The sequence below is a fragment of the Haliotis rubra genome, unplaced genomic scaffold (genome assembly GCF_003918875.1).
Source record: "Haliotis rubra isolate DU_JTF1 unplaced genomic scaffold, ASM391887v1 Scf233, whole genome shotgun sequence".
Lineage (NCBI taxonomy): Eukaryota > Metazoa > Mollusca > Gastropoda > Lepetellida > Haliotidae > Haliotis > Haliotis rubra.
The window spans coordinates 1282918-1403299 of record NW_025766370.1 but is presented as its reverse complement, the minus strand read 5'-3'; the positions used below and the strand labels follow the sequence as shown (position 1 = coordinate 1403299).

Here is a 120382-nt window from a genome sequence, read left to right as displayed (position 1 = left end):
ATACGGTATAAGAGTGTCCAGTTGGTCTTACGGTACCACAGAGTCCAGTTGGTCTTACAACAATACGGTACCAGGGTGTCCAGTGGGTCTTACAACAATACGGTACCAGAGAGTCCAGTTGGTCTTACAAAAATACGGTACCAGAGTTGGTCTTACAACAATACGGTCCAGTTGGTCTTACAAAAATACGGTACCAGGGTGTCCAGTTGGTCTTACAAAAATACGGTACCAGTGTCCAGTTGGTCTTTCAACAATACGGTACCAGAGAGTCCAGTTGGTCTTACAAAAATACGGTACCAGGGTGTCCAGTTGGTCTTACAAAAATACGGGTACCAGAGAGTGTCCAGTTGGTCTTACAAAAATACGGTACCAGAGGTGTCCAGGTTGGTTGGTCTTACAAAATACGGTACCAGAGTGTCCAGTTGGTCTTACAACAATACGGTACCAGAGAGTCCAGTTGGTCTTACAACAATACGGTACCAGAGTGTCCAGTTGGTCTTACAAAAATACGGTACCAGAGAGTCCAGCTGGTCTTACAAAAATAGGGTACCAGGGTGTCCAGTTGGTCTTACGGTACCAGAGAGTCCAGTTGGTCTTACAAACATACTGTACCAGAGAGTCCAGTTGGTCTTACAAAAATACAGTACCAGGGTGTCCAGTTGGTCTTACAACAATACGGTACCAGGGTGTCTGGTTGTCCAGTTGTTGTCTTACAAACAATACGGTACCAGAGTGTCCAGTTGGTCTTACAAAATACGGTACCAGGGTGTCCAGTTGGTCTTACAACAATACGGTACCAGAGAGTCCAGTTGGTCTTACAACAATACGGTACCAGAGTGTCCAGTTGGTCTTACAAAAATACGGTACCAGAGAGTCCAGTTGGTCTTACAACAATACGGTACCAGGGTGTCCAGTTGGTCTTACAACAATACGGTACCAGAGTTGGTCTTACAACAATACGAGTCCAGTTGGTCTTACAACAATACGGTACCCAGCTGGTCTTACAACAATACGGTACCAGAGTGTCCAGTTGGTCTTACAAAAATACGGTACCAGAGAGTCCAGCTGGTCTTACAAAAATACGGTACCAGGGTGTCCAGTTGGTCTTACAAAAATACGGTACCAGAGAGTCTAGTTGGTCTTACAACAATACAGTACCAGAGAGTCCAGTTGGTCTTACAACAATACGGTACCAGAAGGTCCAGTTGGTTTTACAAAAATACGGTACCAGGGTGTCTGGTTGGTCTTACAAAAGTAGGGTACCAGGGTGTCCAGTTGGTCTTACGGTACCAGAGAGTCCAGTTGGTCTTACAAACATACTGTACTAGAGAGTCCAGTTGGTCTTACAAAAATACGGTACCAGGGTGTCCAGTTGGTCTTACAACAATACGGTACCAGGGTGTCCAGTTGCCCTTACAACAATACGGTACCAGGGTGTCCAGTTGGTCTTACAACAATACGGTACCAGGGTGTCCAGTTGGTCTTACAATAATACGGTACCAGAGAGTCCAGTTGGTCTTACGGTACCACAGAGTCCAGTTGGTCTTACAAAAATACAGTACCAGGGTGTCCAGTTGGTCTTACAACAATACGGTACCAGGGTGTCGAGTTGGTCTTAAAACAATACGGTACCAGGGTGTCCAGTTGGTCTTACAACAATACGGTACCAGGGTGTCCAGTTGGTCTTACAAAAACACGGTACAAGGGAGTCCATACGGTTTTACAACAATACTGCACCAGAGAGTCCATACGGTTTTACAACAATACGGTACCAGAGGGTCCATACGGTTTTACAACAATACTGTACCAGAGAGTCCATATCGTTTTACAACAATACAGTACCAGAGAGTCCAGTTGGTCTTACAAAAGTAGGGTACCAGGGTGTCCAGTTGGTCTTACGGTACCAGAGAGCCCAGTTGGTCTTACAAAAATACGGTACCAGAGAGTCCAGTTGGTCTTACAAAAATACGGTACCAGGGTGTCCAGTTGGTCTTACAACAATACGGTACCAGGGTGTCCAGTTGGTCTTACAACAATACGGTACCAGGGTGTCCAGTTGGTCTTACAACAATACGGTACCAGGGTGTCCAGTTGGTCTTACAACAATACAGTACCAGAGAGTCCAGTTGGTCTTACAACAATACGGTACCAGGGTGTCCAGTTGGTCTTACAACAATACGGTACCAGAGAGTCCAGTTGGTCTTACGGTACCAGAGAGTCCAGTTGGTCTTACAACAATACGGTACCAGAGAGTCCAGTTGGTCTTACAACAATACGGTTCCAGGGTGTCCAGTTGGCTTTACAAAAATACGGTACAAGTAAGTCCAGTTGGTCTTACAAAAACACGGTACAAGAGAGTCCATACGGTTTTACAACAATATGGTACCAGGGTGTCCAGTTGGTCTTACAGCAATACGGTACCAGGGTGTCCAGTTGGTCTTACAACAATACGGTACCAGGGTGTCCAGTTGGTCTTACAACAATACGGTACCAGAGAGTCCAGTTGGTCTTACAACAATACGGTACCAGGGTGTCCAGTTGGCTTTACAAAAATACGGTACAAGAAAGTCCAGTTGGTCTTACAAAAACACGGTACAAGAGAGTCCATACGGTTTTACAACAATATGGTACCAGGGTGTCCAGTTGGTCTTACAACAATACGGTACCAGGGTGTCCAGTTGGTCTTACAAAAACACGGTACAAGAGAGTCCATACGGTTTTACAACAATACGGCACCAGAGAGTCCATAGGGTTTTACAACAATACGGTACCAGAGGGTCCATACGGTTTTACAACAATACTGTACCAGAGAGTCCATATCGTTTTACAACAGTACAGTACCAGAGTATCCATATGATTTTGCAAAAATATTCTACCTGGGTATCCATATGTTTTTACAAGAGTACAAAACAAGAGAGTCCATACGTTTTACAACAATACAGTACCAGAATGTCCATACGGTTTTACAACAATACAGTAACAGAGAGTCCATACGGTTTTACAACAATACAGTACCAGAGTATCCATATGATTTTGCAAAAATATTCTACCTGAGCATCCATATGTTTTTACAAGAGTACAAAACAAGAGAGTCCATACGTTTTACAACAATACAGTACCAGAATGTCCATACGGTTTTATAACAATACAGTACCAGAGAGTCCATACGGTTTTACAACAATACAGTACCAGAGTATCCATATGATTTTGCAAAAATATTCTACCTGGGTATCCATATGTTTTTACAAGAGTACAAAACAAGAGAGTCCATACGTTTTACAACAATACAGTACCAGAATGTCCATACGGTTTTATAACAATACAGTACCAGAGAGTCCATACGTTTTACAACAATACAGTACCAGAGAATCCATACGGTTTTATAACAATACGGCACCAGAGAGTCCATACGGTTTTACAACAATACAGTACCAGAATGTCCATACGGTTTTACAACAATACGGCACCTGAGAGTCCATACGGTTTTACAACAATACGGTACCAGAGAGTCCATATCGTTTTACAACAGTACAGTACCAGAGTATCCATATGATTTTGCAAAAATATTCTACCTGGGTATCCATGTGTTTTTACAAGAGTACAAAACAAGAGAGTCCATACGGTTTGCAACAATACAGTACCAGCAGAGAGTTCATAAGCTTTCACAACAATACGGTACCTGGTTGTCCATACGGTTTTACAACAATACGGCACCAGACAGTCCATACGGTTTTACAACAATACTGTACCAGAGAGTCCATACCGTTTTACAACAATACAGTCCCAGAGAGTCCATATGCTTTTTCAAAAGTACAACCAAAGAGAGTCCATACGGTTTGCAACAATACAGTACCAGCAGAGAGTTCATAAGCTTTTACAACAATACGGTACCTGGGTGTCCATATGGTTTTACAGGAGTACAGTACCAGGGTGTCCATATCGTCTTACAGGAACACAGTATACTGTTTTGCACAAGTACAGTATTCTGATGCCTTTACAGCAGTACAGTGCCAGATTGATGGTTGGCTGGGTTGATGGATGGATGGGTGGGTGGGTTGATGGATGGATGGTAGGCTGGGTTGATGGATGGATGGGTGGGTTGATGGATGGATGGGTGGGCTGATGGATGGATGGGTGGGTGAATTGATGGATGGGTGGGTGGGTGGGTTGATGGATGGATGGGTGGGTGGGTTGATGGATGGTAGGCTGGGTTTTATGGATGGATGGGTGGGTGGGTTGGTTGATGGATTGATGGATGGATGGGCGGGTGGGTGGGTGGGTGTATGGATGGATGGATGGGCGGGTGGGTGGGTGGTTGTATGGATGGATGGATAGGTGGGTGGGTTGATGGATGGATGGATGGGTGGGTTGATGGATGGATAGTAGGCTGGGTTGATGGATGGATGGGTGGGTTGGTGTATGGATATGTGGGTGGGTGGGTGTATGGATGGGTGAGTTGATTGCACACATTCCACTCATTCTACCCAAATGTGTCCAAGCTGTGTCTTTGGTTGCAAAAGGAAACGCTTCAACACCGAGTTTACCTCCTTGCCCCGAATTGATTTGAAATTTATAATACTTGTGATACGTATGAGAAGAAATTATATACATGCCCAAAAGACAGCAGACGAAAATTACATGCACAAGTACAAACATGTAAATCATCATACTAAATAATCAGAATATACACCTGTGCCCTATTTGGTTGGGAGCTTACAGAAATCAAGGCTTTTCAAATATGGCCCATATGTTTTAAAAAGTAGGCGGCACTCAACCACCACGATCTCACGATGTATTTGATAGCCTAATAACAAAAGTAAAACCAAGGGTGGCTGGCTGGCTGTCAAGGTATCAGAAAACATTTGCACAAGACTTGCTCTGTTTCTTGAAAACACGCTATTAAGGAGGTGGTCAAATCTGACATACATGTATGATATATTTGGGATAACACTTTCTCAGATTCTGGAGCATTTAGGGTTGAGTCCCATCCGGGATTCGAACCAACACTCTCAGAGTTAGGCACCTTATCGCCAGCAAAATAAAGTCAGCAATGCAACCCAAACCACCGCGGCGTCACAAACATGGAAGTTTAGATCACGAGCTTTCTGAACCCCACTGACATGGCTCCCACGGCCGAGAGTGTGGGTTCGGATTCAGGACGGGACCCAAGAAGTACTAAAATCTGTGTTTTACTGAGAAAATGCGATCCCAAACATGACATATTATCCTGTTTCCTGAAGGCTGGTAGTATCTTCACGCTCTTCTGAATTCGCAACTTGAGACGTTTCACAGGTATTCCACACTGTCACTATTCTAACCATTCTTGAGTGCACCTATGTCAATTTTTGGGCCCGATATTGCAGCTGTCACAATTTTGACCATTGCTTTGCCATTAGTGTTATATACTACCCATCAAAAGTTTAGACTCACTAGTAGTAAATGTAGCCACTTACTGCAGTCAACTGTTCAAAATAGATTTTGCGAAATATTTCATACTGTTTAAAGGTACTGTTTACACATGACCTGATGTATTGTAAAACAAATTCGTAACGTTGAAAATATTATTATCATGAGTTCAATAAATGATGAAACTCAGTAAAAATTGGCGAATTCTTAACAAATCATTACAGCAAAACACAGCTGTTCACATGCACGATATTTGCACATACATTTCAGCAATTTGATGCACGCTCCTCGTGTTGTTCAGTTGGATAAGGTTTGCAGATGGTTCCTCCAAGTTAGTGGAGAAATTCATCTGCGATGTAACCATATGCATATATGAGTCTAAAATTTTAATGGGTAGTATAGATCTGCAGACCCTATTTTGAATTCATCGTTGGTGTCCTTCCTTTTCCATGCACTCTTCAATACCCCAGCAATAGGATCACCCGATCCCTTTTGTCGCCTCTGACGATACATGTGGGTTCCGAAGATCAGTTCTCACACGGATCATTACGGGATGTTTTTAATGTAGCGATTGGTGATTTATCCTAATGCTCGAGTCAGTGATAAGCGATAGCTACATATAAGCTCATCCTTTGAACATCCGGGAGACCATAAATAGGCTCAAGCACCTTGTGTTCTGGAAGGACAAAGCATTAAACAGTCATGGCCCATCACGACGAAATGCTTTTGTGTTTATGTGCTGGGGTCGAAGAGTTATAGCTCCCTAATTTGGAACTACAAAGTCATGCATTTCTCACTAGTTCTGCTCTTATGGATAACCCAATCTCCCAATGCTATTAGCTAAGTGAAATAAGTCTTTCACAATAAATAATAGGAGGATGAATTGATTCTTGCACGTTTCAGCTTCGAAGGATAGCTGACATTGTTCAAAGCTTTTCGTGTCGTAAATGTATTGAAGAGAGCTTGGTTTAACGCTCCTTGAACCGAATTCCAGATACACCACCGTCTGTCAGCTGAATGTTAGAGAAAAAGGTGAAATGATGCCGGTCTGAGATGTTTAACTGTGTAATGAAAGCAAATAAATCTTCAAACTGTGTAGCATATGGAGAATGTGTGAGAAACCCTCTATCGACTGTATATATGTAAAGTATTGGCTCCGTTTGATAACACTGCCCCCGAACAGATACCCATACCACTGTTACAATATGCTTTTATCGATATAGGCTCAGAGACGTAACAACTGGACAAACAAACATACGGAATCTTCTATTTAGATACGGATTCGGGCATGTATGGCTTTGTCAAGACGTTGGTAATGAGGAACTATAATCAGTACAACCAGACATTATTGAGAATTAAGGATTGTAAATTATATCGAACCACCTCTTCTTTCATTTCAGCAATATTTGTCAGATTTTTCTTATTGACACTTTCCTTCATAATCCCCAATGAAAGAAAATGAAAGAAGAGGTGGTCCGATATTGGGACAGCATGGACAACGACTTTCTTTGATCAGTAGTATGCCCCGCCGCATTGAAGCCTGCATTGCTGCCCATGGTGACTTGACAAAATACTATCTGTTCACCTGTCTTTGAATTTGGAGTTATGTTCTGCTAATATTCACATTTAATACGTGAATAATGAGTGAAAAACATAAAATAAATTACAATCTTTAAATTCTCAATAATTTCTGGTCGTACTGCACAAGGACGAGCATGGTGCTTACACTTCTGGAAAGACACTCAGGGCAAACCTGGATTCGAACCATAGGTTCGATTGTTTTAACCTCACTATGCCCCCTAGCTAAATGTTATGACAAGCGATTTAGTGGGGGCGTGTTACGACAAGGTATTAACTGGCTCTGAGCCCCAGCAGCTAATTAGTGTTTGCAGTTGACAGTGAACTGTGTTTAATCAACAAATCAAACTATTTTGTAGAATATATAAGTCTGTTAATATCATGTAAGTAAATTAAATGATTGAAACTCGTAGTAAGAGTGGGTTCTCCGTTAGAGTGACATGTGTCAACTGAATTCCTTTATAAACCAACTCCCTGTCATTCTCTGGCATACATGCATTGTTCAATTTGTTGGTGTATAAGTGAAATGGTGATGTAAATGCGAAGATCATGTTTCATCTATCATGTGTGAATGTTATATGCTGTGGTACAATAAATTTCAGAACAGGCTGTACTTAATCCCTTGTTAATGCCCCCATTGTCAGTTAGTTAACCACGGGTGACTGCTTCACACCATGAAACATAGGCAGGGGGCACAGTGAGGTACCCCGTTCAATCAGTATTTCCTCTGGCGTTCCCAAAGCATGCCTATCTGTTGTTTTTACATAGAAATATAATCTGCAGTTAGGTGAAGTTCATGTATGATTCATCCCCGTGCCCGGAGAGCGGACGGTTCTATTAGCAGGAGTCTTATATTAAACAATCACTGTTATGTCACATGCTATTAGTATTTAACTACGTGCCAGATCGGATGTATACGATAATCAAGCAGGATGTATATATGGATATTTACATTTCTGGCATAGTGTCCACATATAATCAATGGGATGTCCATATCGGATTTATAAGATGTCCATATCGTATGTATAGGATGTTCAAACTGGAGGGGGGCGTAGGGGTAGCCTAGTGGTTAAAGCGTTGGCTCGTCACGCCGAAAACCCGGGTTCTAATCCCCACATGGGTACAATGTGTGAAGCCCATTTCTGGTGTCCCCCGCCGTGATGTTGCTGGAATATTGCTAAAAGCGGTGTAAAACCAAACTCAGTCAGTCAGTCAAACTGGAGGTTTAATGTGTCCATACATAATAAATAGGATGCCCGTATTGATAATGAAAACAACACTTTAACGTACCTCCTTCAACGTCAGTTTTCAACCGATAAGAAGAAATCCATCAAGTACATACACAATTTATTAACAACATTCAGTTTTACAAGTTAATATCAGTATAAAGAGAACAACATGATACATCTGGTGATTGTGACATTCAGTACACTGTATGCAGTTATAATAACACAAAATGAAACAAACATAAAAATATCTGTTAGATAAAGAACAAGAGGGTGAGGGATGATTGTGTGATTTAAAACAGAACCAACCATGCTTATGATACAGTGCAATGATACAGTAGCATCTGCTTTCAGAAGATAGTAATTTATTATTCCCGGGTTTTTTTTTAACTGGAACCATTTGTGTACACCTTTCTCAGAAACTGAGAAACAAATTTATTTTCATAAACGAAAATACTTCGCCGATTATTTACGTCATTGTTAATTTATTTAGAGAAAGGTAAATAAAAGGGGCCTCTCAGAAACCATCCATTGTTTCAGTTCAGTTAAACTTTTATGGCCATGACGTGTTCACAGCATCGATGGCATCAATAGCACAATCCGGATATCAATGTAATTAACCAACTACACATGGGATCTGTAGTTACAACAGTTTCTGTCACCTTTTGATAATTGTTTAAGCGAAATGGCGTTATAGTTTTTAGATTACTCAGGACATCCAACATGCCAAGCAAATAAAAGCAGATTATGTTGGTAAATAAATAAAGTTTGGAATTCAATAAATCTACTGAGTCAAAATGTATCCTGAACACACTCTGTTAATTCACGCACTGCACACGTTATCTTAAAGACGATCATGTGATACGGTGCATAACCCATTTGCTTATTAATATTTCAGATGATTTCAGGTAATTTACGAGTTTTTCGTGTTGATGAAATAAGTTTTCGAAGCCAAGGCAGACAGCGAGCAGTAAATATGTCCCACGAGGCTATAAAAATCTTTATTTCTTACATTCAATATAGAATTATATTGCAGGGACTGTCATTCCGTGGCAAACAGACACGTTATGGCGACATAAGGAGAAACATACTACAGTGTTCTGTCTCTGACATGTACATTGATGCATTTGCGGCAGTCATGAATAATGCAACAATATTACAAAAACCTTTAAGAAATATATGTCTGCATGATAAAATAGGTAGCTGACAGAACCAGGATGCTGCAAAATCAAGGAAGTGGTCGGGTCTGACCACGATCAAATTTAGTCCATTCTTACTGTAGCAGAGTATCAGGAACCTGAAACTCATCGGTACTGTCATGGACTTTATCTTTTATGCATTAGAATCAGGTAGATATTGGTTGGATCCAGGAGAAATACCAGTAACAGTGGGTTCAAGAAAAAGAACAACTCCCTTCCCCTCAGTTGTGAAGAGGAAAGATAGGTTTATTATAGAAAAAAATTGCCAGATTATCAGGAAATGTGATAATTAAAGAAGTAAAGTGTCGCTTTATGGCCGGAATATTATCAATGTGGCGTGAAATTTAGCTCGCTAATTAAAAGATTATATGGAGACGAAAAGTATGTAAATAGTTCAAGGCGTGGAAATGAATACTTTTACTCAATAATAAACATAAGACAAAGTTAAATATGTCAAAATATATTTTTGAAGTCGTGGGAATCATCGATTATTGTCTATTATAGCTTTAAGGCATGTAGAAGCTATTACGATTTATGCTGATGAGTTATTACTACAAAGATGATATAAGTAAACATTGACATTTCCTACTGGAACTATAATACACACATATACAAGCAGAATGCAAACAGAAAACATAAAATAAAATGATAAGAAACAAATAAATATATAAAATAATAAGGTATGGAATATGAAATACGAATATCAAGGGTTAAAAGTAATTCGAATGCTTACCATATTAAACGGTTCAAGGCCATAAAGTTTTAGTCTATTTTAACAATATTACTACTGAGCAATATCTGCGATATTCTTGAAGCAGTTGAACATTCTTCGAAAATATATCTGTTATATATGTTTAAAGTAAAATATGCACAATACGCCATGGTTTCTTCAACAGACATCCTTGGGCTACTTTCACGTATAGACGCCCCGGGTTTAAATAAAGGAAGTTAGGTCATGGCATTTCTGGCATTACGAAGTCGTTCTCTTATTTATAAGTACATTTATATGCATATCATTGAAAGATAGCTTAGTAAGCACAAGCTCTTATCATGTTCTCCTAACATTTCTGTTTATAAACATATTTTGCTGTAGTATGAATAATTAAATTACAGATCTAATTTTCTATAAGTACTCTTACAAACGACGAAGATGAATGTGAAGATCTCAAACATCGTTCTCGATGCTTTGACTACATTGAGCAACGTCAGTTATTCGTCTGTTTTATTGTGCTAAAAGAGTAGAAAGTAAAACAAAATAAACCAAACGGGCGGTGTGTGTGTGTGTGTGTGTGTGTGTGTGTTTGGATTTCACTTTGCTTATATCTGAGATATACCACTTCGTGCTGTGATCTATTCATATAATGTTCACAGCCTTTCAGCGTTTTTAAACCTATAAGCTTGTAACCTATTCCATGAATTGTTACTTGTTTGCATTGGTCTTTTATACTTCCAGGTTAAGGTTCTTGTCAAAGTAACGTAAATATAAACATTGTTGCCATGATGATTATCCCTTGGTCTAATTTAGACATTGAATTTGGAGTATGATGAGGATTTTGCTGAACATGTTGGTCTCGTGGTCTTACGAATAACGTTGACAGACTGTAGAATCACACAAGAGCAAGAAACATCACAAGTCATACATAAAGGACAATGAGGAGGATATCAATAAACATATACTGATTGAGTCAAGACACGTCAGCTGGTGACATGTCAAATACCGTAGAAACTCTTGTACAGGAACTGCAGAAATCACATGCGGTATGTAAATATTGCACCGGCAATATAACAGTATTGTAGAAATGTCAGAAGTGCAAAGAAATTTAGTTAAAAACATTCTTGTTAGAGTACTATTTGTTTTAGTAGGGCCTTCAGTGGTTATTGGATGTAACCCAGAGACAAATTTATATGTTAAAAGCATGAGAATCATATAGTAGATGACGGTCGTTTTTAGAAACAGCTACTGTTTTAATCTTGTGGTAATAGTAGGAGACCATTCAACGATTATGTCACCAGCTGATTCAAGAATATTCACATACACGTAGAACACTATGGTACAAACATCATCACTGTCAAATATTACAGTAAGTATATCACAGTTTTGCTCGAATATAAGAAGGCAATTAGACTCTCTGTCAATCAGTCCTGGAAACAGCTCAGATTATACAACAAATGAATGCGTCAAATAACAGTTACTTCTTGTAACCAGATCTTGCACCCGACGTTATCCGTTGATTTACATGGATATTTCATTAAAACACCTGGGCATTTCCTCAAAAACACCTGGATATTTCAGCATGAGGCCGGGTATGTCTTCAGAGGCCTCGACGTGTAATCACTATGTCCCTTCAGTTGGGTGTTTCATAGCAGCGCCTGGGTCCATGACTGCTTCAGTTCGATGATTCCGTGATCTATGGTCTCTTGTGCGGCGTTCTTTAGAACACCACCTGGATATATAGTCAGTTAAGTTGAATATTTCATAGCTACACCTAGGTAAATCACCACTTTAGCCTGATGTTTCATAGCAACACCTAGGTAAATAACCACTTTAGCCTGATGTTTCATAGCAGCACCTAGGTAAATCACCACGTTAGCCTGATGTTTCATAGCAACACCTAGGTAAATCACCACTTTAGCCTGATGTTTCATAGCAACACCTAGGTAAATAACCACTTTAGCCTGATGTTTCATAGCAACACCTAGGTAAATCACCACTTTAGCCTGATGTTTCATAGCAACACCTAGGTAAATCACCACTTTAGCCTGATGTTTCATAGCAACACCTAGGTAAATAACCACTTTAGCCTGATGTTTCATAGCAACACCTAGGTAAATCACCACTCCAGCTTCATGTTTCATAGCAACACCACTTCAGCCTGATGTTTCATAACAAACAACTTGGTAAATCACCGCTTCAACTTGATGCTTCATGACAGCACCTATGTACATCGTTACTTGAGCTTGCTGTTTTCCAACTCCGAGCATCGTCATCTGCGCTTAGTGTGTCATAGAAACATATGGGTAAATCGTCACTTCAGCTTGACTTTCATCGGAACATCTGGCCACATCGTCACTTCAGTTGGATGTTATATAATAACACTCAGGTACATCATGGCGTAAGCTTGAAGTTTCCCAACAACACCTTGATATATCGCCACTTCAGTTGAATTTTTCATAGGAACGCCCAGATCCTTGGTCACTTCAGTTGGATGTTTCATAGGAACGCCCAGATCCTTGGTCACTTCAGTTGGATGTTTCATAGGAACGCCCAGATCCTTGGACATTTCAGTTGGATGTTTCATAGGAACGCCCAGATCCTTGGACACTTCAGTTGGATGTTTCATAGGAACGCCCAGATCCTTGGACACTTCAGTTGGATGTTCCTAGGAACGCCCAGATCCTTGGACACTTCAGTTGGATGTTTCATAGGAACGCCCAGATCCTTGGTCCCTTCAGTTGGATGTTTCATAGGAACGCCCAGATCCTTGGACACTTCAGTTGGATGTTTCATAGGAACGCCCAGATCCTTTGGGCACTTCAGTTGGATTCGTAATAACTGTTGATTATATCGTCACTTCACCTCGATGTTTTCTAACAACTTCAGGGAACACATCAAAACATAAGCTGGTAATTTTATAAGTACAACTGGCTGCATTTTCACTTGAGGTGGAAGTCATAACAACAGCTTGACGTTTCACATCAACATCTGCGTACATCGTCACTTCAGGTTGAAGATTCATAACAGCACTTGGATATATCGTCACTTCAGTTGGATGTTCAAGAGATAACATCCCAGTACATGGTCACATCTGACAGCCATCATATTACCTCGATGCTTCAATAAATGGATATTTCGTCCGTTAGCAGTTACAAGCCGACCAACCCTGTCACCACGAATTTATTCTAAGACTTTGTTCTAAACATGCCTCTGTTCATCCAGCAGCGAATACTAACGTAACGTGGCTGTCAGAGTTCTATTTTGGTTTAGATACACCCCGGGTAGCTGAGAATAAAACTCGAGTTCACACTGATCCAGTGAGCCAGGTAATAAGACTGAGCATGTATCAGAGTGTTGCTTGAGCATAATAAATCTACACCTTATCTGTTCATCTTAAGATGTTGCTGCACAATTCCTTGCAGTGCTCGCCAGAGTAAATATTGTTTGTGTCCACAACTATATGTTGTTTCATTCAATGTATATATGCTATGGTGTTTAAATTTTCATACCATGACGTTCTCCTTAACATAGCTGTATGATGTCCTTGAACTGTTCTTCTGCGTAACATTTTGATGTCCCAACCTGACAATTGTAAATATGGTTTAATGTCCTCCGTTTTTATGTATATATATAATAGTCCAGTGTAATCCATTACTTCTGAAGTTAGTCTCTAAAACTGCGTTGTGCACGAACAAAAAACACTGGGTTTTACAGCAGCCCAGTCATAGCTATCACACAATGCTCTCTCACTTTTCTCTGTAATCCCTGATATGAATTATACACTGCACATTTAACAGTGAGTGTTTATACATCATAACAAATAAATACGTTAATAATAGTAAATGTGAAACAATTTCCACAGCATTTCTGTGATAGTGTACAATCAGTATTGCTTGTTTGACGTAAACCTTCAACTCCGGTGTCTTTTCAAGAATCCGACAAAACGTAGTGTTATTGTCGCTAGTTGTCATTGCCTGAATCTACGGATTCGGATATCCAGTGGTGGTTGTAGCGCCTATTTACACACAGTGTTAATGTTAATAGGTGCCTGTACCAGCTATCTTCGCATTATGATTGCCAGTTGACCCCGGGTCACTTTCTGTTGGAATATAATTCTATTGTTAGTATATTTATGTGCCAGTTGTCTACAGATAACACTTTCCCAGGGTGGTTCTGTCACCTTTGGAAGGACCTGAAGTGTTATTGGTAGCGATGTGTAAGCTTCATTATTGTATGCTATTGGTCAATGTATTACGATTTACAAGGGTGATTGCGTCACTTTTGGACGGACCTGAAGTGTTACTGTTAGTGGCAGAGAAAGCTTGTTTTCTGCGGATTATGATTTCCAAATTTATGGTCGTAGTGTCAACTTCTGTTGGATGTAGTTTTATTATTAGCAGCTTAATGTACTGGTTTCTCCAGATCACGACTTACCGGGATTGTTTCTTCACTTTGGAACCACCTTGGAAGTTTTTGGGTAGTAGTTGTTAATCTAGTTGTCCACGGGTTATAATTACCATGGCGGTTGTGTCACTCTCTGTTGAACTTGAAGTGTTATTATTAGTTGTATGTCCGCTGGTTGTCTACGGGAAATGATTATGTGGTGGTTATGTCACTTTCTGAAGAACTTGAAGTGTTGTTGGTAGTTGTGTGCGTGCATGCTAGTCGTCTACGTATTATGATTTACAGTGGTGGGTGAGTCACCTTTGAAGGACCTGATGTGTTGTTGGTTGTGTATGATAGTTGTCTACAAAACCAGAATTTAATTGTACTCTACGAAATAGAATTGCAAATATATGTTATGTCGTTCTCGTCATCTACATCTAGGGTTTACTGAGTTTGCGATAAGTTAGCTTCATCCTCTTTCCGTTTCTATTCTTAGGAGCTTTACGGTATCAGGGCATTCGGGTATAACCTTGTCTGGCAGTCTATGACTTCAATTGTACCGGTTCAACAACCCAAACTGTCCATTCCATAAGTAGACGGTAGACTCTGGGTGTTCGTTAGATAGTTTATCCTCCCTCCTCAAAATGGGTAATGTTTCAATGGCAAAGAAAACATTTTATTCTGAAAGGTCAATGTTGACACACACCAGCACATTCCCATCTAGCCTTCAGAGTGAAATGCTCAATGAATGTCCATCACATTCACCAATTCTTGAAAATAGTTTTTCTTTCAACTGCCCTGGAACACACACCCTTTGTGTTACTATCACAGTCACCTTTCCATACGTCTGTCTTCGTTATTACAAACAAGTTCATTTATTATCAAGCCTGTTTTCTTTCAGTCTGTATGTACAGAATGAGTAATGGCAATGCCATACGTCTTCAAATCAAGGTAAACCAATATTGCAGTATCGCTTATCGATTTTGCTATATCCGCTGCTCGTTGATCTCTGCACCGTTAAATCCACCAAGATTACTTATTTTTCGGATACTTTGTTTGCTGTCAGTGTTGTCTTTAAATATAGCTCTCCTTACTCCCAGGGCACCAGCCCCTACTCTTTTAGTGAAGGGTTCCCGGAGTAAAGGTTGAACGTGTCCATTTACTGTCATGGAGGCTGCGGTTTGGTTCTGTTTCTGAAATCAACAAGAATTACACAGGTGAATAGTTGCAATGTGATGCCTTAACAACATCAGACATATTATAAAAAAGTAATTATGTATTCCCCCTATCGACAAATTATAGACAATACAATACAATACCACACAGGTCATGTTTACGTTACTTATACCATACTGAAATCGATGCCCATATTAATCAGTGATAGCTGTAATTGTCCGTGATGAACACGGTCGATTGGGTGCAGCCTGTGTACTTCTGTAATACTTGTTTTATCACGTTTTTCTTAGAATGAGGCATAAAATGAAATACTACTTAAACGTGGACATACGGGCAAAGGGATATGCTAATAAATCATTCACAAATAAACCTATTTGTAAGAAATAGGGGTAAATGTTTTAGATATTAGTAAAATGAATTTCAAATCATGTTTTAAGAAACTTAATAAACAAATTTGTTCAAAGTAATGTATCAAGCAAGCATGCAGTCTTGGTCCAGACTTTCTGGTCAAATGCATGATTGTAAACTGGTACAAACATGTGCAATGCATGCATAATGTCATGCACGAAAACTGACATTCGGCAAATTATATAATTATAAACTCATTGACAAAACAACTAGCATTATCACATACCATAAATTTCACATGCAAATATACTATACGAGTAAATATATTGGTAGCATAGCATTCAAAATGTGCTAATAATTCTGCGGCAGTCAAACTTTATTTAAAACAAAACGTGTGATTCTATCCAAAAGACTATTGCTAAGAATTATAATGTGTTCTAAATGAAAACAAAATGTGAATGAAATACATTTGTTCATCATAGCTTAAACCTGAAGAAAGCGCTGCTGACGATGCTACAAACTAGTTATAAGTGTGATACTCTTCATCCTCGGTTTTGGTTGCTCTTTTATCAAGACATTGTTCCGTGCCGCTTTCATAACATAATGATAACATAATGTCTAAAAATTCCTGTAACAGCAGTATATATTTTTAGGCAAGCACGTTTATAGGCAATGACATGTTATGACGCATCGAAATCTGGCTGTGGCCCAAATTAGACGTTTACTAATGTCATTTGCTTGTCTCTACTAATTAATTGTTTAGTTATATTAGATCTGATCGGCCATAGCCTGTAAACAGCGAATCATTGAGATCGGGCAATTACAGATAATCTCGATTACTGACTGACTGAGTTTGGTTTTACGCCGCTTTTAGCAATATTCCAGCAATATCACGGCGGGGGACACCAGAAATGGGCTTAACACATTGTGCCCATGTGGGGAATCGAACCCGGGTCTTCGGCGTGACGAGCCAACGCTTTAACCACGAGGCTACCCCACCGCCCCTCTCGATTACTGACATTTACAAACTGATATGTTTCTTTACAAAAAATGGAAATCGTTTTCATGATAGTTTTTACTAGTTTTCTTGCTGTTTTTCAGAATTGAAAATTGAATCTTTAGACACTTTGGCAATGACAGTCTGTTTCTGTTGTACCCACTTTGGAAACTTTGGCAATGCTATTATGCTTCTGTCGTAGTCTGTTCAGAGACTTTGGCAAAGGTATTATGTTTCTGAAGTCCCCTGTTTAGAGACTTTGGCAATGATATTATGTTTTCCTCAACCTACGTAACTAAGTGCGAATTGAGTTAAACGTCGGTTAGCAATATTTCAGTCATGTCACGGCATGTCAGCTTACCAGCGTGGAAGGACCACTGCCATGGAGGTCTTAAACACGACTTTGAGAAAAAAACACCACAAATATAGTCGCGATGCTGATAACCAAGAAACAGGAACAGGGCCAATCATGACTTCGAGATCTGGTACGACAAGGTGACCCAAATTGCAGCTTAGGAGAGAGAGACCCCGTGCTCATAATGCCTAGATATAAACATCACTAAGTAGATAATGAACCAACGACCGGACTAAGAGCCTATTAAAAGATTTTTTCTGCTCGGGCAAAGAATACCATTGTCAAAAAATAGTCATGCAACTGGAATATCTGGAGTGCGGTGTTATACAACAAAAAGAAAACATCTTCTGAAATGTTGGAAACAATTCTACAAGGGCGGCAATTAATCTGCCAAGAACTCAGCGTTCTCATTCAGAATAAACATTGAGAAATATTCTTTAAATTTAAATGAAACTGGATTTTATATGACTTTATGAGAATGGTTTATATATGTTGGCATAAACGTTCGATCGACAATGAAACATTTTGAACCGAACATTTGGGTCATGTTCCTCAAAGGGTGGGAACGGGGAGACTAGTTTTCCCGTGGTACTGAATTACTAATTGTGTTTGCTTACCATGTTACTGCTTAAGTTTCCGTGCGAAAACGGCGGGAACAGCATCGACATAAGAGCTGCTTAATCGAAAACCGAGGACGACTCTAAACTATTATGCCACATTTTCTACGAACCAATTAAGATGGAGCTGGACCTCGTCCTTCCGTACGTAAATTGACCACTACAATTTGAAATATATCTCATATTCCGTATTAGCCGTGTTCGTTAACCCAAAATCCGTATACTGCGAGATACCTGCATGGTTGTAGTACGTCCGGATAAACGAGTTTCAACTGTAGCCAAATGTTTTAGGTGGCTAAGGAGCTGCATATCAATAATTGGTTCTATTGTATTGACTTTTCTCGTCAACTGGTTTTCTTTTCGCACGTGCAGATAATTACGTGCTTTACACATTTTACCACACGGCAATGGGGAGTCGAACCCGTGTCTTGGTCGTAACGAACAAACCCTTACTGGGCCACACGTTCTTTTTCAACTTTAACTGGGGCCTTTTGTTGTAGTGCTGAAAACATATCAACTCCAAACCAAAATGGCCAAAGTGTGTGTAATCATGTGCTCATGTATCGGTGACGTAATGACTTTACGTACACATGTACCTGTGACGCGGAGGTATGAGACACCTCGCTGAAGGATGTAAAGATGCTAAGTGATCTGCTCATGCGCCTTAAGCTTGATGTATGTATGAGCCTACGTTGTCGATATCTCTCCCAGTGCCTCCGAATTGTCACTCGTACCTGTTGCCATAGAAACACTTGTCAATATCCATTAGTCTACATTCCTATCCCGTGTACATCTCAGCGGCAATTTCATTCACAGTCTGAAAAGATTTCATCTTCATGTAATTAAAATCAATAACAGGAAGACTCTCCCAAGTTATTGAGTACATTGCCTGTCTAAATGAGTTTGCAACCTTGGTTGTTCTAGAAAAAACTTTCTTCATCATTACATTTCTGATCAAACAAACAATGCTGATCAAACTGTAATGAAATTGCCTCCTGATCAATGTTTCGATTTGGAACCTCTCGTAGAACTGATAACCACAGGTTAATTGGGTCTTGAATTAACCATGAAATCGTTTGACTGTGGTTCCAAATCAATACATGTTAGGTAAGTCATGCTGTGCAATGGTGCTCATATAACACAAGAATACAAAGTTTGAAAGTTAGACTGCGCATGTCCTAATCTGTGCTGCATGCTGTTAGCCAGACAACGTCATGTATATTTGGGTGGGACGCCATCACTTCTTGTGTACCTTGTTACTTCCGTTTCGCCATGTTACCGTGGAATAGTCGAGTGATGCAGAAGTTGGGTATCTTCGACATAACTGCCTCTGTAGCGTTATTTGCACCTAGGTTCATTAATATTGGAATGATAAATGTTGTTTCTTTTCAAATCAGACAACATATTGATCAGAAATCATCAATTCTCAACCGTTTGAAAATGCATCAATCTGAAGATGAAGCAACACATACATGGCACTGTAAAGTGAAACACATTTTAATGTGGAGAAGTTTCCGAAACAAGATGTTACAGATTAACGGGGTTGAACTATACTGAATTTGTTGCATTACAGAATATGTACTGAATGAAGACACATTCATAATTTTAAAATAATAATTATAATAATAAATAATTATAATATTTTTTTCAATATTCCATTGCGAAATGATCGTGGCATAGAATTGAAGATTCGAAATGTTTGTTATTCTTTTCTTATTTTTGGTGCTATATATTGTACATATATAACCTAAAGCATACGTATGGCATTGAAATAGATGTAGACAATATGATGCCAAATGAAATAGATGTGTGGTTGATAAGATGGTGTGCTAAATTTTAAAGTTGATAAACCACTTGTGCAAGTGTGATATTGTGCAATGACAATATAAAACCAAAGGTCGACAGAGCTGACAGATAAATAAAAAAAGATAGTTATAAACTTCGCCATGAGTAATTAATAGAGCACTCATTCAACCGATCCAATAGTTCTCTTACTAACATCCTACAATTATATGCAACAGCTATTTACCACAATTCAGCAGTTGTCATGAACATGATGAATTCCAAATGGTATTGTGTTCAATTGTATTTGATTGTTTACTTCCATAAAAGGTCATTTTCTGTCATTGTATACACTAGTGTCATTGAGCACTTGCGCATGTATTTCAAACAAGATGTTTTGCAATCAGGGTGAACGATGATATATAAAAACGGTCAAGATAGAGCAATCTTCATGGACATATAGTTACAGCGTATAAGTAGTTGTAAACTTACCTCTCCGTTAAGGAAGCAGTAAAGCAGTGAGATAAAGAAACCTTCAAATGAGATGAGAAAATGGGCGCTGAATGCCCACACGCCGAACTTGATTATGTTATCATGACTTGGCTCTATCATCACCACAAAGTTCGTTATACCAAGCAATGGTAGCAGTACTATTGCCGCCTTTACTGCTTTTCTGAAAATTAAAAAAACAAAACAAAGCGGTCATTGACATTGATAAAGAAAAATAATTAACATTTCTTTCCGGTCGGTTAACACTGGGACAGTGTGGAGGACATCAGGCATAATGGTTGTGTTCCCACAAACCGGAATAAATAACGAGGAAATTAAAATATATTATCATTGGTATTTCTCTTTCCCAGTTTCATTACGTCCAAGGACAGCCGCAGTCTATTTCATTTTGCAAACTAATCTTCGATGAGAACACCTCACCGGTATGTGATATATAAGACCACTGACATGAAACATTTGCGACACGACGTTGATATTTAAAGAACTGTATCACTGATTACTTCTGTTATTTCGTAAATGCCATATGTTTGAAGAGAGCGTCTGTATTTTAAATGGCTCAAGACGAGTGGGAGTTCGCATTGTTCTTGAAACGCCATTTTAAATGTAGGCATACTCCTTGGATACATGTTAAAGATGACGATGGCATACAATCAGATATTAATTTCTTCAGACATAAATTACAATAACGTTTTTTGAAAGATATTATTAATTATCACACCTGTGAATAGTTGCGTATGCGCATTGTTAACGTTCTTTATCATCACTGTAGCTTTTTGTCTGACATATGTAAGACAATATGCATATGTCCGAATACGAATACCAATTCATTGTACTTTCAAATAAAGGTTAAAACATTTGATTTGACAAATATATGTTACTGACATCATGTTATTTAAGAAAGTTAAAACAGATCCAGTTGATGGGATGTCTGTGACATAAAAACCTGAACATCGCATATCCATGTAAAAGCCGAAGGTTTTAGGTGCTCAAGAGTCATCTGCTGTTGATCAGAGGCTACCGCATATACATCTAATGGAGGAAGATGGTCCACCCACGTGGATGCAAAACACGGCAGGTGTCATACAAACCCACAGCTCTAAGGCAGGCTCGTGCACTTCAGCATTAATGGGTAATGCACTGTACTTTGCAAAACATCTATGACTAATAGCATATGTTGCAACAGAACTTACATTTCTATACACAATGTGCCTCCCACGTATCCATAACTCAATATGGTAAGAACTTCATCAATCTCAATACCATTATCAGATCACTGGTTGGAAACAGACACTACTCAAAATATCCTCGACAAAGGTTAACTGAATCAACACAGGTATCCAATATACCAATGTTCACCATAAATTGTACGGTGTTTTTATCTTGTACGGCAGTCCAACACGTGTCTCACACACACATTGTTATAACTTAGCAATTGGAGTTACATTATTTTCATTGAAGATGTTGATCGGGTATTCTGACATCTGAGGGTAATGCAAGTTGGTATTAGGATTAGAGCAGAACGTTTGTTGATAGAATTTGTTTTTGTTAAGATTCAAACAAGATCAGACATTGCTGTTCAGTTCTAAGTAGAAATATCAATAGTATGATAAATATACATAAAGTCTCTTCCAGATGAATTGATGTTTAAATGCATTAAAGTTTCAGTTAAACACGATCTATAATCAGCATGAGAGCAGCTGTTCAGATTATCCTTTCAAGAATTGACAGAATTGACGACGAAGTGAACCTGTCACCACTTTTTCTCAAGTTATAATACCCAGAAATAAGTTAAAGACCACCTATATTAAATTTTCAAATGGTTCAAAGTCTCATGTACCGCTTGGACATATACTGATGGTAACAAATAAGGGAACACATGCATGTACAAGTGTTTCTGTGTTCCTTTCCAGGTTACTCCCCGTGATTTGTATTCGTCTATTGGTGAAAATCGGGAAATAAATGTAGGAACAATTGTACTTTCATCTGTTCCCTTATGTTTCCATCAGGGAAATACACTTACTAGGGCCGGGGCAAGTAATTTAGGGACTGGGGCATTCTAAGTAGGACCGAGGTACCCCCAGGAATGGACGGGCGCGTGATCAGTCACAGCATATATTACCAATGTCACAAACAATATAACTCCATGGTGACATGACAATTCACCTATTGTTACATTTCTTTCAGACAATACATGCATTCCTTCTGATACATGTTTTGGTTAAAATGTCGTGTCTGCATGATCCGATTAATTCCATGTGCACCTTAATTGTTGTCACTGAGGGTTTACTAAAACAATGCAAATATTTTGTACACGATGCTTGATATCTTCAGATGCCCAGGTCGGTTCGGGTTCGTTATCTGAGCATCCTACAAGGTGTGACACTGGAGTCATTACTGACATCGGACACCATTGATACCAATTACATTTTGTACAAGAACACCCGACCTTCCTTCAGATGGTCTCTGTCATATCATGTAATACAAATATTGTATTTAAGAAGTTTGTTCTTCTTTGCAAACAAACGTAAATGACAAAGCTGCTTCAGCACTAATGGGAAAAAAAGTATTGAAGCTGGATGTAAAATTTGCTACCTCTTCGGGTGTGATCGGCATAAACATATCGGAAACACACATTACATGTAAGCAACTAACGCAATAATCATAGCTGATAAAGTACGAAGATATAAAAGAACTTTCTTTTTGTGTGCAGCAGGATAATACCGTTAGGGCATTGGAACAAATATGGTATTAACAGCATTCAAAGGAATGTGTATGTGTGTCTGTGTGTGTGTGTGTGTTTGGTTTTGTGTTAGTGCATGTACTATTTTGAGTGTGTGATCAACCCAGAACTTCAACGATAGAGTAATATGAAATTCTGTCACAACATTGATATACCAACCGAACTTTGTTTGCTTCATTCGTGTGGCTTTGTCTCAGTTTCATCACCAACACCCTGATGATGTTTAAAAGGAATAATAAATTGACCTGGAAATAAAAGAAAATGAGATAATTTGATTAAGAAGCAAGAGAAGAAGATGAGAAGAAGAAGAAAAAGAGGACTGGGAGAAGAAGAAAAAGAAAGAAGGGGAGGAGAGGAAGAACGAGAAGAAGAGAGAAGAAGAAGAAAAGAACTGAGAAAAAGTGCATTTGTACAGCGTCAAATTTCCATGTTATTGTGTAGCATAACACATGCTTAATATTTAGCTGGAATGGTGCACAGGACTTTTGAAATTATTATGGAAAAGTGTTTTTAGCTCGTATATAAAAGTAGGTTGAGTATGCGGGATTATATATCTCAAAATAATGCTGCATCAAAGTCTGAGGGATTAACTGATGTACAGCTGGGATGTATTTAGAAGAGAAACATATCGGTGACATTTCCATAGACAGCTTAAGGTCAGACATGTCCTTCCAGTTGAAATGTCAACACAGATATCAAATAATCATGTCTGTCTGATACTTAGAGGATAAAATCCTTAAGTTTGTTCCCCACAACATGATCAGAAAAAAACATTACTCTATAAACGCTTATAGGTATGTTCTCATTGCCATTGCGATATCCTCACACCACCTTGAAGATTCGGTAAGAATTGGTCTTCAACAACCCATCCTTGTAAGATGCAGCGACGAGAGCGGGAGGTCAGACTCGCTGATTTCTCTGATGCATGTCAACGTATCCTAATTATATTGATCGATGATCATGATGTCAATTACAGAACTGTCTGGTCCAGACTAGATTATTTACAGACCGCCGTTAAATAGCTGGAATATTGCTGAGTGGGGCGTTAAACAACAAAGGGTGGCTCAATCCCCAAGCTACATACTAAAAGATCTTATGGGGATCAGTATTTTATGCCGGATATGAGTGGGTTTTGAAGTACTGGTGTCTCAGTAGGTCGGGAACAAAAACATGCATAAATCTGGACGCGTGGTTGCACGTCGATTAAAGTGCACCAGTCGTTGAATTAAAATTGTGATCCTATGTGATCTAATACTTCGTACAACCATTATGTTCTGTGTACTTACAGCTATTACTGCTACTCTAGGCGCTTCAATGATCCATATTATTTTTAGATAGTAATATGCATACCAGCATCTGAAAAATGCAAGAAAATATTAGTAATTAATGGGAATATATAAAAAAGTAATGTTCTACTAACACTTTTTTACCAGACCTTCCTCAGTATATTATTTCCAATGGGTACCCCATTGGACAAAATATACATGCGTACTTATACATCAGGCGATATAAAGATATATGGTAAGATGAGACACTGTAAGACACACTGCCGTGGTCTTTAGTTAAACGGTGCATCGTTCTGACAAAAGGGATAATACAACAATTTTCAATACGTTTTCTACAGGCAAAGGGTAATTATTTCCCCTGTAAGAATTACAGTATACCAGTATGAAAATATCAACTGATAAACATATGTTTAACTGTTAACATATGAGACCATATTAACTGTTAACAGTATTATATGAACCGTTAATCGGCATCATAATATTAATGTTACATTGTATTAAAAAGCTATTTGAATACTTACTTTGCAACATACATCTGCGTCATTGCGATTACCCACGCCACTATCAACAACACCGGAAAACCTGAAATCAAAACAGTTAATTGTATATATATTGTAATACTGTGATGTAAACGAGCATGTATATTGATATTATCGTTCACCTGGAATATAAACAAGCATGAAGTGATACATTGCCCATCAGGAAAGTAAACAAGCATGCACTGAAATTTATTACCCATATGGTGAACCATAACCAGTGTCATATATATTATATGTGCACATTTGAACATATCACTTTTGCCTAGCAACCATTGTTTCTGTATTTGTTCGTCTGTGACGTCATTAAACAATTGAACATGACGTCAATGAAGTGGGCCGTCACACTTGCTTACCGTGTTTTACTGCACAAATGTAGATGAATGAAATGGATAATAAAGAAATTATCACACTCGAGCAAGTGTGTCATATGACTTATATGAAACTCGCTTTTGCTCGGGCAATACAAAATTTCACACTCGTTTCTTAAAAGTCGTATGACACACTTGCTCGTGTAATAATCTCCATATATTTCACCTGGCATGTAAATAAGCATATATGAATATTATATACCAGGACTATAAACAAGCACAGATGATATATTTTACACCTGGAGCGTATGCATGCAGGTTTTGATATATTCAGCAACTGGAATGTAAATATACATATATTGATATATTTTACACCTGGAATGTAAATAAGCACACATTGATAGCGCATACAGGATTGAGCACATATTCAATAAGCATATGCGGATATGTGCCCCTCCATAGTGGGTAAACAAGCATCTGTTGATATGTGCCTCTCCACAAAGGGTAAACAAGAATGTGTTGCCAAGTGCCTCTCCGTAGTGGGTAAACAGGCATATGCTGACATGTGCCTCTCCATAGTGGGTTAACAGGCATGTGTTGATATGTGCCTCTCCATAGTGGGTAAACATGATATGTTGATATGTGCCTCTCCATAGTGGGTAAACATGATATGTTGATATGTGCCTCTCCATAGTGGGTAAACAGCCATGCGTTGATATGTGCCTCTCCAAAGTTGGTAAACAAGCATATCTTGATATGTCCCTCTCCGTAGAGGATATACAAGCATATGTTGATATGTGTCTCTTCGTAGAGGATATACAAGCACATGTTGATATGTGCCTCTGCGTAGAGGATATACAAGCACATGTTGATATGTGCCTCTCCATAGTGACTATACAGACATGTTGATATGTGCCTCTCCATAGTGACTAAACAGACATGTTGATATGTGCCTCTCCATAGAGGGCAAACAGGCATGTGTTGATATGCGCCTCTCCAAAGTGGGTAAACAAGCACATGTTGATATGTGCCTATCCGTGGAGGATAAACAAGCATGTATTAATCGGTTGACATGTACAGCCAATTATGTAAACACGCATTTCTTGACATATTCTAGACCATTTAGTTTATTCAGGCATTAGTGAAAGATTAGTGATATGATTGACAATATTTCCTGTCTCACTTTGTTACATGTGCAAGGGTGACACGTACCCCTACTCAGTCAAAATTAATACATGTTGGCCTCTAACTATAATGTTATACAATGGTAATAACATATTCAGACCAGTGTTACAATCCTGCAGGAATTTAAATAGTACCTATAGTTCACAATAATTATATCCACGGATTGTTAGTAATTCTAGCAATACCACAGGCGTAAATATATGGTTTCTGATTAAAACAACACGATCTCTTATAACATATTTTTCAGTAACATGCAAGTCTGAATCAGATAAGAGTTTAGATTCTCGAAAAAGAAACAGGTGCGAGCTTGGATTGTTTCTAGTCATGCAAATGTGTAAATAATTGATTACGGTTGCTATTTCAGAATTGAAAACTACTTCTCATTGCAGTGGAATCAATGACACGTCAAATATATCGTTGCCAATCCAGACCAAGACATGGTCGGCAAACCAAAATTGGAACCGAACCTTTTGTCATCAAAATAATCAACAATTAATTTGTGGGTAATGGTCTGTGTTATCTGGGGTCCCAGTAAAACCCATAGCGTCAAGGGTAATTTGAGTATCAGCTGTCAATAGACCTTTGAAGGCACTCGAAATCATTGCAAGCCGGGACAACATTTGACGTATGGATATCAATAGCTCAAGAGTGCTACGTGATGTAAAGATCCTAGGATAAAGGATAAAGGATAAAGTGCCAGAAAACTGGTAATATGGAAGTATGTGTTCATTATTTCTCTGCGTATTATGACCAGAGCAGCCGGTGGAAATGATCACTCTTATCTTTACCCTTACCGTTTCAGAACTATATGTTTCAAAAGGCTGCTGTTCACAAGCATTAGTTGTATATGCAAAAGTGCAAAACCCATCACGAAAAAACCTTCGATCATATAGGACTCACAAAAAATAAACACAGATGAACAGTAAACGCGCAAAAAATGTGCATCGTCGAAGGTGTTTTGGCGGAAACAGACTTTTTGCGGTTACGGAAATTAGCGAGTCTGGCCGACTGAACAGTGACATGTCGTATCAGGGTTTTAGATCTGATTTTAATGATATGGGGGCATGAAACTGACAAACCTTGAGGCGTTACAAGGTCATGTCGGTCAGGGCTTAACTTGAACGGTTATATCATACCATCTTCTACTTCACTAGCTCCTTCTTTGCAAACTGAAGCAAACTGATTAAACGTGCTGAAGGCAAGCCGGAGACCCCGATGTACTTTCTTTGGTGAGATCTATTTCCACCAGGTCTACAGACAGATAACCAGTAACATTAAATTAGATGAGACAAATGTGTATCGATGTGTAATGGATAGCACTTTCAGCACAACCTTCAAAGATTTGCTATTTTCTGATTAATTTCCTTTTTCAATTGATGACCTATCTTTAACCTGATGGTGTTTCACTTATTTAAGAAAACACAGTTTCGACATTCCTATGCCCTGACAAAGAAGCATTTCCCCAATCATCAGTGATATGTTGAACAAGCGATTACTGATCAAGAACGAGATATGTTCGTGTTTATACTTATTGATTTTATTTGTTTCATGTGAGATGAGTCATGTTATGGCTGGCCTTGCTCAGGTCAAATCCAAGGGGCGACCCGATGGCACAGTGGTTAAAGCGTTCCCCCCTTACGTCGAAGGCCTGGGTTCGTTTCCACATGGGTACAATTTATTTTTCAAAAAAGCTACTCGAATATTGCCAAAGGCGGAGTGGAACCTTACTCCCCCACTCACTTAAAACAAACGACTAGAGAGAATGTGTTTAGGTGAAATCTATTTGTTCAGAGTTGTATACATTTGCAGATATCAAAGGCTTGACCTTCATATGTGTTAGTTGTGTATTACTTCTTTGCACTTATAGGTATTTCAGCTACACGATGACGTGTCTGTAAAGTGTCGAGTGGGGAACAGGTAGCCCAGTGAAGTGCATCATGAGCAACGATCCCAGTAATTGGGATACGATGACGTGTTTTCAATCAAGTTACGGCGTCGAACCAACAAATCCACGAGTGGTCACTGTGGTCATATATACTCATGGAAACGAATGTGTTCCTTTGTTCTTTTTTCATGTTTCTCCACAATGTATGTATAGCACTGTGGGTGAAATTCTGGAAATAAATAAAGGAACACTTGTACTTTCATATGTTCCTTTATTCGTTTCCATGAGTATATGATACCCCGGACTGTCCTCTGGTTCAAAACAAGAGTCTTCCAGTTGGCGACCTTGGTGCGAAAGGTTGACGATAGTAGGGTTTGGGTTTCGTCTCCGTACGAAACTAACAAAAGGACATCCGCATGATTTAATATTTGACAAGTGACTGAGTTGTATTTTAAGCCATTTCACCAATATTTCAGCAATATTTCAGCAATGTCACCGATGTGGGAATGGACTTCACGCATTTTACCATGTAGGGAATCAAACCCGGGGGTCGGGATGACGAGCGAAATGTTTGTCAATTTATTACCTGTTATGAAAAAAGAACAACATCTATATTTGTGACCTTTTCATTACCATATTTAATGGAACCGTATGAGAAGTAATCAGATGTGTCATGTTAGTTCAGCTGAAGTCAACTGACATGGGTGGGCACCTTTGAAATGTACACATTTCAACCACGTCAATGAATATAGATTTGGTTTTGTAGTACACTCTCCCAATTTGACGTGGCTATAAACATTACCTCAGGTAACAAATAGGGATCAGGACGTTCGCGAAAAGATGGCCACGACAACTGATCCAGATTCGGACACTTTCGCAATTTTCTCTACACCATTACCTGAGATAATAAATGTCCCGAACGTAAATAATATTGATTCTTCTTGCGTTCAGCAGCGTTACTTAATAAGATCATTTTCACCCACGTTGCAATACAAATATGCTCACAAGTAATATATACAGTATATTTGTACAAAGTGACAAAAATCATTTCCATAAGGAATCTGTACTACAAATGTACTCTCATCCCATACACACATACGTGTTTTCTTCAATATTTTTTTATACTGGTAGAATTACTAATATATGTGCAGGGGAGGGGCATTTGAATATTCAGACTGCATGTACAATCCTTAGGCACTCACTCGCTCGCTCGCTCACTCACTCACTCACTCACTCACTCACTCACTCACTCACTCACTCACCCATCCACCCACCCACCCACCCACTATTCATTCACTCACTATCTTTACATTCATTACTACCTGATTATTTGCAAAATAGAAAAGACAATAGCAGTCTGACCAAGAACTGCAACAGCAATCAATAGCCAGGCACCATATATTCCTAGATGCAATTATTCCCATCAGAAATAGACCATCTGTTCAATTATGAATACCCTTGTCACAATAAATGAAAACAGATATATCAAATTATCTCAAGGTCAATATGAAGGATTATCGACGTATGCTTCATATAATGTCGGACTCTCAAGATGAAAGGTTTCAAGGAGATTGGATCAATACCGTTACTTTGACCGCAATTACTGTGTAATAGGTTCACATCATAAACAGTATCATCATCGCATCTTGACGATATACATTTATGATACCACGAAAACATCATCCAGCTTAAGCTGCACGTGCAGCACGTTCACGTGTGTAGCTTACGGCATTCGTGTTTTTCTAACTTTTTACTTTTGAACTTTTTTGGGAAAATTCTCCAGAATATCAAACATCAGGCCTCCTCCAGATTTCCTTTGAAAATGATTTTTTGGCTTTTATCTAAGTATGATTTTGGAAAGTGTTTTGTTGCTTTTATCCATTAGTAAGTTTCAAATTCTGCTTTATAAATATTCGTCTCTGTTCCAGCCATATAGAAGTATATATATTCATGTTGGACTTAGTGTGTATTGTATGGTTTCTATTTGGGAAACGAAAGATATTTTAAGGACATATATAAAGAATGTATAAATACTTTTTGAAATCAAATGTCCCTACCCATAATTTAGAAAAATAAATATTTGTAGACATGGTAATTTTGGTCGTTCTGGTTTCACTTGCATGATGTTTTAAGTAGACTGCCAACAAAGATTGTTGAACGATATATACTCAGCATATATTATCACGCACTCCGCGTGTGACTTGCATATAAAGGTGTTTTGACCAGTCCGACCAGTGACCGATGTTTTGAGCAATGATGAACGTGACACGCTGCAAACTAAGTCCCAGAGCCTGACCACAACTGAGCAGCTTCGATAAGCAATTAAGTGCTGGGGACAGTGACTGAAACCCAGCAGACTACACTGAGAGCCTTAAGGGTTAGCACATTGTGAAACCTGCAGACCCACAGGAAACTCTGTAGGCCGAAATATTTAGCTGTAAGGACACACCCTTGCTGTACAAGTTACAAAACACAAGAATAGAACGAAATGGCCTCTTGGAATCTGCAGGCGAACAGCCAAAACTTGTCGGCTACCGGAAATGATATATTCGGGCTCTACAGCAGTTCATTAATGGTATCAAAAGCAAGTAATTAGACACATACTGCACTGCATGAAGTGAATGTAAACTGATCTCAGCTCTTCTCCGCTTTACATCTAGGAGCTCTTGATCAGTATTGGAGTACAGTTAGTTTTGGACCCTGTGTTACAAAGCATTCTCAGTGTTAGAATTCATTTACCTTGATTTCAGCTCAATATAAACTGCAGGCCGTACAGGTCTGTTGACATTTAAAACATTCAATCCGGTGTGGATATTTCTACACTTCCAGTGTAGTCTAAAAGAGAGGGTTAGAGGAAGTTCCGGACACGTTTGTTCATATATACAGGGGCTTGCTCTTGCCTCAAACATTTCGCATTACATCTCACGTTCCTAGAAGATATGGCGGCGGTCTGTAAATAATCGAGTCAGTTAAGTCAGCACACTTGACCAACCGATCCCGTTATGGGTTGCTGAAGACCAATTCTAACCCGGCTCTTCAATGTTGCAAGAGGACCAGCAGTTCTGTGAAGATCACTTTTCACCCTGGATACTCAGGATAAGCCTATTTTGTAGCCTTGATCACTGCTGCAATGATTTGAAAATTACCATCACTGTCTTTATTGCCACATACAATCACTGCTGTATATCATAGTGCCTCTGAAATTGTACTGCCGTTGTAAATACTGTTTAATTTGTGAACGTAGTCAATTCTAAACTACAACTGTTAGTTGCATCACATTTAATACTGGCTAGTTGGTTTTACATCGACATTTTTTAAGGACTTATTTCCAAATAGGTTATAGTTTCAACTAGGGGATCAACATGGAACAATGGTACTAACGATCGGGTTGGTTGGTTGGTTGGTTGGTTGTTTAACGCCGCACGCAGTAAATTCCAGTTTTATAGCGGCGGTCTGTAAATAATCGAGTCTGGACCAGACAATCCGAACGATTGGAATGAAACAAGGACTAGCAAGCTCACAGTCTGTCTACTGTGTCGTATCCACGTTAAACTCAGACATGGTATCACAATACGCTACCACTGTAAAACCGGCAGTTGGACAACTTCTTTGAGAGGCATTTTAGAAGTTATATAGGTGGAGGAAAACCAAGTTCTATGGATAGTCAACTTCATTATTGCGATGAGTGCGACGCTTCGATGTAAGTACTAACACCGTTATCAAGGAAGTGATACAAAGAGTTGTAACATGGAGAATATATACATGGCTGCATAGTGTGTATATACATTTGATACGGTTGGTGTACATTGGATTGCTAATTAGTGATTTGAGCAGAGTAGGTTGATGTACAGAGTGATAGTGATTAAAACAATATGCAGAATGAGTTTATACAATAGAGGAGTTGATGTACACTGAGATGGTAATAGTGAGTTGAAGGGAGTAGGTTGACGTACACATTGATTGGTTGTGGTGACAATACACTAAAGGAAGCATGGAAGCCAATTGGACGAGGTATGGGTTGATTACTGGTGATCTTTAATTAGTTGGTGATAGGCCGAGGAAATAAAATAACCTTGATCACGGTTCATGGTGGGGTTGAAGCGTTGGATTTTATGGCTTCAAGAAGTTTCCTAATCTTGTAGATTACCAACCGAGCAGACTACAAGATTAGGAAACTTCTTGAAACTATATATATATTGTCCTTGTTACAACTATATGTATATGTATCACTTGCTTCATAACGGTATTAGTACCTACACCGAAACGTCGCTCTCAGTGCAATAAAGAAGCTGACTATCCATAGAACTTGGTTTTCCTTCAAGTACAATAATCTTGTACGAGACATTACTCCATTATCACCTCTTGTTGCGATATTCATGAAGAAAATGTCAAATGTATCTATTTCTAGACTTAATTTACCTGTTTAGTTATTGTTATATACTTGGTCTCAAGTGTTTCCGGAATAACAAATTAACTCACCCCACCCTATGGCGTAGAACACAGCATAATTCGGTTTCCCAGAAAAGACTGACACGGCGATCATATTGTGTAGATAGAGGCCCTCCACAAACATCCACATGAATTTGACAGTTTTCGTGTATTCCAATATGGCGTACAGGATTTCACAAAACACCGGCTGAAAGAAAAAGAAGTATCGATTAACTTGTATTTCAGAGCTATTATTGTCCTGTGGAATAATACGATGTTTACGAGAATCCATCGTTGAAAAATGTTAATATGTATCATCATATGCGGTGTGTAAGAATATTACATTGTATCATTGGTTGTGTTACATATTAACTAACACGACTACAAACGTTATGGTTTAAACATATTTGTATTCCTAGAGAATCTGGTTTGGTAAACAAGCAGAACTCTGCTTATATCAATACCTCACCAGTACATATCACTGAGTATATCATTTAAACAAAATAAACAACAACAACTGGAACAAAAAACGACAAATTAAATACGTTATTCTAGAACACCTTGTCTTAATGTTAAATGTTTGAAATAGTTTGTGAATAAACACGGAAAATAGATGTGTGTTGGTAGTACATATAACGTGTTCAGGATTAGAATTTCTTCATTTCATCTACATATATTTATACTTTACAAAATTCTGTTGTAATTAGTTTGAGGTTAGGTCACTTTTCACATAGATTGACTAGCCTGTTTAACATATCCATATTACCCCATATCCATAGAATAGATTTTAAACCTATGTAGCTATTAAGTATACTCACACCGTTTATAATATTCAGGCTTTAAACACTAGGCCCACATAAACATTTAGCAATGTAAGCATAATTCCGAACATTTTTAAAACGGATGTAACAGGGCGGGGGGCAGTTTCAATATCTCATCCCAAATCTTTCTTCTTTTAACTTACTCTGCTTGACAACAAATGCATTTTCTTTCTAGTTCACAAGAAGCCTACTTAATGTTCCAATGAATAACAAGTTGTATCACTAGTAGCATCTGCCATGTGTGTGCACTGCGCGTGACCGGAAACTCATCATTCCTTCTTCAAAGCTGTTTGCTGAGAGGTTGTGTTCACGATTTTCTCTGATATTATTCCAGTGATTACTCTTTCATCAGGCCTTTGTTGTGTTTCATTGAGGCTGTCCTCCAATTTTGATTGTTACACAAGTATAGTTTGGTATTAGATTCGTGTTTTTTGTCACATTGCGTGTTTGACCCAGCGGATATAATTAAAAGCTGCTGATAACGACAGTATGATGATCGACCCTTTCCATACAACTGAAAACAACCAACACCAGAGGATAATCACTGTCGATTATTTGAAAAAATTCAAAGGCCAACAGAAATAACTTTTCTGTAAAGTTCAGAAAAGTTTGTATTTCTCCTTTAGATGAAACGCACGGGTCTGGCTGTGTTTAGTTCGTGGGTTGCACCGTTAGCCAATAAGAGATTATGTTTCGGGTAATGAACCGTCTTTGAAGCATGGCAAATCAGCTATGTGGTCTGTGACGGGACGTGACAGGCGAGATGCTTGTTGGGTTGTTTTAGGTTAGGAAAATGACTGGACTCATTTCAACAGACATGTCTGACGAAGGCAGGAAACCCTAAGTTGGGACCATACTGTTTCTGGAATCGTTCTGATTGTTAGTTATGCGAACCAGAGAATTGTCGTCAAACTTGTGTCCTATGTAAATGCGTACGGACATGGCAAACGATAATTGTCCGTGGTGGGACAGTTTTTTAAAGGTAACCCAATTTCAGATAAATTCGATCTCTGATTGTGTAATCTTCCACCTTTGTTTTAGCCCCAATATTGTTTCACTTAATTACTTTGACAGAAGTTTCTGAGATGTCTTCAGCAAACACCTGGTATCATCACTAATTTTAAATATTCTGTTGGTATATATGTCACTATTTTGCCTATTTTAGACTAATGATTGTCTGCTGTTGACAATTTATATTTTGCAGAATTCATGATTTTCCAAACATCTTAAATAATAAGTTTAACAAATGAAATATATTTAAATGACAAGGATCTGGGATGAAGGGGTTTATATTTATTGGATCTACTGACTTACTGGTGCGGATGGTGATGTGGTGTCAATCGGGGATTTGGGCGAGGCACTTCATGTGATTAACAATGTTTTCGATCAGTTAGTCAACATTCGATTTCTTACTTATAATCACACACTGGCCTAAATATACCCGATAACAGATGGATATGTTTACACTGGTCTTAAGCAGATGGGGACAGGGAAGGTCCGGCGGCGTCAAGAAGATTGAGAATCAGACCACCTAGCCATGCACTCATCAACTAGCTCATGGATGGAGTAGGTATGACTTGGTACAGCTCTGTTTCAATCCCCTTTCTCAACCGGAAATAGGGGCTCAAACCACGGAGAACTTACCGTGTCATAGATGGCGCCACTACTTCCGCTGGAAGCGCCGGCCACTTCCCCTCCCGCTGTCCTCGCTATGTATTGGTCGATGTACAATATGAGCATGATAGAGATTTGAACAATGATGGCCACGAATAGATTCTTGTGGATGCGCGTCCGATGGCATTTCAGGTTCCTGTGAGGAAGAACGGTTAAAACTCATGGAAATACAAGAGAGTACCAATATTATATGACAGCAGCTGTACAATAATCCTTTCAGCGTAGAGAGAGACACACAGAGAGAAACAAAGAGAGAGTCACACAGAGAAAAAGGGAAACACAGAGACACCTACACACAGAGAGAGAGTGAGAGAGTGAGAGAGACCTAGCGATATATATATGTGTATATGTATATATATAGATCACGGCGAGAGACAAACAGAGGGAGAGACAGAGAGAGATACATGCACAGAGAGAACGAAAGAGACAGAGACACCCGGAGAACACAGAGAGAAACAAAGAGAGGCACAGAGAGAGGGCCAGAGAGAGAGAAACGCACACAGATCGGGAGAGGCAAAGAGAGAGACAGAGAGACACACACACAGAGGGGTACACAAAGAGAGAGAGAGTCTTTACTGATAACCACCAGTTATCTCTCAATGTTTGAGCTGTTTACTGTAATGTTTGTAGTTCAGGAGTTATAACAAGGATGTTCCAAACAAAAACGAAAGGAATAAATTTTAAGTATAGAGGTCACGTGATACATCAGGTCGAAGGCTTCCTGTAAATAGAATACTACTGCACAAATGTATAGATACATACCTGAAATAGCTGAAGATAATGAGGGACACTATTGTAACAACCAGAGAGAGGCACAAGCCAATTATTTCCATTGTCCTGGCGCTTGAGACGATGTCTCTGAGTACCTGAAAGTGGGTGAGTGAGTGAGTGAGTAGGTATGTTTGAGGCCACATTTTCAGGAAGGGACCATTTAATAATCTGGTAGGAGATTTGCAATTTGTGGCTTTGAGCAGAATATCCCTTGATTCCTTATTTCTGTGAAAGGATCCCATTTGGAAACATTATGTTGAACCATGCATATAGTATTTTTGAAGACTTTAGACACAAAAAGACTACTTTATTGTGGTCCATGAATACATGCTCATACCCAGAATGCGATAATGGCATCTGGTCTAACCAGAGATTTCTTGTGGCTATGAAGCTTTGAAACATAACCTTTTATTAACCGCGTGTTATGACACCAAACATATTTTGAAATATATATGCACTATTTCTCTTGACCTAAGTAAACTAAGTTAAGCCTTATTTGGATTTTCAAATGCACTATTACACAAACTCACGTTCTTTCAACTTCATGTTCCATAGTACTGCGTGTGTTTTCTGGAGTTTAGTCTCTGACAATATGTAATTATGATACAACTAATAACCCCATTCAAAAAGTCAAAATTCTCACCACTGAGGTAAAATAATTCAAAGTGAACGTGAGGATTATCTGGACTTCCTTTCGGGGCTTTAGCATTATATACTTATGGAAACAAATAAGGGAACACATGAAAGTACAAGTGTTCCTATGTTCTTTTCCATGTTTCTTCACAAGGTATGTATTGCACTGTGGGTGAAATCCTGGAAATAAATAAAGGAACACTTGTACTTTCATGTGTTCCCTTATTCGTTTCCATGAGTATATATAAATGCTGGGCTTTAAATGAACAATATAACATGGTTCAGAGACTTGAGGTTCTCCTCTTTCCCTTATGGCATTGCTGACGTGTACTCACTTGTTTCTGCTGTGGCGTTTTGTTCATGTAGAATCTCTTGTATATTTCAAGAGCCTGTTGGGTGTAGCAGCCGATGTAGTTGGTGTAACCCTGGGGGGACGCTGAAGTCTCCGGGGTTTTTCCCCTCCCATCGGCCATTCGGTCCACATTTCCGAGTGGCAAAGTCTGTGGCAAAATGGAGGTTTAGGTCAAAGTATAGTTCAATACGGAGGTCAATGCGAAAGTCAAAGCGAAGTTTATTTTTAATTGTCAAAAAGAATAAAAAATGAAGATTACTTGAAACAAATGTAGAAAAATATGAAACAAACTTTTGAAAAAAGAAACTCGGACATATGACTGCACATTATTTCTTGACTAGATGTTTCATTGAACTTACTTGTGGGTACCAACCCGGGTAGAGGGGGGGGCAGTTCATGCGAACTGCGGTGCCAGCTTTGGCCGCTTTCCAGCATAGAACTTTGTCCCATGTTGCGTTACAGTATAAACCTGAAACCAAAACTAATATGATAATTCACACACATATTACATGGTTCTTATTTTAATGCCACAGTCAGTAATATCCCAGGCATAACACTGCTAAATAAATGCTTGCGCGGATAAACCCGTGTTCGATATTATGGACACCATACAACGCTTCGGATTACGATGACCAAAATTCCGTGCCTGTAAGAAAAATAATTATGTCTCTATTAGAGGCGCCAAGCAAAACATGGCCTTTATGCGTCGAAATTGAATATCTGGATGGTCATCATAGAAAAGTACGCGTACACACTGAGCGCTTTCTTAGGATTAAAGGCATACGGCCTCGCCCTTCTATGTGCAGAGTTGTGTCCCTTAGGTTAAGGTTCCTGTCAGGAAGAAAGGAATCCTGAATTGTAAGCAGAGTATCAACACTTTATGTTTTCACCAAAAAATAGTGTTCCTTACAAAAGTGAAATGCCGCAATATCAGTGTCCCATGGTAAACCACAGGGGCTAGTTCAGCGGTTACGCGTCTGCACGCCAGGCCAAAAGCCTGGGTTCAATTGCCCAATGTGTGAAACCCATTTCTGGTTTCCCGCTATGATCTTGCTGGAATGTTGCTAGAAGAAGCGTTTAACCCAACTCACACACTCACACTCTGACTCACACTCACGTTAACTCGATCACTATTGAAAGAATGTCCAAGCAATACATTTACATAATTGTGGGAAACAAAATGTAAAATTAAAATCCCTACGTTAGGCAAAACAAATATTAACTGAGACATATTTCAGAAAAGAAGGCCATCTTTTATGCAACACACAGACCGATTCGACCTTGAATACAGGGGAGCCCCAGTCGTTTGTTATAACTTATATATTAAAGGTTCGTGTCATGGCTGTCCTTGATAAAGTATCATGACCTTGACCTTTAGTATTAGTAGGTCAAACACCACGCAGAGGAGATCATTGCGTTTTTATGTGTCCCCGCCGTGTGTTCAAACACGAGTTATTAATGTCAACATCGCCTGCCGTATTAATTGAGGGCAACAAAGAACGCCCATTATAAAAAAAAAATCCAAATCTCGTGCCATACTTAAGACACCTCTCTTTGTACCTGTTGTGAGGCTGTACTGTATATGACAATGGAGAGTTTGGTAGTGGCTGTTTTCATCGCCGATAATATCGACTCTTGTGTTTAATGACACAGTGGTGAGATTCTCCAGACTGTGCATAAATGCCATATTGACAATTCGGACTAAGAAGGACCCTTCAAATTCGTGTTGGGAGCTAAGGTAGCCTAGCTGCGTAAAGTGTCGCAGTTCGTGATGCATAGTTGCGTCCCTTCGGCCTGCCCCTAAACGATTACAGTGGGTTCGGGAACGTTGATCGAGCTAATTATATCTTTACCTTGGTCAGCATCACACATTTTGTGAGTGAGTGAGTGTGGTTAGCAAATTCCAGCAATATCACGGCGGGGGACACCAGAAATGGGCGTCACACATTGTATCCACGTGGGGAATCGAACCCGGGTCTTCGGTCTGACGAGCAAACGCTTAACAACTAGGCTACCCCAACGTCCCCGTGCTTTGTGTTTTACCAAAGTTTCTTCCCGCATTAACCATATACGCCGGGATATACCTGAAAAGCTTTTAAAGTTTAAAACCAACGCAGCTACAGTTCCTACCTGTGACACATTATATGAATGCACTTTGCAAAAATACAAACCAGGTTATGCAAGCATAGTAAGATATATGCTTCTTTTTAGAAAGCACCCTTTGATGTCAATAATTACTGCTGAACCAGTTATTACAACTTTTGAATTTTGTTTGAACATCAATCCCATAATTGGAAGGTGTAAGGCAATGCTTCAGGACTTCAAAACCTTCGCGAACTATTATGTCATCACTTTAATATGGCATGCACGTCATTCTGACTCACTGTGTCTTATATAATGTGTGTGTTTTGCTTCTTGCTTAACGTCTCACAATTTCCCAGGTATATGAACGCGGTCTGTGAACAATAAGTCCTGATTTATTGACATCTTGAACCTCTAACTGCGCACATGAGATGCGATACATCAGCCGAGTCAGAGAACTTGACACCTCGAACACCGATAGTTGCATCGCACGACATCGTGGGTTGCTGAAGGCAACTCTTCCACGGGGGGAGGTGTCAGAGCACACGCACTGAATAAGCTGATTGTTGTTTAACGCCGCAATCAGCGGTTTTCCGCTATACGACGGGGTCTGCAGATACTGGTATCTGGATCAGACAACCCTGTGATTGACATCAAGCTAGGTTATTAGATGTGTGTTTGTTTGTTGTTTAACACGCACTCAGCGTTATTCCAGCTATATGACAGCTGTTTGCAAATTATCGAGTTTGGACCAGGAAACCTAGTGGCTGACATCATGAGCATCGAAATATGCAGTTGGAATACGATGACATGTGTCAGCCAAGTAAGAGGGCCTAACCACCCGAAACCGTTAGTCGCCTCTTGTGACAAGCATGGGTTGCTGAAAATCAATTCTTACCCGGGAGTTTCTCGGGTCAACTTCGGAGGTTCATCGTTAACACTATCCTTCAGTCTTAAGGGCGCTACTCTATTTCTTTTCATATTCAAAAGGGTAATCGTTATGTAGATGTATGGTGTATATTTATATTGAATGGTTACATATTACCATGTTCGTACATATATGCATGAAACCCGCATGTCAAACAAAGTGCAGTACCACATTACAAAATACATACCGATCAATTCATCTACTGACAAATAATTTCATCCTATATACTAGATGACGTCATAATTCAAGTATAACGTTACTTTCTAACAATTATGACAACATCAATAACTTTGGAGCACGTAGATAGCATGTTAAAACCGCCTAATGAACTCGTTTAACTAAGAAAGGCATCATCACATCAATCTTTATTAAAATAATAAAATAATTCGGGACAGATATGAGCATGAAAATTAAATTTTAATGTTAAATTACATTTTTCAAATTGAAAAGAGCTTCATTATACACTCTTGTCCACAAATCGTAGCGGTACAGTTCTTTGAAACTCTTCCAAACGTGCCCTCCAGCGTTTTAAACTGCTTAGCCTTTTCGAATTTATGTGAACACAAGCGAAAGTTAACACGATGGTTGGAGGCTTTTGCGTATCGTTCAAAAGCAACATCACATATATTGTAAAGATTACGTAAACAAGGTAGGTACTTTTGAGGAGTAGTGTAGATGTACATGGCAACAAAATGTGCGTATAATTTGTAAACAAAAAGTACACTGACATTATAATAAGGCTGGTATGTAACGATGGGACGTCACTGCATTCCAGGTCCTTATACATCACTACAGCGTGTATACCATTGTCGGTCGCTTGGTGGGTGTACCTTCGATTTCTAGAGCAATTGAGTGAACTGCGTTTTGAAAGCTATCACCACCATGAGATTTGTAACCTCTTAAATTACTCGCGTAGAAACCCTTGGTTTTGTTGAACATGATTATCTGACCATAAATCCATTTCGCTGGGATCGGCATACAAAGGACGAATTTTTAAATATTTTTTAGCAATCGAAACACAGAAATCACCAGCTGTCGTTCAGATTTTCTGTAAAACCCCTTATCCTTGGACGGTACACTTGATGGGTATTACCGAAGTATGTTATACCGCTTCTGTTACATATATTTGTTCAGTTGTTCGTAAAGATGACATTCTTGAATAATGGGGATTATAATGATGGTCTGGAGTTGGACATTGAGTTCAAACATCAAACAGAAAGTGGGGCGGTTGGGTAGCCTTGTGGTTAAGGCGTTGGCTCCTCACACCGAAGACCCGGGCTCGATTCCCCACTTGGGTCCAATGTGTGAAGCCCATTTCTGGTGTCCACCGCCGTGATATTGCTGCGATATTGCTAAAAGCGGCGTAAAACTAAACTCACTCAGTCAAACAGAAAGTATTATTTGTTTACTTTAAACTGTCGGACAAACGAAAGAACACACGTAAACGCTGAACTGGACAAACACACATGCAAGCCTTATCAAGACATTACTAGACTTAAAACATTCAATAAAAACTGCAATGTCAAGTTCCAACACATAACTTTTAATTGTGTTTGATTCGTTTTAGTCACCGTCAAACAAGGTGTGTACTTACGATTGCCTTGCAGTTTATAACTGATATTGTAAGTATAGACCCCCGCCATGATGCGACGATAACTAGCTCACCCCACGATTCATTCATTATAACGCCTTTTTCTACGAATGTATTACGTTGTTTGTTTCTTGGCGTCATTTCCTATCGGGTTCAGGACAAACCCCCCACAATTAATGTCTCTGCAGGGTCCAATGTGGAATCCATCTTAAGGAACAATATATCTTAGCATAGCCACTCATCGATGTCTTGTGACTTGGAAAATGTCATCATTCTTGATTAATGGCCAGAAACAATGTCGCCTGAGTGGCATAGGTGATGTTTCTGAGACGCAGAATGTCTCATTAGAAGTATCCAATGACAACCAACATATTACTTACAAACAATAACGTATAATTCTGCTTAGCTTGACAGTCGGATTATTTCTTGTGTTTTCTCTGGCAAGCCTTTCCTTCATGCCTGTCCCGGACTTGTCAATTGTCTGGCAGTGTAAGATGTGCCCACGAAACGGTATCATTGTACAGTACACGAAGATTTCAGTAGAGGGAAGTGAGTGGGTGTTTGGCGATTGCTTAAGAGCATTGACCTTACGGGTAAGAACATTGACCCCTATCACTTATATTATGGCTCGAAATCAGTGTGCTATAACTAACACTGACGCTTTGGTAGCAAGTAATCGTGCCTACGTTCATATTACTTAAGGTTTCCTTTCCGTTTCGAATAAAATGTGTGAATTCTCAGAAACATAAAATTTCACAATTTCACAATTTCAGTTCCTTAAATGCACCAACATGGAGATGTATGCTCTCGAATCCGGAAGTACATTCAATTTGATTCGACTTCCGGAATCAACAGACTTGCATGATATCTGTAAGACATACTTATTACATTCTATTGACTTTTCAAATATATCTTACTTTACTGATAACCTCTAGTCAATTCACAGATCCAAGCATAAAAGTGTGGTCAAGCTGACATTGCAATATCATGCATGTATATTCAAACGTCAGTTCTTGCGTATGGTTTTACGCCGCTTTTAGCAACATAAGACGAGGGACACCAAGAAAGGGTTTCACACATTGTATCCATTTGTGGAATAGAACCCGACCATTCAGCGTGATGCATGACCGCTGGGCTACTAAATTAACCCTTAAACATACACAACATACACTACTGCATATTCCCAAAGGTAGAGTCACTTGTCGCTACAACAGGGACATGGAAGAATCGAATTGGCATAATTCTATAGTCGTGAGTTTTAAAAATCTCTCCCAGTTGGTTATAATTCCTGGTTAAAATTCTGCCATTTGAGTCAGTTTCAGCAGGTCAAGCCTGCATTACCTTCGGCTTGTCGCCCTCAAAAGGTAGCAACCTGTGAAATAATTATAACCGACAAAGCCCTTACAATTCCCATTATCGGTAGAAATCCCTGCTGAGAAGTATCCAGTTGTATGATATACTATCATGCAGTATCATGAGCATGTGATCAAACTGAAACCATATTCACTATGTTTTCAAAATTAAATTAAATTGAATTAAATTAAATTATGTATGTGTTTGTGCGTGGCGTGTGCGTGTGCGTGCATGTTTGTATGTACCCCTGCCCAAGAACTGTACACGCGGACCGAGTATATAAATGTCCTCTCCTCCCCTCGTCATACAATGGTAGTTCTACAAGTTAAAAAAAAATCTTGAACACGAAAAAAACTATCTGCAGGCACATCTGTGTAGCATTGTGACCTCGAAACTGACTTTACAAAACGTAAATCATAAACCCATTTAATATCAGCACTTTAAAAAAACAACCATATCGATCTTTTCATTTTCCCGGTCATATCAACAACTAATTCCAAAGAACATAACAAGCAGCAATCATATTTTTTCGCCACAGTTGTTTAAATTGCGACCCACTTTGAACACATTTAATAATTAGATTCCCTTCGGGGAAAAGAAGACCCCATTTCTAGTTTGACTTCTATATGAAACTAGTGAGCATAAAAAGCAGTTTCCTCATTGATCGTACGGTTTGAAGTTTAATTTTGCATCCACAAATAGAAATAAAAATGAGATTTTTTTGATTAAGGTAATTGCTGCTGGGCCCTTACGCTGCGAGGGGCAGAGAGAGTGTTCAATACACAACCGGTGCTGCTTTTATGTTAAAGGCGTTTTTATCAGAAGACGTTTGCTTTATGTCTATTTATAAACCTCAAATGATGACCTAGTGTATGAGATTTGACAATCGTCTAAAAGTTTGACTTCAACCAGCATGACGTAGAGACACTGCAGGACAGAGAACATGTAAAGATGTGAGGATGTAGAGAATAAGGTGTGGATGAAAGATGCTTTGGTGAGAAAGGGCCCATCAAGGTAGATATGTTGATAGCATGTGGTGGAGAGAGGCTACCGTTCTCAGCTGCGTCAGAATTATTTTTATTCTGTGTAATCAACACTTTCCTGAAGTTGCTAGTCACACCAACGTCCATCAGCTGTTCCACCATCTTATGGGGGTGGTGGGGTAGCCTTGTGGTTAAAGCGTTCGCTCGTCATGCCGAAGACCCGGGTTCGAATCCCCACACGAGTACAATGTCTGAAGCCCATTTCTGGTGTCCCCGCCGTGATATAACTCGAATTTTGCTAAAAGCGACGTAAAACTTAACTCACTCACTCACTCACTCCACCATCTTATGATCAAGGTTTGCAATGCTAGAATCAACTTTATTACGATCCTTTATTAAGATGCATGGTTGCCAGTATTAAATGCAAACCACTGGTTTCTACAAAGTAAATAAATAAATGAAACTTACAAAATAACATCACGTCGGGCTTAAAATCAGACGCACTGTTCAAAGCATCAATAAGTCGAATGCACTCACTCACTCACTCACTCGTTCACTCACTCACTGCGCTCTTATTTATTTTATACATAAACATAAAAATAATTAATATCAGTGTTATGAACAAGAAAAGCTTGCTTCATAGCCATAATAGGCACACTAATGACATCTTACATGTACTATACACTACAACATTCCTCTTTACATTGACAATATTAACATTGGTTTTACAAATGAGATAGATTAGCCTCTTGGCACTACAAGTAACATGAGTTGCCAGTACATCGGGCTGAGCTTTGTGCTACACGCTGAAAGAAGATGGGCGATCTTTAGCTTATGTTCTTCATTATTTTTCCTGGAATATATCTGTAATCTTGGTGAATATAGAACAGTATTTTGGACCTTAAAAGCAGCTGGGTCATATTTTTGTACTAATTATGAGGCGCCACAACCATCAATTCTAACAAGATCAAATTGGCCCTACGGGAAAACGCCAAAGTCTCATTTAATTCCTGTCCATCTTTGATCCAACGGTGTGACGTTGATGACGTTCGCGACGTCACCGTCACCTACTGCCCTTTAGCAACTGGTCAGTGGCATAAAATAGCAACAGATAAGTGGTCATCGTACGAAACTAATTATTTACCCTGCCTCGACTGTTGCTATAAATGGTCAGCTGCTGTGATTATATTTGCGATACATGACGCTCGTTATTACGCTGTGTGATTAACGTTGAAGTGTTGATCAATGCTATTATGTCTTCCTCGAACTGAGCGGCTAATCGTGTTGGTGTGTGACGATGTTGCTATATAGGTCACCTATGGTACATGAGCTGGTCATGATGATTATTACCATGAGATGGGGTTGATGAGGGATAGAAAAAAATGGCTACTTCTGTTATCTGTTCATCAGTTTTGAGGATGGATACAGTGATAATGGATTATGGATGTCAACTTCGTTATTGTGATAAAGAAGTTGACATGAATGAAAACTCTCTTCCTTATATGCCTCACTTCTAAATGCCATTTAAAGACCTGATTATACTGATGTTGACAGTGATTAAAACCAACATCTATGATAGTTTTGATGTTAGCTTGGACCACTATCATCATCATTGCTGCGTTAACATTGAATACTGATGTTGTGATGATGATGATAAGGAGGAGGGGGAAGCTGAGAGCGGCGACGTTACTAATGACATGGATGAGGAGAATGGTGTTGTGATGATGATGATGATGATGATGATAAGGAGGAGGGGGAAGCTGAGAGCGGCGATGTTACTAATGACAAGGATGAGGAGAATGGTGTTGTGATGATGATGATGATGATGATGATAAGGAGGAGGGGGAAGCTGAGAGCGGCGATGTTACTAATGACAAGGATGAGGAGAATGGTGTTGTGATGATGATGATAAGGAGGAGGGGGAAGCTGAGAGCGGCGACGTTACTAATGACATGGATGAGGAGAATGGTGTTGTGATGATGATGATGATGATGATAAGGAGGAGGGGGAAGCTGAGAGCGGCGATGTTACTAATGACAAGGATGAGGAGAATGGTGTTGTGATGATGATGATGATGATGATGATGATGAGGAGGAGGGGAAGCTGAGAGCGGCGATGTTACTAATGACAAGGATGAGGAGAATGGTGTTGGGATGATGATGATAAGGAGGGGGAAGCTGAGAGCGGCGACGTTACTAATGACAAGGATGAGGATAATGGTGTTGTGATGACGATGATAAGGAGGAGGGGGAAGCTGAGAGCGGAGACGATACTAATGACAAGGATGAGGATAATAGTGTTGTGATGATGATGATAAGGAGGAGGGGGAAGCTGAGAGCGGCGACGTTACTAATGACAAAGATGAGGATAATGATGTTGTGGTGATGATGATAAGGAGGAGGGTGAGGCTGAGAGCGGAGACGTTACTGATGACAAGGATAAAGAGGATAATGGTGTTGATGAAAAGGAAGATGATGACCATTCAAAACAAGCAAACCGTAGACAGCGATGATGATGAGAATGATGATCGATGATGATAATAATGATAAATATGAAGAGGAAGCAGAGTGCAGAGACGTAAATAATGAGAAAATGGTGATGATGAGGAAGATGATGACCATGTAGAAAAAGCAGACTGTGGAGTGATGACAACAATGATGACAACATGATGATGATGATGAGGAGGAGGAGGAGGAGGAGGAAGAGGAAGGTGAACGCAGAGATGTACAAAATGACAACGACGAGGAAAAGGAAGATGATGATGACGCAAAAGAAGCAGTCCGTGGAGTTAGTAATGATGACAGCGACGACCACGACGACAACGCTGATGTTGATGATGATGACAATGACGACAACGACGACGATAATGTAATGACAATTATACTATCAGTGATGATATACATGTGAGTAAGTTTGGCTTCACGCCATTTTGAACAATATTTCACAACGCATCTAATAATTGCGAGAAGAAAACCTAAAATGATTGAGGTTCTGAGCTTTTAACATTTCAGTGAATCCCACGAGATGGGTTTCTTACTGAAGTAATCCCGGCCAGACAAACCAGTTTCCTCACCGAGGAATGCTCCTCTTCGTCAATCAATCAAGTCAGTGAATCTGTCCACTTGCTCAATGTAAATAGCCTCGAAGGACAAGCAAGAGTGCGGGGATCTATTCTTACCCGGGTCTAAAAGACAGACTGTTTACAATAGCCCAACGTTCCATATCAATCGATTCAGTATCCGTCATAGCTTACGACAATAGTCCATCTATTATTCTCATATATACCTTTAAAGACATTATACCACTGTAAACTAACCAATTATGAATCTTAAGTCTATATGCTAGAAAAAAAAAAATCATATTAAATTAAATATATTTTTATAACAAACGAGTAAGGATAACAAACACTAGAGTTCGACTTGACTGTTAGGAACCCTTTTAGACTGGAAACTCTATTATACGTCTGTGTCAGTAACCTCTAGCTATATTTATATTTATTCTCCAATTCGACCCGTGAAGATCCGGGTTAGAATTGATCTTCAGCAACCGACTTGTCGTAAGAGGTGACTAACGGGATCGAGTGTTCAGACTCGCTTGGTTGACACACATGCTGTTGATCACTGGATTGTCTGGTCCAGATTCGCTTATTTACAGACCGACGCCATATAACTGGGGTATTGCTGAGTGCGACGTTGAACAACAAACCAACCGAACCATTCTCCAATTCTGACCTTGTTTATGCGGACGATTTCACAAAGAGCAGTATTGTCTGGGATAAGGAGGTTTCGCTAAGTCTTGTACTGCCTTGATAAATGCTCAGTTGTCTCTGTGCAAGTTTGTCACCTTGATATTTTACCCGAGTAAGGAACATCCTCAGCTTAATTCTTTCCACACACCGTCGTCATCCGCTTATTGCCCTCACGGTATTCGAAGCAGGCGGAGTAAACAGATTAGTGTCAGCGTGATGAATGTGTTCAGACAGATGATAAACAAGCTGTGGCCTTTTACAACAAAGTTCGTCTTTGAATAAAACATGTTTCATGATTATTGATGCAAGTAGAACATATCGCTACTTTCGTGTGTGGATGCTGTTGCATGATTTTGCTCAGGTCTTTGAGAATGGAGAGGTTCTGTTGCCGTTCTGTTTGAAATGAGTGACTGAGTGAAAATGGGCTTCAATTATTAGGGCTGCGCAATATAACCGGTTTACCGGTATTTACCGGTTCAGACATGAAAACGATACGTATTGCGATACGCTGATCGAAAGCCGGTATTTTGACATGCATTCGGAAAACTTCGTAACACTCGGAAATCTTCGGATATTTCCGTTTTTTTAATTGTTCTTTTCCCTGTTTCATTAGTGCCAAATGTTACTTGCATTATTATTTTGTCATGATTTAAAGTTTTTATTAAAGGTTAATCGATCATAGTGATTTTGTTGTGTTTTTGCTTTATAATCAAGCATTAACTCGATTATAAATAGTTTTTGTTAAAAAAATAATTCTTGCAATATATTGCAATACATATTGCAATATATGCTTCCAAAAAATCCTCTGCAATACCCACCCCATCTGGTGAGTCGAACATGGGTTTAACCACTAGGCTACTTGTGCGAGGAACAGGCAAGAGGCAGCAAACTCTAATCTTACTTTCATTTGTGTGACTAGCGGTGGCTACCGGGAATGTTTACTTGTCCATAGTTATTTATTTCTCTTTGCAAAATGATGCAAATATTCAAGTTTTAAGGAATTTAAAGCCAAATACAGGCAGAAATAATTAGCTATCATTATGAAAGCCCACGTAGAAAAGTAAAATGTTTTACGAAGTTTCCTGAATAATGGGAAAGTAGGTGAATTTTCGTTACATTATGTATTTTGTACCCCCAGACGAATGTAAAACGGATGTAAAGGAACAAAATAATGACAGAGGAGCAGCAAATGTGAATATTTATTAAGCACATTATGTTTCTTTAGGACTGGAGTTTGCAAACATTAAATACACATGTACTTAGGTTCGATCGGAAATGGCAACCGCGAGTTTTTTTTTTGGTGACTTAAGCCGTACAAAGTCACTAGACACTATCTGTCAACATAGTTCCAATGTGTCACAACAATGTTTGGAGTGACACCCCAGCGGATATATGTTTACCAAGAGAACCTGTCTTTAACTGTACTGTAATTAATGCCTGCCTAAGCCTCGGGCTTTCTGACAAAGATTGAAACATCGGAAATACTGGTCGATCCTGTTCCGTGTCAGCAGTGAGCATTTTGAATGAAACCGCGGTTGTGTGAAAAAGCCCCGTGGAAATGAATCCCGGTTTGAATGATGTGTGACTGGGATATTGAGAAGACAGGCCCATACTAAGCCAGACATGACTTGTTAAGTGAGTAGAATGTCGACAAGGATTCAATGACTGGGGATTTATTATGACTCCTGTAGCGGCCACGCAGAAGTGAAACTTATTTCATGAGGTCACGTGATATCCGCTTAACGTCATGACCAGACGAATCATTACTGGTGAACAAGAGGGTGTTGAAGTTGTTTGAATAGGTGCCAGATAGTCAAAATATCAAACGTGATTGAATTTGCTTCGGGAAGTGGGAAGAGACTACGGATAAGCTCATCGATAAACGCGGCTCTGATCACGTAAACAGCTGCGTGTTTTTCAAAAGCGACCGTTACTGTGGACATCCCCCTCGATCTTGAAAACAAACATTTATATCTCAGCTGTGACAGTGATAGTGTAAACTGATGCAGGGACTTGGTGATAATGATTCTCAATCGCGTGCTTTCCATGAGGTCCATTCACACAATGGAGTCTGCATACAGCTGATAGCTCTGATGATTAAAGGAAGGAATTTGTCTTCCGTGAAAATGGAGATGGTAGAGGTATCAGGAGAGTCCAGCATCTCAACTATTCATAGAGAATGATGTGTGCTTTTGCGTAGGAGTGGGATTGGGGCCGGTTGTTTGGGGATGGGGGATGTCTATTGTCAGTCAATAACACACACACATACACACACACACACTAACAGAGAGAGGCAGAGAGAGAGAGAGGGAGAGAGAGAGATAGAGAGAGAGAGGGGGGGGGGGAGAGAGAGAGAAAGAGACACACAGGTTTTATAGCCCAGGTCAAAGTTAGTGACATAAATATATGTCCATGCATGTTTGCAACCAACGAATATGGCAAAATGCCTTTTCATGTTGTATGCATGCACATAAACATGATATTAAAACTTAGTATCATTGACTGGAAGTCCAAAGCAACATTCATTAACAAACTTCAGTATTAAACATCATGCCACCTTACATACAACCAACGTTCCGATGCTACATTTACACGTTTAAACATTAAGGATGCTTTGAAAGCTCACAAAATGGACATAAGGATTTCCAAACGAACGCTCATTGGGTACAAGTATCTAATCGATGTAATCAATTGGAAATTGGACACCATCGTCCAACCTTTGATGCACAGGTGGCGTATCCATGGTGATTTACATCTATCAAAGAAACCTACGTCTTGCACCATAGGAGGTTCAAATGGTTCGTATAGACGCGCGCAACTGAACACAAAAACTGGCTTGGTCGCCCATCGTGAACATATTCATCGTACATCTACGTGTACTGTCATGCCAATTGTTAGGAATTATTGAACGCCGAGTCCCCTATCCCCATTTGACATTTAGAAATAACAGCATCCCAGCATCAGGATGAAGCAACCGACGTGTCAATTCATCGTTCCCTAATAGATGTCTCTCATGGTCTATGCATTTTTATTAATGAGGTTATTGATTGACTATATATGCAGTTCAAAGCATGAAAGACCCCCACTGTCCCTAAAGCGTACTTTTTGAGATGCTATTCTTCGTTCGTCAAAAGAATATATGATTCTGAGTGATATAGTATGACTTTTAGGAATATGTTTAATTGGATTTCTAGTATAAACAACCTTGACCAGACGACATTTTCAGTGATCCACAGTATGGATGATTTAGAGAAGAGGAAGTTGATTTTAGAGTATTATAACAAGGACATCAGATCAGCTAAAGTGATTTCAAGTAGAACAGGCATTCCTTTGTCCACTGTTTATCGTGTTTTGAAAAATTGCAAATGGATATGGCATTGAGCACCAGGGAGGTGCAGGTAGGCCCCGAAAATTGACTGTCGGTGACAGGAGGCGGCTTGGTATTCTTGTTTCTAAAATGTCGAGGAATTCCATCAATGATCATGAAACCTGAACAAAAAGAGCGAAGGTTGAACTGGTGCTTACAGCATAGAAATTTTAACTGGGACAATGTGATGTTCTCAGATGAAAGTTCTGTGTGGCTGTTTCCTAATACACTGAAATTCTGGACCGAACAAACTGTAAAACCTTTGTATCAGCGCCCAAAGTACAGTCCGAAATTTAACGTGTGGGGTGGCATATCTGTGTTAGGGGCAACGCCCCTCTGTGTATTTGAAGGGAATATGTACAGTGAGTGGTACACAGATATTCTCGAGGGACATTTACTTCCATCTGCTCACGTGTTCTATGGAAATGTTTGGATTTTCCAGCAGGACAACGAACCAAAACATCGTTCAAAGCATTCACAGGCCTGGTTTCGGACCCAAAATATGACATTATTAGATTGACCAAGCTATAGCCCTGACCTAAATCCAATAGAAAATGTTTGGGGACTTATGAAGGAAAGTGTCAATAAGAAAAATCTGACAAATATTGCTGAAATGAACGAAGAGGTGGTCCGATATTGGGACAGCATGGACCACGACTTTCTAACTTCTTTGATCAGTAGTATACCCCGCCGCATTGAAACCTGCATTGCTGCCCATGGTGACTTGACAAAATACTAACTGTCCACCCGTCTTTGAATCTGGAGATATGTTCTGCTAATATTCACATTAAATACGTGATTAATGAGTGAATTTAAAAAAAAAATTACAATCTTTAAATTCTCAATAATTTCTGGTTGTAGTGTATATACAAAAGATAGTATAAGATTATTACTCAGCTGTTGTCAATAGTTCCGCAGCAATACGGTTGGTAAAACAGGAAATTGCGTCATATATTGTACCCTTGAAGGGAATTGAACTGGATCTTTGGCGCGGAAATGTTTTCAATTTAGTGAGTGAGTGAGTTTAGTTTTACGCCGCGCTCACCAATATTCCAGCTATATGGCGGCAGTCTGTAAATAATCGAGTCTGGACCAGACAATCCAGTGATCAACATCATGAGCACCGATCTGTGCAATTGGGATACGATGACATGTGTCAACCAAGTCAACGAGCCTGACCACCCGATCCCGTTAGCCGCCTCTTACGACAAGCATGGGTTACTGAAGACAAATTCTAACCTGGACCTTCAAGGGTTAGTTTACTCCTTGAATTTTGATGTTTGGTATAAGATAATATGAGAGTTTCATTATTTTGTCTGAGTATTCGTTTCAAATCACTACTGACATTTTAAAATGTCATTTTTAGGACTTCGTGAAACCATTTGGAACTTAAAAAGAGGAAACGAGAAGCAACGTACAGATTACAAAAATGCCCAAACATTTCCCAACGTTGTGATATTGCAGTGAGAAACTGCCTATATTTGGTATTTGTCACTGATGTTTAGTCCATATCTACAATGCATTCATACTGTCCCTAGTGCCCTGGTGAGTGAGTACACAATTAATGGACTGATAAGCTAATAATTCCCACCACAGACATGACATTAATCAAATAGATCATCAGATTAGAAATCTGATCAAACACAACAGTAATTACGTGGTTACTTAAACAACATTGTTTCTATAGTATCTTATCAAAACGTTTCATCAAGCACTTCTTCCTTTGTTAACGAAGTGCTTTTAACGCCAGTGTCTATTTTTAGCCGCTAAACACACTGGAGTATCCATCGAGCTGTTAGTGTTGGTCTTAATGTACAATAGGGGACCCAGGCAACATAGCTTCGGAGGTAACACAACGCGATGCACTATTGAAAGAGACAGGGGGGCTGGCATTTACACAAGGAAGTGTTCTGTGAGGTGGGGTTTCATAGACAGTTGAAATAACGTGAAAATAATACCAATATATACACATTTGTGCAAAACACGACAACCAGTCCGACGGACAGACACGGATTTAAAGAGGTGTTTGTAATAGTTTACTTATCATTACAGCAAAAGGGTAGTATTCCATTTGTCTGGTCAAACTCAAAGTGGCTTGTTTCGTCAAATAATTAAAAATAATTAAAAAACTGACCACGTCAAATAATTAAAAAACAGACCACGTATTTCCTTCATGTTCCTATTGTTATTGTGACAGATCATCTTTAGTAATAAAATAATTGTACATAATAATGATAATATTTATAACGCGCCTTTTCCAGGCTTCATATCCTACTCAAAGCGCACCATTTGACCATTATTACCCTGATAACCCAAGCTGCCTGTTGGCGCTAGAAGTTTAATAGTCTTTCACCGGGTACCCATTTTCTTCTCGGTGAACGGAGGCAACTTTGAACAAACTTACTTTCCTAACGTGGGACCACGAATACCACACGTGCTTTGTTGTAGGACAGAACTGAAAATAGGGAAACTTCGAGCCTTCTTTTTGTGATTCATCTGATATATATGTCATCTGCCATTTGTATTGCGTACCATTTCTTAGAAGTTTAATGTAATATAAATTGTAAATAAATTTTATACGAACAATTACAACGTTACATGTAGTCGACTGAGATGACGCTTCTTGCCAAAGCCGGATGTCACAGAAGTTATGTACGTGTTTTGCTGTTTCTCCACCTTCCTGTCGTTTTGTATCATAAATATTTAACTGCTCTTGAGAATAATTAAGTGACACATATATTTATCAGTTGACACACACGATTTAATTGATTTAGTACGTGTTGTTTGAAGGGATGTTTGTACGAAATATGTTTTATGTCAAGCTTTATTGACGTAATCTTCATTCTGAAAGATGTGGGCAACAAGTACGCAGACATAACCATGCTACAATGTTGTCACCCTGATCAAACAGCGTTTTAGCTTTTGGTACTCTTTAGCGTGTTCAAATGTTCCTGGTGACATGAAGGCACCAAGGTCTAGAACTGCTGGCGTCCTGCTTGACATGAAGGGATGGTTGGTTGGTTGTTTTACGACGTACTCTGAATTATTCCAGCTGTACGGCGGCAGTCTGTAAATAATCGAGTTTGGACCAGACAATCCAGTGATCAACAGCATGAGCATCAATCATGGGTTACTGAAGTCCAATTCTAACCAGGATCTTCACGGATAAACTTGACATGAAGGGAAAGTGACTACTGAAGATTTGAAGAAGCACCTGTCATTAAGTCTTGTGAAGAGTTACTGTCTCTCTGAATCTTTCGATTTAAATACGAAACAGGTGACGCAGTTTAACTTGTTTATTTCTAGATCAGGTGGGGGCGGCGGGGTAGCCTAATGGTTAAAGCGTTGGCTCGTCACGCCGAAGACCCGGGTTCGAATCCCCACATGGGTACAATGTGTGAAGCCCATTTCTGGTGTCCCCCGCCGTGATGTTGTTGGAATATTGCTAAACGCGGCGTAAAACCAAACTCAGTCAGTCAGTCAGTCTAGATCAGGTGGTAATTCAGAAGAAAATAACCACCCATTTGACTGTTCTCGGACGATACAGCGCGTTTCATTTTTGATATGTGTGTACCCTGATCTAAACCATTTCTTAATAATTTTCTTTAAAAAGACCCAATATTAACCACAAACAAAACAAAAAATACAATGATGGTAGTATTAAAAGATAAAGACTAAAAAGAAGGTGCGAATACGTCATTACAGACAGATGCTGTTATTGGCGAAGGTCAAGGTCTTGTTTCGCGTAAGAGCATCCATGCAGTAAACACATACCGCAGAGAGTAACCCAAGCCCCGTCATTATGGTCAGTCGTAATCACTAACCATGTAGTGCTGAGTTAGAGAACACTGGTTGTCAAGAACTAGCTCTGCTAAGTTGTGCCTTGTGAACCAGAAACCAACGTTCGGTCATTTCCGATTATTGTTGACCATCAATGGTACCCATATCGTGGTCTGGTATAGAAATATGTCAACGCTGTTTTCAGCGGCTTACATTAAATTGATTCAACATTTAGTTCGAAGCGTCATTAAAGCCAGTTCACCCACAATATATTGAATTAATTGAACTAAACTGACAACAGTGTTGATATAACATAACTTTAACCGTTATTCGATGGATGTGAGATAAAAAGAAGCAGCAAGCAATATATATGAGTGAGTGAGTGAGTGAGTGTTGGTTGTTCAGCAACGCTCTCAGCAATATTTCACGTCTGCAGTCTGTTAATAATCGAGTCTGGACCAGACAATCTAGTGATCAACATCATGAGTATCGATCTACGCAATTTGGATGCCAACCAAGTCAGCGAGCCTGACCACCCGATCCCGTTAGTTGCCTCTTTACTGTAACCCGGATCTTCACGAGTTGAGTTAGTGAGAGGGTGGGTGGTTAATGTATTTTACCTATTTCAAGGCACATCAGCTGACCATAGCGGGACAGCCATAAGCTATATGTGTTTCAGACGTCTGCAGCTTGGAATACCATGTTTTGACCGAGACTTGAACCCACGTTGGTAGGTTTCTGGGAATTTGTCTAGGGAACTTAACTCTGCACACCAAATGCAAACCCTTACACGACTGGGACATCCGTGCCTACGCGGGCGTTAATGGCAATAGGTGGCAATAAAAAGTTGTAAGGTCAGCGTCATTAGTCTGTGGTCAACGCTTTCCAAATGTCGAAAGATATCAAGACAGTTGACGACAGACCATCACTGACGGTAAATGTCAAATAAGATCAATATAATAGTTTCTGACAATGGTACGTTCACCCTGGCAATTCCTTGAACATAGATCTTGGTGAAAGAGTTAGGTTAGGAGAAATTGGGTGTTCCGTCGTGTTCAAGATTGTTGCACTCATATAACTACGCACAGGTATGCACTTGTGTTCCGTGTTTGCATGCACGTGTGTTGTGTCTGTGTCTGCATGTACTTGTGTTGTGTCTGTGTCTGCATGCATTTCTGTTGTGTGTCTACATGTACTTGTGTTGTGTGTCTGTGTCTACATGCACTTGCGTTGTGTCTGTGCCTGCATGCACTTGTGTTGGGTGTCTGTGTCTACATGTTGTGTCTGTGTCTACATGCACTTGCGTTGTGTCTGTGCCTGCATGCACTTGTGTTGGGTGTCCGTGTCTACATGCACTTGTGTTGTGTGTCTAGCTGCATTTGTGTTGGGTGTCTGTGTCTACATGCACTTGTGTTGGGTGTCTGTGTCTACAAGCACTTGTGTTGTGTGTCTACATGCACTTGTGTTGGGTGTCTGTGTCTACATACATCTGTGTTGTGTGTCTGTGTCTGCATGCACTTGTGTTGGGTGTCCGTGTCTACATGCACTTGTGTTGTGTGTCTAGCTGCATTTGTGTTGGGTGTCTGTGTCTACATGCACTTGTGTTGTGTGTCTGTGTCTACATGCACTTGTGTTGGGTGTCTGTGTCTACAAGCACTTGTGTTGTGTGTCTACATGCACTTGTGTTGGGTGTCTGTGTCTACATACATCTTTGTTGTGTGTCTGTGTCTACATGCACCTGTGTTGTGCGTCTGTTTCTGTCTATAGTAATTTGTTTTTGTGTGTGCATGCTTGTGTTGGGTGTGGATAGTTTTAACTTATGGCTGAATCGTGTGTGGGTGCTGGTCTCATACTGCTACATTATTCAGAATTGATTCCGTAGTTTTAACATGGACACCCAACTCAGAAACAAATACTACTTCCAGCCGACTTGGTCTTATTATTTGCACTTAAGGCAAGAAATTAACAACTGCCATCTTTTGACGTCTCTGGGTACGATTCGGAAGGGGACTGAACTACCTACTCTTGCGACGCTCTCTGGGAAGCAGCGGTCTCTAAGATCGCACCGCATTGTACAGATGTTATCGTTACAAACATTCGTCCAGCTCTTTACCACCTAATTCCATTAAATGTCATTTGGTTAGCTGGGGGATAACAGTGAAATTGATTGGGTGACTTCTGAAATGAGCACGTGTACATAACACATGCCATATCTATATAGGTTTCCGCCCCCATAGGAGTCGGCGTGTGGATGGAGGTTATAATATAGGGCATTGTAATATACACGATACAGACAACGTGACCGCTCTCGAGAGCGTGTCATGACTCAAGACTCTGACATTGGTAAAACATGAAAAAATAAGTAGAAATCGATTACCTACACGTGTCTAGTTTCGCTGAGACGAAGGGAGTTAGGTGTCAATGACAAAGAGATCGTTACAAGAACGAAAAAAACTCCTAGCCAGACAGAACATGCAGTAAGTATACATAAACATAGAACCTGTTATACTGGAAATCCCTATAAATCTAGACCCTATTATACTGTAAATCTCTATAAACCAGGACCATCGTTAATTAGCAAACTTTGTGTATCTGAAAGTTCGTGAATCAGAAATCACTGTTAATTTGTAAACCTCATCAATCCGTAGACCCCGTTAATCCGGACATATTCTTTAACACAAACACAGTGTATCATTACTTAGTGGCGTAGGGGTAGTCCAGTGGTTATAGTGTTAGCTCGTCACAACAAATGCCTGGGTTCGATTCCCCACATAGGTACAATGCGTGAAGCCCATTTCTGGTGTCCCCCGCGGTAAAAGAGCTGGAATATGGCTGGAAAAGTGGCGTGAAACTCACTCACTCACTCACTAACTTAGTGGCCTTGATTCATGAACCTGCACATTGATTAATCAGGACGCTCATGAAGATCTCGAAATCATTGAAAGAAATATTTACTATCATTCACGAGTATTCTGTATTTGCAGCTTACATTTCGTTCTCGAGCTGACACCAGAAACATGCTCTTAACAATGCCCTAGAGCGTTGACGTTTTGATTATATCTTCTCCCTTTCTTCATCTTCCCCCTGATGCATCAGATCACATGCATCCGTTCCTGCATCGCCACCTTCTTCCTCAACTTGATGCTACATACTTCTTTAACAGCTCTGTTGCTTTGATCTTCTTTTAACAGCGGCACCTGTTCCATATTTATACCAATTTTCATTTCCTATAATTCCATTCTAATTCCGTCTGCATGTGCCTGATGGGTAGTTATTCAGTTCTGTTGGTTGAAGATCTTGCTCATCCTCAAGTTTCGCTGATAAAAAAATATTCAAATCCAGCATTAGAGGAATTGGTTGATTTCTCTAAAATGTGCATTCCAGAAGATGTAGTTCAGGTGAGTTGTTCCATGTCCGGCAGCTTCACTTCGCCAAAGACCTCCCCCATTAAAGCAATATACTCGCTAAGCCTCATGTGATACCGTACCATTAGTATGGTGGATGGTCTATCTAAACTTGTGACGGTCGTATTGTGGATATTGGCAGTTTTGTTGCATTGTATCATCGTCATATTTGTACAATGTATAAACTGTATTCTCGTTATAGACACATGGACGCTATGGTTGTATTGTAGGATTTTATCGTTGTCGTGTCGTAACAACTGTAGAAATATTCCGTCGGTATATTCGTAAAATCGTACTGTCGTGGTAGTTGTTAAAATCGTACTGTCGTGGTAGTTGAAGTCGTTTGTTGTGGAAGGTAATGCTGACGTCAGAGTTTTAATATTATCGTAATCATCCTTGCTTGTGGAAATTGTAATCCAATTGTGTAGGCTTGCCAAAGCCTATTATCGCAATAGTCGAAGAGTCGTTATACTTCTTTTGGTCGTAATAGCCGTATTGGTGAATAATAAGTGATGTCGTATTTGTCGTATGTAATCTACAAAACGACTGATAATTCTGTAAATCTCTTACATTGAACATGGTTTGTTGTGTATGTTTCGTGTGTTGTTTAACGTCGAACTGAGCAATATTCCAGTTTTATGCTGGCGGTCAACAGGTTCATGCGGTCAGAGGTTGGACAGAACAATACGGTGATTGACACCAAGAACATCCATCTACGTAGCTGAAGGACACTGAGATGCATCAACCAAGTTAGCGCTGTTGACCAGTTAGTCGCCTTTTTACGACCAGCATGGCTTCCTGAAGACTAGTAGTGACCTGGACCTTCACTGGTCTGCTGTAGATGAAGTATTGTTGTTCTGTCAAAGTAAAGGACATCACAGAACGAATGCTATTTACGTGCGGTCAGCCAAGTACCAACTCTGGGCCGTTCGTGCTTGAATTATTCATAAACATAGTTCCGAGTTTCCTGTCTTGGAAGGTGATTGCTCGCAGTCATTCATGAAAACGAATAGGCTAACGAAGCTAGCCCCATCAAAAGACATAAACGCTCGCGTGAGAGGTTCTCGTTATACATTTTAGGGGAAATATCTGTCATTACTGAGCACTTAATGCTTTCTGATGTATAGTTTGATCAAGATGGCCTTGAAATGTTTACCGCTGTCTGCAGCGTACGCGGGGGTGCCTCAGTCGTCTTGGGCACCGGAGGTCGAGTGACAGATTGACCCAGGGGCTAGAATCTCCGAAAATATAGGTTCGAATCCTAGATTTGCCCTAAAATCTAAACAGAAATATATAAAACACTCTCTGTCAGGATACTGGGAGACCTTAAAGGAAATGGAAGTTGGAGGCACACGTGACCAGGTGTATTATTATGAACATTTTGTGATATGAACTTCCTTTTTATACATACATGTACACAATGTTTCATGGCTCTTTCTGCAGCAATTAGTGGGTGGATGATGTCAGGTGAGCTGAACAATATATATATATATATATATATGTGTGTGTGTGTGTGTGTGTGTGTGTGTGTATGGGGAGTGTGTGTGTATGTGTGTGTGTGGTGTTGGTGGTGTGTGTGTGTGCGTGGTGGTGGTGGGGCTGTGTCTGCCTGCCTGCATGCGTATATGTATCTATGTATGTATGTTTGTATGTATCTATGTATGTATCTATGTATGTATCTTTGTATGTATCTATGTATCTATGTATGTATTTTTGTATGTATCTATGTATGTATCTGTGTATGTATCTATGTATCTTTGTGTGGTTGATTTTGTTCACTTTCTAAATTATAAACAACTTACTCACGGAATGTCTCGACTTCTGTTTCTCATTTCAGGCCACTTAGTATTCTTTTGTGGATTTATGGGGGAAAAACAGGTCCAGAGTTTGTTTTAACTGTAATTGTGAATTGAAGGATCTGTTGCAGAATTTGATTTATCTATTTTAACATCACTTATTCCTGTAACCGTTTGTAAAAGGTAATATATTTCTGGATAGTGTTGTGTAACTTTAATCAGTTCAGTCAGAACAAGGGATAGAGGTACAACCATATCGGCCTACCATGTTTGATATGTTAGACGTTTTCTGCCGAAAGGTTTTACATGAAGTTATACCTTTCAACATAGAACCCCATAGAAGTACATTACAGTGCATACAACTCTTCAGTACTGTCTATTTTATATAATATCACTGTACATGAGAGGGAAAGTTTCTTTTGTGCGTCAGTTTACATGCAAAGGAAGCTAATTATATCAAAAACATATAATCACCAATCCCCGTCACTCCATCTTCCGGCAACACACTATATCCCTCTGCACAAACATTTGCAACCCGAGGAAGAGCAACCGCGAAAAAGCTGCAATACCAGCCAAACCATCCATCACTGGGGATCAGGGATGTTTTCCAAAGTGCATGGCGCATTAAATTTTAATCCACTCATCACCTCATTGAATCTATGGTAAAAATATATAAGCACAGTACGTTTTACCTACTCTAATGAATGCAACAGCTGTCATGTCCAACAATAACTTCGTATCTGTGTAAGGCCATATATAAAGATATTCTTGTTTCTCATTACCGCCCGCCCCAAAACTTCGACCCGACCCCAAGATTTTTTTTTATATTTGTTACACAACAGAAAATGCAAATTTGACTCTCAAAATGTGCATGAATTTTTGTAGAATGTGCAAAATTTCCACCTAAATCAAGGGGTTTTATTACATAAATAAAATGTAAAAGCAACATCCGCCCGACCCATAATCTTTTGAAAAAGTTATGAGAAACAAGAATATTTTGTGTGTGGCCAAACGGTACTCATGGATCTTGCTTGTCACATGTTTGTCACATTGAAAATAGCTCCATTTGTGTGTGTGTGTGTTTCTGTGTGTGTGGTGGGGGTGTGGGGTTGAGGGTTGTGTGGTGATTGAGGTGTGTGTGTGTGTGTGTGTGGTTGTGTGTTCCCACAATGTGTCACTCCCATATGTTTGTGGAGGGATAGAAGTAGCTCTGATACGTTTTGTATTTACAGCTCTATCATAAAGGGGCTAAAGTCTATAATACTACAGTACTAATTATCACATAAGTACACTTGAATGCAGAATGGATCAAACTGAATGGAAATCGGTTTATGTCTAATGATTCTGTTCAGCTGCCCATTGCCCTCATCGAATAAACATAAGCATATTTCTAGGTACATGTACTACATTAACTACAGATGTCACTCGGTTCAAAGCAAAATATAAGCATTTGTTGTTTAGTGGGAATCATTTTATATGCTAACAATCAAATTATTTTGTACTTATTTTCCCTCGGAATCTACGTTTTTATCTATGTATCATTTGTACTGAAAAATGATTTTGCCCACAAAAGTAAGAGACTGTTTGTAGTTCAAGGTCCTCGATAAACAGACAGTAGTAAACACTTCCTGTTGGAAATACCACCTTCCCTTAAGTCTTTAACACTACAACAAGCCAGACTTCGTTTCGTCTATAGCCCTTCTGCCTGGATTTTCAGCTGTACATTAAGTCCAAACCTAACAACTCGAGGGCTTCTTCAGGGTGTTTCAGGTCTATAATTAGACACTGGGATTGGAGGTAAATCTTCTACAAAGACAGATGCACTTGATGAAACGTATTGATAAACTGATATAAATACATTGCTGTTTGAGTGACCATCTAAATGACATTTATGTTGCGCTTGATCATATTTTCTGACAACAAAATTGATGATATCTTTGATTAATGGCATATCAGTCATTGGTTATTATTGCGTTAGTCGAGTACCTGTGTACTCTGGGACATTGTGGACATTATGAAGGCGTTGTTTGCGTGTCATCACCTACAGCCACAAAAACAAAACGCCAACACGTCTCTCATAGCCACATGAAAGTATTTTGAATTAAGGAGCATTATCTGTGTGTGTTTTATCGTTTCCTTTTATTTAATTGCAAACTAATTCGTTCAGTCAATGGATATTTAAATACGTCGATACCAATTTACAAAAATAATCAGATTAAAATATACAAACTTCGATGGCGTTGTTGTTTCAAGTGACTTACTAACTGTAGTTGATGTTGGGATTTGTCAGTGTTTTGTGAAACAAACAAAAAACCGACACAAACACTAGTATCTACGTTGGCGAAATATATACAGTGTAGATATTTCATCTCATTGCGATACGACAGCTTTTGGAAAATGACAACATAAGTTTGTTTTTCGGCTATGCGCGTGCTCAGTGTTTCCACTTGTTTAATCCCAAACGAGAAAACTTCGCGCATATGAAATTAAGTATCACACATTGAAATGTCTTCACCTTTTCGCGAAGATTTGGTGTCAACACTGACTATCACTATTTCACATTTTACGCCCAATGGAAATCATTTCGTCAAACAATCGAGACTAAATAGTCACTGGCGTTCATATTCACTAATCAGCGATTGATTAGTATTTGTTTTGTGGAGCAATTTTCTACAGTTAACCCGGATGTTTGGTACTGATCACGTGCCCACTGTTCTTAAGTTTAATAAACTGTTTAGTCTGATGAAGAAATATTGCGTAAAATATTACCTGTCAGTGACGTCTAAATTGCGTTAGTGAGTGTGTGGGTGAGTAAAATTTTATGAAGCTTTTAACACTATTCCTGCACCATCACTGCGGGGATGCTACACATTGGTTTCATACAGAATAAGGAATGGCTCCCGGACCCCGACACCCCTTTTATATTGATAAAATCAGATAATACTCACAGAAAATATTATCTTGTACTGTACACACCGGTAAGTCGGGCTTAGCAATAATGATAATGTGAGTGCTTATAGCCCGCAATACTCCACACCACAAAGGGGTATGCTCAAAGCACGCACAAAGCACGCACAACAATTTCTGGTGTCCCCCGCCGTGATATTGCTGGAATATTGCCAACTCGAAAATACTGTGTGGTTCATGTCAACTCTTTTCAAGATTTCTGGATGACAAATGCTAGTCTTTCCGTGAAATCTTCGAATAACGTCTCTCGCTACTCTCAAATTGAAACTTTGCTGCTTATCTTGATTCTGAGGTAGACTCTCTGCCCACGATACTTAAAGTCTCGTCAACTTATGCTTAAGCAAAAGCTGTAAGGGATAACAATCTCGCCTAGTCAGGGGAGGTAATCCAGTACGATGTTGAACGTGGTCTTTTCCATGCTCTCTTAGTTTTTTCTGTAAACGTGACAAGAGGCACTTTTTTCGGCTTCTTTCTTTTGAAGAACGAATAAACGTTTCTGATTATAATGTGTGATTCATTTGATAATATGATTTCTGTGATCACGGTTGACCGTGGTATCGTTCCCGTTTTCCAGCCATGTATAGTCATAATTACAAATGTAAGGAGGACCTCTTGTCATGCAAGAGAATCACTTGCTTACATACAGCTGCTGCTGTTGTCATGGAAACAAAATCGAACATGTAGTGATAGTTATACACATATCTCTCTTGGACAAGAGTTCAAGAAGTTTTTAAAACTATTTTCCATTAAGGCTTGGCAAAACAATTTTTAAGGCCCCGGCAAAACCTATTATTAAGGCACCGGCAAAACAATTATTTAGGCAACGGCAAACAATTATTAAGGCACCGGCAAAACAACTATTAAGGCACCAACAAACAATTATTAAGGCACAGCCAAACAATTATTAAGGCACAGCCAAACAATTATTAAGGCACCGGCAAACAATTATTAAGGCACCGACAAAACAGTTCGAAGTGTGACAACATGATGACATTGGAATAAATTTGAAGATTGGTGACGTAACTATTGGGGTGACGGACTATAAATGTGGTGTTTTCAAAGACAAGGGAATTTGTTTACAATTTGAATTTAGTCACGTAGCCTTCAGTGGATACCCGGTAGGATTGTATCTTCCATTACTCCATGACTAGGGTGAACACAAATAAACAGATATTTTTTCAGTGGCCTATAAAACAATCATATAGCATACTGGATCACTTATGCTTGAGCAAAAGGTATGACTATTTTCTTTACAGGATTTGACTAAGAATGCATCTATAATACGAATGCCAAGTCTACCATCTGCATGCATTAGCTGCTTGAAGCTCATATTCCCCGATGGAATATAGGTACACATCAAAATACAGCATGCTTGCTGTAGGAGGCAAATACATGGATCAAATGGTCCAGTCCGCTGGCTTTGATGACTGCGTGTCATTGTATGCCAACTGCGCGGGTCGATGCTCTTGCTCATTGGCTGGTTAAGACTCGATTATTTAGAGATCATCGCGATGTCGTCATCGTCTTTATTTCACAGATTAACCTATTACATGTAGCAAAGAGCGTTCTGATATGCTGGTTAGGCGCCAGTGCCCTCTTTGCACGCAGACCAAACAGCGAATGGGACTTCTTCAAGGGAGTGCTGCGTAGTCGAACCCACCAAGAAATCCCTGTAGGATATGAAGTCTGCCCAACACTGCGGTTTTCTGAACTACCTTGCGTGTCAGAAAGGCTATGCTCCTGGCAACAAACCCGGGTGCTATTTTAAGATACCAAGCCCAGGTAACCAAGGATAACGGAGGGGTCGGCCGATTTGGTACGTGGGAGGTGTGGCATTTCGTTAGCGAGTTAGGCATGTTATTTCTAAATGTTGTCAATCACACTTGTGTCAAAAGAAGCACGAAATTCAATGATTTAACTCATTTCATTGCTTTCATAAATACGACAAGGTCAGTTTTGGTTTCTTTGATACGTATGAACCTATTCCAAAGGACTCTCATGTTTTCGTGACGCCTTCCATAAGGTCTGCCATGAATTGATGGTAATAACAAGAGCGAGAGCGAGTGAGAGTGAGTGAGTGAATATGGTTTTACGCCGCTTTAACCAATATTCCAGCAATATCACGGCGGGGAACACCAGAAATGGGCATCATCTTTTTTACCCATATGGGGAATCGAACCCGGGCCTTCAGCGTGACGAGCGAACGCTTTAACCACTAGGCTACCCCATCGCCCCGATTTATAACAAGAAGGAACCATACCGTCATGTCGTTTCAGACACGGTGTTTGTGAAAACGCTGGGCATCCACTGACATGACTTTGGACGGTTTCGTTAAATTGATTACATAATCTACATTTCATATTAAGAATTTCATGCAAAGTCAAGCACTGCCAGTTAGGAGTGAGACTCACTGGTGCTGAGCAGCAAACAAGCATTCTGTTTCTCTTTTTAGGCCACTTAATTAAGCTATTATTATCGCTATTATTATAGTTGTAACAGTTGGATTCTTAATCTTCTTCCAACGAGAGAATATAATGATAGTAATCAACGCCACAATCTTACATAATTCTGTCTACACATGCCACATCATATTGCATGATTATACATGAAAGTGTCCTTTAGCTGCTAATCATAACTGTTTGAAGTCGACATTATCATTCCGTCACCTGTTTCCCAGAGATGTTTACGTACAAACATTCCACAGCCTCTTTAACGTGTTTCGGAAGAGGCGGGCATATCAGTGCGTATTTTTTGTTGTTCTCAGTTATTTCATTTTTTTATATTCATGGGCCACTTTCCACAAAGGGATCAAATAGATTCGATAGCCATCGGTAGCCTAGTGGTTAAAGCGTTCGCTCGTCACGCCGAAGGCCCGGTTCGATTTCCCACATGGGTACAATGTGTGAAGCCCATTTCTGGTGTCCCTGCTGTGATATTGCTTGGATATTGCTGAAAGCGTCCTTAAACCATATTCACTCACTCACCCACTATATCTGTGAGCTTAATATATGTTCATTTATAATAAATAGTTCATATTAACATTAAGCTAATATACTACCCATTAAAAGTTTAGAGTCACTGATCTAAATGTAGCCACTTAAATCGAATTCAATCAACTATTCTAAACTTGAATTTGCAAAATATTCCATTCAGATTAAAGGTGTTGTTTACACATGACTTACTGCATTGTAAAACAAATTCGTAACAGTGAAAAGATTCTTGTCATGAGTTCAGTGCATGATGAAAATCAGTGAAAATTGACGAATTCTTAACACAAAATTTACACCAAGACGACGCTGTTCACATGAAGGATATTTGCACATGCTTTATAGCAATTGGATGCATGATCCTCGTACAATTCATCTGCATAAAGTTTGCAGTTGGTTCCCCCAGGTTAGTGGAGAAATTCATCTTCGATGCAACCATATATATATACTTAATATATAGTGTGTGCTTTAGATGAATCTAAACTTTTGATGGGTAGTATATATTCATTTATAATTAGTAGTTAACCTCAGACTATCCATATTAATGTTAACTTTCAGTGCACATATATTCATTTATAATTAGTAGTTAACCTCAGACTATCCATATTAATGTTAAACTTTGAGTGCAAACATAATCAGTTATAATTACAATACGATATGTTTCCAGTGTAACAATTGCCAAGCCATGATTATTTATAAGGGGTTGCCATTATAGATCACACATTGGTAGTTTGACACGACCAGACTATCGGTGAATTGTTCTCATAATTGGCTCGGATGTTTTGTCTTTAGCGCTCTATGGAATGTGTTTCATCAGACAATCAAGGCTAGTTATTATCTGGTGTTGACGCCTCACATTTACTAATCACCGATTGAAGAGGATTTGATTTGTGAAGCAGCCTTTCACAGTTAGCCCGAATGTCTACTAGTGGTCATGTGAGCTGCACTTGATTCTGATTAACTGTCATCATACTCGTCATCGTGCTCGTCGTCGTCGTAATTATCATCATCATCATCATCACCACCATCATCATTCTCACCATCTTTTAGTGATGGCCAAGAAAATAACAGTATCACAAAAATATATTTCTCCTCACATGAGACAGAGTGCCAAAAAAGAGATTCTAAAATATCAATTCAACAACGTTATGTCCGTTGCAACATTTTTATTTAGTTAGAAGAATGAAACCAGTGTGGCAAAAACACATACTACTGAGCCATTCAATCGACGTGAAAGAATCACAAATTTCACCCCGACATGGTGCCTGCCAATGTAATAGCATATGTTTTTCAGTTGTCAAGAATGTAACTTCTAAATGCCAAAGAAAGTTAGGCACAGAAACAATTAAGCCAATGCGCACAGACATGCAAATTTGCACACGCCCACCGACACACAGACACACACAGAGACAAAGGCACGGACACAGACGCTCATACACACACATACATGCACGAACGCACGCACGCACACACGCACTAGCACAGACACTCGTCCATCACCCAAACCATCATGATATAGTTGATCCTTAACCATCGGTACTAGCTTAAATATTTGGATGACGACAAACTTCTGTGCAATCTGTTGTGACAAAGGATCATCTAATGTTCTCTAGGAAACATTCGTGGTGCGAAAACATCACTTTGAGATTAAGAAGGAAGCTTGGATCGATACGTAAAAGGCATTCTTCACAGTTTTCCATAATCTAACAGCTTTTCTGCATCTTTTTTTGTTGTGACCATACAAAAAAATTACTAATTATGCAGGATAGCGTGTCTCTCACGCCAATCACTGTGTTCTTTCTCACTACTTTTTGTCAATTACGAACTAAAAGGGAGGACATAGAGACGCCAGAGACGTCACAAAGAGGATTAGTGAGTGAGTTTTGTTTTACGCCACCTTTAGCTTTATTCCAGCAATATCATGGCGGGGGACACCAGACATGGGCTTCACGCATTGCGAAGAGGATTATACAATACAGAAAAGCATAGCTCCTGTCTGTATGAAGTGTCCGCGTCACCTATAGCTAGGTGGATGTTCAACGTTTGGAAACGGAGGTTGGAAATAAGCCGCGGCGAGTGCCGTTATTCAGTTACACAGCCGACATCGTCATTTCATGCATGTGTGTAATCATACAATACCATGAACTGGAGAGTCAGTCACGAATTGGATATCCATACAGGTCCATAAACATTACGTTGTTAATACAATTACGCACATGCAAAATTAAAATACGAAGTCAATACAATTAGGTATATGCCCTCTAAACCATACGGGATCGATACAATTAGGTACATGCCCATAAACATTACGTTGTCAATACAATTACACACATGCCCCCTAAACGATACGCAATCGATACGCTTAGGTACAAGCCTATAGACATTACGTTGTCAATACAAGTACAAACATGCCCCCAACCAATACGTAGCTAATACAATTTAATGCTCCGTTAGCAATACGTAGTCAATATAGATACGCCCATTCTCGATAAGCAGTACGCAGTCTCAAAATTACGTACGCAATCCATAAAAACTCTCCAAAAATCTGAATATGCCCTTTTCCCAATACGAGTATACAGCCGTACGTACTTTCCTCTGTACCCTGCGGACGTAGTTCAAGAACAGTCCGGCTCCAACACCTGCTGAATTACACAGGTGCGACTGAATCATACCGACAGTGTACTTATTGAATCAAACTGGACTTACCTCCGTCATTCGGAAACGCCGCATCCCCCAATTTTGCCAGACATTCCTCCTGGCTCTTAATGCCTCGCTGAGGCCACATCAGACTGTCCTCGAGAGAACTGTTGGTCGCCTCCTGAAATATACATGTGTCCATCAAAATATGTGTGCAACAAACATGACTCGTCAGACTGTCCTCGAGAGAACTGTTGGTCGCCTCCTGAAATATACATGTGTCCATCATAATATGTGTGCAACAAACATGACTCGTCAGACTGTCCTCGAGAGAACTGTTGGTCGCCTCCTGAAATATACATGTGTCCATCATAATATGTTTGCAACAAACATGACTCGTCAGACTGTCCTCGAGAGAACTGTTGGTCGCCTGCTGCATTATACACGTGTCTATCGTAATATGTGTGCAACAAACATGACTCGTCAGACAGTCCTCGAGAGAACTGTTGGTCGCCTCCTGCATTATACACGTGTCTATCGTAATATGTGTGCAACAAACATGACTCGTCAGACTGTCCTCGAGAGACTGTTGGTCGCCTCCTGCATTATACATGTGTCTATCGTAATATGTGTGCAACATGAATGGCATATCAGACTGTCCTCGAGAGAACAGCTGGTCGCCTCCTGAAATGTACATGTGTCTATCATTACATGTGTGGAATATGAATGACACATCAGGCTGTCCTCGAGTGAACTGTTGGTCGCCTCTTGAAATATACATCATGCGTTTGTAAATAACATGTGCCTAACTTTCATGACAAATCAGACTATTCCGCCGGACAAGTAATTGTGCTGGCGTTGTCAACGAATCGTCTTATAGTATGTGTCTTGTCTGTTACTTTATAGATAATATCAAATATTAATATGTGACATTATATGATGTTATAAACCGTTAGTCTGTAACATTGCTGACTTAATTATCCAATAATATATAACCGTGGTGTCATTATATACCATTTGTCTGTAACCTTATAGACAACCTCAAGCACTAACTTATATCCTTGCTGATGTCATAAACCGTTAGTCTGTAACTGCTGACTTTATCACATGTTAGTGTGTAACTATGCTGACATTATACACCAATTGTCTGTAACATTAAAGACAATATCAACCATCTGCTTGTAACATGATAGGCCTTCCAAACTACAAGCCTCTAACCTTATGAGAGTTGCGGCTACAAATTTGTGAGATAGGTGACATTATCTATTTCTAGTACGTTAGATTGGATATATCATCAACATCTAGTACGTGAGATTGGTGACATTATCAACATCTTGTACGTTAGATTGGTGACATTATCTATATCTAGTACGTTAGATTGGTGACATTATCTATATCTAGTACGTTAGATTGGTGACATTATCTATATCTAGTACGTTAGATTGGTGACATTATCTATATCTAGCACGTTAGATTGGTGACATTATCTATATCTAGTACGTTAGATTGGTGGCATTGTCAACATCTAGTACCGTCACGTAAGATTGGTGACTTTATTTTTACGCCGCTTTCAGCAATATTTCAGCAATATCAAGGCGAGGAACACAAGAAATGGGCTTCACACAATGTTCCCATGTGTTGACTTGAACCCGGATATTCGGCGTGACGAGTGAGCGCTTTAACCACTAGGCTACCCACCGCGCCACTCATCTCTTGTCTGTGGGATTGCTGACATTATGAACCACTAGCCTGTTACATTGGTGACCTTGTCAAAAAGTAGTCAATGAAACAGCTGACGTTAATAAAAACCTTTTTAGAAAATCACTGATATTTCAATAATGATTTGATTGTTTTATTGATCTGGGATCGATGGGCTCTATTTTTTCCTCTTGCTCTATATCTCCTTCGCATACCGATACATTTTGTACATGTTTGACGGTGCCTTTTCCATACAGGAAATACCACGAGGTGATAAACCTGCTTAAGACCGTGCGAGCCATCCCAATACTATTCGTCTTTTATTCCAAATCGTAAATCCAGATCATTAACCTACTTCAGACAAAAGAGCAACAATGAAAGTCGATATCGTTTTTAAAGTAATCAACCCAGTGTACCGGTCGTCAAGTTCTAGGTTACCAATTACTATCGAAGCGGATAAAAATCCCTTGACAAATATAAAAAAATATATTGCTTTCTCTTGAAACGGCGCAACCTTATATTGACGTAATGATTTATGCATTATCGTAAGTGGTTTTCATGACAAGGTAATATTTCCACCCCTATTTGTTATTCTCATAAAGCTTGAAGTGTCGTTAAACACTCATAATATTTGATAGCCATTTGGGAATTATTGGATCTGAACATACAATACGCTGAGCGATAGGACATTATCAGGGTTTCGCTGTGTGCGTTTAATTCTAAGCGCAAATTTATAATTTCCTGGACCTTTTGAAGATTTATTTGAAATTCATGCAAGCGCGTAGGACGCAATAGAATGATATCATCTGAACAGAAGCATACTGTATATAATATTTCGCTGAGAATAGATTCAGTTAAAAGACATAACGGAGTCGACCCCCTTGTGACAATATCTACGAATCACCTCGGGGCAACGTGACTTTTTAGTTGTCTTTTTAAAAACAATATATTTGATTACAAAAAACAATAAGTATTCAAGGTTTATTAATAAATGCGTCAGCACAATTTCTATATTCATTTTAAAGAATGTCTGCTGAAAACAGAGTCGATTGTACGATTTCGACTATATCATGAACATTATGTGAATCCAGAAAATTTGATATTGTTTTAATCACAGACCCACGAACGGGGCTTATTGGTATATCAGAACATGCTTACCCATGTTGCGAACACATCGTCCATTTTATCGCTAGTTTGCCAATGATGACCAATAGAATCTGTGTCAACACAAAACCCGAGCTCGTTCTGCTCTGGCGTTGACGCCACAAATTACATCCACTGATGGAGCACTGTACTTATACTTGCATCACATGTAATTGCTATAATGATTTGCAAATGTGTGTGGCTATTATGTATTTATGCATGCATGTATGCATCATTATTACATAATGGTATGCATGATTAGAATCAGTTTATATACATATTGTGTAACGTGGAACACATAAACGCTCTAAATGACGGCTTTAGCTGTCAGCTATTATATATACATTCCGATGATTAAATGGCTAAAACGTTCAGCTATTTATGAACACAACAACAAAACACATCTCAGCTCTGAAGCCATAAAGCTTCAGGTGGTACCTTCAACAGTTAATCCATGTGATTTATCACTCAGAGTAATCCTGATAAAGTACAATATGTGGTTTAGTGTTTAATCAATTTTCTGAGTTATTCTTGAACACTGACAGAATGGTAATGTCATTGTTTAAAAATAACGTCCCTGACGTTAATCTTGGGTTCCAGTGTCTAACAAGCGAGGGATCCATATTCCAAGTCCTTCATAATAACAGTGATAATAAAATAGATATTTTTGTAGTAGCGCTTTTTCAAAACTAGTACTAAAATCTCTTTTAATCAGAGGTTATTCAAACAGAGTTTTCGTGTATCGCGGATGAGGTCAGATTGTTGTAGTGTTTTGGAATGTCAAATCAAATAGTTACAGAATTCCATACTTCAAGGTGAACGGGTGGATCGAACACTGGTTTATTTAACCGGAGTTTCATATCGATAGAAACATTCAAAGACAACATCTTCAGCGTGAACTGTTAATCATTTCGTCATATTAGGATTATACTGGGTTGGTTATAGCCTGGTACTCGCTATATCCGAATTCATTATATCAGGACGTTTCACATGACGAAGCATTTTGTGAGGATGAAAGTTCAAACATTTCAATAGTTAATCTTGATAGCAATGTAACACGATAATCCGGCATGACATACGTCCATGAATGACATCTTGTTTGACGCCACAATCAGCAATAGAACCACGCAGGTACATAATTCATGAAACCAGTGGTCGATATGGGCAGCGTCGGCAGTCTCCGAGTTTGACCATCCAATCCACATTCTGTCGACAAGCAACAGAATCCTATTGGGCAATTCTAATTGCGTTGTTTGTTGTTGTTTTGATGCTCAGCAATATCCCAGCTATATGACGTTATGTAAATAATCGAATCTGAACCAAACAATCCAGTGATCAACAGCATGAGCATCGATCTACGCAATTGGGATACGAGTCTGAACACACGGTCCCTTTAGTCGCCTCTTACGACAAGCATGGGTTGATAAAGACCAATTCCAACCCTCATCGTCACCTAAATGAGGGTTATTCCAACTGATGACAGACCAACAGTAACAACACTTCTTGCCTAGAGTTATCTGACCTTGTCTTACGGCATTCCTCTGCGACTGGCCACGGGCAATGAATATACAGGACCACTGAACACCAAGACACAAGAAGACAGCAGAGGACGGGTTTGGCGTTAAGTAGGCTGACCTCCTGACACAGTGAGAGCTATAACTACTACTCGAGCTAATTACAGGCCATAGAAGAACCCAATACTATCAATCAATACCACAAAGCCGAATACGAACTAACTGGAACAAACTGAAAGCACTGCAGATATGTCATCTGTAAGGCCGTATAAATAAGTGTTGTTTTACATCACCAACCGACATTCGACCAACATGGAGTATTTTTGATGTTTAATAGTATTGCGGGTTCGCATTTTCAGTTATTCAAATGAAATTAGAAGTTCAAATCTTTTATGTAAACTGTCTTGTCGACGAAAACTATCGCTCTTGAGTTCGGAATCAGTGATGGGATAGTGAGTTTGTGAAGCTATGGAGAGGTGTTTTGATATTGTTTACCAGTGATTAAGTTATTTTTTATCTAGCTTATAGCAAGATTCCAGCAATATTAGGGCACAGACTATACCCATATGGGGAAACGAATCAGGGAATTTGGGATCACCAGCAAACGACCACCCATTGTATCCGTGAAGATCCAGGTTAGAATTGGGCTTAAGTAACCCATACTTGTCGTAATAGGCGACTAACGGGATCGAGTGGTCAGGTTCGCTGAGTTGGTTGACACATGCCATCGTATCCTAATTGCGTAGATCGATGCTCATGTTGTCGATCACTGGATAGTGTGGACCAAACTCGATTATTTATACACGGCCGCCATACAGCTGGAATATTGCTAAGTGCGGTGTTAAACAACAAACCAACCAATCAACCAAGCCTACCCACACCCCTACGCCCCCACACCCCCTACGCCCCCACAACCCTACGCCCCCACAACACCGACAGGACAGCCATAGAGCTGGAATGTAGTTTAACAACAATATACGAGCGTGACTATTTTGGGAACATACTAAATAAAATTGTTTAGCCACCGAGCTACAGATTTCGTTGTGATGAAAAACAACGAAATGGCTTACGTGGCCTAATAACTAGAGAAGAGGATTGACAGGGCAAATTTCAGTCAGAGAAATCTTTCTGGAATTGATTGATGTCAAGTTGCGACCTGTTCGATGATTGATGGCTACAAAATTACGTTGAGTATTGACGATTTTATGCTCATGCATAGAGCCATCCTTTGGACTGGATAGAATTTCCGCTTGTTTGAACGCGTACTGTTCATTGCAGATTTATGTGGCATGAAGGATGAGTCTGGGAGTCAAATATCGCCTTCCGCAGTCATATGTTAAGATGTGTATGCAACATCTATTCCCACAGATTTTCTTTTTTGCCTATTTTGATATATGTTACGTGGACAACGAGCATCCTTACTTCCTTTTTCAGGTATAATTATATTATCACGCACTGTATTCAGGTTTCATTTTGTTTAATCAATACAATGATCAATGCACCCTCATAAATAATTAGTTATTTGGAACAATTTCTTTCAGAAACGCTCTCTCTAGTTCATTATAGCTTTCAATCCATCAATCGATATTGAAAACTATCCTCAATGAGCGATGTAATGTTGACGTTCGCTGGTGATGATACACGTTGTAATTGACACTGTGGAGATTATTCTGCTTCCAAATGAATTTCATTTTTTCCAAAATGCCAAACACAGGGAATATTTAACCTTGTCTGTTGTAGAAATACCTCTGGAAATATGATGTTTGGATTTTTTCCAATCCGACTTCAAGAAACCTTTTGGTCATGTTGCCTGATATTTGACCTTGCATTTTATTCAATTAAGCGTGAACAATATTAATAACAGCTGATGTGAACACATTCCAAAACATTGACGTGTGCTAATGGTATCAAGAGTTTTTATGGGTTCTAATTGCGGGTTCGATTCCCCACAATACAATGTGTGAAGCCCATTTCTGCTGTCCCCCACCGCGATAATGGTGGAACATTGCTTAAAGTGGCGTAAAACCATACTCACTCACTCCTTCGTATTATTGATGCTGATGCCACAACCGGTTTAGGCTACAAGCATCACGTTTGTTCCTCACTCAGACCTGACCTGTAAACCTCTTCAGCTGTATTACATATGCATTACGCATGGTTTATCATGCCTTTGAAAGAAAGTATGCTTTTAATTTGTAAAATTGACATTTTATACTCATGCTAACTGATGCGTTATATACTTGAAACGAGCATGTTTTTCCTATGCAAATAGATATGTTGACATGTCCTTCAAATGCAAACGGACATGTTATATCCGTGAACAGATCACGTCATAGGTATGATTTTTGTTTGTGTGTTTGTATAACGCTGCACTCAGCATATGGCGGTGGTCTGTACATAATCGAGTCCTGTCCAGACAATCCGGTGATCAGCATTTACCTGTGGAAATGGACCTGCTATACCCTTCTAGCAAGCATGTTTTACGTATGCAAAATGTACGTTTTGTATGCCTGAAAAAGGACCCTGTAAAATCACGTTTTACCCATGCAATTGGAACATGTCATACTTCTGTAAGGAGTCCCTATGCAGACCACGTTTTACCTGTACAAACAGACACGTTATTCCCCCGTAAATAGCGCGTTTTACCAAGGCGTATGATTATGATGCCTATGATTGAAGGGAGTGAGTGAGTTAGTGAGTTAGGTTTACGCTGCACTCAACAATATTCCAGCCGTGTGACTGCGGTCTGTAAAAAATCGAGTCTGGACCAAACAATCCAGTAATCAACAGCATGAGCATCGATCTACGCAATTGGAATGCGATGACAGGTGTCAACCCAGTCAGCGAGCCTGACCACCTGATCCCTTTAGATGTTACGACAGCATGGGTTACTGAAGACCAATTCTAACCTGGATCTTGACGGATCTGATAGAAGGGAACCTCAATTGTAAGATGGCGCGTCAGCTTCATGTGGTAGTAAAGTCGGAAGTGATGCGCGGTTAGAACGTTTACATCCGGGGTAAGCTCACCTAAAAACACTTCTTCAGTGCGATGACCACATTATGCTGGCATCTTAGCATCTGAATCTCCGAACAAAGACATCCGTGATTCCTTTCTGTTTTAATCTGTTAAATAATGTTGACAACGACCTCGAATCACTCTTCATCCACACGGGCAAGATGACATGGGGCACACGTGAAGATGTCTCGTTATAAACAGGCATATAACTCTGTGACAAACTACACATTATCAGAACAAAACCCTATGATGCTGTTAGTTTAGCAACAAATATTAGCTTGGGGCCATTGTAACCTTCAGTTCGAACATTGTCATCAATTATTAACACACAGTGTCTTGCCAGTGCATTTGCGTATAAAAGAACGAAAGCTGGTTAATTCTAATGTATTAGCAGTTGCCGTGAAACACAAAGCAGCAACACGGTGCCAGCAGCATTAACCTGCAGGTGATGAGATAGAAGAATGGCTATTAAAAATCTCTAATTGGTGTCGGGAGACGAAGGAACGTTGACTTATGTTAATTTCAAAAGAAGTCTGTCTTTGAAAAGATCGTTGATATTTCAATCGTGAAATGGCAACGTGAGCATCAGTGCACTGAAGAAAGGAAGTTTGCTTCAAAAGGCTTTCATGGTATTCCTCATATTTTATAGTTTCGAGGCGATGGAAACCCTCCAAGATTAATGAGATACCAAAATTGAACATGGGCGTATGAAGTCGGTTCGTTCATGAGATTTAAATGAATGGTTGTGTGGGGTGGGGGTGATTTTCATCACACTTGTCGAGATGACGTTCGCGTGTTAGATGGATTCATCTTGATACAGATTCCCAGGGCATTGATAAGCTTTTAAAATGGTTATTTGTTCGCTTGGAGCCGTATTATGTGCCGAGGCGTTAAAATGTAGTTCTAAAACGTGTGCTAGCAGATAAAGGGATGTGGGGCCATTTGGTGGGACGTCATCGCGTTCTGGGTAATTTTCTGTGGTGTATGGAAAAACACATTTATACAAGTTTATCGAAAAGAACTGTTTGGATAGCAAAACGGAAACCCATAGATGTCGTTACACGGGTAAAAGAGCGGTGTACGATTCAGGGGTGGAGGTTATGTAGTGTGTGCGACCAAGATGATTTCATTTATACAAAATATATGAATGCAATTGATTCCGTCTGTGTGTGCACATCTGTGTGTCTGTGCTTGTATTTGCGTCTGTATCTGTATTTGTGTATGTGTCTGTGTTTGTGTCTGTGTTTGTGTCAGTGTCTATGTCTGTGTCTGTGATTGTGTCTGTGTCTGTGTCTATGTCTATGTCTGTGTCTGTATTTGTGTCTGTGTCTGTGTTTGTGTCTGAGTCTGTGCTTGTGTCTGTGTCTGTGCTTGTGTCTGTGTCTGTGCTTGTGTCGGTGTATATGTCTGTGTCTGTGATTGTGTCGGTGTATATGTCTGTGTCTCTATATGTGTGTGTCTGTGTTTGTGTCTGTATCTGTGTCTGTGTCTGTGCTTGTGTCGGTGTATATGTCTGTGTCTGTATTTGTGTCTATGTCTGTGTCTGTGTCTATGTCTGTGTCTATGTATGTGTCTATGTATGTGCCTGTATTTGTGTCTTTGTTTGTGTGTGTGTCTGTGCTTGTGTCTGTGTCTGTATTTGTGTCTGTGTTTGTGTCTGTGTCTATGCCTGTGTCTGTGATTGTGTCTGCGTCTGTGTCTATGTCTGTGTCTGTGCTTGTGTCTGTGTCTGTGTTTGTGTCTGAGTCTGTGCTTGTGTCTGTGTCTGTGCTTGTGTCTGTGTCTGTGCTTGTGTCGGTGTATATGTCTGTGTCTGTGTCTGTGCTTGTGTCGGTGTCTGTGTCTGTATTTGTGTCTGTGCTTGTGTCGGTGTATATGTCTGTGTCTCTATATGTGTGTGTCTGTGTTTGTGTCTGTATCTGTGTCTGTGCCTGTATTTGTGTCTTTGTTTGTGTGTGTGTCTGTGCTTGTGTCTGTGTCTGTATTTGTGTCTGTGTGTGTCTGTGTTTGTGTCTGTGTGTGTCTGTGCCTGTGTCTGTGATTGTGTCTGTGTCTGTGTCTCTATGTCTGTCTGTGTCTGTGCTTGTGTCTGTGTCTGTGTTTGTGTCTGAGTCTGTGCTTGTGTCTGTGTCTGTGCTTGTGTCTGTGTCTGTGCTTGTGTCGGTGTATATGTCTGTGTCTGTGTCTGTGTCATCTGTGTCTGTGCTTGTGTCTGTGTCTGTGCTTGTGTCGTGTCTGTGCTTGTGTCGGTGTATATGTCTGTGTCTCTATATGTGTGTCTGTGTTTGTGTCTGTGTGTCTGTGTCTGTCTGTGTCTGTGTCTGTGTGTGTGTGTGTGTGTGTGTCTGTGTGTCTGTGTCTGTATTTGTGTCTGTGTGTGTCTGTGTCTATGTCTGTCTGTGTCTGTGTCTGTGTGTGTGTGTCTCTGTGTCTGTGCTTGTGTGTGTGTCTGTGTGTCTGTGTCTGTGCTTGTGTCTGTGTATATGTCTGTGTCTCTATATGTGTGTGTTGTGTGTGTGCTTGTGTCTGTCTGTGCTTGTGTCGTGTCTGTATATGTCTGTGTCTCTATGTCTGTGTTATGTCTGTGTCTCTATATGTGTGTGTCTGTGTTTGTGTCTGTATCTGTGTCTGTGTCTGTGCTTGTGTCGGTGTATATGTATGTGTCTGTATTTGTGTTTGCGTCTGTGTCTGTATCTGTGTCTCTGTCTGTATCTGTATCTGTGTCTATGTCTGTGTCTATGTATGTGCCTGTATTTGTGTCTTTGTTTGTGTGTGTGCCTGTGCTTGTGTCTGTGTCTGTGCTTGTGTCTGTATTTGTGTCTGTGTCTATGTCTATGTCAGCGTCTGTGTTATTGTCTGTATCTGTTTGTGTCTATGTCTGTTTCTGTATTTGTGTGTGTCTCGATTTGTGTTTGAATGCTTATCCACTCCGAAAACAACTGACTACCCCTTCTATATCCCCTATAAGAACATGTCTCATTACATTAGCAGTTACTAGTTTAGAGAACCCGCAGACATAAAGCAAGTAAAGGTTCGGGCTACGGCTTCTCCTGGCAACAACAGTGGGGAAGGTGTATGCAGGGACGTTGACTCGTTCTGAAATGGGGATAAGTCGGTATGGGACGACGTAATTATCTTATAGATTTTGCAGATATGATGCCATGAGACTTTAAGGTAGTCAGTGTCTTACACATCTTTCCCTAAAACTGTTAACTTTTAAAATCGGCAAATCTGCTGACATGCGGAACAACTTCTCCTCCTCCAATATGAAGCTTTACTGGAGTCACACCAGATTCGCCTCTCGCTCGCCGTTCTGGGCCTTATATCGAACTCTTTGAAGAGCTATCTTTGGATCACCGTCATTTGAAACGAATGGGAGATGAGGACAGAACCTCGCATGTTGTGGTATAAAACGTAGACACGAGATTAATTTGGACACAAGAATACCCTATAAGTTCACTTAGTGCCAATAAAACCCTGTTTCCATCAAGGTAATAGGAATTGAACCAATCATTAATCCGTGACGAGGGAGGTTGCATCTACAATACGGCCTTGAACGAAATGAGTTGTAGTTCGGTTCCAAAACAATCATGCAAGTAGATCAAAGCTGGTTCATTTGGTGGTGAGAGAATCCATCGTGCTCAATCGAGCTTCGGCGGAACCATAAACAAGTACCGTTACCAATACATCAGTCCATTATGTCTTCTCGCACTACAGACAGGTTGATGCAAGTGGCAGGGAGGTTTTCGAAGCACCAAAGGAGAGTCCAGGATGCTGTAGCATTTCGTCATCTTTGGGTAAATGGGCCGAAAGGAGAGGAGAACGGTAATAACGAGCATGAGAACCCGATTGCACAATGGATATTTTGGGTGTAACCATGACATGGTACCAATAATGGTCTTTTCAGTAATTCCATGTTGTCACGCTACTGAGTACTAAAGCACATAGAAAAGGTGGAACCTGACATGCGATATCAGTGTATGTCCACCACGTAGATTCAACCCAAAAAGTTGAATAATACGTCCCCACAACTTGTTCACAGTTTCAGTGAAGACTTGGGAATGATATATGTATCCTGATTGGGGCATGGATGCTATTAAACCGTTTCCTGACGGTTCGGTAGCCTTGTGATTAATGCGCTGCTCGTCACGACGAAGGTACAGGTTCTATTCCCCCCATTTCTTATATCCCCCGCCATCACATCTCTTGAATATTGCCGTAAAACGAAAACTCACTCATTCGCCCTATAAACCCTTTACCCTCATGTCTACCCGTGAAGGTCCGGGTTTTAATATTGATCTGCAGTCACCCATGCTTGTCGTAAGAGGCGACTGACGGTATCGGGTGGTCAGGCTCGCTGACTTGGTTGACATATGTCATCGTTTCCCAATTGAGCAGATGGATGCTCATGTTGTAGATCACTGGATTGTCTGGTCCAGACTCGATTAATTACAGACCGCCGCCATATAGCTGGAATATTGCTGAGTGCGGCATAAAACTAAACTCACTCACTTACCCTCATGTCTCATGTACCAGCAGTTGCAGACGTGGCAATGTGCCGAACGTCATTTTACACGGTGTTCCTTTAGTCTCCAACCATATGACGACATATCACCTGATACTGATAGTTAGCCCGTAACGTTAAACATCGACTGAGTATGGTGACGCACCAATGGATAGACAATGAATCGACTAATTCAGCTTCAGAGGTGACATTCATACAGGTAACATTTACATCGGTATTAATCCGTTACATTACTGTCCCAGATTGTAACGTATCACTACAAAAAGCCTAAATATATTGCACCGCTACAATTGACCTGCATGTACCACATCATTGTTTGTTGCCTCTAAAGTAATGTGTCACTAGCAGTAGCCTTGATAGTAATGTGCCTGTACCAGTAGCCTGGATAGTAATGTGCCTGTACCAGTAGCCTGGATAGTAATGTACCTGTACCAGTAGCCTGGATAGTAATGTGCCTGTACCAGTAGCCTGGATAGTAATGTACCTGTACCAGTAGCCTTGATAGTAATGTATCTGTACCAGTAGCCTGGATAGTAATGTGCCTGTACCAGTAGCCTTGATAGTAATGTGCCTGTACGAGTAGCCTTGATAGTAATGTACCTGTACCAGTAGCCTTGATAGTAATGTGCCTGTACCAGTAGTCTGGATAGTAATGTGCCTGTACCAGTAGCCTGGATAGTAATGTGCCTGCACCAGTAGCCTGGATAGTAATGTATCTGTACCAGTAGTCTGGATAGTAATGTATCTGTACCAGTAGCCTGGATAGTAATGTGCCTGTACCAGTAGCCTTGATAGTAATGTGCCTGTACCAGTAGTCTGGATAGTAATGTGCCTGTACCAGTAGCCTGGAAAGTAATGTACCTGTACCAGTAGTCTGGATAGTAATGTGGCTGTACCAGTAGTCTGGATAGTAATGTATCTGTACCAGTAGCCTGGAAAGTAATGTACCTGTACCAGTAGCCTAGATAGTAATGTGCCTGTACCAGTAGCCTGGATAGTAATGTACATGTACCCGTAGCCTGGATAGTAATGTACCTGTACCAGTAGCCTGGATAGTAATGTATCTGTACCAGTAGCCTGGATAGTAATGTACCTGTACCAGTAGCCTTGATAGTGATGTACCTGTACGCGTAGCCTTGATAGTAATGTACCTGTACCAGTAGTCTGGATAGTAATGTACCTGTACCAGTAGTCTGGATAATAATGTACCTGTACCCGTAGCCTGGATAATAATGTACCTTTACCCGTAGCCTGGATAATAATGTACCTTTATCCGTAGCCTGGATAATAATGTACCTGTACCCGTAGCCTGGATAATAATGTACCTGTACCCTTAGCCTGGATAATAATGTACCTGTACCCATAGCCTGGATAATAATGTACCTGTACCAGTAGCCTGGATAATAATGTACCTGTACCCGTAGCCTGGATAATAATGTACCTGTACCAGTAGCCTGGATAATAATGTATCTGTACCAGTAGCCTGGATAGTAATGTACCTGTACCAGTAGTCTGGATAGTAATGTATCTGTACCAGTAGCCTGGATAGTAATGTACCTGTACCAGTAGCCTAGATAGTAATGTGCCTGTACCAATAGCCTGGATAGTAATGTGCCTGTACCAGGAGCCTGGATAGTAATGTACCTGTACCAGTAGTCTGGATAGTAATGTACGTGTACCAGTAATCTGGATAGTAATGTACCTGTACCAGTAGTCTGGATAGTAATGTGCCTGTACCAGTAGTCTGGATAGTAATGTACCTGTACCAGTAGCCTAGATAGTAATGTACCTGTACCAGTAGCCTAGATAGTAATGTACCTGTACCAGTAGCCTTGATAGTAATGTACCTGTACGCGTAGCCTGGATAGTAATGTACCTGTACCAGTAGTCTGGATAGTAATGTACCTGTACCAGTAGTCTGGATAGTAATGTACCTTTACGCGTAGCCTGGATAGTAATGTACCTGTACCCGTAGCCTGGATAATAATGTACCTTTACCCGTAGCCTGGATAATAATGTACCTGTACCTGTAGCCTGGATAATAATGTACCTTTACCCGTAGCCTGGATAATAATGTACCTTTACCCGTAGCCTGGATAATAATGTACTTGTACCCGTAGCCTGGATAATAATGTACCTGTACCCTTAGCCTGGATAATAATGTACCTGTACCCGTAGCCTGGATAATAATGTACCTTTACCAGTCGCCTGGATAATAATGTACCTGTACCCGTAGCCTGGATAATAATGTACCTGTACCAGTAGCCTGGATAATAATGTATCTGTACCAGTAGCCTGGATAGTAATGTACCTGTACCCGTAGCCTGGCTAATAATGTACCTGTACCAGTAGCATTGATAATAATGTATATGTACCAGTAGCCTGGATAGATGTATCACTATCCCTAGTATTCATCAGTGGCCTAGGTAGTACTACTTGTGGCCTGGATAGTAACTGCTTTATGAGACCACTGTTTATCGTCAACCGAGGGATTCATTTTACAGGATAAAAATTGTGATAGCGCATTCTTTTGGTCCCTTTCAGTGATTCACCTTAGAACTGGATGAAAATCTTTATTGGTGCTTCATCATTTTCTTAAGGATAGCAGTGCACTTGGAATGTATTTGACATTTGTTATAACGAGGGAAGGAAGTTCTGTACTGCTTGGATCCAATCCTTTAAGAATATGATCGCAATTATTTTTCAACGGATTTTTAATGGCTGCACACTACGTTAGCAATACTTTCGCGGTGATCGAGCCCAGGCATAGTAACTTGCAGCAGAGTCACTAGACCTTTGTGGACTTGCGCCGACGAGATGGTAAGAAGTGGTCACAGTAATTAAATGAAAGGCTTCTGTGTTTCAGCCATGCTATGACATGATGAACGTGTTTTGTGCAGGCAAGCAAAAAGTTAATTTGAAGCCAATAATTGCATCGTGTTACATTGGCTTTGTTCCATCTCAAGAAAATGAATCTTTTGTCTGTCCTGTCTTCATCATTTACTGCTCGAAGCGGCAATTGTGAAGCAGAGGAAAGACTTTTGAATAAACGTACTTTTCTTTTAAATGGTCCACTAAGCATTGCGTTCTCTATTTCTTTCTTCCTTTGAATTTCTTACAAACTCCTACTTTTGGCATTTCTTTTTTGCTTTGAATGACCCACTAACCCCTACTTTCTACTTTCTTTTTCCCCCTTGAATGACCTAAAACCCCTACTACTGGCATTTCTTTTTTTCCTTTGAATGACTCACTTACCCTACTTTCTTCTTTCTTTTTCCCCCTTGAATGGCCTAATACCCCTACTATTGTCAATTCTTTTTTAACCTTTGAATGACCCACTAACTCCTACTTTCTACTTTCTTTTGGCCCCTTGAATGACCTAATACCCCTACTATTGGCAATTCTTTTTTACCTTTGAATGACCCACTAAACCATACTTTCTACTTTCTTTTCTTCTTTGAATGACTCACTAACCCCTACTTTCTCCATTTCTCTTTTCTTTTGATTCTCTCACTAACTCTTACTTTCTCCCTTGCCTTCCTTTCCAATCTCAGCCGCCAGTGCTGTATGATTCTTATGTACCACACATCCCTGGCCACTTGTAACCTACTATCCCGTTTCTCGTTTGTGCGTCTCTCTCATTGCTCGCCCTTCGTTCCATTCTTCACTTGCAACAAAGTAAAGATCTCCTCTTTCCACTCACCAACCTCAGCAAGAAGCATCGTACATGATCTCTTCCACCGCACAGACCCTCCGCACTATAACTATACTCTTCAACTACCACCCTAAACGTTACTCTCCTTCTAAACGATCAGGTTCTGAGAAACATCACAACTCATATCATCATATGCATAAGGGTTAAGTTTATATTCAGCTATACGTTCAGGACACGGCCATCACAACCCTCGTATCTTAACTCTCAATCGTCCACCCTCCAACCACCACCCACAACCATCAAAACATCAAAACGATCTGGCCCCGACAAACATGTCCTCTCTTGCACTGTACAAGCTCCATGTCTCTGCCCAGCTATACAACCGATTCAAGACACTAACACGACACTCAACCCTCAACCCTCAACAATCAACACTCAACCTTCAACAATCAACACTCAACCTTCCACCCACAACCTCCCACCTTCCATTTTCTCCGAACATAAACAGACTTGTTCTTTCCAATCACCACCTGAGTTTCATCAGAGAAAATAATTTTCTTCCAATAGTCAAGTGGTAAATGTCTCTTATTCCTACACCAAGCAATCCTCTTTCTTCTGATCACCTTAGAAATTGTGCTAGTTTTCCGAATAGCACATTTTCGAAAACCATAGAAATGGAGTTTTCTTTGAACTGTTCTTTTAGATAGTACTTGGCTGTGTACCTTATTGAATTCATGAGTCAAATCTGTCAAAGATTGCCTACGATTGCCTTGCACCATACGCCAAAGTCGGCGATCACTTCTTTAGTCAGACAATTTGGGCCTCCCACTTGTAGCCTTGTTTTCTACTGAAAAGCAGGCAGAAAAATTCTTCCAGACTCTAGAGACAGTAGATTCGTGTATCCCCAAAATCTTAACAATGTTGCAATTTTTCTCTCCACTCTGTTTAAAAAATATTAACCTTTCTTTCAACCTGGGAGTCAATTCTCTTCTGACTGAAACCATGATTTCATCTCCAGTGTAAACAGGATGTCGTCTGCTCCACCTACTTCCTGTAGGTACTAGGTGAAAAAGTAACCCCTAAAATATGTTCCTATACCAAAATATATTTTTTTATGTAAACAGTATAATTTTTTTTATCCAAATACCTAACGGCCATCTCAGCTCAAATACAGTGGCAGCCATTTTCTTGCAACACTTTTGGCATGGTGCTGTATATTCAAGCACAAAGCACCCCCTGTAACCACATTTTCTAAAACATCATCGGGGAAATAAGACGTAACTCGTAACGGGAAAATCAATACCATGGATTATCGACAAACAGAAATAGTCACCGCTCCACCACGGGAGACATTTTACTTCTTCTGTGTGGGATTTTCCTGTAAACATTAGCAGTGGGGCGCCCATTCCGGTGCTTTGCCAGATATAACATCTTTTTTCTGATGGACTAAACTGGATTAAAGTCTTCCCTATCTGACATGACATTAAATATCAATGTCATGTTCAACGTAAATGTTTTCGAAGTGAGGAGCCGAGAACCTTAAGAAAATACAATAAGAAGTGGGTGTTTTAAGCCACAGACTTCTATGCTGCAGCTGTATCACGCTGCCTTGCAACTCTTGATCTGAAAACCGGTGGTTGATAGCATGAACAACAGTTAATGTCGTAATAATGACAAAGAATTAACTCAGACATTGTGACCAACCGATCTAACCGACCAAGACGTATGGTGTCTTGACTTGCTATTTAGTATCACGGATGTCTTTGTTTGGAGATTCAGATGCTAAGATGCCAGCATAATGTGGTCATCGCACTGAAGAAGTATTTTTTACGTGAGCTTACCCAGGATGTAAACGTTCTAAACGCTCATCACTTCTGACTTTACGACCACAGGAAGCTGACGCGCCATCTTTCAATTGAGGTTCCCTTATATCAGATCCGTCAAGATCCGGGTTAGAATTGATCTTCAGTAGCCCATGCTTGTCGTAAGAGGCGACAAACGGGATCAGGTGGTCAAGCTCGCTGACTTGGTTGACACATGTAATCGTATCCCAATCGATAGATCGATGGTCATGCTGTTGATCACTGGATTGTCTGGTCCAGACTTGATTATTTACAGACCGCTGCCATATAGCGGTAATATTGTTGAGTGCAGCGTAAAATTAAACTCACTCGCTCACTAGTATCGGACTCTCCTCCATGAATTCTATTATGTTAATTACATCTTGTTTTTAACAATATTAGCAGAAAATTCCTTTGTCAATAATATTTGTTTAGCCATATCTTTGGTACACGTGTGAAGTAGTCTAGTACCACATAAACAATCAAGTCTGCATCAAATCAGAATTTGATTAATGCTCAATGTTTAGATGAGTGAGTGAGAGAGGATTTATAGTAACATCGGCAATTTTAGCCATATTCTGACTAAAACAGATCATGCAGTAATTATTTGTCAGCAAAAACAACTAGATTATGACAGATAGAGATTTAAAACTGGCTTGTAACTTAAACATTAACTGTTACGGACAATACAGACATAACTGGCTATAGATCGCCAGCAAATGAAGGTAGACCACTATACTAGGGACCATGAGGACTTACAGAACTTTTGCTGCCTGCATGGACCGTAGCTGCATTTACATCTCAATGTCTGGGCACAGTAACACTCAGTGAACAAGTCCACCCAATCCACATAGAGGTTATTTCAAAACCTCAGTGGTCATTTAGAAACGTGTTAACCTGGTGGATTCCCCACCGTAACACTGTGTACTGGGATATGCTGTTTATGTACTTGTGTTTCTGGAGTCTTTGGTTGTAATGGAACCGAATCCATTTTCGACATTACAGAAGATAAACGGTCCAACACACATTTGTGAAAGCTCTCACTATTAGAGTTCAGAGCACACGGACAAAAAGCACGGAGCGATCTTCTTCGGCGAAGCGTTTTATTGATTATTATATAAAGTAATGTAATCTTTAATTCCTTCAGAATGAATCGCAGTTGTATATGCGTTATGCATACACCCATGAATGTCGTTTTGGTGGATTTATGTTTCGATGTTTATTGATTTGATATTCACATGAAGTCTTGTCCAACCCCATCTCACTGAGACAGTTTGACCTTCGGATCACTCAGAAGCGAGAGAAATCAAATCAATACGTTTGAAAAGTTATTTGTGGAGTTGTATTGAATTTCATATTTTGACATGAATAGTTGCCAACTTTACATTGACGAGTGACATTTGGAAGAAGAGTTGAGGTGAAATGAGGCTGTAGGTAGCTTTCATGATTACTCTCTTTTATAGCGACCTACTTGAGCAGAGCGGGGCGGGATGTCGGGATCTCCCTATACTGGTTTTATAGCGTCTTTCCCACTGAGATACCATGCAACAGTTTTGACAATGATATTCCATTCAGACACAGTAGACTAACCCCGACCCGACTAATTTTATGTCTTTAATGATAAAAGTAATATCTCTCCAGGCAGACACTCTTGTGTTATGGCCTTGCTGCCGAGCAATAGGCAAGGTATTAAGAGGTGTGTTCTTTTAATGTAAGCCACGGCTGGGGATTGAACAATCGACCTCCAGCTCATTGAGAGGAGGTTCTACCCACTTGACCACGGCGACGATCCCACATAGCAGAGTATACGACATGTTGGTTTGATGACAGCATGAAACCATTTCACAGCATACATCATTCAAACATTTGAAACTGGATATGACACGGTGTACCTGTGGGCTAAAACTGTAAACATAGCAATAGTCTTGGAGAGTAGAAGCAGTCAAACGTAGATATATACACAAACGACACATCACACTCTTACATGCACGCACACACGCACGTACACATGCACGCACGCACATTCAAACTCAAAACATACAACACAGCAGAAGGAAAATACACGCACATCAAGAGCAAACGCTCCTCCCCCCCCCCACACACACACAGGCGCGCGTGCGCACGCACACGCAATACACAGAACCATGCATATCAGACACCACATGCACATAACCAACACATACCACGCACATATACCACAGCATACACTACACACATACACAACACACACATAACCAACACATACCACAGCATACACCACACACAGAACCATGCATACAATACACTACACACACACATAACCCACTCATACCACGCACATATACCACAGCATACACCACACACAGAACCATGCATACAATACACTACACACACACATACATAACCGACACTCATACCACGCACATATACCACAGCATACACCACACACAGAACCATGCATACCATACACTACACACACACATAACCGACAAATACCACGCACATATACCACAGCATACACCACACACAGAACCATGCATACAATACACTACACACATACATAACCGACACATACCACGCACATATACCACGGCATACACCACACACAGAACCATGCATACAATACACTACACACATACATAACCGACACATACCACGCACATATACCACGGCATACACCACACACAGAACCACGCATACAATACACCATACACACACATAACCGACACATACCACGCACATATACCACAGCATACACTACACACAGAACCACGCATACACTACAACACACTAATATATAACCGACACATACCACGCACATAAACCACGGCATACACCACACACAGAACCACGCATACACTACAACGCACACATACATAACCCACTCATACCACGCACATAAACCACGGCATACACCACACACAGAACCATGCATACAATACGCTACACACACACATAACCGACACATACCACGCACATATACCACAGCATACACCACACACAGAACCATGCATACAATACACTACACACACACATAACCGACACATACCACGCACATATACCACAGCATACACCACACACAGAACCATGCATACAATACACTACACACACACATAACCGACTCATACCACGCACATATACCACAGCATGCACCACACACAGAACCATGCATACAATACACTACACACATACATAACCGACTCATACCACGCACATATACCACAGCATACACCACACACAGAACCATGCATACAATACACCACACACATACATAACCGACACATACCACGCACATATACCACAGCATACACCACACACAGAACCATGCATACAATACACCACACACATACATAACCGACTCATACCACGCACATATACCACAGCATACAGCACACACAGAACCATGCATACAATACACTACACACATAAATAACCGACTCATACCACGCACATATACCACAGCATGCACCACACACAGAACCATGCATACAATACACTACACACATACATAACCGACTCATACCACGCACATATACCACAGCATACAGCACACACAGAACCATGCATACAATACACAACACACATACATAACCGACTCATACCACGCACATATACCACAGCATACACCACACACAGAACCATGCATACAATACACTACACACATACATAACCGACACATACCACGCACATATACCACAGCATACACCACACACAGAACCATGCATACAATACACTACACACATACATAACCGACTCATACCACGCACATATACCACAGCATACAGCACACACAGAACCATGCATACAATACACCACACACATATATAACCGACTCATACCACGCACATATACCACGGCATACACCACACACAGAACCACGCATACAATACACCATACACACACATAACCGACACATACCACGCACATATACCACAGCATACACTACACACAGAACCACGCATACACTACAACACACTAATATATAACCGACACATACCACGCACATAAACCACGGCATACACCACACACAGAACCACGCATACACTACAACGCACACATACATAACCCACTCATACCACGCACATAAACCACGGCATACACCACACACAGAACCATGCATACAATACACTACACACATACATAACCGACACATACCACGCACATATACCACAGCATACACCACACACATACACAACATCCTACACCACACAACACATCACACACATACACCACGCGTATATACCACACGCGCGCACACACGCACATAGAACACTAAACACATACAGCTCACCGTAATCCTCTCCCACTCCACCATGTTACCCAATTACAAGTTAAGCAGTTCAGCAGTACTTACTGATTTTGCAGTTGGAAAATTGACTTCATGGAATGTCACGCTTGCAAGCCAAATGGTTAAAAAGAAGATGTACATGAGAAATGTCATTGTTTCTCTTCCAGTAATGAAAAGTTTCAAAGACCTAATGAGACCCACCATGTTGGAGGCGTTTCCGAGACGTAAATCTGGTGACATTCTGTGCCATGTGTTTAATGTCTCTGAGACACTCTTTACAGCAGTAAATATTCCCCCCGACAATAACACTGCCATAGTGCAGAATTCAGACACATCTGTCTATTCATTACATATAATCCCTACGTCTTCTTGTAAAGACACTTTATCCCTTCCTGGGGGACAAATATTGTGTTGAAAAATTGCGTCCCTTTGGTCTCCCAGGATCGTTGGTTTGAATGTAACTGCGGGATAATGTTCTCGATATACTTCCGTCGTAACTTGGTGGTTATCGTATACCATAATGGCAACCATCTCCGTTCATTACATGAGTGAGTGAGTGAGTTTTCAGTTTTACGCCGCTTTTATCCCAGCAATATCACGGCGGGAGACACTGGGGGACCTAGAAATGGTCTTCACACATTGTACCAATGTGGGGAATCGAACCCGGGCCTTCGACGAGACGAGCGAATGCTTTAACCACTTATCTAACCCAACGTGCCGTTCATTAAATGACGAGGATGATGACGACGACGACGACGATGATGATAATGATAATGGTTGCATTGTAATTTTGGTGCGAAGCGTCATTGCACAATGACGTCAACATAATGTCAATCTTCTTCACAAATGAGGAAAACAGATCAACCTTTTGATGCAAAAGCTGTTTGCATATTTAACTCAAAGTTAATTTTTGTTCAGTTATTCTCTTATGTAAAACTGTCCAGTCAAATGTGATTTCATCAAACAAGTGTGCTTCATGCAAAACAAGGGACATAACCAGGTGCCTTCATATTTGAACAGTTAGACTAAATAACACATATACAGAATACACAGGAAAATGATCGTATTACATCTTACGTGATTCAACTTACAACATTCGTGATATCAATGTTTACCATGATATTCACCATATCTCTACATCAGTTTAATCTGTTTACTCTGAGGAATATATGTCTATGTTTTCTGTATTAATGAGTTTTTCATACCCTACTACATGTTTACCATAATATTCAACAAGTGTCTGCAACATATTCACTTTTGTTCTCTAAGGAAAATATATAATTTTTTATGAATAAGCAGATGTATTCCAAGAACTACGCCAATGACAACGTCGCAAGTGGCTGTAGACGCCGCCATGTCGCCCCCAACAACCTCAGCTATCGTGTACACTACGGATGAATTGATATATTTTACACTTTGTCTGAGAACCTCCCTGTTGGTAAACAATACCAAGATAAAGTCAATATTTTGTGTTTACATATACCCATGGCACTTTCATCATCTTCAGAAAGAAACCGTTGTTTTCTTGTAACATTCTGTTGATTAACATCTTTGTGATGCATCAAATTGTCCTTTTTTAAGTTTTGGTACTTTGTTATACAAGATACATAAACAAGGGCTTAATCTTTCATATGGTCTTCACTAACGGAACTCTCAAGTTCCATACGCAACCTCATTGTTTGTCCGTTATATTCAAAACTCTGAAGAATCTAAAACAATTTGTTCACACAGGTGAAGCAATTCAAAAGAATTGTATCAACAACGGTGAAAGAATTTAACGCAAACGTGTAATCAGAATAGGAATAAAACACTGAAAACTGCAAAATAGAAACCCTTCATCATATACTTAGCACTGCTCTGGTGTCTGATATCGCTCTCCAAGAAGTGAAAATAACATAATATCAACTTGTGATTGATATCCCGATACAATTTCATGTCTTATACAGCACCGTTTTATAGATACATTTCAATGACAACATTGTATGTTTATTTTGTACAATAACATCATTTTACTTTCAAACATACATAAACTGATTGCATATTTTAGATGCATACATGATGCTTCTGCGTTCACATCACTTGTTTATCTACCATCAATACATTTCCATTATTTACACAAGCATCGTGCTTTCATAACAAGTCATCATTTGACGACCTTTAAGTCAGAAGCCATATTCAATTAAGGTATCATATGAAGTAGACAAGAGGGTAATTTCACATTAGCTTACCTTCGTTCTTTAGCGCTTCTCAATACCTCAGGAACACCTTACACAGAAAATGTTCAAGAATTCATAACCACTGGTTCCATCGTAACTTAAACCAGATCAATCGTCAGTTGTAATAACCCATTTGACAATCACCGTCAAGATGTAGACACCTGCCCCAGAACTGAGCACATCCTTCCTTTCTAAGCACGTGTAGACGGTGTGCTTCCTCTATAACATGGCTCCCACGAATGTTCTGTTGCGACAGCACATCACTTCAGTCTCGGAAATAAGTAGCGCTAACTGCCCTCTTTTGGCGTTGGAGATTGATTATAGGAAGCGACGGAATACACGGGCGTCGCCTGTAGTGGTGTTGGGGTAAGGTTAAGCATTGGATAAGGTCTAGGGATGATGTGATACGAGACGCTGTGGGGTTCCGATTTAATCTGATCAATATGTGGTAACATAAACAACTATGTTTTGGCTACTGTTGCTATTGCTGCTGATGTTATTGTTTGTATTATAAACATAGTTGTTGTTTTTGCTCTTGTTTGATAAGTGTTCTGGAACATTATGGCATCAAGCTGATTTTCGGGATGATGTGGAGGTACATTGTAAGGAGGTAATTAAATATCATAAATGAATTAGGGTATACAGCGATGCATGGGTGATGGGACGCAATAACGAGGGGTTGTGTGTGTGTGTGTGTGTGTGTGTGTGTGTGTGTGTGTGTGTGTGTGTGTGAGAGAGAGAGACTGACTGACTGACTGAGTTTAGTTTTACGCCGCTTTTAGCAATATTCCTGCAATATTATGGCGGGGGACACCAGAAATGGGCTTCACACATTGTGCCCATGTGGGGAATCGAACCCGGGTCTTTGGCTTGACGAGCCAACGCTTGAACCACTAGGCTACCCCACCGCCCAGAGAAAGAGAGAGACATTGAGTGAATGATTCGGTGGGTGATAGACAATTAATGATTGAGCGAAGCATCGCGTGAGTGAGTGATAGAGAGAATGAGTCAGGGCGACAAGGCAAACGTGATTGGGAGGTAATGTGTAAGCTAAGAGGTGATGAGTTAGTGAGGCAGTGATAGTGAATGGGCAAGGGTGAGAGAGAGAACTAATGTGAGTGAGTAAGTTGAGTGAGCGAGAGAGATATGCGTGTGTGTTTGTTCGTTGTTTAACCCCGCACTCAGCGATATTCCAGCTATATGGCGGCGATCTGTAAATAATCGATGTGGATCAGACAAACCCTTGATCAACTGCATGAACATCGTTCTACGAAATTTCTGTATGATGACACGTGTCAAGGAAGTCTGCGATCCTGACCACCCGATCCACACATAACCCATGCGTGTCGTAAGAGGCGACTAACGGGATCCGGTGGACCAATTTTAACTCGGATCTTTACGGGCGTGAAGCAACGAATGAAAGATGAAGTGAGAGAGGCAGCGTGCGTGAGTGAGTGAGCGTAAGTTAATGAGACTGAATTAATGATGATGTGAATGAGTGAGAGTGAGTGAGTGAGTTTACTCATCAATTTTCCAGCTACATGGCGACGGTCGAGTGAGAGAGAGGCATTGAGACTGAATGAGTGAACGATGCAATGGGAGTGAATGAGTGAACGATGCAATGGGAGTTAATGAGTGAACGATGCCATGAGAATGAATGCGGCAATGTGTGAATGATTAGGAAATTCAATGAGCGAGTCAGTAAGAAACAAAGCGTGACTTAAAGGCAACTAGTGAGAGGCAGCGTTGGTTGGTAACAAGTTATGCGTGAGTGAGTGAGTCAATGAGTGTAATTTGCTGGTTTATTTATATATTTATGTCTTAGTAATTACAACCGACTGACCTGCACTGTGATCCGATCAATATGGGTGTGTTAGATTGTAACAACCCATTAGGAAAATCAATAGTGTCTCTCTCTATTTATACATATATGAAAGTACTTCAGCTAGTATCCACAGGACCATACATATAACTCTATAGATTGACAATAGAAGACAATCTTGAGGACTCTTTCAAGCTGGTTATGCAAGTGACTATGTGATTATGCAACGTTTCACAATATCCAAATGAATGGAAACGCAAACAGTTGAACTTTTTCGGAGAATCGGACAAGGATTTCCGTCATGGCTGGGCCACCCCCATGTAAATAGATTACCTAGAGATTGTCAGTTAACATTTCTCTTTCCTAAGGATATTGTAAGTTGGCTCTCGGCGTGATTAAAATATTTATTTTTTAACGCCGCACTCCAATAATCCAGCTATATGGTAGCGGTGTGTAAATAATCAAGCCTGGACCAGACAACCCAGTGATCAACAGCATCTGCATCGATCTATGCAATTGGGATACGATGACATGTGTCAACCAAGTCGGTGAAGCTCACCACGCGATTCCGTTACTCGTATCTTACGAATTTAGGATCAATCCACAGAACAAAGATCCACTCTATTGTAGTATAGAACTCTGCAAAACAAACTGACTCAACAACAACGTGGCAACGAATGGTATTACTTGAAGACCCGGATTAGAATTGGTCTTCAAGAACCCATGCTTGTCTTTAGAGGCGACTGACGTTGGTTGATGTGTGTCCGTTGATCCCAATTCCGTAGATCGATGTTCATGATGTCAATCACTGGATTATCTAGTCCAGATTGGATCATGTATTAACCGCCGTCATGTAGCTGGAATATTGCGGCAAACCAATTATTTTCAAAGTCATCCTTACTCACACAAACATATATTCCAATATGATTGGCTGTGAATGCTCTAATCACGACCCATCCTCAAGCCTCAGCATTTCAGACATCATGTCATCAAGTATTGCGCAAGTCATGCCGATCCGACTCCATTACCTGTGAAGATCTGACGAGTCAATACATGTATTGTGCACAAGGGAATATGTGTTTGTTTAACGAGTGACTGCTGGCATCTGCCAATCAGTTTCTGGCAGAATCTGCTGAGTGGACATAATTGTGTTTTCCTGCAGAATTAATGTTTTCAGAAATAGATTGCGTAATGCAAACGTTAACTAGGTGCATTATATGGAATGGTTTGTGTGGGATGTAAGAGATGATTTCCAGGGGATGGGGTTGAACGACTTGGCTGGGGAAGGGGATATGTTTCTGTGGGGTGAGTTGAAAATTGAGGGTGAGTTTTGGTTTGAATTAGTGAGTGAGTGAGTGATTTGCGGTTCATCGTATTTCCAACTTGTAATCATCCATGAGTTAATGCAACATACTTTACTTACCAGACTGATGTCTTCAGGTACATATTAATATTACTCTGAATGAATATTTCGAAATTTCGAAATTTCGAAATTTCGAAATTTCTGTTATTACAATAAAGATGGAGATGTCAGTACTTTGATGATTGAGAGAGTGTATGTGTTTATTAAGAAATATTTGAAAATAAAATTATAAGTATGCAAAGGGCAAGTTAAATTAAGACGAGGTCGAATTTTATTTTTTGTAGAGCCGTTTTATTTCAGGTGGGTGTATTGTGGCAAATATAGAATTAAACGTCGGCACCAGAAAATACCCATTTCCATTATCCGAAGATGAATCAATATCTGATAAACAAGTGATGCTCTCTGGTATTCGCAAAAGCTTACGCTAAAACTATTTAAAACAGTTCAACATATATTCTGTGCTTCCGTATACCTGATAGTATTTACAGATAATTCCAAACTGGCTTTCTTTGATGTATGCGTGAACAACTACTCTATTTGGAACACGTCGAATAGGTTTGTCTTGAGGATTTCGTATCTGGATTTAATGCTGGAATTGATCGAATCATTCAGATACGGGGCGTTAGCTAGGTTTTCGGCATCAGCTGTAAAACCAGAGAGTGGGTGAGTGAGTTTAGTTTTACACCGCTTTTAGAAATATTCAAGCAATATCACGGCGGGGTACACCAGAAAGGGCTTCACACATTGTACCCATATGGGGAATCGAACCCGGGCATTCGGCGTGACGAGCGAACGCTTTAATCACTAGGCTACCCCTCCGCTCCTTTTGGTTTGAGATGAGAATTGTTGAGGGAGAGGGAGGGAGAGACGTTTCAGATTTCAATCAGAGTAATATTATGTCGTTATTCGATGCATGATCTTAAAACTATCATTACATATGTTATCATACTTTTGATACAAATGAATATTGCTGAGTACGGCATTGAACAAGCACATAAACAAACAAACAAACAAAGCCAAATTGTCGCATGATCTATGACTCGTATAAGGGAAATGACTGCAGACCCATCAGTGGAAAATGGTTTCCTCGGACCTGTCAAATAAAAGCTGTTCAGGAAGGTTTCACTTATTGGTGTGTTTAAATTTGGCAGGTACATGAGGGACATGTAGGGGCAACATTTACTTTCAAGTGTCTTGAATCTGGTATTCTGAATCTAAAGCGATAAGGCTGCACCGAGTATCTCATTCCGCAAAATCCAATTTGATTACATGAAATATTCATACACGTAATGTAATGGGACACCAACGAGAAGACCTCCTAGAACCCGGATGTAGACAGAGATAACATTGTAATCTATAACGATGTGTCTGGCCTAACTTAAACATAACCGTGCCTTCCTTTTGTCGCCTTTGGTATCAACATTTAAAGTGAGTGAGTAAGTTAGTGAGTCAATGAGTCAGTGAGTCAGGGAGTCACCCCTTTTAGGTCATGTCAGCGAATCACTAGAAGCAACTTGATTTTACACTTTGTCTCATAGGTAAAATCCACCGTTATGTTAATTACGAACTAGGTCATCATTAACCAAAGGGGCGGTGGGGTAGCCCAGTGGCTAAAGCACTCGCTCGTCACGCCAAAGACTGGAGTTCGATTCCCCACAAGGGCACAATATGTGAAGCACATTTCTGGTGTCCATTGCTGGAATTGCTGGAATATTGCTGGAATATTGCTAAAAGCGGCGTGAAAATCATCTCGCTCACCCAATCAATCAAATCTGGGATTGGAAAGGCGATCAAAGAAATCGAGCACGTTATCCTACACAACGCATTACGACACCTTTGAAGGCACTCCGCCCTCCCACTTTAACGATGATCACTAATGGATTAAATATATACCGCCTAACGTTGAATGAACAGCTTTGAGTGTGTTATCAGAAGCGGATAGCGTCCTTAATCATTTAACCTTTATCATTTAATTAGTTATTGAAGACAATCATAAAAAAAACTCCTGATCATACTGGATTTCAGATATCCCCCCTGGAGCTGTCCTATTTCAGCATACAGATTTATTAATGGTCAGCCGAAAGATGACATTTCCTGGACTAAACCTAATTTATTGTCCACTTAGAGACACCAATTGTTACGCTGATTTGGAGAAGGTCCGCTAAAGGGCAGCTTTATCTGGTTTATGATGGAGTGTGGCAAGATGGCGACCCATAGATTAACGAAGCCTTTGATACTGCCACAGATGTGTCCATTGCTGATGACCGGTTGGGCTTTAATACCTTGCTCACATGCAAAGGTGATATCTATCTTTGAACTTCAAACGGGCTTCCTATCGTGATAACCGATTACTGTTACGTTGCTGTCTGTGCAAGATGGATTGTGTCTTTGTGGTTAATGAGTCACATGTTATTGTTGAGCCTCGGTACCTGGAACCCGAGGGACCAAATCAAAACTTTCCACAAAACGTTTGTTTGTTTCTTTGTTGTGTAACGCCGCACTCGGCAATATTCAATCTATTTAGCGGCGGCCTGTAAACAATCGAGTCTGGACCAAACAATCAAGTGATCAACATCACGAGCAACTTGGATTCGATGACGTGTCATCAGCCGAGATGCTTATTCATTTCTACATTGAAATCAGAACCCCAAATAGGTGACCAATACAAGACACATATTAGGCACAGTTTCAAGAGATAGTTGAAATCTCCCCGTATTGTAGAGACTTAGATATAATCAGGATACAAGATTCAACGATGCCAAAGACTTTCAAAACCGCTATGCCTGAGTTGAAAGCTGATGGTAGGGGTCGGACACAACACAAAAAAGTAATCTTTCATTCTGATCGAGAGAAACCTTGCTAGTGCCCAAATCATGAGTGTCACCAGGCACAAGAGCCTGAGCTCTACTGCCGTCTATCCGGCAATGAAAGCATGCATACAAACCATACTTGTTCCATGCTTTTCTTCTTTCTTCTCTCCCATGCTTAACACCCACGCCACCTCTACAAGTCTAACAGCAGGGCCGTAAGTCAAATATTGGTCAACGCCGAGGGAGACTAGAGTTTATAGGATGACAAACCAAACCATCACTTTTTCAGAATTGCAACATTCAGAATGTCAATGTTATTGTATAAACTGTCTCTCCTATGGCATGAGCAAGGCACACCCCTTTCCTTCATCAGTTGTTCAATCAGCTGTTTCAGAGGTCCTTTGTGAATTTTTTTGTCTGTGATAATATTTGCATTTTAATATCAAAAACAGTTATTTTAATGCCTCACTATTATGGTGACGTTGTTTCAACGATTTGTTAGAGAGTCGTAATTTAAATTGTAGTATTTATATAACATTGAGTTTACATTGAGTGGTCTATTTCCCACGTTAGAAACACGAACAGAGGCCATGACGGGTAAGACAAATTCGGTATGAACGATGGATGTATGAAGGATGGAGAGAGGTAAAGAAATTAGTGGGAATGGTGATGATGGATAGAAGGAAGGAGTGAGGTAGGTGGATGACGGAAGGAAAGATGATGATGGAAAGACCAAAGGAATGGAGGATTGAAAGACGGAAGGAAGGTATGATCGATGGAAAGGCCGAAGGAAGGGATGCTGGATGGAAAGACGGAAGGAATAAATGATGAATGGAAACAGCGAAGGAAGAGATGGTAGATGGAAAGATCGAAGTAAGGGGTGGTGAAAGGAAAGACCAAAGGAAGGGATGATTGATTCAATGACAGAAGGAGGGGATGATGAATGGAAACACCGAAGGAAGGGATGATGGATGGAAGGGTGGATGGAAGGGACGATGAATGGGAGGACGGAAGCAAGAGATGATGAATGTAAAGACCAAAAGAAGGGATGAATGTGAGGACGGAAGGAAGGGATGATGGATGGAATGATGGAAGGAAGGGATGATGGATGGAATGATGGAAGGAAGGGATGATGGATGGAATGATGGAAGGAAGGGATGATGGATGTGAGGACGGAAGGAAGGTATGATGAATGGAATGATGGAAGGAAGGCATGATGAATGTGAGGACGGAAGGAAGGGATGATGGATGGAATGATGGAAGGAAGGGATGATGGATGTGAGGACGGAAGGAAGGGATGATGGATGGAATGATGGAAGGAAGGGATGATGGATGTGAGGACGGAAGGAAGGTATGATGAATGGAATGATGGAAGGAAGGCATGATGAATGTGAGGACGGAAGGAAGGGATGATGGATGGAATGATGGAAGGAAGGGATGATGGATGTGAGGACGGAAGGAAGGTATGATGAATGGAATGATGGAAGGAAGGCATGATGGATGCGAGGACGGAAGGAAGGTATGATGGATGCGAGGACGGAAGGAAGGGATGATGGATGCGAGGACGGAAGGAAGGCATGATGGATGCGAGGAGGGAAGGAAGGTATGATGGATGTGAGGACGGAAGGAAGGCATGATGGATGCGAGGACGGAAGGAAGGCATGATGGATGGATGGAAGGGTGGAAGGAAGTGACGATGTGAGAATGGAAGGAAGGAAAGGGTTGTGTATGAAAGAAAGTTGGATAGAATGAAGGAAGGAAGGGATGAATAGTTGATGGAAAGAATGAAGGAACTAAGGAGAACAGATGCACGATGCAGACCACATCATCCGCTGCAACAAAACGTACTCAGCATGCAACACCGGTCTGAAAACCTCTCAACAATCAGCAAGCCGATTCTGTAACTAACTGTTTTTCTTATCCGAAACACAAAAACCAAGTTACTCAAATCACAAAACATATTTACGAATGAAAGCTCAATATTTTAGGCCAATTTCCTGTTTCATGTTTAACAAACACCACATAACTAAACCTTGATTACAAATAGCCCAAATTCTATGGTTTCCAGAAACCCAATAAACTGAAAACACAGTTCAATTATCTAGGTCCAATTTCCTGTGGAACGACTTTGTTGCTCCAGAGATGTAGTTTCTGATTTAACAGGTATTGATTATTGGAGCCGACTGTCACAGCAAACAACAACAGGTCTGTGGCAAGAGGTGCCGATCGATCTGTCTCTACCTGGAAATATGTAATTGTCAACATACAGTGTCTGTAACAGTTCTTTTCTTGGTACTGGATTGTCCGGAGAATATTCAGGACAACTACGTCATACTTGACTCTTTCCGATAACAAAGTAAGCCATATCCCAGTATTTCGAGTTACCATAATACCGACTACTAACATATCGAGATACCATAAATGATACCGATATTTCATCTGGTGGCTACATTTAACCTCGGTACTAAATATATACTGGGGTAAAGTTGTGTCGTTGAACAGGATTTGGGATGGAACTCGAAAATGCATCCGGATTAACTTATCAAACACTTGGCTTAAATCACAGAGGCTAATAACAATGAGTGAGTCTGGTTTTACGTCGCGTTGAAAAGTATTTCGGTTGTATACTATTGTCAGGTTGATCTGTGAGGTAAGCCTAGTAACGCAGGTCTTACATGTTTACAGGTAACTCTTCGGTAAAACCCGCGAGCAGATTAAGATCCCAACACATTAATCAAAGAGTGACTGATTAAGTTAGATTTAAAGTCACTTCGGCTGTATTTCAGACATATCGTGACTAGAAACGTTGTGCGTGCATAAAAATACATAAAGTTAATATATAATCCTATCATTAAAAGACAGTAAAATAATTAGAGTATCATAGATGTTGTATAAACCTAGTATGTAACCATATATCTCCAACACAATATATAAGAGGGCTATAGATCGCCAGGAACTAAATGTGATCACCTTACTAGGAACCATGGGGACTTACAATACCTTTCTAATCTACATGGGCCCGAGCGGGATTTAGATCATACCTCTTTCTGCTGGCGATTATAGTAAAAAAATCTACCATTAACACCATGGCAATAATAAATAATGCAGGAGGACGCGTACTTCAAACCACTATTTCAAACCCCCCTTGATGGTACAGCAACTAACAATCATGTTTATTTATTCATTCTGACACATATACAATTCATTACGTTTTGTTAATTACAATATACAAACATTAGGTAAACAACGAAACATAATCAGGGCTAAACTGGGGTTCGAACCCAAGAACACTGGATTCTGCCACGTCTAAAGGACGCAACTCTTGACTGAGAATTGTCACTCCAGTAACAACACCGAACTAAAACATGCTCGTATATCTGTCTATGGCCTACCATCCCGAGGATTATTTCCCAGATGATTTAACGTTACAGAAGCCTTTAAGCCGACACCATCCACCATGCTTTTAGGTTTCACATAATGCCTTACACGTTCCTCAGTAACTGTTACTCAACAGCCAATAAATGCTTGATGAAATGCCACATTGTGACAGAAAAACATAAAATTGAAATGAAACAAGGAAATGGAGAGGTTAAACTTCCAATATTGGCTTCATATTCTCAAAATTGGATCGGAAACCTTTTTCAGGAGAGTGTTGATTAAGCTGCAAAGCGTTTTATTTAATGTTTGTGCTGTGTTGTGAAAGATTGACCTCTATATCCAAGTGCGGCAGTGGGGTAGCCTAGTGGTTAAGGCGTTCGCTCTTCACGCCGAAGACCCGGGTGTTCGATTCCCCACTTGGGCACAATGTGTGAAGCCCATTTCTGATGTCTCCCGCCGTGATACTGCTGAAAGGGGCGTAAAACTAAACTCACTCACTCACTCACCCAACCGACCACTCACTCACTCACTCACCCACCCACCCGTCCACTCACTCAATCACTCACTCATTTTCATTGGACGGAGTCAGGTAGGATAATGCTGCCTATGTAATGTGAGTGAGCATGGTTTTAATATGATATATGTGTGATAATGTGGCTATATAACATGATATTTTTGTGATAATATGCTATGTTATATGATACATGTGTGATAATATGGCTATGTAAGATAGTATATTTGTGATTACATGGCTATGTAATATGATATATTAGTGATAATATGGCTATGTAATATGAAATATTAGTGATAACATGGCTATGTAATATGATATATAAGTGATAATATGACTATGCAATATGATGTATTAATGATAATATTGCTCTGTAATATGATATATTTGTGATAATAGGGCTATGTAATATGATGTATTAATGATAATATGGCTATGTAATATAATATATTCGTGATAATATGGCTATGCAATATGATATATTTGTGATAATATGGCTATGTAATATGATATATTAGTGATAATATGGCTATGTAATATACTATATTACTGATAATATGGCTATGTAATATGATATATTTGTGATAATATGTTATGTAATATGATACATGTGTGATAATATGTCTATGTAATTGATATATTTGTGATAATATGCTATGTAATATGATATATTTGTGATACTAGGGTTATGTAATATGAAATATTAGTGATAACATGTCTATGTAATATGATATATAAGTGATAATATGGCTATGTAATATGATATATAAGTGATAATATGGCTATGTAATATGATGTATAAGTGATAATATGGCTATGTAATATGATATATAAGTGATAATATGGCTATGTAATATGGTGTATTAATGATGATATGGCTATGTAATATGATATATTTGTGATAATATGGCTATGTAATATGATGTATTAATGATAATATGTCTATGTAATATGTTACATATGTGATAATAGGGTTATGTAATATGATATGTTAGTGATAGTATGGCTATGCAATATGATATATTTGTGATAACATGGCTATGTAATATGACAGACAGACAGAGACAGAGTTTATTTGCAGTAAAAGGCCATAGGCCCAAAATACATTCAAAGGAAATGTCAGTGTAGTCAGGGGCACAATGTGCTTTCATGTGTGTTTATAATAATCTTTTTAACATAAAATAGATACAAGGCAACAGATTATGTAATATGATGTATTAGTGATAATAGGCTATGTAATATGATATATTAGTGATAATATAGCCATGTAATAAGATATCCTCGTGATAATACAGAACATGTGTGTATAGGTATTTGGAAGTGAACGCCATCGCAGCAGTGTTGGTGTAGCTATGTGCTCATAAGAACAGCTTCCTTTGGACGCTAATAAAATGGCTATGGGTTTTCCAACATATGCCCCATTAAAGCAGGAATATCAGGAAAGAGGACAGCAATCTTTTGCAGAAACAAAGACAAATGCAAATTGTATCTGTACATACAATATATCCATATAACCTGCGAATCACAAGGGTAATTTTGCAACAAAAGTCATTTACATAGTTATAAAATCTTATCTAAAAGCATTATATAATTGCATATCGTTAAGACCAATCAGGTGTCGGTGATCTTTACCTATGGAAACGAGCTAAACATACCAAATGTGCGATAAAGTTTCCTTTAGATAACTAATTCGTTAATAGGTTAGCCGTTAAGATCCGGGTCAGAATTGGTCTTTAGCAACCCATTGGTGACATTTTACAATGTCAGTAGTGCTTTGAAACGGATACTCAGATAAAATAATCAAACTCTCATATTATCTTATACCAAACATAAATATTCAAGGAGTAACCTAACCCTTGAAGGTCCAGGTTAGAATTGATCTTCAGTAACCCATGCTTGTCGTAAGAGACGACTAACGGGATCGGGAGGTTAGGCCTGCTGACTCGGTCAACACATGTCATCGTATCCCATTTGAGTAGATCGATGCTCATGCTGTTGATCACTGGATTGTCTGCTCCAGAATCGATTATTTACACACCACCGCCATATAGCTGGAATATTGCTGAGTGCGGCGTAAAACAACAAACAAACACAACGTTAATCGCCAGTGTTTCTAGGAACTCTAAATCCTCACTTTATCGCGACATTTATAAACAAGCTAAACAAGCCAAAAGTGCGCGATGTCTTGCCTCAGACGACCAATTCATTATCCAAGACTGTTTGTTGGGCCTGTTTTGCTGGGAAGGGTCCATCCTAACCGATATACGATGTCTCGCTGTATCACAAAAACAAACAATCAATACGTCTATCCTAAAGGGCGAGCTATTTATACCTCCAAGGAGAGGATTTAATTGAACTGCGATTTTCTGCCTCAACTATCCCTCACAGTATTTGTCGTTATTGGCTTTTTTTATAGAAACAAATATCCCATGACGCCATTTTACCACAAAGAGTCTTAAGTGAGAAAGTGGCTTATTGCTGCTTTGAACAGATTTACAGTAATGTTGTAAAACGGCTTTTAGGTTGATGCGGGAGGTAGACTCGAAATGAAGCAGGTTGTGCATAGATGCTCACCACTTTGTGAAACCAACGAGCTTGGGTATTGTGCGGACCAGAAAACCCGGAAGCCATCACGGGAAATGGACGACCACTTGAGGATCTGGTGCCTGTAGTACACTGCACAGCGAATTGAGGCGCTTTGGATGAACGAAACACCCATGCCCTTCAGAATAACGAGTTGAGACACGGATATTGCACAACTGGCCCATCAACCGACATAAAGCATGGCTGGTGCATGTTAAGATGCTAAGATTTTCTATTACGCGATGTCATACGTCATACCAATGTAAATAAAGGGGGCGGTTGGGTAGTCTAGTGGTTAAAGCGTTCGCCCCTCACGCCGAAAGCCCGGGTTCGATTCCCCACATGGGTACAATTTGTAAAGCCCATTTCTGGTGTCCCCCGCCGTGATATTGCTGAAATATTGCTTAAAAACGGCGTAAAACCATACTCAGTCAGTCAGTCAGTCAGTAAATAAAGCAGTGAGTGAGTTAAGTTTTACGCAGCTTTTAGCAATATTCCTGCAATAACACGGCCGAGGGAGTCCAGTATAATAAAGGAACACAACATACAACAGTACGTTAACGAATATTTTCCAGTGAATACATGGCAAACACCGAGATAGACGGCATGGCAACTGTAGCAGGCTGATTGACAGGCAGATGAAATGTACATGGTTTCAACCGCCAGCACGTCTATTTACAATGTCTTTCTGCAACTTGTTATAAACTATTATACACTACTGGTAGATCCAGTAAAAGGCAGACTTTACTAGATGTTGACAGAATGATCTGGAAAGTGCTATCAGGAGCCTGTTCCAGAATCATCTAACGTAGAGATATATATAAGGGGAGTTAACTCTTGCCTCTAATCTCAACTTCTATGCCATGTTTACCAGAAGAACAGCATTGTTTGTGATGATCAAACATTGCTTAGTCCTCGTTGTACGACGGATCACTGTTTCTGAGAGGTGAATGCTACCATCATTACCTTTATTGCTATATTCACTGCTCTTGTATTAATATACCACTGAATTTGTACTCAGTTGTGGACTGCCATTGTGATAGCTTTGTATTAATTTTCATTAATTTGTGAACTTAGTTAATATAAGAATACAATTTTTAATCACATAACAATGTTTTGTTTGTTTCTTTCAGACCAAATTCCTTTACAGTCCCGTTTCCGGTTAACTATTTAGTTTCAATTTCTTCTTTGAGAGGCATTTGAGAAGTTGTAAAGATGAAGGAAAACCAAGTTCTATGGATAGTCAACTTCCTTAGTTCGACGTTTCGGCGTAGCGTAGGCGACGTTTCGGCGTAGCGTAGGTACTAACACCGTTATCTAGCAAGTGATACAAAAAGTTGAAAGAAGGATAATACTAGTATACATAGCTGCATAGTGAGTTTATACAATTGACAAGGTTGATGTACATTGGATATTTTATTAGTGATTTGAGCAGAGAGGTTGATGTACATAATGACTGGTTGTGATTAGAGTTGAGTTTATACAATCGATGTGTTTTATGTACAATGAGATGGTATTCATAGAACTTGGTTTTCCTTCATATTTAGTTTCAACTTCGGAATCAGCACATAGCAAACTACACAAATATAAGCAAGTATGACATATTATGTAGTTTTCAATTTAATAGGTAACTAATCGCTATGAAAGAGTAAACATTTCTCTCCCTACACTTTATATTCAGCGACAGACTACCCCTCAAAGAAACAGAAAAGATGACTTATTGGATTTGGATCAGAAATAGCCCTGACGAGGCTTGTCAGTATTACATATTTAGTACAACAATGCTATAAGAAGATCAATGTAGTTTTGTTCCAGAATAAATCTCTCTGACATTGATTGAGAGTCAATTTGTCTGGAAATGAAGCAGTTATGTTATTTGTTACTGATGAGAGCTCGTCGTTCCCAAGACGGACTAACATATTTCGAGGATACTTCAAACTACAGTTTACGCATGTATTGACACGTGTATGAGGAAGGCACGAGATGTAATAACGTCAACTGGCTTTCTCCATTGACAAATATTTTTACTTCAAATACAATTTTCTTTTCTGAAGATAGTCAAGGCTTTCTATTGTCTTACAGTGACGTTTAATATCAACTAAAATAGTACTTAACCGCAATGAAGAGATATAACATACATCTGCTTCATTTCACGATCATGTCCTTTGAAGTAAAAACCATATGCCTGCACCTGCTAAAACAATTCCGTATTATGGAATGTATTTCTGAAACTAGAAGTGTGACGTACAGGGGCGTAGCTACCATTATATAAAAATAGCCCGGGCTTACACATGATTGTTGCTACAAAGGTGGGCAAGCCCTCAATACTATCTAAATATAAAGCTTTGCAACCAGTCGGGCTTACGCGACAAATTTGGCTTGCTACGCGCCTGACGTAGTTCCCGTTTTCATTCAAATTACATAGTCCCGTTTTTTAGGTAAATAATTGACTTGACTTCGAATCATTTGAGACAGGTGTCATGGTAGGGCACCAGGTGTTATCACTATCGTACAATGGACTCGGCTTTCAGGAGATTTGTGACGGTTATGGACATGTTTTCGTCTCTTTTATCTGTAAGACCTTAAACCTACGGTGAGCAGACATCGTTGAACAGTTCACTAACGTTTCATTATTAATAAAACGTACTTCTCATCAAACGGTTTGACTCACTAGTGTTAACATAGCCACTTACTTCAGGCAACTGTTCTGAACTAAATTTTGCAAAATATTCCATGCTGTTTAGGAGTACTGTTTACACATAAAACAAATTCGTAACGTTGAAAAGATTATTGTCATGAGTTCAGTAAATAATGAAACTCAGTGAAATTGGCGAATTCTTAACAAAACTTCATACCACAACGCAGCTGTTCACATGCACAATATTTGCACATGCTTTTCAGCAACTTGATGCATGACCCATGGTTCCCCCAAATTAGTGGAGAATTCAATCTTCGATGTAACCACGTGTGTGTGTGTGTGTGTATATATATATCATATAGTGAGTGTTTTAAGTGAGTCTTTTAAGTGAGTCTAAACTTTTGAAGAGAAGTATATATGCGGTTTTAAACTTGAAACTCAACCTTCTGAACTCACTCTAACAGTGCAGCTATAAAATAATATGTTTTGTTTCAAGCGTCTTATCTGATACTGAAACAAGTATTAAAAAAGTCATATTTTGGAATCGTGGCCATATAAATATAAGTCATCGTAAATAATGTTTTAAAGAAGTGAAATCGAATTCTAAGTGCTAAGTTTTTGTGTTTTCTTTTCCTGTGGTATAAAATAACGCAACATCATATAAAATCATATGGTGCGTATGTATGTGCGTATCATATCATATGGTGCGTATGTATGTGCGTATCATATCATATGGTGCGTATGTATGTAGTTGAGACGGTAGGTAGGTGCGGGCGTGCATGCATGTGTGCCTGCGTGCCTGTATGCATTCGTATGCATGACTTTGTGTATGTGTGCATGCAGGTATGTAGAGTATGCTGAAGGGAAATACTATATATGATGGCGATGATCAGATCCCTTATGTCTCAGGCCTTTTTTAAAAGATCACTGTTGAAGGTGTTTCCAGCCTCGGTGGCTTGTCTGGTTGAATGACATCGTGTCAGGATTACAGCTGATTGCTTCCCATGTTTGCCTCAATTATTCTCAGTCCCCAGTGGCAAGGATAGGCAACTGTCGACTGTGGTGTTACACAAATTCAGCCACACACTCGAAATTACGAAAGAAATCAATTTTAATTCCCCTGTTGAAACAGGTAGAGGAAAACTATCTGAACAACTACCACATTGAGGATGAGACGATGACAGTTTTAATATGGGTAGGACACACCTTTTAGTATATATCCACATGATGTTCCAAACCATACACAGCCTCTCGGGTCCCAGGGACCAGCTGCCGATACTATAAGTTGTATGCTTCTCTCGAGGGTAATACGGTCTGATGTACGCATCTCTGTAGCAGTGCTACCAGAGCCGGTAGGCGAGTGGTAATAATCGAAGCTGGACCAGAAAACCCAATGATTGATATTATGAGCACCGATTCCTACTGCTGTGGTATCTTTATACATTATTATTCACGTCGCCGAGGATGACCACGTCATCTATCCATCCGCTTGTATAACCATAGGTTGCTGTGGCTTTTGACCCGGAGCCATCATATGAGTGGGTTAGGTATTAAGACGTTTTTTAACAGAAAAGAGCTTTACACGTTGTACCGATGTGGAGAATCCAACTTTGGCTTTCGGCGTGATGAGCGAACGCTTTAACCACTAGGCTACCCAACCGCTCCTGGCAGTATGTAAAGCCAATTGGAACATTGGAAAAATGGTTACACCTACCTACCTACCTACCTACCTACCTTCCTACCTACCTACCTACCTACCTACCTACCTACCTACCTACCTACCTACCTACCTACCTACCTACCTACCTACCAGTCACCCAACACACACACACACATATACATATTGTTCACAGTATGAGGATATACTGCTGTATCTAAATAACTAGGTGACTTATGAAACAGAGACTGGGTTTCATAATGTGACCTTCAGCATGCGACCTAAATACTGAAACCACATACATCAGTGTCTATATGTCATTACCTCAATCATAGCAAGGCTGGTCCTCTTCCATGCCCTTTCACCACCTTTCTGCATATACCATCACACAGACGTAGACGAAATGAAATTATGACTTGTTTTTCGGTTAATTGAATATTGAAAGAACTATTGTTAAATTAGATTAGTTCTGTTCAATCATCTCTCATTCTTGCTACTGGTGGTAAAATAATCTGCGTCAATTTGTTTGTAGAAATAGTTTAATTTATAAATAGGAATTTATAACCATATGGCCCCGATCATGTTTGAAATGTAAGTGTCTGCCGAAAGCAACAAAATTATTGATTTTCAAAACGAGATGTCTAAAGTACTCTTCAGCGTTTAAATACTATGGACTTTTAGGAACATTCTCTGAGTGATCGGTGAAATATTACATATTTCATTTAAAAATCAAACATATGATAAAATCAACAGAAAGTTATGGTCGTTCCTCAGTATATATCTCAGTGCATATGTCTGAACATCTGTATCCTATTAAATGTTGACATGTCATCACCTACATATGTATCATGGGCTCTGTGTCATTGCCTACATCCTACCACGTATTTTATCATATTACCTATATTCCATCAGGCATCTGGGTCTATAGGTTCTATAGCCTTCCTCGTCACGCCCAAGACGCCGGTTCGATTCCTGACATAGATACAATTCCCATTTCTGGTACTAACATAAATGGACGCATATATCTCTTCACATGTGCCCCAGCACTTGGGATAGATACTATTCCACATAAAGACCGCTTTGAAGACATATAAGAGTAGGAATGACTTGAGACGTCAACCGAGTTATGCATCATTTGTATTATTTCTCTCTTGGGTGCTGTTGTGGGGTTAAGAGAAGCAAAGTAACACACGATGACTTATGGTTAAAGTTAATTGTTGTTTTGAAGCTTGTTTGTTTGTTTGTTTGTTGCTCATATTCACCAACATTCCAGCTATATGGCGGCGGTCTGTAAATGGACCAGACAATCCAGTGATCAACATCAGGAGGATCAATCTTGGCAATTGGGATGTAATTAAGTCTATGCAAAGGCGCACATTATATCACAATCCCCTATTGTCACAAGTGTAAATTGGTAAACATTAATACGCTATCTAGTACGTTAATATATATGAACGTGTATGTATAATGATTATCAAATGTCCTCGTGTATTTGTAACGCTTGCACGTAAAGTGCTTTTAAATTTTTGTATACATGTATTTTAGCATCCTGGTGTCTAATAGGCCCATGTTGGCAGGGTGTTGTGTATTTTTTACACTGTTTTATCATTTTATGTGATTTTCATGTACACAGCACTGGACACCAGAATAAACTATTTTTCTTCTTCTTTCCTTCTGTGTGTCAAGCAAGTCAGCGAGCCTGGCCACCCGACAAGCATAGGCTGCTGAATATTAAATATAACCGGATCTTCACGGATACGTTGATTTGAACCCTTGAAAAGTGCAGCTGTTAAATGCAAATTCACACAGCAATCCTTTCAAATGCACACGACAGCTTTAATGCTGTAGGTGTATGAAAACTAGTTCTACAACCAAATATGTACATTTTATTCAGTTGTGAACCGCGTGTCGGTTCACATGGCATGTTTGTTACGACAATGTGTATAGATATTACGATAAATTTACTAATTACATAAATGCAGATTTTTCACAGAATTATTTACGAAGTGTGCCTTACATATTTCGATGAAGGGAATAGGTGCTTAAGTCAATTTTTTATCAAATCTATAACCCACGTGCAGACATGCCTTGAGCTTTAACTTTCAAAAAGGTTTGGAAAATTATACACGACCTTTCACTACCAAGGGCATCCCTGAACAAATTGATAGATCCGGTTTCATGCATATGTGCATTTAGTTAACTGCCATCTTTCACCCAACACTTTTGGTATTAAAATTAGACATGTCTCCCCGGATCATCAGGGACACTGTACGAGACCCGCAAGGATATTCAGGGAACCTATATGAGGAGCATGACACTCCGACAGCGTTTAAAGGTGAAGGACGATCAAAACAACATGTCTGCTATTCTTCTCTCTTCAAGCGGTATCTTATCACTTTAACTTAGTATTAGGTCAATAACTCGTAGAAGTTGTTATGCGACAGCAAAAATGCTATTGTATTACGAAATAACATTTTTTTGTAACGTGGCTTATACGAAGGTTTTAAAGCCCTTTCAAATATAAGAAATGGTGGTATAATCGTTAAGGTGTGTTAAGTAGATCATAAACCAGTCAAACGGAATATGTGTTCATGCCAAGGCCAACAATTAACACATTATCAGTCAAATTAGGACTTCATGAAAGGTCACATGTAACAGAATTCAGTGGACGATTAAGAAGTCTGGGCAAGGTCATATTCAACAGAAATCGGTCATACTGAAGAATTCATGAAAGGTCACATGTAACAGAATTCAATCAGTGAGAGGACAGGAAATTTAACAGGAGGTCACATTTTAATGAAGTCAGACCAGTGGAAGCTTAAGGATTCTAGGCAAGGTCTCTTTCAAAAGAAATTAGTCATGCTGAAGCTTAAGAATTCACGAAAGGTCACATGTAACTGAAATCAGTCAATACGAGGACATGCCATGCAGCACGAAGTCACATTTTATAAGTCTTTCCATATCTAGTGGAAGATAAAGAGAATCTCACCAAGTGTCTACTGATATCAGTTATGTCAACACGAGTTGATAAAGTGACGAATATCCGAGACTTGCCGAGGATATTGTTACTTCTATTAACGAGTGTTGATATAATATATATCAGTAGACACGAGGGTGGACTTCTGTTTATCATCCAGAATCACTCTTCATTAGATTTCAATGAAAAATGTATATCTCTGAACACGGTACTACCATTAGACTTGCAGTGCAGCGATGTCATAGTATTGCGACGTCATCAAATTCATGACGTCATAGCATTGTCAGGGCATTGTATAAAATCTACTGTCAAAACGATATCTCCTGGGAGATATCGTTTGATCTCACACAAGCAATATCTCCACAGTTTTGGATGATAAAAAGAATTCTAAGCAAGGTCACGTTCAACACAAATCAGTCATACTGCAGAATTCATGAATGGCCACATGTAACAGAACTCATGCATTCTGGAGGACATGAACTTCACCACGAAGTCACATTTTTATGAAGTCTATCTGTATCAAGTGGAAGATTAAGAATTCTAAGCATAATCATATTCAACAGAAATCAGTCATACTGAAGAATTCATGAACGGCCACATATAACAGAATTCCGGCATTTTGGAGGACATGAAATTCACCACGAAGTCACACTTTTATTAAGTCCGGCTGTATCTAGTGAAAGATTTAGAATTCTAAGCAAGGTCATGTTCAACAGAAATCAGTCAGGCTCGAGCTTCAGAATTCATGACAAGGTCACAAGTGGCAGAAATCAGTTAAGTGGAAGATTGCGAATTTATGGCTTCATCGCATTTGAGGGAAATCAGTCAAGTGGAATGTTGACAAAATCATGATACCAATGAACGGAAACCAAAAATAGACATACAAAAAATAACGATCATCACATTCCAAATCACACCATATAAGGATAAAATACTTGCTACCAGGGAATCAGCTTAATGAATAATATATAAATACAAGTTTATCTTTAAGGATCGCGTGGACACATCAATAACTGTTAAGACAAAGTTAAGTTTTGCAAAAGCCAAAAAAAAAAACAGGCACAGATGAACGGAACCACAAGTAGTAAGTAATATAATACTGTCGGTATCATGAAAATTCCATAAAGTTTGTACATTTATGTAAACGACTATTTTTTCCTGATCATTTCGTTTGTAAATATGTACTGTCGCGTGGTAATTCCAAAATTTTAACTGAAACGTTAACCAAGAATCAGTCTGTAAAAGAACTACTGTTGAAACCTTCATACAACAAATAATGTGCTTTAGTTAACAACTGTATTCCAAAAATAACAGCATTCATAGATCGATGCAAGTCAATATAAATATATCACAAGTATATTTCACAATTTCACGACAAATCAAACTCTGAGGTTAGAGCACTGATCACAGCAATGAAGGCAATAATGGTAAAACCACCTCTCAGCAACAAGAACAAACTTGGAAGAAAGGTCTGGGCAGAGAGTATAACACTGGCTCATAACAGTACAACATTGATGTAAATCAGATTCAAAAACATTTCGTCACACAATTAGCTTCATTATCAGTTCAGCATCCGTATTGGCGTTTTCAACTTGGGGTATATGTTTCACATGATAAATCACCATTCGTGGTGCAAGGGGGAAGAAAGATTTCTGAGTAATTGGGACAACAGATTGAAAAAGTCGTTCTTGAACACGAAATAGTTTGAAATGCGGCAACCATTGACAGAGATAAATTCAATTCCAACAGAGTGGAAAACCCATTAGTCCATGATATTTGTGGCACAGCAGTAATTAGATAGTTGTAAAAGTGACATGGAATTGAGTATTTTCAGTCTTAATATATATAGATTACTGGGTTTTGAAAAATGTTTAAATGAGTGTGAGTATGGTATTACGCTGTTTTAACCTATATTGCAGATCTATAACAGGGGAAGAGATACCGGACACCTTCCCTTCGGCGTTCGGTGTAAAGAGCGAACGATTTAAATGTTAGGATACCCTAACAGCTTTAAGATTGAATAAAAGCTATGCACCTGTTCAAAAGGCCATCTACGCTGTAAATAATGGGTACAGTAAATGCATATACGCTACAATGTGGAAGTATTCTGCAAATGGAATGAATTATGCACAGAATTATGTTAGACTCATCGAGCAAGACATTAAGAAACCGTTACACGTTATACGATTAAGATACATGTACCACGCTGAAGTGTTATTGCTGTACTCGGAAAATACGGTTGATGTATCTGCGTAGCCTAGACTAAACCATTTAAATTGAAATTTGAGCCCTGGGGAGACCCGAGATTCATATCTTGACTTGCTTAATTTAGCATAATATGGTTCAGGGACTGTGAGACAGACTAGACTAACCATGAAATAGTACATACCCAAACGGACTGAAGAACAGAAGCAACGGTTCCGCTCATTTGATTATAGAAGATATTTGATTTCCAACTGAAAATGTCTTAAGTTAGCGAAATCATACACAAATGCTCAGCTGTACTCATGGGTGGTAGTACTTGTATTGTAGTCAGAACTCAAAGACCAATTCCATTGGGTTGATTTTCTGAAATTCATTTTCATTTGAAGTAAATTGTCAAAATTTCACCAATAGTATGGGTAATTATGAGATAAACATACTGTGTTGGAAAATTAGAGGTATATAACGAAATTATGATAGCTGTAAATTTGATTTAAAACCGAGCCCATTGCGTGAGGTTTTAAATAAAAAAGTAGAGCCGTAATAATTTCGTTATATACCTCTGATTTTCCAACACAGTTTATCTCTATTCTACCATAACCACGTTATTAAGATTTTTAAAAAGATACATACTGTGTTGGAAAATCAGAGGTATATAACGTGATTATATACCTCTGAATGACTTTAACTAACCAATCACAATCTGGTATTTACTGAAGTCATGGTAGAATATGGTTTCACATTCTGTTCTTGGCAGCGATTTCTTTTTGATGTGTAAAGTGTTTTGTCGCTTTTATATTCCCCCTGATTTAACATATTTATTTTTCACAATACCACATTTTACAAACCGTTGACGGAAAGAGTAATAATCAAACGGACATGATCAAATTTCATAAGTTGTTTAACTTCGTAATTATATAAAAGCCCAAATCTGTTTACTTTCTTTTGCCATTAAGTATCTGTAAACAGTCGGTCTGAAATGTTTTATGCTTAACCTGGTTCAATCAATAAAAGGATTGGCTTCTCTGCCAATGTCACTCGAGGTACTTTCATGATAATGCTTCATCTGACAAATTACTGACAGGTATGTATGGCACTTCGATATGAAATCTCATTCGCTGTCAAAATATGACTGATATCGTGCGAACGAAGGTGTTTACTTCATAGTAAGTCCCGCACTTTGGGATTTAGAATACGGTTACATACATGTAGGTCTGACCTCAAGTTAGGAAGATGCACTCTGATTTGACCGAAGTCTGTGCGGATTTATTCCTTGGTTCAGATGTGTATTGAAGATTCAGATATGGCTATATGACAAAAATAATTTAGGTTCGAGATTCGAGGACATCGAGGTAGCGTACAGTACATCTGACCAGTTGTCATCCCTCAAACACTGATAAAAGCCAAAACAAAACAAATTAAAATGAATAACAAAAAAAAAATTAATTGTTCGACAAAATATATTTTTCAGTCTGTTATTAAAAGATCAACTTATCTGCCACAACAACAAAGAATTGATTGAATAACAAGGTTAATATTTTTAGCTAAAGAAACTGTTTGGTTTGGGGGGGACGGTGGTGTAGCCGAGTAGTTAAAGCGTTCGCTCGTCACGCCGAATACCCAGGTGCGATTCCCCACATGGGTACAATGCGTCAAGCCCATTTCTGGCGTCCCTCGCCGTGATATTGCTGGAATATTGCTACAAGCGGTGTAAAACTAAACTCACTCACTCAATGTCTGGCTTTGCAGGTGTTGTCGAAAACATAGCTAACTGAAAGATTCGATCAATTTCAGCATTAAATTCTGACACGAAATCCTTAGGACAAACCTATTTTTTCACGCATACATCGAAGAAAACAAGTTTGGAATTATCTGAAAGTACTATCAGGTACACGGCAACACACAATATGAGTTTAACGTAAAATACCACGATTGCTAAAACCGTTTGAAACAGATTTACGGTGAACTTTTCCGAATACCAGATACCATCACTTGTTTATCAGAGATCGAGTCATCTTCGGATAATGGGAAATTGGTATTTTAATTATATATTTGCCACAATACACCCTCCTAAAAACGGCTTTAAAAAGTAAAATGTTACCTCGTTATAATTTCATTTTCTCTTTACATATTTATAATTTTGTTTTCAAATCTTTCTTTATAAACACATACACTCTCTCCATCATCAAAGTACCGGCATCTCCCTCTTTATTGCAATAACATCAGAATTTCGAAATATTAGGGAAATATATGTACCTGAAGACATCAGTCTGGTAAGTAAAGGATGTTGCATTAACTCATGGATGATTACACGTTGGAAATACGATAGACGAAGGCTCTCAGACCATCGAGAACTGCCTTCCGTAGCACAAAGAAACCTTTCCTTCTCAGGAGAACCACGATTTCATAAGCCTTGACTTCACCTAAATCCCCATCGATTTCCCTGGGGGACTTAATTCCTACGCCAATACACCACTGATAAATATCAGTCACTGACATCCTTGATGTCCGGCGGAGCGACCTGATTGACCACTGACCAAGATCGAGAAAGGACAACAGCAAAGTCCAGAGGGACCAAGCAGACCTTTGTCCATCAAACATGGACCAAGGGACGTAGTGGGCCGAGCATTACTAAAGGTGATTAGAGCTTAAGCCAGACAGATATTTCGGACAGTGTCAAAGAAGCGGACACTATCCATACGTTGAGGACAATCCACCCTAGTGATGAGAGCTCGTTAGGATGTCTTGTAAAGCCTTGATTAGCTTTCATCTATCACTTCGTATGGGTGATAGGCATAGTCCAAACAGGTCAGACAACATGGATAGACTGATTAATGATAGCTTTGGCTGGAACTGTTTCTATATCTACGGATCAGCTGGTATAACATTTGAGCACTCTTGTTGGCAGACCCATCCTTCAATGTCTGTGACTGTCTTTCAGTCTCTTCTTCTTCTCTGAGACTATCGGTAACATCTTGTTCCCTTTATACCCCGATACGCCAGATGTGATAGGGACGATCGTGTAATTACACGTCCAATCTCCATCTAGCGTTTGTGTGAATAGGTGCAGTACATGGAATGTGGATAACAGCATATGACATATAAAATATACCTGCATGGTTTACTGTGAAGAGCCGGGTTAGAATTGGTCTTCAGCAACCTATGCTTGTCATATGAGGCGAGTAACGGGATCGGGTGGCTAGGCTCGCTGACTTGGTTGACACATGTCATCGTATCTCGATTGCAAAGATCCATGTTTAGGATGTTGATCACTAAATTGCCTGGTCCAGACTCAATTATTTACAGACCACCGCCATACAACTGTAATATTACTTAGTGCTGCGTTAAACATCAAACACACGACTGTGACTATGATTGTAAGTAGCCGTTGACCAATACAAGAATTTATAATGAGCATGGAATGTGGACAAAAGACATTTATGCATGGTGCAATGTGTCAATGTTTTTATGTACTTTGACCCTCATCCTTTTTATAGCGATAAATATTTTCAAAATTTGATTTCTTGTGGGTTGTTTATTTAATTATAGTTAATTAATGCTTTATGACTATTAAAATGGAATAACGTTTATTTCATTATTTTTAATTATTCTTTTATGACTATTAAATTGGAATACCGTTCTGGCATCATACGTTTCAAACGTAATGTCCAAAAGACACAGGGATTAGGCACAGAATCCACTTATGGTCGCCGTCTCCCAGGCTGCTGGGTTACTGACACGATGACTTTGGAGACATTATTGCTCATATAAATTCTGTCATCATTCGTTGGTCTTACAGTTTATTCCCTACACTCTGTTATGTGTCTGTTCTTGGTGAGTTTCGTCGCCTATCGTCGCCTAGACGTCCATGATTCTGTGATTGTCAGTACGGATCCCACATTCTCCCATGCCAAGAATAGTGGTATTTTAGACCAGTGAAGGTCCGGGTTAGAATACTGATCTTCAGTAACCCATGCTTGTCGTAAAAGGCAGCTAACGGGATCGGGCGGTCAGGATCGGTGACTTGGCTGACACATGTCATCGTATCCCAAGTGCGCAGATCGATGTTCATGCTGTTGATCACTGGATTGTCTGGTCCAGACTCGATTATTTAGAGACCGCCGTCATATAGCTGGAATATAGTGCGACGAAAACTAAACTCACTCACTCGCTAGTGGTATTTTAGCAACACAGCCGTGCTAGTACCTGTCGGCAAAAGAGTAGACTCAAATTAAAGGAAATATGCATAGCATATTCTCTGCATCAAATGCTCATAGACACCTATATTCCTATGAAAATACACGCTGTTTATCTCGTGAATATTGGTATGCTCTTGTTTGTAAATCTGGTCAACCCTGTTTACGCCTTAAATGTCACAGGAGACGCATTGTGATCTGTGTTAAGCTGTGAGTGATGACAAGCTCTTCCAAAAGTGACATAAACATGCCCTAGGGTACAGCGGATTAAATACTCATCCTGTAAACTGATCTGAGGTGTCTTTGATTTACAGCAGGGCAGCAATGAAGGTTGAATGTGTACAGTACACAACCCCTAGTGTACAGTACACAACCCCGTGCACTTTAAAGAATCCACAAAGCCGTTGGTATATGAGCAGATGGTGGCCACATGAATACGTGCAAACACCTAGTTTCGGATACAGCAACGTGCAGTCAACTTGGACAATGTACTGTGACTATGTGTCCCAGTCCGCCCAGCTGTGAATGGGTACCTCGTAAGGACGGGAAAGCCGCAATAACTCTGTGCGCATTGTGGCTGCAAGAGGTGTATGATCCCAAGGGAGTTGAGATAGATAATAAGATGTGCTGTAAAGATTGACATCCGATGATCGAGGGAAGAAATACCAGCGCCTTGAGCATGCACTAGTTGCGTGGATATGTGTGCTATATAAATATCCGATGATGATAATAATGATGATGATGATTGAATGAAGGATGTCCAACGTTTTTTGTGTGTTATTTTGTTCAAACAAAAGCGATATTTTATAACAATAGTAGTTAATTTCTTTTACACACAGATAAGATACAATTGCAGGATTTAGGATCACAAATGCTTGTGAATTAAATAGAAGCATAACCAAACAAAATAACTGATGTTTTCCTATCAACGCCACTACAAGTGCGTACAGGGGTTACTTTGAAATGTTCTGATGTAAAACAAAGATAAGCGTGATAGTATGGAATCCTAGAAGGAACATTGCCGCGTTGTAGCGCTAACAAAAGCAAGCAAAAAGTGGCAAAACTAACCAAAGTGTGACAGTGCGACAATGCCACAATGCGACAACGCGACAATGCGACAACGTGAAAACGTCCCTTCTAAGGTGCCATTTGGTAGTGAGTCAACCGGTTACAGCTTCACGTCGTGCAACCCATACTCAGCAACTTCTTTATGTACAGTTTGGTCGCTTTTGGGTGTTCGTTTCGGCAAATGGTTATAATACGATACATAGAATGGTTGATTGCTTTGATGGTATACGCAAAATTTACTATTCTAGCTAAATGGCGGCGGTATTTAAATAATCTGACAGTGCAGCGATCAACATCATAATCATTGATCTACGCAGCTGGGGTACGATGACATGTGTCAACCAAGTCAGCCAGCCTGACCACCCGATCCCGTTAGTCGCCTCTTACCACAAGCATGTGTTGCTGAAGTCCAATTCTAACCCGGATCTTCACGGGTCTCATTTATAGTAGAAATTCCGCTGCTAACAACGGCATGGGCATCGGTGTACGCAGCTGGAATACGATGGCATGGGTCAACCAAGTCAGCCAGCCTGTCCACCCGATCCCGTTAGTCGCCTCTTACCACAAGCATAGGTTGCTGAAAACCAATTCTAACCTGGATCTTCAGGATGCACAGAACACCGTGATTCAGCAGTACATAGAACGTACAAAACGGTATAAAATGTAAAAATCAGTTTCCAATCCAGCGTTTCAATGAGTTTGCACATAATTATGATATCATTATAGAGCATTAGATGATATCAAACTATTCATTTCGGTT

General features: G+C 39.8%; 1 protein-coding gene across 4 annotated transcripts; it reads right to left on the bottom strand.

Annotated features, from left to right (window-relative positions):
• Positions 1–15170: 15170 nt before the first annotated feature.
• Positions 15171–92838, bottom strand: LOC124278236 (PDF receptor-like). 4 transcript variants are annotated; one of them, XM_046713960.1, is made up of 13 exons: positions 92430–92838; positions 68610–68721; positions 37277–37386; positions 36901–37065; positions 35924–36027; positions 35132–35297; positions 32718–32874; positions 24843–24903; positions 24322–24391; positions 23195–23280; positions 20278–20458; positions 18600–18737; positions 15171–15703 (listed from the first exon to the last, which is right to left on the bottom strand). In XM_046713960.1, exons 2-13 carry the CDS (start codon positions 68686–68688, stop codon positions 15497–15499), a joined length of 1524 nt encoding a protein of 507 aa, XP_046569916.1. In that variant the 5' UTR covers positions 68689–68721; positions 92430–92838; the 3' UTR covers positions 15171–15496. The 4 variants fall into 4 exon arrangements, with proteins under 4 accessions (XP_046569916.1, XP_046569915.1, XP_046569914.1 ...); XM_046713959.1 differs by lacking the exons at positions 18600–18737; positions 92430–92838 and adding exons at positions 19256–19351; positions 71397–71491; XM_046713958.1 differs by lacking the exon at positions 92430–92838 and adding an exon at positions 71397–71491.
• Between the last annotated feature and the right edge of the window lie 27544 nt (positions 92839–120382).

Excerpts from the sequence above, each read along its gene's own strand:
- LOC124278236 (XM_046713958.1), bottom strand. The coding sequence starts at position 71,420 with ATGGACGATGTGTTCGCAACATGG. Across the intron at positions 20,459-23,194 it reads AATGAAGCAAACAAAGTTCG|AAAAGCAGTAAAGGCGGCAA; the intron begins GTTGGTATATCA and ends TTTAATTTTCAG. Across the intron at positions 15,704-18,599 it reads CTCATACCTCCGCGTCACAG|AAACAGAACCAAACCGCAGC; the intron begins GTACATGTGTAC and ends TGTTGATTTCAG.